The sequence below is a fragment of the Panthera leo genome, chromosome E1 (genome assembly GCF_018350215.1).
Source record: "Panthera leo isolate Ple1 chromosome E1, P.leo_Ple1_pat1.1, whole genome shotgun sequence".
NCBI lineage: Eukaryota > Metazoa > Chordata > Mammalia > Carnivora > Felidae > Panthera > Panthera leo.
This window is the reverse complement of record NC_056692.1, coordinates 31,833,857-31,978,035: the sequence shown is the minus strand read 5'-3', so window position 1 is coordinate 31,978,035 and position 144,179 is coordinate 31,833,857.

Below are 144,179 nucleotides of genomic sequence, written 5' to 3'. Positions count from 1 at the left end.
ATGTTTCCTAAAATAAGTGACAATTTAATCAATCAAGGTGCATTAACTGGGGCATGAACTATCATAGGAAGTAAATTACTTCAAAGAATCCCTAAGTCTCATTAGCTATGGTAGGCTCTGAGTTCCCAACTTGTCTGAAATAGACACACCTCTTTAAGACTTAGGTAAGTCCTTGTCCATCAACTGATGAATGGATAAAGAAACTGTGGTTTATATACACAATGGAATACTACGTGGCAATGAGAAAAAATGAAATATGGCCTTTTGTAGCAACGTGGATGGAACTGGAGAGTGTGATGCTAAGTGAAATAAGCCATACAGAGAAAGACAGATACCATATGGTTTCACTCTTATGTGGATCCTGAGAAACATAACAGAAACCCATGGGGGAGGGGAAGGAAAAAAAAAAAAAAAAAGAGGTTAGAGTGGGAGAGAGCCAAAGCATAAGAGACTGTTAAAAACTGAGAACAAACTGAGGGTTGATGGGGGGTGGGAGGGAGGGCAGGGTGGGAGGGAGGGCAGGGTGGGTGATGGGTATTGAGGAGGGCACCTTTTGGGATGAGCACTGGGTGTTGTATGGAAACCAATTTGACAGTAAATTTCATATATTAAAAAATAAAAAAAAACAATAAAAAAAAAAAAAAGAAAAAAAAAAAATAAGATGCCTAGAGAAGAGAGCAGTAGATTAGAGACCCAAGAATAATGATTAATTTTTAAACTGTTTCTTCAGTCCCTCTGAAATCAGTAATTTTCAAAGTTTGGCTTTTGGACCAACAGTATCAACATTACCTGGAAATTTGTTAAAAATGCAAATTCTTAAGCACATCCCAGACTTACCAATAGTATGAAAAACAGGGGTTTAACAGGCCCTTCAGGTGCTTCTAATTCAAGGTAAAGATTGAGAAACATTGTTTTAGAGGAAATTACATGCCTTTTTAAAGAAATGTTACTCTAATAAATTACTTGTATATCTCAAAAAAAAAAAAAAAAAAAAAAAAAAAGACTTAGGTAAGTCTTAAGTAATCAAAAAGTTCATGCTTTTTCTTAAACTCATCAGAGAATGAGGTAGTAAGGCAATGAACTGCACAAAAATAGAAAAGATGGGCCCCCGAAGGAAAGGTGACCCATAAGTGCTGGCATAATTGAGTGGGGTGCAGAAACAGTGGCAGGAAAGGTTTAGTAAGGGTGATTGGCACATTTATTGGAATCTGAGAGTTGCCAGTAAGGGAGGGAGATACTCCTATGGATGGAAAACACAGAAGTCTACACACGCTTGCAGGTTTTTCTCCGTGAACACAACTTGCTAAAATGATTAGACAAGTCCCAAGAAAGTCTTTCTAATGTTGCATACCTTGGGGAGAAGAACAACAACCATTGCAGAAAGCCACAAAATTCTTCTACTAAGACCCTTCTCTAAATATCCTATGAAACAGAGCCTTAACTTGTGAAAGGAGAGGAAAGGCAACAAACACGGTCATAAATTAGAGCATTGGTGAAGATCTATTGCAGCCTGAAGAAGGGAACAGGGAAAAAGTTTCCTCTACCCTGAAGAGGGGCAGGGATATGTACTGGTGTCAGAGATATCACAGGAGAGGGGCAGGAGTACTAGAGAGACCACATCCCTGAAATTTGGGATATAATAATTGTCTGTAGCTTAATCAGATGCAGGAAGAACATCTCCCACTCTCAACCGCAAGACTAACAAGCATTGAATAACAAGTTCACTGCAAAAGACATGCCTTCTCTGAAGCATAGTTCAAAGAGGAGGCCTAAATCTGAAGATGGAGCAGCCATTGAGAAAAATCCCTTTGGCAAATCAGCTCCCACTCTAAACACAAAGTATCCTGAAAGGATTTTGATGTCTGTAGTAAACTGAAAGTAACCATAGAAACCACGGACATCAAAGTCAACCCAACTCCTGAGGATTAGCTCAAATCCCATACTCACAGAAAGCATCAGGAAAGGTATGTCTATTTCCAGGTATAAACAGATTTACCTTGGTCTCTACTGTCCTATGAAAAAGGCAAGAAAAAACATAAAACCAAGAAACAAAGAAATTATTAAAATCATATCTACATATGACATATTGCAACTACCAATTTAAAATTATTATGATTAAAATATTGAACGTTCTAATAAGAAAGCTGGGAAGCTAGATGAAGTGGCAATTCCAGCAGAGAAACTGAAGCAAAAATATAAAAAATAAAATAAAATAAAAGCACCAGGAATGCCCAGCTGGCTCAACTGGTGGAGCACGAGACTCTTGATCTCAGAGTCATGGGTTCAAGCTCCACGTAGGGTGTAGAGTTTACTGAATAACAGTATAGAAAACTTTTGACAGGCTTATCAGTAGTAGACTTAATACAGCCAAGGAAAGTATTAGGGAACTTGAAGACAGGTAAAGAGAAAATATCCAAACTTAAATACAAAGAGAAAAAAAGGAGTAGAGGAAGAGAAAACAAGTACAAAGCATCCAAGAGTGTGGGACAATATTAAGTTCTCTCCCATACACATAATTGCAATCCCTGAAGAAGAGACAGGAGAAGACAGAATAAATGTGAAGATGTGATAGTTTGTTTTCCAAAAATTAATGACAGAAACCAAATCCAAGATGCTCAGAAAACACCAAGAGGGAAAATTATCATTGAATTCACTCCAAAAGAAAAGCCAACATATATGAATGTGTCATTATATTCATATTGCTCAAACAGAAGACAACTCTTTAAGGAAATCAGATTTTTAAAAATTTTTTTTTAACGTCTATTTATTTTTGAGACAGAGAGAGACAGAGCATGAACGGGGAAGGGGCAGAGAGAGAGGGAGACACAGAATCGGAAGCAGGCTCTAGGCTCTGAGCCATCAGCCCAGAGCCCGACGCGGGGCTCGAACTCACGGACTGCGAGATCGTGACCTGAGCTGAAGTCGGAGGCTTAACTGACCGAGCCACCCAGGCGCCCCAAGGAAATCAGATTAAAAAAAGACATTTGCAGATGAATAGATAAGAATTATAGAAGACTTCTCTTCAGAAACCATGCAAACTAAAAGATGAAGCGGTGACACATTTAACATGTCAAAAGACAAATCTCTCAGCCCATAACTCAATATCCAGTGGAATATCTTTTTTTTTTAATGAAGAGGAAATAAAGTCTTTCTCAGACAAACAAATAATGAGGAAATTCATTGCCAATTCCCTTACTCTCCAAAAATATTAAAGATGGTTCTTTAAGCAGAAAGAATATGAGACGAGACAGAAATTTGTATTTATATAAAGTAATGAAGAACACTCAAAAATGTATGTCATTGCCTTCCAAAACTTGACCAATAAAAATCAATTCTATCTCTCAACAAACCCACTGTTTTCCAGATCCTGGACCCAGATCTCAGGTATTCTGTACTGTCTTTTTCATTTCTACCATATTCATTTCATTCTTTCATAGACATTACACCTCTCCTCTGGAAACATCCTCTCCTGGTGATCTCTTTCAAAGACACTTTTAGGACTCTGGCAAAATGGCTCTTTTTCTAATTATATAGGAATAATAAAGTTAGCTTTGCTTGATCAAGTTTTATGATGGTCTTCTTGTTTGAACGTCAAAATAAATAAGCAAAACCTTAAAATTTTTAGCATAAAACACAGGAGAATGTGTTTATGATCTTAGATAAGGCAGGGTTTCCTAATGAAAAGGTGTACTGATTCAACCAAATTGGCAAATGATTTCACCATCCCTAGTGAAATGAAAGATGTGCATACCAGTAAACCTAAGAATCCCACTCTGTTACATTATATGAATTAATTCACACATAAGGAAGCATATACAATCATGTCCATCACTACACCACTTATAATGGTGAAAATGTGGGAGAAATGTAACAGAACCTCAGTTGAGAAAGCTTAAATTGCTCTATGATGACACAATAGAATTCTGTCAAGCAGAAATATTAATAATGCAGATCTAGTATTTTTTGACCTAGTATTTTTTTAATATAATTTATTGTCAAATTGGCTTCCATACAATACCCAGTGGTCATCCCAACAAGTGCCCTCCTCAAAGTGGGTACGGCAGATCTAATATTAACAATATTAAAAATACTTTATACTTGAAAGGTTATATATATGCAGGGTAATATACATGACAGGCTCCCCTTACCCACAGGGGATAGGTTCTAGGTCCCTCAGGGGATACCTGAAACTGCAGATAGTATTGAAGCTTATATATACCAGGTTTTTTTCTATACATGCATAGCTATTGTAAAGTTTAATTTACAAACTAGATGTAGTCTGAGATTAACAATAACTAATAATAAGATGGAATAATTATAACACTATACTGTAATAAGAGTTATGGGAATGTGGTCTCTCAAAGTATCTAATTATACTGTATTCATCCTTCTGATGATGATGATGATGTGAAATGACAAAATGCCTACATGATATGATGATGTAAAGTGAATGATGTAGGCATCGTGATGAAGTGTTAACCCAGGTACTGTATACATATGAAACCATTACATAGTAAGTTGAATTATATAAAGTTGCTCTTTTCATGGCATCAGTTTCATGGCATTCAACCTAATCTATTTTTTCTCTAATTTTTTAAAATTTTATTTATTTTGAGAGAGATAGAGACAGTGTGAGTAGGGGAGGGGCAGAGAGAGGGAGAGAGAGAATCCTAAGCAGGCTCCACACAGCCAACACAGAGTCTGATGCAGGGCTTGAACTCATGAAACCTCGAGATTGTGACCTGAACCGAAACCAAGAGTCAGACACTTAACCAAATGAGCCACCCGGCCACCCCCATACTAATCTAAATTTAAAACACATTTAAAAGATAGTATATATTGTCTGTGGATATTGTTATTGGTAAATAGCTGATAACTTACTAGCTAACTAAATTCCTTGACCTTATAGTATTTGTCAAGCATGATTATAAGAATTTTACATGTATTAATTAACTTAGTTAATCTTCACAATCACCCAATGAGATAGATACATTATTATACTTATTTTTATAGAGGAGGGCACTCAGGCCAGGGAAATTGTGTAACTATTTAATGAAAAGAAATAAAAAAGCATGTCTGAAAGGAAGTACACCTATCTTATGGTAGAGTTTACTCATAGAGAAGAAGGTGGGTGAGAACAAATATTGTGGGGAGGGTGGAGAGGGATTTACGTATCTTTACAAGTCAACAAACAAATAAAAAACAAAGAGGATGAGAGATCTAAAGTCCGTATGGAAAAATGTTATGATCTCCTTTATTTCTTGACAGTTCATAATTGTCTATTATTTTGTTTTTTATATTTAATGTTTGGAATCTTTTTTTCTCTCTCTCTCTCTCTTTTTTTACATTTCAGAAGAAAGACAACCAAACTCTTTGTGAATTGCTCCCCCATAATTCCTAGCTTCTCCTCTAGCAGATATTCGTCTTCAAGTGATCTTCAAAGTCCTCCAGAACAGCCCTTGATAATAACAGGTGACACTCACTTGCCAGAAAAGCATCTGTAAGAAGTACAAAGAAAAGAGATTTGGGGCACGTGAGTGGCTCAGTTGGTTAAGCATCTAACTTGGGCCGAGGTCATGATCTCATGGTTCCTTGGTTGGAGCCACACGTCAGGCTCTGTGCTGACACCTCAGAGCCTGGAGCCTGTTTCAGATTCTGTCTGTCTGTCTGTCTCTCCCTCTCTGCCCTTCCCCCGCTTGCATTGTTTCTCTGTCTCAAAAATAAACATTAAAAAAATTTTTTTAAAGAAAAGAGATTTAAAAAAATGAAAAGAAATTTCCTTCCCCACAATATACATTCCATCTCTGCAAATACTTGGGGATTGCTCAGTAAATAGTGTAGAATTCCAAAAATCATAGACTCGTTTAGGTTCCTGCACATGAAAGAAAACTGCTCTTTGAAATTCCTCAGCTGAGAAGCAGTAGAAGTGGAAAACTCAGGTGAGTAAACTAACCACAGTAATCAATTCACAAAACTCTAACAGTGAAAATGTCGTAGCACAGGAACATCTCCAAGTTAGGGTAAGATCACAGTCAGTGCCTCTCTTAATTAATACATTTTTTTTAATTGAATTTGACATATAACATTGTGTATTTAGGGTGTAAAATCATGACCTAAGCTAAAACCAAGAGTCAGATGCTCAACCAACTGAGCCACAAAGGCACCCTGTGGACAAAGGTATTTTTTAGCCATTGTAATTGTGTTTGGAATTGTAACTGTGTGAAGACAGGAGTGAAAGGCTGGGGTCCCTTGGAGGTACAGTGTCTCTTAGGGTATTTTCCCTTCCGTGAGGCTGGAACAGGATGTCTTCTGGGCAGAGCAATTCTTCCTGGGAGGCATCCCAACACAGCTGATAAAGTAAATTAGAGCCTCAGGCTGCTTCTCTGAGTTGGAAAGGTCTAGGGAGAATGGATTCAATCACTGAAAAGTGGTTTGCTCTTGTTTTTCACTTGTATCTTCACATGACCTTCTTGCTCTGTCTTCCTCCCTCTTTTTTTTTTTTTTTTTAACGTTTATTTATTTTTGAGACAGAGAGAGACAGAGCATGAACGGGGGAGGGTCAGAGAGAGAGGGAGACACAGAATCTGAAGCAGGCTCCTAGCTGTCAGCACAGAGCCCGACGCGGGGCTCGAACTCACGGACCGCGAGATCATGACCCGAGTCGGCCGCTTAACCAACTGAGCCACCCAGGTGCCCCTGTCTTCCTCCCTCTTAGCGGTTGCCTTTTCCTCAGTATTAGAGGTGCAACTACTGAGTGCTTTAACATTATCACCTGATTCTTCTTGAGGGAACAATTTAAGAGACGGTTACCTGGGACTAGAACCCATCTGTGTTTGTGGATTAAGACAAATTTGGTGTAAGCAGCACTGCACTTTCAGGAGTGAAACAAATCTTGAATATCAAACTCTGAATTTGATTCTTAATTAATACCCATGATGATTTTAGATATGTTTCATACAAAACAATGACTCTGAGGGAAAGAATCCACATCTAAAAGATCTTTCAGCCTGAATCTGAAAGATTCTGTAATTTCTTTCCTTTCCTTCCTGTTATTTAGCAAAACAGATGTTTGGGGTCTTTAATCAGTTTAGGAATTTTTGTATTATATAGCCTGGTTTTCCCAAAATTTTAACTACCATTCATGGTAAGAAACATATTTTATATAATATTTGTACACACATATGTGTGTGTATATATATGTGTGTGTGTGCTTCTTTATGAAACAAAACTTCAGGGACGCCTGGGTGGCTCAGTTGGTTAAGCATCTGACTTAGGCTCAGGTCGTGATCTCGTGGTCTGTGAGTTCAAGCCCCACGTCGGGCTCTGTGCTGACAGCTCAGAACCTGGAGCCTGCTTCGGATTCTGTCTCCCTCTCTCTCTCCCCCTCCCCCACATGCACACGCGCGCTCTCTCTCTCTCTCTTAAAAATAAATAAACATTAAAAAAGTTTCATGAAGCAATACTTACCTTTCTATGTGTACTGCACTCATATTTCCACTCTGTATTTTTTCCAATTAAAAAATGCTGGTGCTACATCACTAATCTCATGACCTAACACCAGGTTACAGACAATTTTGCAAAGCACTCGTTAGCCCACATAGATATAAATTTATCTTATTAAAGCAAAGTATATATGTAATACTATGTATATAACACATCTATAACACATACAGTATATATGTACTATGTATATATAGCCTATATGTATAATATATGGTATCTTACACAATTTATATACAGTATTATATACTATACATAGTATTATTCAATTACCTCACTCTCATTTCTAAAATTTTAACCATAGTAGTGAGATAATGTATATTAGACTTAGATGGCCATTCAAAACATTATTTTTGCTGGTTTAGATCTAAATCAGAACTCTATGCAAACAATGAAATGATTTGATAAGATTGGATGAGCTCACAGGGAGATGCAAATATGGTACAGCTTACTCCAAAATTGATAAGCATCTAAGTATATTCAGCCATCTCTATATAAGATATCCTTTCAATTCTTAGTGATAAACTGGTAAAAACCTTTAGTCAAGTGTGATTACAAAATAGTCTTTCTACATTGAAGATTCTCAATAAACGCTAGTTCCTATTTAATCTTCATTGTGTATTGGTCATTTTGAGTCCCAGCTTTACAAACACCTGGAGAAGACGCCATCAGCTCAAGTCGAGGCACTGAGATTTTTGTTTCCATGGGATAATTAATTCTGTTTACGCCTAACAATAATGGGGGATTTTGCTAAATTCTTCAATTAACTTGAGGTTTCATGATACTTATAATAAACTCACAATAAGCTACAGACAGTTGTCTTATTTTTGCCTTCTTTATATTTCTTTACATTCTTCCCACTATGGTTGCAGCTAAAGCAGAAAGGGACTAGTGTTGGCTTACAGTTTCACCTATTGTTGGAAAATACTGGAGCCATCAATGACAAATGTGCAGCAAAAAGTGAAAGGAGTTTTCCTGCTTGCGAAGAGCCATATTAGAAAGTCCACCTAGTCATGACAGAATCTATGCATCATATCTTATTTGTACACTAAATAACTTTTTGCTTAAATGTAATAAAATGGCTTTCTCTAAAACTTAGTGTTGTAATTATCACTTCTGTTTAGGGCACATCCACAAAGAAGATTAAAGTCACATATTTTGAAGATAAGGCAACAGGTCAAATCCTAAACCCAGAACCTATTCCCTAGCAGCCTATAGGAGTTGAGAGAGAATGCCCCAGTTTTTGTGTAGACCTCTTTATGGGCCATTAGAAGAGTATTTGAATGACATTAGAAGAATTGCACTTTACAGAGATTACTCTCATTGCAGCCATCATACCCAAGGTCCAAAACAAGAGGAGAAACAATCTCTATCACTTTTTAGTTCCATAGTTAATAACTTCTAAAGCACAGGAAATGAAGGACAGCGGGGTGCCATGCAGAGCAATGTAGGAATACACAAAGAAGGACCAAGTCTTCAGATGTAAACAGAGCTGGTTAAGGAGCACTTGGTTTTATTGAGAACCAGCCACTTGGTCCCTGATTGAGTTTTCCGCAGTTAAAGGCTGAAGATTAGAGGAGATAGGTGCCAATTCTCCAGAACTCACCCAGAGAAGAGTGAGCCACGTTCTTCACTTTATTCTGCTTTTTCTAATAGCTCTCCACAAAAACACGAATATAAAGTATCATGGGCATAAATATTTAAATGACACAGAATAACTGTGTGGAGGAATTAGAACAACAATTACCCAGGTATAACTAGACTCCATACTCCATACATCAGAACTGTAATAAGCTACGCATACATTTGAATCAGAACTGTTTCAAGGTTTCATACCAGCTTCTCTCTGCTATAATTGAACATTGTTTTTAAATATCTGATTTATTAAAAGATACTGTGGGTTCTGCATTTACATTTACCTGCAAATATCTAGATGAATGAACTGACCTGGAGTGTTTTTGAATGGAATGTTTTCAAAGGTGAACGAAAACCCAGTTAAATCTGGTAGATTCATTCAGCCGGGGTGCCAAGAGTGGAAGCACGTACAACAGAATCACACACACATCAACTACACCTCACTTTGTGCAGTGCCTTACAGAGAAGGATATCATACCCTGGGAAACCACTGGGATGCCCTCCCAAGTGAAGTTATTGACAAGAAATCCACCAACCTTCTTACATTTTTTTTAATGTTTATTTTTATCTTTGAGAGAAAGAGAGAGTACAAGCAGGGTCGGGCAGAGAGAGAGAGAAGGAGACACAGAATCCAAAGCACAGAGCTGTCAGCACAGACCCCGATGCGGGGCCCAAACTCACTAAATGTAAGATCATGACCTGAGCCGAAGTCAGACACTCAACTGACTGAGCCACCCAAGCGCCCCAGAAATCAACCAACCTTCTAAGGCAACCCTAATGTGCTCCTTCCTACCATTCCCCCAGCAAATTTTTTCAATAGGCAAGTTTTTGTATACTGACAAGATGAGCTAATATTGTCTTCCTTTTTAACAGTAAAACCAAACCAAAAAAAAAAAAAAAAAAAAAATCCTCACTTGGAAATCACAGGCTTTCTTTTCTTACCAGAAATAGTTTCTGCTTATGCCTTCATTCAACACACATTCATTTTGCTTCACTCAGGTAATTTAATAACAAGCATTTGTTGTTCATCCTCCTGCATGTCACCCGTATGCTAGCCCCTGAGAGTATAGACAAGAGAGGCACAATCCCAACTTTCATTGCTCATATTTGACAGAATGAGCAGAATAGTAATGTGCTAGAGTATCACTACTTCTGTGTGATACTGGCATAAGGGTTTGAGTAGAACCCAGAGAGCTAGAAGCCTGATGACTGATTGTCATATCACCCAGATGAAATTGCTCAAGATGTGGATTGAACTGTGACATCAGATGACCTACTTTGCAGTCTACTCAAGCCGACTCTGCTTAAAGCCTAAGAGAACAGCTGAATCTGGCTCAGAAATTTCATGTTGGATTCCAAAAGGGCTTAGTAGCTCCATGCAGCTATGGCTAGATTTTCATTTAAAGGTTTAGACCATCTGTCCACTTATTTCTCAATGAGCTGCTCACTTCATGGAAACAACTTTTATTTTTTTAATGAGTACTCTACATGTTAAATGACACAGTTATCACATCAAGTAGATAAGAAACTTCAGAAATGTACAAAAAAGAAGCTTATGATTTAATAACAACACCATCGAAATGTCCTGATTAACTTAAGTGTAGTTTTCTTGTAGGGATAATAAAAAATTATATATCTACATTATATATTATATATATTATTATATAATTTCTTTTTAATAAGCAGTGTAGGGTGCCTGGGTGGCTCAGTCAGTTAAGTATCTGACTCTTGATTTCAGCTCAGATCATGATCTCACGGTAGTAGGATTGAGCCCCCATTAGGGATCTGTCCTGGGTATAGAGTCTGCTTAAGATTCTCTCTCTCTTCTTCTGCCCCTCCCCTGCTCTTGCTCTCTCCGGCATATGCTCTCTCCTTCTCTCAAATAAGTAAGTAAATAGATGAATGAATCAATAAATATACAAATAAATAAATAAAAATTAAAAATAAAATAAGCAGTGTAAAATCCTCTTACAGATTGAAATGAAGGGGCTGAGGTGGAGGTCAAGTATAATGCATCTGAGTTGCAGGCAGATATGTTTGGAGTAGTGGCCATTGATGAGTGACTGACAAGCAGAGAAGAAGAGATAAATATGTATGCAAAGGATTTCAATTATTCATGTTTCTTAGGAGGCAGCCTGGGTTTAACCTAATGGCATCTCATTTCCTGTCTGTTTCACTTGCAAGTGGTCTAGCAGGCCTAGAGAAGAGAGTCTTTTCCCAAGAAAATTCCTTTGCGGCAGAGTACCGAGAAAGGACAGCTTCACGCTTCACAACGGTTCCTGTGAGGGAAGGGAAGGCTGGAAAATCCATGTTGCTTTGAATAAAGAATATTCAACTGCATTTAAATCACTTATCTAAATTTATTATGATAAAATCATGAATTATGTTCACTCTACATTTGCAATTAGATGGCACAACAGATGGTGAAGATTTACGGAAACATTAACATTCTGGATAAGACAAGTTTAATAAATTTGTCGATGGAAGTCTCTGGGGCGATGGAGAAATGTTTACATGCCAAATAAGATGGCATATAGGTTTACAAGAAGGCACAGACCCAGGGAGGGGGATTTTTGCGTTTCCGCTACCAAATTCTGCATCCTGGATTTGCAAAGGTTTTTATTGTCGTGAGAACTCTAGATAGTTTCAGAATTTGTTTCACTGGAGCCCACACAGTATGCTGAGAGTAGAGCTGCCAGAAAAGATGTCTGTGAGCAAAAACTGGGAAACATCTGTCTTAGAATAGTCCCTAAACTCAGGAGCATCAGGGCATCTGAGGTTTTGCTTCTCTTTGAAACACAAATCATGGAAACATATTCAAATCAGAGCCATCCCCAGTCAGCACTCACAGCTTTTTCAGGCCACACAAGCTGTACACTTTAACAAGTCATTTGTTCACTCACTCATTCAAACAAACAAGCAAAACATTTATTCACTGTTCCCTATTTCAATAGCACAATAGTAAATTTTATGTACTTGATGTAGGGAAAAAAGTCCACTCCCTAAGCATTGTATTTACATGGTAAGAATCCAGAATCCCCCTTAGAATGGATTTAGCTTCATTAGTAAAAATTCTCTCTTGAGTCACTTTTGATTGATTTTTTTTTTCTCATTGGCAGTGAAAAGCACAGCCATCAGATCATTATAAATATATTTTTCACATAGTCACTAACATTTAATTAAACCAAACCAATAAACAAAACCAACACAATTTTAAGGAAAAAATGTTCAGTGAGCCTTCCTTATAAAGAGTGTTCTTAGTGTTGTACATCAAGTCCTAAAAATTTTATAAAACCATATATCAAACCAGGGCTACATGATGTCTTTTAAAGGAAATTCAGGGATGTGGGTCAAAATTCTAGCCTGAGCTTCAAATTTAAATGGTTGGGAAATGCTCAGAGTCACTCAGCTAGCAAAGGGTGGGGATTCGATTACAAAACTGGCTGTCGGACTGAAAAATTTCTCTCTAAACGTCTCTGTTGTACTTTGCTAGCAATCCTGCTTTATTTCCTTATGGGTGGGTAGCACCTCATACTGAGTTATTTCGCTTTAATAATGGCACCAATGAAGCTATAGCTCCTGTTAAGTTGCTAGAATATGTTCTGATCCCCCCCCCCACTTTTGAATATTAATATCCTATTTGTCTTAACCCCAGCACTCTGGCTGAGGCAAAAATCTGAAACTGTATTTTCCCCAGCACTGATCTGACCACAGACTGGAACTAGCACTTTGGTCCCTGGTGTTCTCACTAATAGATTTTCCATCTGTTACTCCGTCATTTTATCGGTGTATGACTATATTACTTTATGTAGCAGTGGACCCAGTCAATGAAGACAGGGTCTCCAGCCACACTCTGGCAGGGACATTTAGTTAGAAACCTGCCCCTTTCGATATCTGATATCTTCTATGTTTACTTCAGCAATAAACTAAAAATGATAAGGTACCTAATGTTAAGATGTAGACAGCAACTTTCAAGCAATTGGTTGCTTTTTTAGCATGGCAAATATCCCAAATATTTTGCCACAATACTCTTATTTGAGTTTTATAAACAAGAGCACAGTGCGAACACAGAAGACAAAATGGACTGGAAGATCCATCTTGATAAGTAAACCAAAGGTATAAGAGAAAAAAGTAAAAATGTGTATAGTAAAAATCCATTAAATCCCAAACTGGTGATATTTTCAGAAAAAAAAAAAAAGTTTTACCAGAAGTTAGGTAAGGTGCAGATCTACATTGAGAAAACAGGATGAGAAAAACTAGCCAATCCTGTTGAATGTGGTCCTAGTAATAAGTTAACACTTAATTCACATCTGCTTTTAAAAGACAAAAATATATGTATTTGTATATGCCATAGCTAAATATAAAGCACACTTACAATTAAATAATACATAGAGGAAGAAATACATACTTTGACTAGGTAAAAGTTTGTTCTGAATAGCAAAATATCCAAAAACCTCAGAAATGAAAAATAACTTATTATCATTAAAGCAAATGAAACAAACAAACAAAATAAAAACAAAACAAAACAAAACAAAACTCAAGAAAGGCACCAGGAAGAATCTATTATATACACACTTGCTTTTAATTGTCTTTAAGGGACAGAAAATCTCCAAGCTACTTAAACTATTAGAGAACATTTAAAAATAAAAATTTTTCAAATTCACTTTACTGAGATCCTATAGCCTGATATTAAATTACAGGGCAATACAAAATAAAGAAAATTATGAAACCATCTATTTTACAAATATAGATGCAAAACGTTTGCATCCAGATCTCAAAACATCAAAGCCCAGCAAAACAGACTCAGAACTTAAACAAGCATGAGGCAGTGGGACTAATTCCAAGAATGTAGGGGTAATGTAAAATCTGAAAACAGCACATTGCATCAATAGGCTGATGGTAAAAAGTCACCATCTTGCAAAGGCTGTAAGAATATTAGGTAAAATGAATGTAACTATTTTACTTGACTGCCTCACAGAAGAGACCCTTTTAAACAGATGGCCTTGTATCTACTACAGGAACTACCACGGAACTGGGGTTTTGAGTTGCCAGGAGATTCTGATCATGGGGAGGGGTTCCCGGGAAGTGAAGGTAGAGATCAGAACACTGAATTGAAGATGGAATTCAATCCCAACCAAACACTTCGACATTAGAAAGAGACTGGAAGAAGAATACCAACCTGTTATTATTGTCTTTCAGTGGTAGACGCACCCAGCCAGTTTATATTTTCTACCTTTTATAAATGCCAAAATTACCAAAATGAGTATATATTACATTTATAATGGAAAAATTGTTTACAGAACTGTGATTGATTGTTTTGGTGGGGGAGAAGGCTGTTCTCAACCTATAGAATAGCTCATGTAATGTGGTTCTGTTTCCATCTATTTTCAATGTCTCAAATGATAGAACTCTCGTTTTATCTGCAAGAATTTCTAGGTATTTTTTAAACATCATAATATCTAGAAACGATTCTTATTCTTCACCCTACATTTTTCTTTTATTAATGTCTTCCCCTGACCTTTGAAAGGTCATTTCGAAAAGCTCAAAGAAGTCAACCTCTTTATACATGGCAAAGGTTTGTGTTTCTTAAATAACTTTAATCTTAATACTTTTTGCTGTTTTTTAAAGGCTCTCCCCTTCCTATCAGTTGATTTGCCCTTCTTTTTCCCTCATGCTGTCTACAAAAATCCTACTTTAATTATACCACTGCTGAAACTTCAAAAGAAAGACTCTGCCCAATGGATTTATTCTTTTGTGGGTTAATTTTACCTATTAAAAGAAGTTTTCTTTACTTACCAGGTAAAGAAACCCAGATAGAGTTGAGTTTTATTGAACTACAGCCAGGTTTCAGTTCAGGTTTTTGAAAACCAGATTTGGTATGATGGACTTCAGTCACTATATTTTTTTCAAATAACAATGCACACATGCCATCATTCTCCCAACTTTTATTCTTTTATTGAAGGTATTTCTAAGAAAGGGGATATGGTCCCTCTTCCCATGCAATATACAATACTGCTCTAAAATCCCTTAAATTAAACTGAATGAAAGATAGTAACTTAAATAAAAATCAGCCTGGACACAGAATTAAATTAATCATGCACCTATAGTCAAAGTTCAGACAATAAAAAAAAATACAATCTTAAAAGACTCCATCTTATTAAGGACAAGAAGAAATCTGAGCTCTAGACCACAGAATAATATCATAGCATTTCTGCTATAATTTTTTTTTACTTAATTTGCTAACCACCCTGCTAGCATTCATTGGCTTCCCACTGCACCTTAAATAAAACCCAAACTCCAAATCCAAACAAGAGGCATGATGGGTTTCAAGCTTACCTTTGTAACTTCATCTCCTGACACATCCTACCGCCACCATTTTGGCTGCTTTCTAGCTCCCGAAGTACACAAGTCAATCCCTCCTCAAGGCCTTTGAGTTTGCAGTTCCTATATCCAGAATGTGTTTGTCCCCGCTTCATTAGCCGCCTCCTCCTCTTTCAAGGATGAAAGCGCTCCACTTCAATGGATTGTCCTTTCATTACTTACTTTTCAATCTCTGTACCCACTTTGTTTCTATCTAAGCATCCAACACAATTTGCAATTACATATGTATTTATTAGGCTTCTTAATGTTTGTCTCCCTCTCTAGATGCTAAGGACCAGACCACTAAGCATCTAGCAGAAAGTTAGCATATAGTTTATGGGCAATAAACATTCAGTAAGTGGATAACCAAATATACATACAGACAGACATACAGACATACAAACTGTATCAAAGAGAGGACACTGTAAAAGCTCTTCTGTAATAACCCATGGCTTAAATCTTACAGCAAATATTTTTAACCTATCTTCCTGCTGAGTGTAGATGCAAAGTTCAAAGCAATATATAATGATTAATAGAAACAAAAAGGTTCATAGAGTCACAGAATATTAAGATCAAAAGATATTTGAAATGTCTTGCTTTAATTGTCTACTCTTTTCTGGAGTTTAGTAGGAGGGAGATCTATTCAGAATACAAGAACAGGGAACCTCTAAGCAGCAGTCCTAAAAAGTAAAATGAGAGGAGAAAGACTAGAAGTTGTCTCCCAGAAGCTGTCAAAAGCTAAAGGTGAGGTTAGAAGGAAGGAAGGAAGGAACGAACGAACGAACGAATGAAGGAACGAACGAACGAACGAATGAAGGAAGGAAGATAGAGGAAGGAAGGAAGGAGGAGGGAGGGAGAGAGAAAGGAAGAAAGAGAAGAGAGCTGGGAATTTAAAAGTGAGTCCTAAAATTCTCTGTTTGATCTAGCCCTGCCTACCTCTCTACCCACAATCCACTGTTCTTCCATTCACTCTGAATGCCATCTACATTGACATTTTCAAATAAATATTTTTAAAATAATTAAGTGAATTACATTTTATTAAAATATAAATATAAAATATAAATAAGTGTTTTTTAAATAAATAATAAATACAATTTTAAATAAAATTCTCCATTATTTTAGGGGGAAAACTCTTTGTTTCTCAAGAAGTTTGATCACATAGTTTTCTCTCCCTGGAATGATTTTCCTTTTAGTCAGGTGACTCTCATGCCCTATAAACCTCACCTTAAAATACTACCTCCTTGGGCCATCCGGGTGGCTCAGTCCATTAAGCGTCTGACTTTTCATTCGGCTCAGTTCATGATCTCTTGGTTGTGAGAGGTCAGGAGATTGAGCCCTGTGTCAAGCTCTATGCTGGACATGAAGCCTGCATTAGATTCTCTCTCTCCCTCTCCTTCTGCTCCTGCCTTGCTCTCTCGCACTCTCTCAAAAATAAACATTAAATTTGTTCTATTGTTGTGGCACTCCTAATTTTCTCAGATAAAAGCTATGTTACTTTTTGCTTGTGTGGTATCTCTGTGTCTACCCCCTTACTTGACTTATTTGTAAGACGTATATTTTCATCTCCTTTCTTCACCACATGCATTAGTTTTATTGGGCTGCCTTAACAAAGTAGCACAGGTTGGGTGGCTATAAGAGTGGAATGTTATGTCTGCACAATCATGAGAAGCTATAAGTCTCAGGTCAAAGTGTCCACAAGACTGGATTCTTCTAAGGCCTTTCCACTTGGCTGGCAGGTGACCACCTTCCTTCTCATGTCTTCACTGGTTTTATCCCTGTGCCCCTTTGTGTCCCAAACATTTTTTTAAGTAAGAATATTGGGGTGCCTGGGTGGCTCAGTCAGTTAAGCGTCCGACTTTGGCTCAGGTCATGATCTCATGGTTCGTGAGTTCGAGTCCCACATCAAGCTCTGTGCTGACAGCTCAGAGCCTGGAGCCTGCTTCAGATTCTGTGTCTCCCTCTCTCTCTGCCCCTTCCCTGCTCACACTCTGTCTCTCTATATCTCAAAAATAAATAAACATTCCAAAAAACATTTAAAATAAGAATATTAATTATATTGGAATAGGGCCCACCCCAAAGATTTCATTTTAACTGAGTTACACCTTTGAAGACCCTATCTCCAAAATACAGTCACATAGTTATATTCTGAGGTCCTGGGGGTTAGGACTCTTTGTGGAGGGGAGGGATGCAATTCAGCCCATAACACCACTGTATTCCCAGCACCTTTCTCAGACTTGGTACACAATAGATGCCTTTGCAAAGCAAAACAAACAAACAAAAAACAAACAAACAAAAAAAGATGTTTGCAAAAGAAATGAATAATTTAGTGCAATATTTCTTTGTTCAGTTAAAAGGAACAAGAAATAAATCACGTTTTCCCATTTTTTATGAAATCCTCTAAAACACCTTTTCAAAACTGTACTTCTAGTAAAAATATAGTGATCTTGGCTTTTAAATATTAAACAGCCAAGTTTTCTCTGAAAGATTCAGGTAGGATTCTTTTAAATGAACACCTCAAGAAAAGATAATCCAATAAACTGTTCAGCCTAAGGAGCAAAAGAGATAAATCTTGAGGCTAAAACCTATGCACGATTTCAAAGACTGCAATGTTTTTAAACACAGTGTTTAGCCTTAGTTGTATCAGACACGTGAAGAGTTTGTAAATTGCATCTTTCCTATAAATTAAGTCATTGCTCTTAAATTTGTGAAGTAGCTGCATTTGGAGTTGGATCTTGTTAGGTCAATAATCAGATAATACCTTTTAGCTTTCTCTGTGTTTTAGAATAATTATGGGAATAACCATAAATATTAATTCCTATTCAATATGTATGTACTTTGGAATCCTGAGGTGTGAATAGCAATATCTTATTACGCGAACCAGAGTATTCATTAAGTGCTTTGGATAATCTTTAGAGAGTACATTAAAATTCAAGTGTTACAATGCATATGGGTAGTCTGCAAAACTCAAAGAAAGATTTCAGAAGTAACCACTGAATATATTACTGGAGTAAAAACTTATTAATCAAAATATCAACATGAAAGAAAAGGTCAAGTGGTTACATGAAGCCAAGTTTTTTGAATATAAACCCAAAAGAAGGATACTATAATACAAGAATGATATTGCAGCCTTCCAACAATACATTATTTGTATCAATGCAGTTCACCCAGAAATGCTTTGATGTTGCTATTTTCCTTTGCATTGTTATTTTGTTCTGTTTGATTTTGTTTTGTTTTTATACTGGTAGAATGTTTGCATACAGAAAAGAAACATTTTAGAAATACTCCTATGCACTGTGATGGTTTTAAAGTTTTTAATCATATTTTTTAAGTGTCACATACAATTTACTTTTTCTTTTGATTTACATTTCTATGAATTTAACACATGTATAGATACTTGTAACTATGCCTGTAATAGGACAGAAAACAGTTCCATTACCACAAAAAACTTTGGTGTTATCTCTTTATAGTTACATCCTGCCCTTAAACCCAACCCCCAGAACACAGTGATGTTCTCCCTGACTATAGTCTTGTCTATTTGAGAATGTCTTATAAATGCAAGTACATCTTGTTTAGCCTTTTGAGACTAGCTTCTTTCATTCAGCAGAATACCTTTAAGAGTCATCCAACCTGTTGTATGTATTAATAATTCATGCCTTGTTATTGCCGAATAGTGTTCCATTTTATGGAATCATCACAATATATTGACTCATTCACCCACTGAAGGACATCAGGTTGTTTCTAGTGCTGGCAATATAAATACAGCTGTGATAGACAATAAAATGCAGTCTTTGTGTGAATGTAAATGTTCGTTTCTTTAAGATAAATGCCTAGGAGTAGGATTGCTGGGTCAAATGCTAAGTGTATGTTTAAATTTATAAGAATCTGTCTAATTATTTTCCAGAGTGGCTGTGAAATGTTCCATTCTTACTACAATATCTGAGAGATCTGGTTGTTTTACATCTTGCTAGAATTTATGGGTTTTTTTTGTTGTCATTGTCTTTAAGTTTAGCCATTATAATAGGAAATACAATGGTTTCTCATCTTGGTAGGGTTTTTATTGTTTTTGTTTTTGTTATTGTTTTAGGATTTTATTTTTAAGTAAGCTCTACATCCCACATGGGACTCAAACTCATGAACCCAAGATGAAGCGTCGCAGCCTGCTCCACTGACGAGCCAGCCAGGCACCCCTTTTCCTGGTTTTAATTTGTATTTTCCTGAACGTGAACAATGCTGAACATCCTTTCATGTGTTTATTTGCTATTCTTATATTCTCTAAAGTGTTTGCTCAAATCCTTTGCCTAGTTTTCCATTTAGTTGGTTATTTTCTTATTGATGAGATTTATTTTTCTTCATATGTTTCATCCAAGTCTTTAGGTGGATATGTGATTTGCAAATATTTTCTCTGATTGGGTAGCTTGTCTTTTCATTCTTTAAAAGTGTTTTTTTGCAAAAAAAATGATTTTAATGAAATCCAATTTAGTATTTTTTAATGGATTATAATTTTAGTTATCTAAGAATCTTTGCCTCAGCCTAGGTCACAAAGATTTTTCTACTAAGCTTTCTCCTAGGAGTTATGTATTTTTATGTGTTATATTTATAATCCATTTCAAGGTAATTTTTGTATAGGTGTGAGGTTTATTTTGTATAGTTTGTGGTTTATTCTTTTGTATGATCTGTCGTTCCAACACTATTTGTTAAAAAGTCTAACCTCCCTTCATAATTTGTTTTATGTAACTTTGTCAAAAATCAATTGTCCATATTTGTTTAGATCTATTTCTGGACCATCTATTCTCTTCCATTAATCTATGTCTCCACACCTTTGGCAACAAAACACTGTTTTGATTATCTCAGCCCTTTATAATAAGTCTTAGAACTGGTAGTCTGATTCCTCCACTTTATTCTTCCCTTTCTAAATTATTATAACTTTTGCCTACCTTTATAAATTGTACAATCACCTAGTAAACACAAAATTGTCTCCTGGGATTTTTATTAGTATTGTGTTATATTTATGGATCAATTTGAAAAGAATTGACATGTTTACTATATTGACTATTCAAATCTATGAACATCATATGTGTTTCTATGTAGGTCTTTTCTAATGTCTTTCATCAGAATTTTTAAGTTTTTAGCATACAAATTCTGTATTTGTTTGTGAGATTTCATTTGGGGAGGGTATTGTATTTGGTTTCAACATTTGTTTTAAATTTAGGTTTCTTCTTTTTAAAAATAAATTTAGGTTTCTAACTATACATTTCTCGTATATAGAAATACAATTGACTTTTGTGTGTTGACTTTGCATCATGTGAACTTGCGAAACTAGTTCTAGGAGATTTTTTAAAATGAGATTTTCTACAGACATAATCATGTTCACTGTAAGTATAAATAGTTCTATTTCTTCCTTTCTAGTCTGTTGACTTTGTATCGTGTGAACTTGCGAAACTGGTTCTAGGGGGTTTTTTAAAATGGGATTTTCTACAGACATAATCATGTTCACTGTAAGTATAAATAAATAGTTCTATTTCTTCCTTTCTAATTTGTATGGTTTTTAACTTTTCTTTGCCTCAGTGCAGTGGCTAAGACCACCAGTATTGTGCCGAAGAGGAGTGATAAATGCAAACATCCTTGCCTTCTTTTCAACCTTAAAGGGAAAACATTCGGATACTTTTGATAAGCCTACCACTTTTGATGTGCAGGCTGTGTAAGAGAAACCAGTAAACTACTGACTCTTTTTTCACAAGTAAGATGTCTTTGACTCCATCAACTAGGGCTGTTGTAGTTGATATAATTTCTATCCCTTGCAGATAATACTCTGAGACCCAACCCTTCCACTTCTGGGGAAGGAGAGAAGAGAATCCCCTCAAGTAACCAAAAACTCAGAACTGGCTGTTGATGCTATACACCACATCTACCTCAATGGCAAGCATGTCCACATTCAAAGGAGCCTTTGAACCCAGGGTCAGTATTTGTTTCAACCTGTGATTTGGATTCATACTCTCTTTTTAAATGAAGCTAAAATGAACAGTTTGCTTGCTTCTCAAATGACCTGCATTAAATACTACTTAATTGTTTTAGACCACCCAAAGCTCTAGAGATAATGCAAATGATAATATGATGTCTAAGCAAGCCACGCAAAATAATTCTTCAGCAAATATCAACAGACATGCATAGAACCCATGAGGTACGTGTTTATACATGCATGCTACATTACATATTTATATTCATGTGAAATGCATGGTGTGCATATATGTAAAACATGTACAAATTACTCTTAAAACCTAGAAACAATTAATAGTAGTTAACATTAATAGGTCTCTCAGTTATGGGGTGCCTGGGTGGCTCAGTCGGTTAAGCATCTGACTTTGGTTCAGGTCATGATCTCATGGTCCATGAGTTCAAGCCCAGCGTCGGGCTCTGTGCTGACAGCTCTGAGCCTGGAGCCTGCTTTGGATTCAGTGTCACCCTCTCCTCTGCCCCTCCCCTACTCATGCTCTGTCTCTGTCTCTGTCTCTCTCTCTCTCTCTCTCAAAAATAAACATTAAAAAAAATTTTTTAAATAGGTCTCTCAGAGCTCAAGAATAAAAAGGACCTTTTGAATGAACAATTAAAGAATATAATAATACTGACTTTCCACCCACATCCCAGGATTGTGGTAAAGACTTAGTAGATAATAGGTATAAAGGATTTTTAAATCCTTAGAGAAAGTTTTGTGTAAATAATTTTTTGAATTTGCATACCCTATATGTATGCTAATAACAAAGTTTCTTTGGAGATGATTTCTTGCCTGGGGCACTATACATTAAAGGTGATATCAAGTTATGTTTATCTCGTGAGAAAATAAAGCAACACTGGTTTATCAAGAAGAATAACATGAAAGCTCAAAAATAAAGTCACCAAAAAAATGATGCATTATTTCAATAATATTTTACATTCTTATTGCACATTTCATCATAAAGATCAATAAAATGTTCCAACTAATAATAAATGCAGGAATTATTCAACCTCCTGTCTTCACAAACTGTCTCAGGAATGGAAGACAGTATTTACACCCACCCATCTACACAGTTCAATGATTTAGAATAGAAAGTAAAAATCTCAAAAATTATAGACAGAATTATGTCTGTCAGAGCTTGAGTCAGGGGGAGACTGACCCAAGAAAGTAACCAAAATCCACACACTAGGTTTTTGTATTGTGAAATATACATCTTGCTTTTAATAAACAACAATAAAATCTACAACCATCGCTAATTGTTGTTTTCTTAAATTTTTCAAATAGGGATCTTATAGAAAATGTCTCGAAATTATTGACAAAGAGGTAAAAGGGAGAGAATTGAGCTATTTTCTATAGTTAGTCTAAGCTTTTTATTTTTTTGGAAGTAGGGGAGTAATGAGATTTTCCCGTGAGATCTTCTGGCCCATGGAGAAAGTAAGTCTTACATAGTCTATCTGGTGCAAAGCTTTCCATCATCAGTGAAAAAGCAACCTCCTTTAGGCGTGTTGTTGCTAGGTTACTATTAAATAGAATTACTGTACTGTAATATATTCATAAAGAGTCAGGAGATAAGTAAGAAAATAATTATAATAACTTTGTCATGTTTATGCAACTTGATGCATTCATATATCCAGAGGCATTATTCTAGGGGGAGAAAAGAAAAATAGATTTTCCAGTTTGAATATTCTTAGTGATTCATTGAATGTGTCTCAGATAACCCAAACACCTTGAAAGCATTTCAATTAAAGAGGATACTTAAGCCACAAGTCTAGGTTCCTAGATTTCTCTTAATCAATACTGCAGCTGATTGGTACAAATGCTGACATTTGACAGAGGAAAATTATAAATGTTATATTTGAGGGAACCTGGAGTTATATATATTCTAGCTTACAACCATTGGAAAGAAGCACAAGGTATCACAGTTTAAGGATTCTGTGGTTTAATATTCAACCATCAAATAATGTTTCTTTTATAAATGGCTCAGTGTAGTTAATACTACTTTTATTGGCTCTTGTGCTAGAAACCAATGATCGTTTATATATTATGATCACTGGACAAAGTTTTACACACGAGACACTGAAGCCAGAAACTTGTAGATGGGGCTTGGCATCAGTAAGTTTTAAAAGCTCCATTGGCCATTGCTGAGCACCAGAACAAAGATCCCCAGGTCTGTAGACCATCAAATAGTGCATTCCTCTTTCAGAAGGTTTTAAAATGAAAGGGCAGAAGAGCACAGACCTTTAGAATTGTGCATTGGCTGTGTCAATATTAGGTGAATACCAGAATCACAATATATAATTTACACTCAAGAGGAAAAATTTTAACAATCTATTTTCTGCAGCAGGCCTCTCCAATCTTTCTCATTCACACTCCAGAAATTATATTGCTTTAGAGAAAATAAAGGGATAGAATGAGCAACTAACTCCATCTGTAAATTTTTAAAAATAAACCTACAACCAAAAATTGCACCTCTAAAGTGTGAGTTTGGGATTTGGACATTTTTGCAAGTGAAGGGTAAAAAATAAAACCTGCCAGGAAATGGAAAATAGATTTTTTTTTCTACTTACCACTCTATGAAAGTGACTATAACATGTGCAAAATCACCACTGACATTCAGTCAATCCCTGAAATATAGGTTTGAGTAGGGTAGAGGATTGAATATGAACTGAACTATGTGAAGCATACATGACCAAAAAAAGTAATAATAATCCAAAAGGATATGGAGTGCACCAATTTTTTTTTAATTCTCTTTTCCTATACTGATGGTTCAGAGTGCAGGGACAAATGTTTTTAAAATTTTTTCTCCACCTTACAAAAAAGGTTCTATTTCTTGTCTCATCTTAGACACACAGCTAACTAGCAAAAGTTATTGATACCCTTCATTTTAGGCAAGTTCAGAAGAGTGGAGATACTGTAGAATTCTCAACCTTTGAAAGGGAAATACTTTTGAACTTCTACTCTGGCCATCCTTCAGTTCTTAGCTCTGAGCAGAAACCCAGCAAGCCAAGCTTTTCCTCTATTTCTTAAATGGGAAACACCAGTCTGTTGCCTCCCCTGCCTTTACCCTCCACTGTCAGCCTCAGGCAAACCAGCTGCCTGCCTCTGAAGGAGGGCACAAAGGACTTGGGGCCCCTCAGGGTGGCCTCTGATTCTTCCAACCCTCAGGCAAAGGCTTCAAAGTCTATAACTGAGCTCCAGTCTTGCCACCTTGTTCTTGCATGCTTTTTTGAGTGTTTCCCAAACTCTGAAATGGAATTTTAGCATAAATCAATGAGTAAGAAGTTTGTGAAAACTGAGCATTCTCAATTGACAACTGTTCCCAACAGGGAGTCATCTTTATTTCAGTTTTGTCATCAGCATTGAATTTCCATAGGTGTGTAAATGAATAGAAAAATCTGGAAGGATAATGTACCTCAGTGATAACAGTGGTTATCTCTAGGAAAGGGAGGGGGGAAGAAGAGGGGTGAGGGTGATGGGCAAAGTAACTTTCACTTATTCTCTGATAATTTGTGTAATTAATTGTTTTAAATGTGTAATAATTCAATTGTATATCAATTAGTAATATTAATTTACTGTATACTTAACATTCAATAGAATAAAAAGTTCTATGGAATATGATATAAAATAAAGTCTCTGATGCTAGAGACCTTACCATTGCAAAGGAGATCCCCTCTTTTTGAGAACAGGAATATACCCAAGTTTATATGACTGATTCCAGTCAAGGATACATTTATTTTGTTGCCTATATACCCAAACGACTAGATAGTGAATTATAGATTTTATAATTTTGTTCATCAACTGAGGGAAGAAGGAGGGAGGGAGGAAGTATAAGAATATGGCTTTTCATTTCTATGCCTAAGGTGGATATCACTGAGATTGCACATATTTTCACAATCCTTGTCAAAATCTCAAAACAGTGTTCCAGAAGCCACTGTTAATCTATAAGCAATGGCCCATATGACCCTATGAAGTCTTCTAAGGCAGCGAGTTGTTCTTAATGAAGCAGACACTAGACTTCCGCCCTGAACTTCTTATCATGAGGATGCATCTGAATAGCTCAGGGAGATTTCCCACATACATATACCCAAGTTTCAGCACTGGAAAGTTTTATTTTTGAAAAATGTTCATGTATTTATTTTGAGAGAGAGAGACGGAAAGAGAGAGCATGCACACACACGAGTGCACATGAATAGGGGAAGGGCAGAAAGAGAATCTTAAGCAGGTTCTGGGCTGTCAGCACACAGCCTGGCTTGGGTGGGGGCTGGGGGGAGGTGGCAATCTCATGAAAGGTGAGATCATGACCTGAGCCAAAACCAAGAGTGAGACACTTAACCGATTGAGCCACCTAGGCGCCCCAGGAAAGTTTGATTTTTTGTAAATATGATTGGATCCTAACATGTACATACTGCAAACAGAATCTCTGGATGATTCTGATGAATTGGTTAGCAATTACAGTGTCATATAATTGACATTACACATTTATAAATATCGATGGTAATGTACGTCTATTACATGTAACTTTGGATGACTTCAGTTGTAGTTCTGATCCTAGAACTTAATAGCCTCATGACCCTGGGTGGTTATATAGTTACCCAAAGGTTTAGGTGTTTCACTGACAAAACCTGATTACAAATACATTGTTGCTATTTCTCATAGTCATTTCGACTCCAAAGGACTCCTGGCTTAGCCGTGTACTATCTGTGGGACAGTGAATGAATCACCTCACCTCTGGGTCCTCAGTATCTTTACTGGTTCCATGGTTCTCAATCTCTGTTCTGAAACAGAGCGTTGGAGGACCAAGTTGGCTCAGAGGATACGGTGAAGAGTGCAGGCAACGAGGTCTCTATCCCTCTTTCCCTGCTTCAACCACAGCATCTTATGTCTATTAGATTTCTGTGTGAGATTCTTTCACAGCCAAATATATTTTAAAGCACTGAACCAGATGAACTTTGAGGTCACAACTAGCTCAAAAGTCTTTAAATCTAATCATAGAATTGCTGGGCTCAAATTAGATAATAGTTGTTAGTGTGGTGTTTTATAAAATGCAAAGCCATCAAGCTGAGTGGCCTTGGAAGTCTTATAGCATGGGCTTAAATTTTCTCAGCTTGCAAAGTGGACTAATCTCCTTTTTTTTCTTCTTCTTTTATTGTCAGTCCTGGCTTGATTTCTCTTGCCCTTGCACCTTTATACTGCCCATAAAAGAAGCCAGTTTCCTGAACCTACCCTTTCACCAGACTCTTTGATCCCAATCAAATGCTGGCCTCAGCCAATTTCAGCAGAGGTAAGAGCATATATTCATAGAAACCCTGCTACCTCCCCTTTTCCAACTGGCAAGGCTTAGAAAATAACCACACTCCTGTGCTAGGAAGGAATATGGATGTTCAGGCAAGATTTCTGGGTCCCCATATTAACCATCCTAACCTCTGCACAACAATGAATTCGTGGCAGTCGGCCCTTCCTTGAACACTACAATTGAGTGAGCAGTTCTGTCTTAGCAATGGGCTGTCTTCAGGGTCCTGCTCAACTCACCCCTTTCATTACTCCCATTCACATACCCATAATGCCTTACCCCAAATGTTCTCAATATGAAAATGTCCAATTTTGAATCTAGTCATTCTGTACTGATGATGGTGAAGAAATCATTCCACAAGTACAAGTGAGGAAAGACTTGTGAAGTCTCAGTCCCATGACTATTTAATTTATAATTGAGGGAACAGCACCAACTCTAAAGCAGGTAAAACTACAGTCATTGTGTTATTGCTAAAGCATGATGTATGAAGTCTATGCAGAATGACTGGAAAGTAAGTTGAAGAATGAGTATGTCTTAGAAGGAGTTTATGCTAATGTTAAGGCATTTTGGACTTTATTTTGCAAGTCATGAGAGAACCCCTGAGGCACCTGATCGCTGAGAAGCCATCTACCCCTACCAATTCTTATTTTTACATAGATGTCTTGAAATGGTTTGTTTGGGCAAACCACTGCTTCTAATTTGCTATTTACATTTGCACATCAAGAGATTTTTTTTTTCTTATGGAAAAGTACATGTAAATGATATGAGACCAGGGATATAAATGCAACCACTCTGAAAACATTCTGCAAACACTGCCTTGGAGTATTTTAAAGCATATACGTTTACACTGAAATCCAGATTCCTAAACGTTAACCTCTTCCGGAGTGTTTGAAACGATTTCATCACTGGCAAACACACAGCTCATTTACTGAGGCTTACATTTTACTGACACTGGCTTAACAAGGCACGAGAGGCTTTAGTTTACATTTCTCCCTAAAATGCTGTGAGAATTATGCAGATCTGTTCCTGATGCTGCCATTGCTCTACCTAATTATTTTTTGCATATTCATTTGAGTGCTTTGATTCGTTTTCTTCAACATATTCTCTGACTTCAAAGTGTTTTTAGGTCCCCTCAGACGTTTGTGATATTTCTCTCCCACTGGGTTCTAAAATGTGGCAACTGGCCACTTTTTGGGAGGTTGTTTAGGAGTTTTAAATTTTTTCTTTTAATTTTAATTCCAGTGTAAATACAGTGCCATATTTGTTTCCGGTGTACAATATAGTGACTCAACAATACATCACCCAGTGTTCGTCACTACGAGGATGCTCCTTCATCTGGTCTGGGAGTTTGGATCCTCCACATGGACAGGTTGAATGGGTGGCATCCTCAGTCCTCTCAAGCGTACTATTAAGAAAAGGGTGATGAAAAGCTAGCCTACTTCTTCCTCCTCCAGCCCATTTTCCTCTCCTTATTTATCCCTGCCAGTCCCTTTCTCCATATACTTTTGAATAGTGAAAAGAATGATTCAGATTTTCCTCCATTTCTACACACATGCCAGTATCTGTTCCCATTCCCACTGAAGACTGTCTCCTCAGAGAAGGAAGATATTTTAGCTGATCTCCAACAGTGAAAGACTGGAAACACAGAAACCCATCTCTCTTCTAGATAAAGTCTTCCAAACAAGATCTGAATAGTAATCTCATCATCATCGTCGGCACCATCATCATAACAAAAGCAACAACAACAGCTACCAGAGATTGAGCAGGCAATGCTAAGACTTGCACGCGACTTACATAAACGATCTCATTTAATTTTTGCAGCAATCTTATGAAGCTGTCATTCATGTTATCTCTAATTTGCAGAGGAGAAAACTGTATTTATTCAGAGTTAACATATTTTCCCCCAACAGACCGCTAGTAAGTGGAAGAATTGGTATTCATCCCCAATCTCTCTGACTTTTAAACCCGGCCTGTGAACCCCACTCTATCATGGGGATTGCTCTGCAATCCATATCTTCAGACATTCATCAGCTCTCCAGGTGGTAATAATGGATAGCCTGGCACTGGTAGACCCCTCTGTTAGAAACTGTACAAGATACAAACAGGAGTCAAACCTGCATTCTGCTCTCAGGAATCATACATGTTTTGATACAAGTAAGTACAGTACAAGACAGAAGAAGAAAACACTGTAACAGCATAATGTAGAATATGTGTTGCCAAAGTTCTAAGGAAGAGGAGGTGGCCTAGCTGGATGATCGCAAGGGCTTTTAGATGTGCGGCCTCATTAATCTTCAGAAAACTGCAAACTGAAACTACAATTAAATAGTAGTCCTCACACGCTGGAGGTTAGCATCCATGTTAAAATGGATGCCAAAATGTTAATGTCTATATCTACTAAGTGCCGAAGGAGATGTAGAGCAAAAAGAGTTTTCTAGAATCAATTTTTCATAATCTGGGAAAGTTTAAGTCATGCATACCCTAGGTGCAACAATACCTCTTCTAGGCTACCCTTGAGAAGTACTCTTGCAAAACTGTACCAGTAGAGACATACAAGTATGTTCATAGAAGCACTGTTTGTAATAAAACAAAAAGGTGGACAACCTAAATGTCCATCAATAGTAGACCTGATAAATAGAAAAATTTAAAAAATGTGATGTATCCATGACATAGGATACTATATAGTAATTAAAATGGATGCACTATAACTATAGGCTTTAACATCAATGTACCTCACAAACAATATTCAAAACTAAAGAAGCAGACCACAAAATAACACATACAGAATGATTCCAGCTATATACAATTTTAAAGGAGGCAAATTAAGCTATTTTTTAAGGAGGCACACATACATAGTAAAACTATAAATAAGAGCAGGAGAATGTTTCTTGAGAAGAAATCAGGCCATTGATGGTCTCTATTCCACGGCAGCATAATGTGCACACAGAGTTTACATGTAATGAATAGTATCTTAAGATAAGTGGTAGATACTGGGATGGGTTCCAGTTCGCCTTCACAATTTACAGTGACCTTTTAAATTGTCTACATGTTACAAATAATGCTCTATATGTAAGGGATTTTCAAACACACACAATTTTCAAGATAGGTCTAAGAGAGACTGTGATGGAAATGTTATTTATGTAAGCATGAGAAAACAAGGCTTTGGAATTACAGAGACGGGTAGGAAAGGTGTCATACACAAAGGTACTGCACAACCTGCTGCTACTTATTTAGGGTGTGGTCATTATACAATAAAGATGAATAATACAATCATTGTGTAAATGAAGTCCCTAAATAATTAATATGTGTGCGGTTGGGGGCTCAGTGGAGAGGAAGCACATGCATGAACATGAACTGTTGTGAAGAATAATGCCTGGAGATAATCGTGGGTAAGCTGAAACAAAAGACTAAAACCAACAAAATCAGATGCTTTGGTAAAAATATCAGTCTGTTGTAGGAGTATCTAAAAATAGGGGCGCCTGGGTGGCTCAGTCGGTTGGGCGTCCAACCTTGGCTCAGGTCATGATCTCATGGTTTGTGGGTTTGAGCCCCACGTCAGGCTCTGTGCTAACAGCTTGGAGCCTGGAGCCTGCTTGGGACTCTGTGTCTCCCTCTCTCTTTGCCCCTCCCCCACTCACACTGTCTGTCTCCCAAAAAATAAACATTAAAAAAATTTTTTTAAATGTACCTGCAACAAGTAACACCCATGTAAGAGAAACAGCAGCGGAATATGGGATGGACACGAGCCCATTTGAAGACCACAAGACTCAAAATGTATTGATGGTCTAAAAACATGTGATGTCAATATTTATTACATAAAAGCAAAGGTGATTAGGTAGCATCATGAGACCAAAGTAGGTAAGTATTATGACACAGAGAGCGCAGGCCTTCCTTGAGAAAAAATCACAATACAGCCAACAGAAGAAAACACAGAGTGCTCAGACCTTTAACATTTAGACATAGAAATGGTGGGAAATGTATATTGCTCTGGCGGGAAGTGAAATTCTAACATTCCCATGGCCGCAAAAGACTCAGGGCCAGAAGCAATCCAGAGCTCACAAGTCTTAAATGCTTTCAAAACTCAGAGAAAAGGCAGTGGTAGGAAATGTAATTAAGTGAAGAGAGTCCACATCACATGCAGGCACTCAGAATCAAATCTGGAAAATGAGTAATGTGGCTATGCCTCCTGAATTCCAGCCTTCAGGCCACCAGACTGGGACTCCTGATGGTTGGTTGCCTTGGACGAGGCACTTCCTGCAGTCATACAACCAAGAAATGGCACAACACTGTATGTATGTTAGTCTCCATCCTCATCATTCAGCAATCTTTCCATTATTGTAGCACATTACTCTTCTCTCAGTATGATGTTGTCAATGGAGGGTGGTAGGGGGTTGGAGCATATAGAGTGACTTCTATTGTCTGTCGCTGAGTTTGGTAGAATTTACACTTTCCAATTTAAAAGTAATATCAATTCATTTCAACAGCACACAAACCTAAATTAACATACAGGTGTGGATTTTTAAATCTCATGAAATAAATGAGGTCATTGTATTCAGCACATCCTTGACATTTTAATGAAGCATATTAACAAAAATTATGCTCCAAAGTCATTACACTGAGCTATTATTCTCTGTTACACTAGGTCATCACTGAATCCGAAGGAAAAACACCTAATAAAATTATGTTATGGTAATATTATCAATAATGACATAATTACAGTGACATTAATGACAATATGAGGGACTTCATTCTAAAATATCACTACATGGTTGAACAAGTTGAGTGTAAATAAAAAGCCATCATTTGTAGCTCATGAGCAATTCTCTGCTTAATTTTTCATGCTGTAATTTGCAGTAAAAATGACAATATGGAGACCCATACTTTACTTGTCAAGTAAAGCTGCAGTTTCCTTATTATCTGTCACTGAAACTATCCATTCCAGACTATTTGAATTTCCCATTCTCCCAACATTTTGATAATACAGTGAAAATATTAAAGTATTCTACACTTGGACATACTTTAAATAAACTAACATTGCCTTTCAATATTTCCATCCCCAACTATTCTATCATCATCATCATCATCATCATTTTTATTGTTAAATAGATCCCCCGAAGGTGGCAGATGTAGTGACTCCAAAATTGAAGAGAGTCTAAAGTGTGAAGCACCTGACCTTCTACTTCTCAATCAAACAAGTCAAATGACTAGTTTCATTTCTAAGGATATTCTCCACTCAAATCTAAGGTAGAAGAAGCATTCTTTGCTTCCCCACTTACCAGCTGAAGGGTTTTTGAAGTGGCACTTAAATTCTCTGAAGCTTACTCGAACGATCTGTAACATGGGAAGTTCTGAAAGGGAAAAGAATAGCAGTGTGAAAACCAAAAGAAAATACCTGGGGAAGATTGGCTGGCCACATGGACAAACAAGTTCATCTTTTCCAAGGACATGTACTTAGTTGACCAGCCTTAGGCTCGGTATTACCAAAGTCCTGGACTTGATCAAGCGTGATGACTTACATGGGCAAAACTTGCAAAACCTGGAACATTAAACACAGTTCATGACACTTTTATATTGTGGAGGGGAAATAGTTCCCTAAGTACAATATAACTTCCAGAGAGTCTCCATCAACAGCATGAATAGCACTATTCATGATATTTAAATGTAGCCACACTATACGGTGAGCAAAACTTGCCAAAAAATGGATTTGCTCATCTTATTGATGCCAAGTAGCATCCAGAAGCCAGTAGGGCATTATGCTCTCTAATATATATGTTCCATCAGAAATTCATCTCTCATTTGATGAACATCTTCTGGCTACACAAAGACTGAGCCGAAGCTTTGTAATGACTACTTTTCTATACTTAGTCAATCTCAGCTCTTAGAGTGCGCTTACTAGTATTCCTAGTAAATAGAAAAAAAGATACAGTCTCCTTTTTAAAAAATATTTATTATTTATTTTTGAAAGAGAGAGACAGATTGCGAGCAGGGGAGGGGCAGAGAGAGAGGGAGACACAGAATCCGAAGCAGCTCCAGGCTCTGAGCTGTGAGCACAGAGTCCAATGCGAGACTCGAACTTAAGAACCGCGAGATCATGACTTGAGCTGAAGTTGGAAGCTTAACTGACTGAGCCACCCAGGCACCCCAATACTATCTTCTTTTTAATATATGAACAATTTGAAAAATATAAAAAATTAGAGAGAATAGTAATAACAAACTCTGATGTACCTATCACCCAGCATTAACAATAAACAACATAGAGATGATCTTTGTTTCTCTATAACTCCCTCCATCCTGCTATCTCTTTTAATATCCGCAACAAACCCATGTATTAGAGTCCATCATTATCTCACTCTTACAAAGCAACTGATGTGTCCAAATATTAAGTAGTATGGCAGCAGTCACATCTAGTGAGTGCCAGACCCAGAGAACAAAGACAGTGCTGCCTGTTTCAGTCTTCTCTCTGGTCTGCTTTTGTGTGCTCCATGAAAGTTAGTGACTGAGTCTGAAGCCATATAAATTGCTATATCAACCACGGCACTGGCATAAAATAGACGGCACACTTAAATTGGGCAATTTGAAAAAAGGTTAATAAAATGACTCTTTACAAAAAATTAATGAAGTTCCATGAGTTAGTAAAATCAGGAGGAAGTGTCACTAACCCTAAGCCCAACAAGCAAAGACAATGAGCAGTTATAGGAACCCAGATTCAGAGATGGCTGGGTGTACAGAATTGCCTGATAGGAGCCCCCTCGTTTAAGGGACATAGCTAATGTGAATGAGTCCACAGAGAGTAGCTGGGGCTATCTTACACTCTATTCCTTTATTTCCTTATTCTCAACTCATCAAATCTAATCAAATGCCAGAAGTCAGGGTTGCCCATTGATATAGTTCACAGAAGTCAGCCTCTCAAAGCTCAGAGCAGGGTAGAAATATTGGATTTGGAGGGGGAAAAGATGATATTCAGTACAACTGTCTATCTATAAGCGGGAAGATGTGGTGTATTATTTTGTCATAATGACTCTATTCTTATCAGAAATTTGGGGGCCTTGGTGAAGAATAAAAAATGATACTTATCTTTTATTAGAAAAGCCTGCATTACTAATTGCATTGGTAATGCAGATATAAAGTTTTCAAGAATTTCTAATAACTGTTATATCAAAATCTGAGTCAGTTTAAGAATATATTTGCACACAATACTTAAAGCAGCATGTAAGTACCTACAGAGTATATCCTGAAACAACTTTAAAAACATGAAGATGTTTAAAGCTTATTTATTTATTTTGAGGGAGAGAGAGGGAAAGAGTGCAAGCAGGGAGGGGGAGAGACAGAGAGAGAGAGAGAGAGAGAGAGAGAGAGAGAGAGAGAGAGAATGAATCCCAAGCAGGTTCCATGCTGTCAGTGCAGAGCCCAACGCAGGGCTCAATCTCATGAACCGTGAGATCATGACCTGAGCTGAAGTCAAGAGTCAGACACTTAACTGAGCCAGCCAGGCATCCCCAAAACCTGAAGGTGTTTAAATCCACCCAGGCCACACATAATCAGTCAGAATCACCAGAGAGAAGGCCTGGCATTATGCAGGTATTAAAGCCTCAGAGGTGATTATGAAGCATAACTAGGGTGAATAAGCCCTGTTTCGTCTTGAACATGAATACATGATGAATGTAAAAGTTTGAAAGTGGAATGAGGAAAGAGGAAATCCAAGATGACTTTCCTGGAATGTAATCTCAGTGAAGGTGGAGGTCTGTGTCTCTTTTGTTCACCAATGTATTTTGAATGCTTAGAACAGTGCCTGCCGTAGTATAGCATGTATTCAATAATAATTCATTGAGCAAATTAATTCCAAAATGAGATAATGCACACAAAGAATTTAGCACAGTGACAAAATTATAACATGATAACAATTAATCTTTTATTCTTCTAATTGATTGATTACACATCTATCTTTATTAGCAAATTATCCAGGCTCTCCCTTTTGTACTTCTCAGTCTAGTGATATATCCACACACCAGGCAGGCAGAAAGAAATAAAGAATCATATAAACTGGCATTAATTCTTACAGTGGTACTGTTACTTGGGAAGACAGCCCTTCATAGACAATAGAATGTATACTTTTTGTCCATTGCTGGGTAATGTGCTTGCTGGTCCAAATTTGTGCACTATACATAAAGATTTATCTATTTCCTATATTGCACATCCTTATGCTTATCCAAGCCTTAAATATACCAGCATGGCCAGGTAATAAGCAACATTAATTCTTCTCTTTTAAGAGAGTCCTTCTTTCCTCACGAAAGTCTGGGGCCCTGCGTGGCGTCTAAGGCACAAGTTCTGATGATTCTTCCCCATCTTCCTGCCACGTGCCTAGTTAGTTGTTAACAAAGGTTAATTTGGATCCTTCCTTCTTCTCTCTTCTCCCCACCTACAGACAGCTTTCTTTTTATATTTTGCAGAGGCAGAAATGATTTGGAATCTCCACTGTTGGCCATTACCTAACAATTTGAGCCTCTGCCACATACTGGAAAATATTATTTATTGAATGCGGATGGCACAACGGACATTAGATAGTTTAAGTCAGTGTTTGTGTTCTGTCCATCATTATTTTGATAGTTTTCAACTTGTGCTCAGTGTCCAAAAGATTCCCTGACCATGTATCACACAATTCTATTCATAAAAGATGTCCAGAAGAAGCAAATCTATAGAGACAGAGTGTAAATGAGTGGCTCCCAGGTAAAATGGGAACACTGGGGAGTTGGGGATGGCCAAGAGTTGTGGGGTTTCTTTTTGGGATGATGAAAACGTTCCAATATCAATCAGCTGCACATTTGTGAATGTACTAAAAGCAAGTGAATTTAAATTGGCTAACTGTACAGTGTGTGAATTATATCTCAACAATGGTGTTTGAAAACAAACAAACAAACAAACAAACAAGGATTTTCTGGTAAGTGAGCTTGGGAGCATTCATTACTAAAATACATTGGCGTAATAAAAATTCTGATCAGTCCTAAAGTGAAATATAAACAATTAAAACATAGTGACACTTATTTATATATAGACAGACTTATGTGTTTGTTTAGCCTTATTGTATCCACTGAAATCCTTAACAGTTTCCCCTGCTGTTTTCCTAAACACCCGTTTGGGAACTACACATTTTTTATAAGAGTTCATTTAATCTTTACAGGAGTTATTCATTAAAAAAAAAGCTATTCCTATTTTTGGCAGATGAAATAACTGAAAATCAGAAGAGTTAATAAATCTGTCCAAATATCACAAACAACAACAAACAAAAATTGGGTGTGAACCCAAGTCCTCACACATATCTGTGATTGAATGCTCTTCAAACACTAAAAATATGACGCAATTCTATATTACTGATGTGGAGAGAGAGAGAGAGAAAGAGAGAGAGAGAGAGAGCTACAATAAATCTGGGAGAAAACCAGGCAATAATATTTGCTTAAGTAGCATACATTTGTAAAATATATATTTATATCTACATATGTAAATGTCTCTGTGTGTATTTGTGTGTGTCTATGTGTAAGAATATACACTAAAAAGGCAGTAGTGTTACAGACTGGAAAAATGTATTTTTAATTTATAAGTATATTCTTTTTCAGCAAAACACATGCATTAGTTCTAAACAAAAAATGTGGATAAACATCCTCTCCTCCTGCTTCCTACCCCTTTTCTCTATTTCCTATAAGGACAAAAAGCATCTTGAAAAGGTTTTATGAGCTAGAGATACAGCTTAGAAATCCCAGATGGTTTTTGTTTTTAATTTTGGGGTGTGTGTGTGTGTGTGTGTGTTTAGGAATATGGGAATTTTTGAATTTCCAACCTGATTTTGATGTTTGTTGTTTTTAATCTTAAAATTCTGCTTCTAGCTCTGTAGATACAATGAAATCTAGAATAGTTACTTTCTTTTTACAGTTGATAAGTTGCTGCAATATAAAAAGCACACAGAAAATTAGAGCCAGAAAGGCCAGGAGAGATAAATGAGTCAAGCCCCTTCATTGTGGAGATGAGGAAAATAAAAGCACAGAGAGGTTAAGTAATTTGTCCAAGCTCACGCAGTTCGTTGGGGAGAGTAAAGGCTAGCCTTTACCTCTCTCAATTCCCTTTCCAGTCCATTTTCTGCTAACTGACATCATGTCTCCAAGAAAGTTTGATTTGCTGCATAGTCATGTACTAATTAAAAACATCCACATTTCCTCTTTGCTTGGGCAAAACCTGTCAGATGGTACCCAGCAGGTATCTCAAGACCAAAGCTTTCAGAGCTGTAAGAATGAATGCTTTTAGTAGTCCCTCTATCCCAATAAGCAACAGAACAAATATTTTCAATATTGGCTCTGTGGCAGAACATACCATGCTAATGTGGTGTCACGTTGTGCCTGCCAAGGAGAGAGTTCTGCGTCCCCTTTCCAATTCTGGCCACTGGTTGATATGCTTTGGAGCTTGGTTGCATAAAACTCCCTGCAAGTGGTTGCCCCATGAGATTTTCCTCCATGGAATTCCATGGCTGCTTTTGCCCTTCATCAGAAAATACTAGGAGGTCAGGAAAGCAGAAGAGGATAATACCTGGGGGCCCAGCGATTTTACTTTTCATATTCTATCGGTCAAGATTCAATTAAAGAAGCAGAACTACTGGAGTAGATGGGTAGACTGATAGATAAGAGTTTTGTTGTTATTGCTGATTTTTTTTTAGCAACCTCATATCTTAGAACTCATCTGACTTTCATAACTAAGCCTCAGTGTTCTTGATGTTATTACGAACTGACAGGATGCTTATAATTAAATCATATTGTTCTCTTGCTGGACATAAACAGTCTACAGAACATCTACCTCAAACAAGGACATTGTGCAACACAAAATACCAAACATCTGCTTCTCACTAAATGAATGAGTACTACTTTACTAGGAAAAGCTTCATCCCTGCTTTCATATTCCCTCCCTATGGATAAGATATAAAATATCCAGTTATAGAATTGTCTCTGCTTTCCAGTAATACCCAATTTGGAGCAAACCTTTGCTTTCTTATACCCTCTCCAAAATTACTCAACCAAAGTCCAAATTCTTTAATAGCTCTTTCTAATACTCTCTAACTGAAATACTCCACTTTTCTCCATGGTGTATATTCTAGTTCACTATAATGAATAAAAGTAAAGCTTCTTCTACTTCAGGTGTACCTATGGTCTTTTCCTGAAGAGCATGGACTATATATAACCGCATTTATTTATGTGCGTGTATGTGTGTGTATATACATTTATGGAGTTATGACTATATGTACTTCATTTATTTATATGTGTATACTTTATACACACACACACACACACACACACACACACACATATATATATGGAGTTATTTCATATAGAGATTTGACCTTGTACAATTGTGAAAGCTGGTTTAGCAGTCTCTGTAATGCTGTTATCTGCCCATCTGATGTTGGATCTTGAAATGCACAGGGCAGGCGGTTGGGAAAGAAAGATGAATATAAAGTGAAGGAGAGCTGATATAAAGTGAGAACAAGCTGGATCATTGGAGACAGCACTATAAACTCATGTTTAGCTTAATATAGATACAGATGGCTACATATAGAAATATTTATAGATATGTCTATATACACTGGTTAGTATGCACACAAATATCTTCTGGCCCAATCAGCTGCAAGGGCCAAAAACAAAAACACCCCAGTAGCAATGAGGACATCTAGTGTCCAGATCTTGATTTCTAATATCATTCTCTGATAAAAGGATCCAGAACTCTTGAAGAAATGGCTGCTTCTAGGAATGGAGCAGAAACTATACAATGTGAGCCTGAAGCATCTTATAGTGCCAGAAAGCAGAAAAGTGCTAAAAACAATTCCTATGATGGGGATATATCAGAGAGATACAGGAACCAAGTGGAGGAGCTCCTGATAGCCAACATAGGAACAATCTGAGCAAGAAAATAAACTGGTATTGGATTATAACTCAAACAAGAAAATAAATATTTATGAGTTCATATTGATGCCAATATATGATTGAACAAAAATAAAAAATAAATGGGGAGAATAGATAAATCTCTCATGCAGAAGAATTCCAATGATAAATATAGATAGATATTTTCTTTTATTTTTATTTTTTTTATTTTTTTCAACGTTTTTAATTTATTTTTGGGACAGAGAGAGACAGAGCATGAACGGGGGAAGGGGCAGAGAGAGAGGGAGACACAGAATCGGAAACAGGCTCCAAGGTTCCGAGCCATCAGCCCAGAGCCTGACGTGGGGCTCGAACTCACAGACCGCAAGACCTTGACCTGGCTGAAGTCGGACGCTTAACCGACTGCGCCACCCAGGCGCCCCACGGATAGATACTTTCTTAAAGAAGTTAAGCATAACTACCAGTTCCTAAGCGTTAGCTGAGCATAGTGGCTTTCTTCCAAAAAAATACAGTATAGAAGGGAAAAGAAAAAAAGAACAACTTTACAATGAAGAGACCTGACAAATACTACCCCAAGCCAGGTAATCAAAGCTCATACCAACAGTGATGTCATATTGATAGTATGCACCCTTGAAATTAGGTGATGAGAATGCTACTTTATCTCTGTTCTTCCCCAAACCTCATTATGCCAGTATAATTATTAGAAGAAAAAAAAAAAAAAGAATCAGAAAATACCAATAGAAGGACATTCTATCAAATACCTGACCAGTAACCCTCAAAATTGTCAAAGTTATCAAAAAGAAGAAAATTCTGAGGAACTGTTATAATCAAGAGGAGTCTAAAGAGTTATTACTTAGTATTCTGGATAAGATCATGAAACAAAAAGAGAACATGAAGGGGGGGAAGTGAAGAAATCCACATAAAGTAAGGATTTTACTTAATAATATGTATCAGGGTGCCTGGGTGGCTCAGTCGGTTAAGTGGCCAACTTCAGCTCAGGTCATGACATCATGGTTTGTGGGTTTGAGCCCCGCATCGGGCTCTGTGCTGACAGCTCAGAGCCTGGAGCCTGTTTCAGATTCTTGTCTCCCTCTCTCTCTGCCCCTCCCCTGCTCACACTCTGTCTCTGTCTCTCAAAAATGAATAAACATTAAAAATATATATATATATAATGTATCAATATTGGTTTATTTATTTTATTATTATTTTTTAGAGAGAGAGAGAGAGACAGAGAGAACCAGCCAGGTAATCAAAGCTTCCTCATAAGTGAGGAAGAGGGGCAGAGGGAGAGAGAGAGAATCTTAGGCAGACTTCACGCTCAGTGTGGAGCCCAATGTGGGGCTCCATCCCACAACCCTGGGATCATGACCTGAGCCAAAATCAAGAGTCAGACACTCAACTGACTGAGTCACCCAGTTGCCCCAACATTGGTTTATTTATCATGATAAACATACAATATTAAAGTAAGAAGTTAATAACAGGGAAAATTGGGTGTGGGGTACATAGAAACCTGATTTTCTTCACAATAATTTTGAAAATCTAAAACTTTTAAAATGTAAACTTTATTTAAAAAAAAGAAAAAGAACCAGTTGGAATCCACTAATGTTAACTATAGCCTGTGAAGAGAAACTAAGATCTGAGTCAGTTCTTGTTGCCTTTGACCTTGACAGCATGGGTGTCCTGCAGAAGCTGGGACTCTTCACCAGGGAGAACTGAAGGAGTACCCTGAAGAAGGGAGCAAGCCCTTCTCCTGCTCCACTTGTACTCTCCAAATCTCACACAAGAATCTCACTTGCCTTCAGTTCACCCTAAACAAAAGCAGAGAAGGAAGAGAATTCTGGAAAACATGGTTTAGCATAGCCAGATTGACATAGCACAAAGTCACCGTACACATGCACACAGACATCCTATCGTTTGTTCAATGGGGCAGAGGTATCACATTACAAACTAAATATAACCCCCAGAAAGGCAGAGCAGACTTAAATACACATTACTTATGATAAATGTTCATCATTTCCTTGGAACAGATTTTGATAGGAAGAGGGCAGCCAGAGACAATGTGAATTTCAAAGTCCCTGAGAGAGAACAGGAGGGAAGCAGAAAACAGAACCAGGAAGTGGACAAGGGAAAAGACAGGTTCCAGTCTGAATCCAGGGCCCAGCACCAATCCAAAAACAAGGACAATTCTCCCATGTATCAAACTTCATTTTAACCTAATAAATACTGATGTTCATATTGGTTAGGGCCTTCATTCAAGTATGAACATCACGTTTTAATAGTTAAAATAAAATCAATGGTAGCTTGGTTATTTTCCAAAAGCAATTCATGATTAGGAACTCATCTATTTAATTGAATCAAAATGAGCGTGAAACTTTGATTTTACTTCCTGACGCAAAATTATGACAACTGGCCTATAGTCGTTTCTTTGTCGGTAAGGCTACAAGAGTTTATTGATCCCAGGTTGTCTGAGACTGGTCTCTCAGCTAGACTGTACAATTTTTGAGATGAGAAATCACCCATCCCTTGTTTTAATCTCCTATCTTCAGCAACTTGTAGAGTATCCAACACATAGCTGGGTCATCACTGAATGAATGATTGAATAGTGTGGGTGAATTTACAAATAAAAAAATTAAGATTATAGGAGTAGCACTGTTTCATAGAAAGATCATGGCTTCAGAGGCAGACAACTCTACCAATTGGGGCCTCAGAGAAGATATTTAAGATCTAAAGTGAAAATTCATATCTTCTATATGTTGATTACTCACAGATTTATAATTTTAGCCCAAATAATTTTTCTGAACTACCATTCTGCATGTCCACCTGCCTGCTTGACATCTCCATTTGGACATCTAGTAGACTGGGAAGACTCAATATGTCTAAAATTAAGCTCTTGATGAGTTCCACACTCCCCGCCTCCCCCGGCAATTTGAAAAAGCCTTTTATGGGCTGTTTCTCATTCATTAATGCCAACTCCATGCTAATTGCTTATGCCAAATATTTGTCACCTTTAATTCCTCATTTTCTTTCAAACTGTAAAACTGGCTCATCAGCAAATTTTGTCATCTCTACTTTCAGAATATTTATAATTTGACCACTATCCTTACGGCCGCCACTCTAAGCCACTGTCATCTGTGACCATGATTATTGCAATAGGGAATTATTGACCTCCCTGCCTCTGTCATTGCTGTCCTTGAAGATTGTTCTCAAAACAGTAGCAGAGTTTACCTCCTTAAAATATATAAGTGATAGCTGTGCGTCTACTCAGAGTAAAAGCCCCAAACCCAATGTTTTTACTATGAGCTCCAAAACTCTATAAAATCTGCCTTCCTCTACCCCTTTCTCTTTATGCCTCTATCTTCTACTAGTTTGTCCCTCATTCACTCACTCCAGCCACACTGTTCTCTTAGGGATGATAACAATATCTAACCTAGGTTTTATCAAAGGTATTAAATGAGATAATGCACATAGAGTTTAGCCCAGAGCCACATCTGGGAAGCATCTAATGGACCCGTATAGCAATTGCTAAAACTGTTGTGATCATTATTACCATTATTATGCTTCCCAAAGAAGCAACATTCCAAGACAGTATATTCATCTTGATCATTAACCATATGATTCAAAATCACTTTCAACTCCTTCTCAAAGTCAAGTTTATCCTTCAGGTTTAAAAATTTTGCCATGAATTCATTCCTTCAAAAATTTGCTTCAGACTCTGGAGGGACTTCCAAAACACAATTTCGAAATTATCCTGTTTCAGAAACAACACTTGCTAAACACTCTGGTTGAGAAAACATTCAGTTGATCACATAAGTTTTCTTATTTTTTTTTTAGTATCAACTTTATTACTTTACTCATGTTTTATAGAACAGAAAGCATCATATATTTTCATTCATCTCTGGATAATACCATGAATAGCTAGCAATAAGTAAGACTTAAATTTAGGTAATGCTTTTTTCGTTCTGCTAAGTTTTTCAGAGATGGGAAAAGTAGATGTGTTTGTTGCAATCATCGTTTTTGCTGTTTGTTTGCTTTGAAACTTCCCTTTGTGTCCAGGCTTCAGAACTTGCAAAGAAATGTGACACCAGTTTGTCCTCCTGCACAATGGTAAGCTTGGGAAATGAAATCTTCTTATACTTTTACCATTGACTTATTCAAAATCAGGACAAGAATTATGTCTCTACACCTTATAGTAGTATTCTAAACTTTTTGAGAGATGTTGGGAAATTTCAGTTAATATGATTTAAAGAGAGCTCCTTCCATTTTTGGTCCATCACGGATGGATCACCAACATGTGTCTCACCCAGTAGCAGTCCTTTGGGTAGGGTATTCCCTTTCTTGGCCTGGTGACTTCCTGAGCAGACCAGTGTTCCTTTACATGGAAGTATACAAACTGCTCAGGTTATTTTCAAGACCCTCCCAAAGAACCAGAGACCTTGAATTATAAGGGATTTTGCCTACAACCTCTCCCTTTCTCTCATATTCCTTCATCAAGCTTCCCTTGTTTAGAACCTCAAATCAAAAACAGACATGAGTATTCCTGCATGCTTCCTCAGTGCACAGTCTGAGTGCTGATACAGTTTATGTTTATGGCCCATCTCTCCTCATAGAAGTTTCACAAGCTCAGGAATTTGTTTTTTGGGGTTTGTTTTTTATATTTTTCCATGATCTAGCCATCATTTTTAGAACAGTGACTACAGGCTGAATGAATGAATCTTTCCCCCCATATAGCATGTAGGATCCATGTAATTTTATTAGCTATCATTTTGTTAAGCCCAATCATGAGAGAAATCTAAGAAATGCTCTTCGTTTGCAGGTTTTGAAAAAGCCTTCTAAAAGTCGTATGTGTGGGTACTGTATGGAACAAAATGTCAGGCTCACAAGAAAAGAAATTTAAAAAAAATACAAAGGACAATGATTACCACAGGGCTTACACAAAATATCTTATAGTTACAACAGTCTATTTTAAACTAATAATTTAGCTTCATTTGCACACAAAAAAATCTATGCCTTCACCTTTCCCCCAACACTGTTATTGATGTCACAATTACATCTAATTATTTTGTGCATCCATTAACGTAATTATAGTTATTTGTAATACCTTTGTTTTTTAACATTTATACTAGAATTAAAAGTTATTTACCCACAGCCATTACAGTAATACAGTATTCTACATTTGTCTATGTATTTATCTTTACCAATGAGCTTTATACTTTTGTATGCTACCATAGGATGAGATCAGAGATCCAGGCCACTGAAGATCCACCACCACAACCAGGCATTGTGAACAAAAATGGCACTCCCATCTCTTTCTCATGATGGGAGACAGAAAAGTACCCCGAATGGCACATGATAAGGAAGGGAATAAAAATTTCTGGACATGAGCAGGAAGAAATGAGGTGTCAGCACATTGAAGAATCTGTACACGCACTGATGAAAAAATCACAAATAGGTAACAACCTTCTCTCTACCCACAATTCTAAATCTTCATCAATTAATCACCGGATATCACATGGATCGATGAACTTAGTAGTATATTTTTTCCCACATTTATTCATTTTTGAGAGAGACAGAGACAGAGACAGAGCACAAGAGGGGTAGGGGCAGAGAGAGAGGGAGACACAGAATCCAAAGTAGGCTCCAGGCTCTGAGCTGTCAGCACAGAGCCCGATGAGGGGCTCAAACCCACAAACCATGAGATCATTACCTGAGATGAAGTCAGATGCTTAATCGATTGAGCCACCCAGGTGCCCCTACATTTTTTAATAAAAGTATTTATATAGACAAGGAGCCACCAAAAATATTTTTCCAATGTCTGCACATGCTAAGCTCATCTTTGCTTATATTAGTCACAAACTATAACCCCAGTGCACAAATAATCATGTCTCCTGCTATACCAAACATATTTTATGATGCAGTGTTTTCACAGTGCTTTTTCTAATCGCTTCATAATAGTACAGGAAGTGGATGTACCACGATTTGTGTAACAATCCCCACAATATTCAACACTTTATTTGGTAGCAAACTCATTTGTTTGACCTTTTCGTTTTCCCTTCATTAATTTGGTTTTGCTTGAAAGATATTTTTTCCTCCGTTTGACTTTTGATTTTTTTTTCTACTTCTGTTTTATTTTCTTTTGTAGTTTTTGTTCTTCCATTAATGACTTTGTTGACTTATCATTATTAATTATTATATTGTTTTAGTCTTTGGCTTTACTCTATATACTTAAGCTTCTCTTCATGTCATATATTGACAGCCTGATCCTGCTCTGGCATCCAGCAGAAAACTAATCCTTCTCTCCTATTAAATGTCCATTTGTCTTTATTTTTTCTTTGCTTTAATAACAATTTACACTATTTTTACCTCTGCAAGACTTTGAGCTTTTGAGAGATTGATTTTTATTATTACCATAGCACAATCTATATTTTATTCTACTGGTGAAATTGTAATTTCTTGCCCTCAACTCACTAACATCCAAGAAAGCCCTTCTAAGCTTTGACTACACAAAATTCTTATTCATTTTTAAAACTCATGCTCATATATCACTTCTTCTATGAGGCCTTCCCTGCTCTTACTCTCAGGCAAAATTATTTTCTCAATAGCCTGATGCCCATGGTTTATGGAGATCTTTTCCATTATGTGTCTTTGTCTCCCTCTCTAGACTGAGCTTCTGAGGTATACAGGAGGCTGATCTCATGCTTTGGTTGTACCCTTAACAGCACAACTAACAGTACTCCACAGCTAGTCAGCAAATGCCTCCCTTGGTAGCTGTTCCTCAGAGAAAGAAAAAAAAATTGAATCTACTTTCCATCCTGGTTGCATTATTTTTCATTTACTATTTTCATTTTAATTATAAAATATTTTAATCACCCACAGAAGTACAGAAAACAAATGCAATCATTCATGCATCTACCTCTGAGATTAAAGAGATTTTAATAGTTTGTACTATTTGCTTTTCACATTTCCCTACTTTAAAATAAATGAGAGGGTTCCGGAAGATGGCGGCGTAGGAGGACGCGGGGCTCACAGCGCGTCCTGCCGATCACTTAGATTCCACCTACACCTGCCTAAAGAACCCAGAAAACCGCCAGAGGATTAGCAGAAGGGAGTCTCCGGAGTCAAGCGCAGACTAGAGGCCCACGGAAGAGGGTAGGAAGGGCGGCGAGGCGGTGCGCGCTCCACGGACTGGCGGGAGGGAGCCGGGGCGGAGGGGCGGCTCTCCGGCCAAGCAGAGCCCCCGAGTCTGGCTGGCAAAAGCGGAGGGGCCGGACGGACTGTGTTCCGACAGCAAGCGCGACTTAGCGTCTGGGAGGTCATAAGTTAACAGCTCTGCTCGGAAAGCGGGAAGGCTGGAGGACAAAGGGAGGGAGAGCTGCTGAGCCCCCGGACGGCAGAGCTCAGCTTGGCGAGGAACAAAGGCGTCAGCGCCATCTCCCCCGCCCATCCCCCAGCCAAAATCCCAAAGGGAACCAGTTCCTATCAGGGAACTTGCTCGCTCCGCGCAAACACCCAACTCTGTGCTTCTGCGGAGCCAAACCTCCGGCAGCGGATCTGACTCCCTCCCGCTGCCACAGGGCTCCTCCTGAAGTGGATCACCTAAGGAGAAGCGAGCTAAGCCTGCCCCTCCAGCCCCCGTGCACCTTGCCCACCCACCCCAGCTAATACGCCAGATCCCCAGCAACACAAGCCTGGCAGTGTGCAAGTAGCCCAGACGGGCCACGCCACCCCACAGTGAATCCCGCCCCTAGGAGAGGGGAAGAGAAGGCACACACCAGTCTGACTGTGGCCCCAGCAGTGGGCTGGGGGCAGACATCGGGTCGGACTGCAGCCCCGCCCACTAACTCCAGTTATACACCACAGCACAGGGGAAGTGCACTGCAGGTCCTCACCACGCAAGGGACTCTCCAAAATGACCAAACTGAAGAATTCCCCTCAGAAGAATCTCCAGGAAATAACAACAGCTAATGAACTGATCAAAAAGGATTTAAATAATATAACAGAAAGTGAATTTAGAATAATAGTCATAAAATTAATCGCTGGGCTTGAAAACAGTATACAGGACAGCAGAGAATCTCTTGCCACAAAGATCGAGGGACTAAGGAACAGTCACGAGGAGCTGAAAAACGCTTTAAACGAATTGCAAAACAAAATGGAATCCACGATGGCTCGGCTTGAAGAGGCAGAGGAGAGAATAAGTGAACTAGACGATAAAGTTATGGAGAAAGAGGAAACTGAAAGAAAGAGAGATAAAAAAATCCAGGAGTATGAGGGGAAAATTAGAGAACTAAGTGATACACTAAAAAAAAATAATATACGCATAATTGGTATCCCAGAGGAGGAAGAGAGAGGGAAAGGTGCTGAAGGGGTACTTGAACAAATTATAGCTGAGAACTTCCCTGAACTGGGGAAGGAAAAAGGCATTGAAATCCAAGAGGCACAGAGAACTCCCTTCAGACGTAACTTGAATCGATCTTCTGCACGACATATCATAGTGAAACTGGCAAAATACAAGGATAAAGAGAAAATTCTGAAAGCAGCAAGGGATAAACGTGCCCTCACATATAAAGGGAGACCTATAAGACTCGTGACTGATCTCTCCTTTGAAACTTGGCAGGCCAGAAAGGCTTGGCACGATATCTACAGTGTGCTAAACAGAAAAAATATGCAGCCAAGAATCCTTTATCCAGCAAGTCTGTCATTTAGAATAGAAGGAGAGATAAAGGTCTTCCCAAACAAACAAAAACTGAAGGAATTTGTCACCACGAAACCAGCCCTACAAGAGATCCTAAGGGGGATCCTGTGAGACAAAGTACCAGAGACATCACTACAAGCATAAAACATACAGACATCACAATGACTCTAAACCCATATCTTTCTATAATAACACTGAATGTAAATGGATTAAATGCGCCAACTAAAAGACATAGGGTATCAGAATGGATAAAAAAACAAGACCCATCTATTTGCTGTCTACAAGAGACTCATTTTAGATCTGAGGACACCTTTAGATTGAGAGTGAGGGGATGGAGAACTATTTATCATGCTCCTGGAAGCCAAAAGAAAGCTGGAGTAGCCATACTTATATCAGACAAACTAGACTTTAAATTAAAGGCTGTAACAAGAGATGAAGAAGGGCATTATATAATAATCACAGGGTCTATCCACCAGGAAGAGCTAACTATTATAAATGTCTATGCGCCAAATACCCGAGCCCCCAGATATATAAAACAATTACTCATAAACATAAGCAACCTTATTGATAAGAATGTGGTCATTGCAGGGGACTTTAACACTCCACTTACAGAAATGGATAGATCATCTAGACACACAGTCAATAAAGAAACAAGGGCCCTGAATGATACATTGGATCAGATGGACTTGACAGATATATTTAGAACTCTGCATCCCAAAGCAACAGAATATACTTTCTTCTCGAGTGCACATGGAACATTCTCCAAGATAGATCATATACTGGGTCACAAAACAGCCCTTCATAAGTTTACAAGAATTGAAATTATACCATGCATACTTTCAGACCACAATGCTATGAAGCTTGAAATCAACCACAGGAAAAAGTCTGGAAAACCTCCAAAAGCATGGAGGTTAAAGAACACCCTACTAACGAATGAGTGGGTCAACCAGGCAATTAGAGAAGAAATTAAAATATACATGGAAACAAACGAAAATGAAAATACAACAATCCAAATGCTTTGGGATGCAGCGAAGGCAGTCCTGAGAGGAAAATACATTGCAATCCAGGCCTATCTCAAGAAACAAGAAAAATCCCAAATACAAAATCTAACAGCACACCTAAAGGAAATAGAAGCAGACCAGCAAAGGCAGCCTAAACCCAGCAGAAGAAGAGAAATAATAAAGATCAGAGCAGAAATAAACAATATAGAATCTAAAAAAACTGCAGAGCAGATCAACGAAACCAAGAGTTGGTTTTTTGAAAAAATAAACAAAATTGACAAACCTCTAGCCAGGCTTCTCAAAAAGAAAAGGGAGATGACCCAAATAGATAAAATCATGAATGAAAATGGAATGATTACAACCAATCCCTCAGAGATACAAACAATTATCAGGGAATACTATGAAAAATTATATGCCAGCAAATTGGACAACCTGGAAGAAATGGACAAATTTCTAAACACCCACACTCTTCCAAAACTCAATCAGGAGGAAATAGAAAGCTTGAACAGACCCATAACCAGCGAAGAAATTGAATCGGTTATCAAAAATCTCCCAACAAATAAGAGTCCAGGACCAGATGGCTTCCCAGGGGAGTTCTACCAGACATTTAAAGCAGAGATAATACCTATCCTTCTCAAGCTATTCCAAGAAATAGAAAGGGAAGGAAAACTTCCAGACTCATTCTATGAAGCCAGTATTACTTTGATTCCTAAACCAGACAGAGACCCAGTAAAAAAAAAGAACTACAGGCCAATATCCCTGATGAATATGGATGCAAAAATTCTTAATAAGATACTAGCAAATCGAATTCAACAGCATATAAAAAGAATTATTCACCATGATCAAGTGGGATTCATTCCTGGGATGCAGGGCTGGTTCAACATTCGCAAATCGATCAACGTGATACATCACATTAACAAAAAAAAAGAGAAGAACCATATGATCCTGTCAATCGATGCAGAAAAGGCCTTTGACAAAATCCAGCACCCTTTCTTAATAAAAACCCTTGAGAAAGTCGGGATAGAAGGAACATACTTAAAGATCATAAGGCCATTTATGAAAAGCCCACAGCTAACATCATCCTCAACGGGGAAAAACTGAGAGCTTTTTCCCTGAGATCAGGAACACGACAGGGATGCCCACTGTCACCGCTGTTGTTTAATATAGTGCTGGAAGTTCTAGCATCAGCAATCAGACAACAAAAGGAAATCAAAGGCATCAAAATTGGCAAAGATGAAGTCAAGCTTTCGCTTTTTGCAGATGACATGATATTATACATGGAAAATCCGATAGACTCCACCAGAAGTCTGCTAGAACTGATACATGAATTCAGCAAAGTTGCAGGATACAAAATCAATGTGCAGAAATCAGTTGCATTCTTATACACTAACAATGAAGCAACAGAAAGACAAATGAAGAAACTGATCCCATTCACAATTGCACCAAGAAGCATAAAATACCTAGGAATAAATCTAACCAAAGATGTAAAAGATCTGTATGCTGAAAACTATAGAAAGCTTATGCAGGTAATTGAAGAAGATATAAAGAAATGGAAAGACATTCCCTGCTCATGGATTGGAAGAATAAATATTGCCAAAATGTCAATACTACCCAAAGCTATCTACACATTCAATGCAATCCCAATCAAAATTGCACCAGCATTCTTCTCGAAACTAGAACAAGCAATCCTAAAATTCATATGGAACCACAAAAGGCCCCGAATAGCCAAAGTAATTTTGAAGAAGAAGACCAAAGCAGGAGGCATCACAATCCCAGACTTTAGCCTCTACTACAAAGCTGTCATCATCAAGACAGCATGGTATTGGCATAAAAACAGACACATAGACCAATGGAATAGAATAGAAACCCCAGAACTAGACCCACAAACGTATGGCCAACTCATCTTTGACAAAGCAGGAAAGAACATCCAATGGAAAAAAGACAGTCTCTTTAACAAATGGTGCTGGGAGAACTGGACAGCAACATGCAGAAGGTTGAAACTAGACCACTTTCTCACACCATTCACAAAAATAAACTCAAAATGGATAAAGGACCTGAATGTGAGACAGGAAACCATCAAAACCTTAGAGGAGAAAGCAGGAAAAGACCTCTCTGACCTCAGCCGTAGCAATCTCTTACTCGGCACATCCCCAAAGGCAAGGGAATTAAAAGCAAAAGTGAATTACTGGGACCTTATGAAGATAAAAAGCTTCTGCACAGCAAAGGAAACAACCAACAAAACTAAAAGGCAACCAACGGAATGGGAAAAGATATTTGCAAATGACACATCGGACAAAGGGCTAGTATCCAAAATCTATAAAGAGCTCATCAAACTCCACACCCGAAAAACAAATAACCCAGTGAAGAAATGGGCAGAAAACATGAATAGACACTTCTCTAAAGAAGACATCCGGATGGCCAACAGGCACATGAAAAGATGTTCAACGTCGCTCCTTATCAGGGAAATACAAATCAAAACCACACTCAGATACCACCTCATGCCAGTCAGAGTGGCCAAAATGAACAAATCAGGAGACTATAGATGCTGGAGAGGATGTGGAGAAACAGGAACCCTCTTGCACTGTTGGTGGGAATGCAAATTGGTGCAGCCGCTCTGGAAAGCAGTGTGGAGGTTCCTCAGAAAATTAAAAATAGACCTACCCTATGACCCAGCAATAGCACTGCTAGGAATTTATCCAAGGGATACAGGAGTACTGATGCATAGGGGCACCTGTACCCCAATGTTTATAGCGGCACTCTCAACAATAGCCAAATTATGGAAAGAGCCCAAATGTCCATCAACTGATGAATGGATAAAGAAATTGTGGTTTATATACACAATGGAATACTACGTGGCAATGAGAAAAAATGAAATATGGCCTTTTGTAGCAACATGGATGGAACTGGAGAGTGTGATGCTAAGTGAAATAAGCCATACAGAGAAAGACAGATACCATATGGTTTCACTCTTATGTGGATCCTGAGAAACATAACAGAAACCCATGGGGGAGGGGAAGGAAAAAAAAAAAAAAAAAGAGGTTAGAGTGGGAGAGAGCCAAAGCATAAGAGACTGTTAAAAACTGAGAACAAATTGAGGGTTGATGGGGGGTGGGAGGGAGGGCAGGGTGGGTGATGGGTATTGAGGAGGGCACCTTTTGGGATGAGCACTGGGTGTTGTATGGAAACCAATTTGACAGTAAATTGCATATATTAAAAAATTAAAAAAATAAATAAATAAATGAAACGTTATAAAAACAACTAAAACTCATTCTCCCTCACTCCTCTGTTCCCCTCCCCCTCCCTTTCCAAGGCTAAGGAACGCCCTGAAATTGGCGTGTTATTACTCCTACGCATGCTTTTTGACATTTAAAGTATATATAGAAATCTGTAAAGTGTATATACTGCTATGTTGTGTGTTTTTTAAAAAGTCTCGTAAGTTATTGAGTAGGAAAAAAAGGTGATAATTTGTACCCCCATCTACCATTTTTAGACCTGGATTTTATGGACAAGAAAGAAAGAAAAAGAATGAAAGAAAGGTCTTATGTGTAACATCTGAGCTTCTGACTTTATAAATAATTGTTCACTTATTTCACATTAGGGTTCTCCAGAAAAACAGAGCCAATAGAATGTGTGTGTATCTATATCTGTATCTAATCTATATCTATATCTATATCTATCTATCTATCTATCTATCTATCTATATCTATCTATCTATATATAGAGAGAGACATATCTATACTGAAAGAAAGAGAGATAGGGATCCTGGGTGGCTCAGCTTGTTAAACGTCCAGTTCGTGAGTTCGAGCTCCATGTCGGGTTCTATGCTGACAGCTTGGAGCCTGGAGTCTGTTTCGGATTCTGTGTCTCCCCCTCTCTCTGTCCCTCCCCTGCACACATGTTCTCTCTCCCTCTCTCTCTCTCTCAAAAATAAACATTAAAACAATTTTAAGAGAGAGAGAGAGAGAGAGGCTTATGATAAGGAATTGGATCATGTGAATGTGGAGGCTAGTGAATCCAAAATCTACAAGGTGGGCCAGCGTGCGGAAGACACAGGAGAGCTGATGTTCCAGTTTATAGCTAAAGCTAAAGAATATCTGCTGTAAAACAAGGAAGAGTCCATGTTACAGGTGAAATGTGAAGAGAATTCTCTCTTCCTTAGGGGAGGCCTATCTTTTATGTTTTTGTGGTCCTTCTACTGATTGGATGAGGCCCAACCACATTCTGTAGGGTATGTGCTTTACACAATACCCACCAATTTATTTATTTACTTATTTATTTATCTATTTATTTATTTAAATTTTATTTATTTATTTTGAGAGAGAGCATGAAGGGGGAAGGGACAAAGAGAGAGAGGGAGTGAGAGAATCCCAAGCAGGTGCTACACTGTCACCGCAGAACCTAATGCAGGGCTTGATCCCATGAACTGGGAGATTATGACCTGAGTTGAAACTGAGTCAGACACTGAACCAACTGAGGCAGCCGGGCATCCCAATGTACACCGATTTAAATGTTAATCTCATCTAAAATATCCTCAATAATATTTGACCAATATCTGGGCACCCATGGTCCAGCCAAGTTGACATGTATATTGAGCATTATACATCTCTGGATCTGTTTTCCTAGTTTCATGTAAAAGTCTTTGAACAATACCCTTCCTGTGCTCAGGAGACAGGTGTCATGTCTGAAACATATTTCTTTCAACATTTCTTTTGGAAGGCAGTCATAGCCTCATATCTAATCATTACCCTAACCTTAACCATAGTCATGATGCCTCCAACCCCTTCAGTCTCCTATCTTTCCATGCATAGTATGTGCTAAGAACAAATCCATACTGATACACCTTTCTTCATTTAATAGGAAGGGCTAAAACCCAATCCTTTTATATGAAATAATTACCCTTCCTCAAATTGGTCTTTGTTTCTTATGTGAATGTTCCTCCTGGTTCTTTTCTCTCAGTGCCCCTTAGGCTAAAGCCCTACCCTTCTACAGCCTTGTAATCTATGCCATTCATCCCTAATTGAAGTTATGCTTAACCCAGTTTGTAAGATTTTAATTAATCCTTCAAGCTTTCCTTCAAGCAAACCTTCCTACTTGAAGTTTTACTTCAGTTGCATTTGTAAGATTTTAATTAGTTCTCCAAGGCTGCTTCTTTTGAACTTTCTTTCTGGCTTTACCACTTCTGCTGCCATTTTTCTCAGATTCTAAGATGCCCACTGTTGTAAGATGCACTGTTGGTTAATAACAGCTTTCCTTTTTCATGTGGGGGAATTAAAAGGATTGAATCAAGTATATATTTTCTTTTACAAAATAAACTAACTGCCAAAAGAATGAATGTATCCAAATAATTAAATGGCACTTTCTTTTTCAATGTCATGATCAAAATTTAAATAAAAATCATCTCCTTAGCCAAGGTCCAAATAGACTTTGCATTCTCATCTGGCCCCTAGCAGTTGGGCAGAGCATCATTGTAACAAGCTGCCATTCATAACCTGTGCTGACGTCAATTCCAAAACTTCACCTTCTGGTCTTCCCTAGTATTCTGTCTGTGTGTCTGCTTTTAGTATGCATGCGATATAACCTAAATAATCTTGGGGACTTTTCTTATGTTCTGGAATTGTTTTATCATAAAAATTAAGAGCTCCTTGCAGATTTGATGGGAATGCAAAAATAAAACTGTGTGTGGGTGAAATCTAGAAGTATAAATTTTCAATTTTGTCTCCTGATTACAGATCTAATCAAATGCCTCAAAAAATTTTGTGCAATTGTGGTTTCCTTAAATTGACCATTTAACGTAGGTGCCTAGATTAAATTTATAAGTGTAAACTGATGTATTATCTTACAGTTTCATTGCCAGACAAGCATTTCATTACTCAAGTTTATTTTCATTTTCTCACCTACAATATTATGTTTTTTCCCTTTATCAAACTCTTCCTTCTATTCCCTTTCATGTTCTCTCCTTACCTTATTTCATTGAATACATATCTTAATTATTTTTATTTTTGTTTGTTTGCTAATATGGTAGGAAGAGTTGGCAATCATTTTCACACACACACACACACACACACACACACACACACACACACACATATTTCATCCATCAGGATAGGACTGCTGAATCCATGACAGTTTCATGAAAATAACAAGAACAGATATTAAAAAACTAAGGAGGTGCTTTATTATTACAACTGACACCAACTTGAACAGACAAGAAATCAAAGACACCACCATAATAAGGTCCTGCTGCATCTTAAGATCTGAGTAAGTTTTACATAATAAACAAAACATTATTCCCTCAGTATGAGTATAGAATGTATGTTACCTAAAAAGCTATCTTGGACATTAACTGGAGCCAATTCCCATCTCCATCCCCTTCCAGAACAGATTTAGTTGGGAGTGGCAAGCATCACTGCTCACCCCACAAAAGCTGGAGTACTACAAGACCTCACTGTGTGGATAAGGAAGAGGGCATAGCAAACACAGTCACTGCATCTTAAAGGAGTGAGGTTATCCCACTGGAGAAACATGTAATTTGGTAGTGAAATCAGTCAGACAGAGGAAGACAAAACTGCATGTGGAATCACTTACATGTGGAATCTAGAAAAATAAAACAAACAAACAAAAAACTGACCTCATATAAACAGGAAGTAGAATGGTGGTTGCCAGGGCCTGGGATGTAGAGGAGATGGGAGATGTTGGTCAAAGAGCATAAATTTCAGTTACAAGATAAATAAGGTCTGAGAATTCAATGTATAGCATGGTTGCTATAGTTAATAATACTGTATCGTATACTTGAAAATTGCTATGAAAGTAGATCCTAAAAATTCTCAGCACACACACACACAGAGTCATTATGTATGGTGATGGATCTATTAACCTTATTGTGGTAATAATTTCACTATATATATTTCAAAACATCATGTTGTACACCATAAACTTATATAATGTTTTATGTCATTATATCTCAATAAAGCTATCCAAAAAAAGACAAGGTAAAAAAGAATAAATGTAAACAAAAGAGTGCCTTAGGTTTCACCTTTAGGGGCTGGGTTAGGAGTGGAGTTTACTGATAAAATACCCACCCCAGCCTCTAAGTGCTTCTCTACTGAGGTTCAAGGAAAATAGCTCTAGCTTTCTTTTCTTTCATACTTAAATAATACCTCCAAAAACTAATGTGTGTATTAGTTTGGGCTCCTTGGAGCTTAATAAAAAATTCTTAAAGACAAAGAAATTAAATCTGAGTCTTGAAAAACCAGTAAGTTTTATCAATGTGGATGAGGAAGAAAAAAAAATCTAGGAAGAGGAAAAGGTAGGAACAAAGATGCTATCACTCACTCTGAATTTAAATCCAACTGAGTGAAAGGCTTGGAGATAGACAGTTGGAGATTAAAAAAAAAAAAAAACCAGCTTTATTCCTGATAAAGACTATACTGGGTGAAGTGATGTAGATGTGTGGCCATGAAACATTTTCTGATGCTTTCATAAGGTAGACAACTTCTGACGTGGCTCCCAGAGATGCAGTATGCATCTGGTACACTCCTGATATTCATGCCTCTGTGTACACTCCTGATATTTATGCCTCTGTGTAATCCCCTCCCCTGGAGCGTGGACTGACCTACCGACTTGCCTTTAATAAATAGAATGCAAGTATAGGACGTCACTTCTGAGACTGGGTTATAAAGAAAGACTTGCATCTTGTTTTTATTCTTTCTTTCTCTTCCTGGCTCTTCTCAGCTTGCTTGTTCTGATTAAACAAACTGCCTTGTTGAGAGCTGTCCTATGGAGAGGTCCACATAGAAAGGCACACAAATAAACCGAGAGTGGTTTCTAGCTAACAACTAACAATGAGTAATCTAGGAAGTGAATCCTTTCCCAGTCAGCCTGAGGTGATTGTAGCTCTGGCCAATACCTTAATTTTAACCCATGAGAGACTATGAAGTGGAGGATAAGCCAAACCCCAATTGCTGACCCATGAAATTGTTAGATAATAAATGTTAGTCACCAAAGATTTGAGGTAATTGGTTAGGCAGGAATAGGTAACTAATAAACTTCCAGAGAGCACGGTGTCACCTGAAAAATAAAGTGCTTGCATGAGCACTTTCCCTATTACCAAGGAAAGACTAAGCCTGTAGGAAGACAAAAAACAGAACGTATTAAGCTATACATCCCTGCCTGTATCTTTCAAATTCACCAATTAGACAAATATTTCCTCTTCCACTAAGGAACATTATTCAAGAAGCAGAGTTGTCCAGACACAACCCTATGCTACTTAAACGACAAACTAGCTAGAATCTGAGAACTCCCCCTTTCTTCTAGCTAAAGAAGAAACTTCAAGTTTAAATTCCCTTGGGACTGCGACCATTTTTTTTTTCATGGTCTGTGGGGTTGTATCATCCCACAGACCTCAAGTTTCAGGTGCAGAGTAGTTGGCTTTTCCAGAAAAATATTATAAATAGCAAGCTCTACAAATCCAGACTGTGCAGCGCCAAGTAACCTGTGTTTTTCCATGGACAAGGCAATTTTCTCGTGCTTATAGTATAAAAAGTGGCACTCATGGGTAGTCGGAATGGGTAGGGGGAGTCCCTCTACTGGAGCAGATCTCATTCTGGGTTTAGCAGATACCTAGCTGGCATGCCTCTCCTTGGGATAATGGAGAGACAGAGAACTACATGCATCTCCATCTTGTTATCTCTGGCTTATGGGATGTCCTGTTCCCCAATAATCTACCCATAATTCATGCTGTGCTAAATTATGGACTCCATTCCAACCACTTGCATGATACCCCCTCACCCTCGGCAAGACAGAGAGGAGTGAGTGAGAGACAGAAGATATGTCAGGAGTGCTTCTTCCACTTTTCCCTCCATTAGAGTGGAAGTGTGAGGAGAGGGAGTTAAGTATCCCCTGACCATGGTCTACACACACGCATTTGCACATGCACATATATAGATACAAACACATATCAATGAAAGATAAATACAAAGACATAGAACAGGTTTGGGAAATCCAAGTATATCTGTATGACAAGATAAAAGTTAAGTTCAAGGACATGTTAAGTGGACTCTGGTGGAGTGCCAGAATGTCACATCAACAGGGCCACCCTGTTATAAAACTCCATGTCGCCCAAGCCAGGAGGGGTGGTGATCTTTGGAGTTGCACTATGCAGAAGCCTTAGCAGAGCTCTTTAATGACACCAGCCACTCATATCTCCATCTCTCCCTTGACCTTTCTGATTTTAGGGATGACAGTTACATAGGCACAAGCAAAAAAAAAAAAAAAAATCTAAATGAGTCCAAGACCTTCCACCAAGGCACTGAATTGCTTTTTACCTTCCTGTTGTATTTGTGGGGCTGCTCAAAATAAGTAGCAGGATGATTCATCGTAGCCTCTGGAAGTTGTCTGACAGTACTCTATTCCGGTGTCTGACTGAAGCTACTTATATCTTGTGTCACTTGGTGCAGTGACTCAGTTCCAAGCAAAGATTAATGCAGTTAGAGCATTTTGCAGAAATAGTAAATCACCCTTGCAACTGATTGCTCCTCTAGAGCTGCCTAGCCGGTGAGTTATTCATGTAGCTCTCCAGCATTGCTTTCATAAACAGATATTGTTTCATTGGTTGCTAATCATTTCTGTTGAAGTTAAAGTAGGCTCAAGGCCAGGAGGACAATGAGCTTTTATTCAAAGAAGCAAAAAGTTTGCAAGATATGCCAAAGGTCAAGCAACTCCTTGCCCCACTCTCCTTATGGTGACGGACACTGAGTATATGTTTAAGAAGACTTTGCGTTCAAAACCATCATAATGCAAGTCTCATCTCTGCAGTCCTCTCTGGCAATCAATCCATTAAATTATTTATTTTTTCAAAAGTTTCTTTTACCTTATTGATTGTGTTTAACACTGATATTTTCCTATGTCAAAATAAATGATGGTCACACAAGTAAATACCATCAGAAAATTTACCAGGAAGACTAATCTCCCCTTGATTCTTTTATTACCTATTCCCAGAAGACAATATTTTTTTAGAAAAAAAAATTCATTTTTAATTTATAATGTCACAATCAATGCTTTGTTGTATGCTTCTGAATCATTCAAAGTCTTTCAGGGCTGTGATGGTACATACACCAAAAGCCCTGTAAGCACAGGTGTCTTAGAAAATTGTGTGGCACATGAGAGAGACTCAAAAGGTCTCTTGAACAGTGGACTTCAATAGTCTAGAAGGGACTACATGTCTTCCTTGAGCTTCCTTGATGCTTATTTAGATATGTGAAGCTTTACCCAATGGTAATATAAAGAAGTCATTTCAATTTGAAGCCCTCATTGCTCTCACTCCTGGACCAAGTCTATTTTGAATTCAACCTTCTTTATTAGATTCAGTGCTCTCAAGAAAATTTATATTTCAAGTGCTCAACCAATCTCTGAAATAAAGTTGAGGGAAATCATCCTTGGAAATATCAACCTTAAAATTGACTGCGCATTGGAACACCCTTTCCTGCTTGGTTTTACACAGTCAAGATGCTAATGCGTCATACCTAGTCAAATGAAAAGTCTTTAGCACCCCCTTCCTTCATTTAATGTCTAAAGAGGCTTGGTAGCTAATTGTCTAATTTAAAAATGGCATCACTAGACAAATGAGGAAAAAGAGCTGCCTCTGGTAAATCACTGGCAAGAGACTACAGAGAAATATTTAGCTCCGTCTATTGACTATTGACCTCATGTCTTTTCTCTTAGAATCACTGCAGTCATGTTCATCAACTGTTATAGGCTAAATCCATGATCGCTAAGTTTGCTTCCATGGCTGACATTCAATTTTCTCCCAAGAGGATGTCATTTTCTTCTCTTTTCCATAGTAGCAGAGATGGAATTGTGTGTCCCATTCATCTTCCATATCAAGTGGGGGCTTGAGAAATGGTGGACAAGGCTGAAGCACAACACATCATGGGTCTGGCAGGCTTAAGGGAGTACATCTCTTCTTCTTTGTTAGCAAGGGTCAGGTTAGGGCCAAGTAGCATTAAAATTGTCAAAGTTCAACTGGTGAAACACAAATTCGCTTGCCAGGGCAAAGGACCTGGGCAGACTGTAGAAGCCAATGTATGGGATCCAGGTATTAGGAAAGCTTAGGTGCAGAGGGGACAAAGAGAGCAAATGGAAAGACGTCTAAAGTAATTCCAGAAGTATGCCAGATATTTCCAAGGGTTTATTTGTAGTAACCCATTTGCTACGGATTTAATGTATACTCCCTCCCCTCAAAATTCCGATTTTGAAACCCTAATTCTCAGTATGATATATTTTGTAAATGGATGTTTAGGAGGTACTTAGATCATGAAGGTGAAACTCTGATGAAGAGATATACAGAGCTTGCTTTCACTTTCTGTCCTGCACCACGTGAAGATACAAGGAGAAAATGGCTGGCTGTAAACCAGAATGCAGGTCCTCACCAGACCCTGGACCTGCTGGTACCAGCACCTTGATCTTAGACTTCACAGCCTCTGGTACTGTGAGAAATAAATGATTGTTGCTTAAGCCACCCACTTGATTGTAATTTGTTATAGCATCCCAAACTAAGATACGATTGGATTGCATTGCTTTATTGGTCTCACTTAAAGGATGTGATAAGTAAACATTTACCTTTAGGAAACAGAGAAATCAGTCTATGTTGTCCTATATTTTTAAATTTTTTTTAAAAGTTTACTTATTTATTTTGAGAGAGACAGAGGCAGCATGAGTGGTGGAGGGGCAGGGAGAGAGGAAGAGAGAGAGAATCCCAAGCAGGCTCTGCACTGCCAGCATAGAGCCTGATGCAGGGCTCGAACCTACAAAGCTGTGAGATCATGACCTGAGCCAAAACCAAGGGTTGGACACTTAACTGACTGAGCCACTTAGGCATCCCAGTCCTGTAAAATATTTTAATCATTTGTATATAGCTAAGCTCCCTGATTTACCATGGTGCAACTTACAATTTTGCAACTTTATAGTGTTGCAAACGTGGTATGCATTCCGCAGAAAATGTACTTCAAAATTTTAATTCTGATCTTTTCCACGGCTAGCTATATGCAATACATTATTCTCTAATGATGCTGAGCAGTGGCAGTAAGCCACATCTCCCAGTTAGCCATGGGAACACCTGGGACAGACAACTGATCCACTTACAACCATTCTGTACCCACGCAGCCATTCTGTTTTTCATTTTTAGTACAGTATTCAATTAGTTACATGAGATATTCAACACTTTAGTATAAAATAGCTTTTGTGTTAGATGCTCTTGCCCAACTGTCAGCTACATAAGTGTTCTGAGCATGTTTAAGGTAGGCTACTGAGCTATGATTGATGTTCAGTAGGTTACATGTATTCAATGCATTTTCAGGTTGCAAGATTTTCAATTTATGATGGGTTTGTCAGGAGGTAACCCCATCACACATTGAGGAAGACCTGTTCTAGCTAATAGGGTCCAAGGAAGACCTGTATCTAGCTAATAGGGTCAGAGGAAAGTAGTCTTTAATATCCCTTTAGCCTTTTTTTTTTAACTTGGCACAGTAAGGATGAAGCAGAATTTCCTTTGAAACTTGCTAAGACAGAATGATTTTTTAAGTGACATCTCTACTTTTGTACCAAGACAGAGCCACTGCTCCAATGTTACCCCTAACAACCACCAAGAAGCTGATACACTTACTGCATAAAGTCTAAATAACCTGACAATCCACAGCAGCACTATCCAATAGAACGTCTTGCAATGTAAGAAATATTCTATATGTGCACTCTCCAATATATGGCTATTAAGCACTTGAAATATGGCTGGAGCAGCTGAGGAAATGAGTTTTAAATTGTATTTAATTTCAGTTAATTTAAATTTAAATATCCACTTGTGTTGGACATATTGGACTGTGACATTGCTATAGATTCAGCATCATCTGCCTTACTTCTTTTCAGAGACTTTGGAATTATTCTAGGCAAAGTATATGTCTCAGGCCAGTTCTTCACCACTGTGTGAACTTATGAACCCAATAAGTATATCATATCATATGGATTTATTTCACTTTTGACTCTCATTGGAAAACCATCTACCTTACACACACACACATGCACACACCCTTCCATATTGCTTCCCAACATATTTATATAAAAACACACAGTCTTGGGGTGCCTAGCTGGCTCAGTTGTTATAACATACGGCTCTTGATCATGGGGTTGTGAGTTCGAGCCCCATGTTGGGTGTAGAGACTGTGTAAACAAATAAACTGTAAAAACAAACAAAAAAACCACACAGTCTTCATGTTTGACATTGAAAAATATCCATAAACTTCAAAAGATATCTACGAAGCTAGGGCTTTCACTTCTGTTTATTTTGACCAAAGCTATTACAGTCACGACCAACTTTTATTCAGTAACCTTATCTTTTAAAATAGCTATAAATACTAGCAAATCATATGGGAAATTGAGTTTGTGTGGAAAGCTACAGGAGAAAAAAAAAGAAACGAGTCTTTGGAAAAACTGTATATTCTGGTTTATTGTGGATGTGGCTGTGGAGAGACATCACGGCTAAGGAAATCAGTACACTCCTAAGAATCATAAAAACCTGCATTCCAGTTCCAGTTTTACCACCTGCTAGCTGTGTCATGCCACTGGCCAAGTTAACAACCCTCTCTGAGTCTGAGACTCCTTATCTGTAAAAGAATATCTTCATTCTTAACTCTTAAAGTCATTGTGAAGACGAAATAAGATAATATATGCAAATAGCTTACTACACGCTAGACTTTAAATATGTTAATCCCTTGCATTTCTACTTTTTTAAGCAAATATTTTGAAATATCTGAAAATTAATCAAAGCTATGTATGTTCAAGAAATATTCAATCAATCAGACATTTCTGTGAAATAAGAATTCAGTGTGATTTTGTAAGTAGGCTCTATAAAGCCAGAGTATCTCTGGGCCCCAGGCAGATGGTCATATTCGGGGAGGCGGGGAGAGGAAGAAAAGAAAAATCTTCTTTTTCAGAAAATCCTCTTTGGTTGGCTCCTTCATTACGATTCGGCAAAATGCCACTTACAACAGATGGATATGAATACAGGCAACCAAAGAGGCTGTGCTTGTACCCCAAGTCTTGGCATATGGCACCAAATTCTCTCATCAGGCTGTCAAAACAGCTGCTGTGCACTTTCCCCACCTGCAGTTGCGAGGCTCTGCCAAGGGTGTCCAAGCGTAGAGAAGAACCTGCCGTCAGGTGATTCTCCTGGGTTAGAAACCATACCTTTTGCACTTAGAGCACTAGGAGCCCCTTTCAAACTCCTTTAGAACTTTCTTTCGACTCCCTGGGAGTGAAGGAGATATTTAATCATTCAAGTACAACATGTATCCTTTCATTACCATTGAAAACACAACTAAGTCTTGGTAGAAAAAAGTAGACAGAGAGGTACTCAAATCTCAAGTCGACTATTTACTTGCAGTTCAATAAATTTATCAAACATCTTTGATCCTGAGTTGCCTCCTCTCTGAGTGGAAATAAACAATACTTGGAAGGAGTGTAGTGATGATCAGAAATAATAATGCAAAGAGGAGTTACGGTGGTCTTGGGCATACAGTAGTGATAGCCTACATATACTGACTGCTTGTTATATATGAGATATATTCCAAATGTTCTACAAGTGTCGGCCATTTAACCCTCACATCCACCTCACAAACAAATATACTTTGTGAAATAGGTGAGGAAACTGAGGCAGCATGAGTTTCAATAATTTGCCCAAGATCATGAAGCTAGACAGGTTTGGAGCGGGGATTAAAACTCAGGCAGTCTGGCTCCAGAGGCTGCACACTGAACCATGATCGTAGGTGTTAAGGGAATGGTTACTATTTTTATGGGGGAAAAAAAGACTTAACAGGAAATTGAGTATGTTAATGACCCCTCTATTGGTGAAAAGCAAATGACAGCTATAGAATCTGTGAATGATTTCTAACCGGCACTTTTTGCTTAGGTAGGAAAATTTGCTAAGGGAAGGATAATTCAAAGTCACTCCTTTTTATGGGAACCCAGAAATAGTGCTACAAAAGTCAAAATCATTACAGGCATATTACAAAGAAGCAGTGATAATTTAAGCAATTGGGAAATCCTGAAAGAATTGTTTTTATATTTTAATTGCTGGCAGAATAAATTTAGTTAATGGGTTTTATATTCTTAAATTTACATTTGATATTAATCCTAGTCTATATTTATATGTGATTCTACATACAGCACATTAAATAGCCTGACCTGATAAAATTGATTTTATTAAATCTGGCAAAAATTAACCACTTGTTGAAACCAGATTGGTCTCAAGTGTATAGTTGAAACTTTTTTTTAATCAGGTAGATTTCATTTTTTCCCCCCTCCTATCAAGGTCTATAGACCTAAGGAAAGGAATATCAATTGAGGGCTACAACAATGTTAAAAAGCAGATTCATTTAGACTGGTTTTTAAGCTTACAGAAATAAAAAGTCCTTACTGTGCTTACTTTGAACACTCAGAACATGCAACACAGTCTTTTATACTATAAAGTAGCAAGTCCTAAAATATATACCTTTTGCTCAATATAAAGCCTGTCATGAGAAAGAGTGTTAAGAAACTGGACACAGATTGAGATGGAAGCACATATAATTAGGCAAATGCACCTTAACAGATAAAGAAAAAAGATGGACAAGAAACAGAAGGAAGAGATACATCTCAGCTTCCCTAAATTTTGTTCTCTGTTCTCTCAGTTCAGCTCTGCCAGGGCTCTCCTTCCCTACACTACTGTCCAGAAAGTACATCCAGGCAGAAATCTAGGGGAATAATAGGGTCAGCCATATATGACTGACTGCCTTCTTGGTCTCAGGGCTGTCTTACCACTTGCTGAATAGCTACGTAGAGGCGCATCATATACTTTTCACAGTTTTCTAGCTATTTCTGTCGTGAGGCATGGGAAGTTAAATAACGGCTCCCCAGAGATGTCTCGGCCCTAATCCCTGGAAACTTTGAATATGTTATCTTACATGGCAAAAGGGAATTTGCAGATGTGGATAAATTAAAGATCTTGAGATAAGGAGATTATCCTGGAATACCTGGTGGGCTCAATGTGATCTCTTTAGGAGAGAGAAAAAAGAAGGTCAGAGTCAGAAAGACAGAGAGGCTGGAGAGCCTGGATGGTTCAGCTGGTTAAGCGTCCGACTTTGGCTCAGATCATGATCTCATGGTCTGTGAGTTCGAGCCCCATGTCGGGCTCTGTGCTGATAGCTCAGGGCCTGGAGCCTGCTTCAGGTTCTGTGTCTCCCTCTCTCTCTGCCCCTCCCCCACTCACGCTCTGTCTCTCAAAAAATGAATAAACATTAAAAAATTAAAAAAAAAGACAGAGAGGTGACAACAGAAGAAGTGGCTGGGATGACACACAACCATGAGCCAAGGAATGTGGGCTGGCACTCGAAGTTGAAAAAAGCCAAGGGAATAGATTATCCTCCAGAAGAAATGCAGACTTGCTGACCCACTTTGAGATCTGTGAAATGTAGAATAATAAATGTGTGATATTTTAATGTACTAACTGTGGTGATTTGTTTTACAGAAGGAATAGAAAACTAGTAGTACAGGAGAGGTAGTCTTGTAACAATCTCTATCTCTCAGGATGTAGAAATTTATGCCTACACATTTAAGTGTTCTTCCCACCACCTCCAAATCTTGAGAACCTAGTATGGATAAATAACTGTAATAGTATCTCAAATAGGAAGAAGGGGTCTGAGCTATTGGTATTTGACCAGGAAAAAAAGAGAGAAAGAAAGAAAAGAAAGAAAGAAAGAAAGAAAGAAAGAAAGAAGAAAGAAAGAAAAAAAGAAAGAAAGGACAAGAACTAAATGAAATGAAACTTACTTCATTTGTTCAACAAATAGCCTCATTGAAGATTCTACCCAGAATGTAGAAAACTGAAAAGTTGTTCCCTCTCAACAAATTAAAAAGCCAAGATAATCTATAAAATAATAATGCTTCTTGAATCTATGCAAGAGTTAAGTTTGCAGGACAAATACCTTGGCTGTAGTTTAAGGAAAGAAAAGCACTTCCAAAGAGAGGAGGTCAAAAGCACTGGCTTACCTGTAGAAGAACATAGGAGGAAGATGATGCTGGCATACAATTGACAAGAACAATTCAGCTAAAATTATTAAAGAATTCCTATAAAGGCCGAGTATAGGCTAGCACAGAAGTATAGAGCCTGGGAGATTCAGATATAAGGGGAGTCCTCACCTACCAGCATATTCTTCTCTACGGACTTTCATGGTGTGTTCATGAGAAAGATCAGGGACAGGGCAGAAAACCAGAGAAATAACTTTCTATGGTTCAATGGCTTAAGTGTGGAAGATGTGAGAGACCAACACTGCAGAAAAGCCATGTAAATCCCACATGAACTTTTCTCCCCTTAGGACAAACAGTTTCAAAACCTTGAGCGGATGAGGGAAAGATAACAAACTCTGCCATTCCCAAGGCACACACCCATTGCAACTATGGAAAAGTAAAGAAAAGAGAGAAAGAGAGAGGGGAGAGGAGAGGGAGAAACAAAGATAGGAGGAAATCACCTTTCCTTTTCCCTCTTAGGAAAGACCAGTTAATCATCCTGGGCACAGACCATTAAGAATCTTTTTACCTCCATCCACATCATTGCAAATGGCAAGATTTCATTCTTTTATATGGCTGAGTAATATTCCATGGAGTGAGAGTATTATGCTAAATGAAATAAGTCAGAGAAAGACAAATACTAAATGATTTCATTCATATATGGAATTTAAGAAACAAAACAAATGAGCAAAAGGAAAAGAGAGAGAGAGAAAGAGAGAAGGAAGCAAACCAAGAAACAGACTCTTAACTATAGAGAACAAACTGATGGTTACCAGAGAGGGGGGATGAGGGGTTGGGTGAAATAGGTGATGGGGATTAAAGAGGGCACTTTTTGTAATGAGTACCCGGTGTTGAATCACTATATTGTACACCTGACACTAACATTACACTGTACATTAACTGACTGGGATTTAAATAAAAACTTAAGAATAAGGAGTCTCTTACCAGTAGGGGAAAGAAAAGGATCACTGAGAAACAGGGACATAGGGGCTAAGGTAAATCTTGGCCCGCACAAGTATAACACACCTCCACCACTGCCGTCCAGTACAGTTGTGTTACAGTTAACAAGTAGCTAGTTACCAAGTAGCTGGTAACAGAACTGTAATGTTATAGGGTGGAAGAAAGTGGAGAGAGATATTCTCAGAGGCAGGGGCATAGAGGAAGCCTGAAAGCTGAGGATGCAGCAAAAACGTGGAGAAAAATCTTCTGACCAACCATTCCACACTGGAAGCACAGGGGGAGGATAGAGGAATTTGAAATGGTATGCTGGGGTTAATCAATAGCAACAATAAAACCCAAACCTAGCTCAGCTCCTGGCTACACTGACTTAGTCCCCCACAACCCTCCAAAAACAGCCCTGCGAAATGTAGCCAGTAAAAGAAAGACACCTGATACAAGGGAACAAAAATCACATTTGCAGAAAACAGAGAAAATTAATGAAATCAAAACTATTCCTTTCTAAAAAACAAAGTGTTTGTTTTTTTTTTTTTTTAGAGTGAGACAGAGAGTGCAAGCAGGGGAGAGGGGCAGAGGGAGGGTGAGAGAGAATCTCAAGCAGGCTCCGCGCTCAGTGAGGAGCCTGAGGTAGGGCTAGATCCCATGACCCTGGGATCATGACCTGAGCCAAAAGCAAGAGTAGGATGCTCAACTGACAGAGCCACCCAGGTGCCCCAAAAGCTATTCCTTTTTTTATCAATAAAATTTTAAAATAACTTGAAAACAAAACACCTTCCAATCAGTCTGATTAAGAAACAAAAAAGCAGACAAATATTATCATCATTACATAAGAGCACCATTATAGATACTACAGAGATTACAAGAAAAGTAAGGGAATGTTATAAACATCTTCATGTCAGAAAGTCCAACAATATAGATAAAATGGGCAAATTTGTTGAGAGATACAAATTGCCAAGTTTCACTCAAAAAGAAATGAATAATTTAGATAACCTAAGCCTATAAAACTTCTCGATGAAAATCTTTGTGACCTTGGGTTAGATTTCTTACATATGAAGCCAAAAGCATAATTTGCAAAACAAACAAATTAGCAGTTGAACTTCAACAAAACTAAAATGGTCTGCTCTTCAAAAGACATTATTAAGAGGATGAAAAGACAAGTCACAGAATGAGAAGAAAATATTTTCAAGTCACATATCTGATACCATTCCATTTATATAACATTTTGAAAAAGGCAGAATCAGAGCAACAGAGAAGAGATTACTTATTGCCAGAAGCTTGAAGTGAAGAAAGGATTTGACCTCTTCTTTAGGTTTATTGTGGGGTGTTTGTTACACAATTCTATGCATTTACCAAACTCACAGGAGGGTACACCAAAGAAGGTGAATTTTACTGTTAATATAAATTATACCTCGATAAAACCAAGTAAAAACAAAAAGAATTCTCATTTGTGCTGCAGAGATATACAAAGCAGAACAAGGTTCCTGTTATTTTAGGGTGCAAATAGTGCTGGGGAAGGCAGACAACAGGAAAATGCATAAATCCATAACATGTCATTTGACTGACTGATACACCTCCATTTGGCTGAGTTTATACTCAGTTTATACTAATGAGTGTGATAAGAAAGAAACAGGGCAGGCTAAAACAGTATGCTTCTCAAATTCGTTCATGTAATGACAAATAATAACACTTAGTATCTAAACAGTACATTGAATTAAATGTTTCTAGGGTTGTTCCTAGTCAGAAGGAATTCATGGCAGCTTGGAGGCAGGAAGATAAAGTCTCCCCAGGCATTGTCTGCCCGTCCCATGAGGTAAGGGGATCAATATTTGGCAACTGTGACAATTCATGGCACCCAGACTGGAAAATCCTAAGAAAAGGGCAAAAATTGGAAGCTGGCTTCTATTTTAGATAGGTGCCCCGGTGAAACGTCTGGAAACATAACATTTGAATAAAGACCTAAATGAAATAAGCAAGTCTTAAAAAAAAATCTGGGGGATGATTGTCCCATAGAAAGAAAGAACAATTAAAAAAGAACCCGTTCCCAAGAAAATAACTTTGGCAAGTCAGAGAAAGAGTAAGAACTCTGGAGCTGGGGAGGCATGAACAATGGGAATTTTGACAGAAGTTAGAAGGTGAGGTCAGAGAGGTGGTCAGGAGCCAGATCACTGAGATCTCAGACATGACAGTAAGATATCTGGAGTTTATTTATGTATAATATTAAACCATTAGAGTGTTTTGAGCAATGGAGTAATATGATCTTATTTATAGTTTTAAAAGATCAATATGACTTTGGGGTCAAAACTGTTTGGGGTCAGAGGTACAAGCAAAGAGATGGTTAGGTGTCTAGAATATTAGCCAGGTGAAAGATGCAAAAAGTTAATTCATGTCTTAGCTGGGAAATGGGTAACAACTGGTCAGATTAGGGAAAGGATCTAAAAATGTCCTGATGAATTAGATGTGAGCATGAGAGGAGAAATGGCATTAAATGCTTCCTAGATTTTTGGTTTGAACAACTGAGTAAATGGTGATACTATTTAGTGAAATGGGGAAGATTAGGGAAAAGCATGTTGGGACATTTGTATATGTTAATTTGATGTGCCTATTGGATATTCATGTGGTGATGTGAAATAGACAGCTGGAAACGGAAAATATATATTTGGAAGTCATCAGTATGTAGATATGTGTTTGCTCATGTATTTAAACCATAGGAATAAATGAGATCATCCATGTAAGGAAATATAAAGGAAAGTCAGAGAGAGCAAGAGATACTTAAAATGAGTAGAAAGTGAGATAAGGGAAAACACCAGATAAACTTGGTGTCCTAGGAGTCAAATGAACAGAAATGTTTCCAAAAAGATGAAGTGACCAACGACATAAACTGTCTCTTCTTCATTTTCACAACATCAAGTCCTGGCTAATGTAAAAAACAGCTACCTGCAAAATGATGCACTGCAAGTAAGACATCCATCCTGAGGAATCTATGATATGCAATAGTAAAGTCAAGATTAAGACTATTACTCATTTCAAAGACTCAGATATTGGGTGTATTACATCTGAAGCTTTAGAGGATTCGGTAGAAGAGTGTCAGATATTGGAATCTGTTGGCCCCTGTTTTGCATCCTTCAGTATGGGGAAGACAAGTTAGCACTACTGAATGCAGGCAGAGAAGAGCAGGAGAACCATTCTGCTCACTTTTCAGACTGTAGTCTGCCAGTGATCCCAGACTAACAAACGCCAGAGAATCATGCGCCTATTAAGTTGCATGAGTCATATTCTCTTCTATCCTAAATAAATTTGGTGCTCAGAAATCCAGATACCAAGAGAGTCAGAGGAATTGGCAAAATGGATCTCAGCAGACGTCCAGCAAGCATCTGCTGCCAGGCAGAGGTAATAACGCCTCCCTGCAAACTGCACTGATAGAATTGGCCACAGCCTAGGGGCAGACAGCAGATTAGTTCTGTGTCAGTATCCCAAACAAGGCAGAAGCAGAGGCTGAGGCAAAGGGAAAAGCTCATAAGCCAAGTCCGTAAGGGTATATAGGTAAGTTCCCAGAGCCTGTTACTGTTTCGAAGAGTGAATGAAATCAATCAAGAGAGTCGGGATAAAAGGTATGGTTAAGCAACATTTTGTAATGTGTCATCTGCCAACTGAACCTCACACAATGAAAGCGTCTCACATTTAAGTTGGGTTTGAGAGGTTTAGACTGCCAGGAAACCTCAAATATGCCCAAAAAAATGCATAAAATTGATATCCACCAGCCCAAGGCAATCCCCAGACTTTTCTATGCTCATCAAAGTAACTGGGCTGATGAATCCATAAAGCATGCTCTGGAGCTGTTCTGTAATATGGCAGCTACTAACCACTGTAGCTATTACATTTAAATTTATTAACATGTAAAATATTAAAGACTTTTTTTCTCAGTCACACTAGTCTCATTTCAAGTGTACATGTGGTGAGTGGCTAACTGTCTGGTTAGTTCCAAAGAACATTCTAACATTCCTATCTGTTGGACAGTACAGCCATAGGAAATAAATTACCAAATATACTGATGCGTGAAGACAGTGGGAGACAGCACACAAAGTTCCCAGCCCAGGAGGCAGGATCTGGAATAGCCATATTGACTCACCAAACAATGCACTGCAGAGACAGGAAAGGTTGCCAGCCGCGTGCCATAATCTTGGACCTTCTAGCTCCAACACTTAACAACACTATCCCAAAGCAGTGGAATATCATACATGTTCTGGAGGGGTGACTGTTACAAGTTATTTTCCCTTTCCCTCTTTTTATAATTAGGAGATCATTTCTTTTTTTTTTTTTTAATGTTCTTCACTATTAAATTATTTGGGAGGTAATGCAAAGTCAGAAACAAAGGATAACAATGTATAATTCTAATATAGGAAAAGAACAAAGAACTGACAACAAGAATTTAATCTACCACAGAGAATGTAGGAAGACAAAAGGAGCAAGGAGTCTTACTGAGCCTTATTACATCACCAAAACAAGGAAAAAAGGGAATTCTACACCCTTCATTAATTGCAGGGCTACCACCAGAGTTTTCTGATAAGTAGACCACAGTGAGTCAGCACTTATGAATGGGTCCAGCCATCAGAGGAAGCAAATTCAAATAGAACCAATACCTAGAAAGACACGTCTCATGGAGAAAACAGTAACTAGAAACAACACACACACACACACACACACACACATACACACACACACACGAAAAGAAAGTAAACAAAACAAAACAAAAAGAATAGAAAATACAAGATCATTTATAGAGATTCAGAGCACGAAGTAAATTTCTGGAAACATATAGTTATATACTTATAATTTAAAATACAATTGATGAGGGGCGCCTGGGTAGTTCAGTCAATTGAGCATCCGACTCTGGATTTTGGCTCAGGTCATGATCCCAGGGTTGTGGGATTGAGGCTTGTGTCAGGTTCCACACAGGGCATGGAGTCTGCTTAATATTCTCTCTCTCAGTCTCTGCCCCTCTCCCCTGCTTATGCTCTCTCTGTAAACACACACACATAAAATAAAATTAAATTAAAATAAAATAAAATAAAATAAATGATAAAACGAGAGAATATTCACTATTAAAACGTGAGTTAGGGGGCGCCTGGATGGTTCAGCCTGTTAGGCGTCCCGCTTTGGCTCAGGTCATGATCTCACAGTTTGTAAGTTCGAGCCCTGCATCAGGCTCTGTGCTGACAGCTCGGAGCCTAGAGCCTGCTTCGGATTCTGTGTCTCCTTTTCTCTCTGCTCCTCCCCCACTTGCACTCTGCTCTCTCTGTCTCTCAAAAATGAATAAATGCTAAAAAAATTTAAAATAAAAAAAAATGAGTTAGTGGCCTAGAAGGGAAAGTAGAAGAAATATCTCAAAGAAGAGAGCATAAGTTAAAAAATAATGGAAATAATACAGAAAAAGAATCAGATATTTGGCTGCATTTGAAGAAAGCCTCATTGACCAAAAACAAAATAAAACAAACAAAAATATTACAGAAGAAGAAAAAGGAATAGACGGACAAAAGAATATTATCAAACATATACAGGAAGGAAATTTCTCCAAGTTGAAGAAGGACATGAATCTACAGCTTTAAAGGATATACCAAATTCCAAGAAGTTTTGATGAAAGGATGAAACCTATCTATACACATATTTTGGTAAAAGTCCTGAATTCCAAGAACAATAATAATAAAACTAAGGGTTTTCAGAAGAAAAGTACAAAATAGTTACAAAGAAAAAATAAGTAGTTCTAGTATCATAATTTTGCAAATAAAAATGTGTAAAAAGGTATTTTTTTAACTTTTTAAGTTTATTTATTTATTTTGAGAGAAAGAGCAAGCAGGGAAGGGACAGAGAAAGGGAGAGAGAGAGAATCCCAAGCAGACTGTGTGCTATCAGTGTGAAGCCCAATGTGGGGATCGAAATCATGAACCGTGAGATCATTACCTGAGCCAAAACCAAGAGTCCAACGTTTAACCAACTGAGCCACCCAGGTGCCCCTAAAAAGATGTTTTTTTTTTTAAAAAAGAAAATCCTACTCAGTAATTATTTTGGTCTATGGAGGTCAACTTTCTGTGCACCTTTTACATCTAAGATTTTTTTTTCTGTTCCTCTTGAGATCTAGTTTGGTTGGGTATAATATAGTTGGCTATAATAGGGTATAATATGTAACTTTAGTTATATTATAACTAATATAATTCTAGGTCCAATTATTTTTCTTACAACTTTAAAGGTTTTATCTCCAATGTTTTCTAGTTTATATTTTACTTAAAATGCGACATAAAGAGTGATGTCACCAAGACAGTGAAGGAGATCCCAGCCACCATTCCCCCACAAAGAACAATTTGCTCTCCACAAACAAAAATAGCTCTGGGAGAGCACAGGAGTCCACTTAAGAAACTTCAGCTTTTTAAGAGCAAAACACTTATAAATAACTGCACAAAAATGGGTAGGAAGAACAGCTCCTTTTGCCTGCATCATCCCATCCCCCAGGCAGGTGTGCTTAGTGCCAAGACAGAAATTACCCTCATTGGGAAAAGGAGAATGGAGTGAGTGACCAGCTTCTTCAGCTTTCTGGGGCACTGCACAGAGGATCTGTCTCACTTTTATGTGACCTGGAGACCAGCTGCAATGTCTGGAGACTGACAGAGACAAGGAAGAAAGGGAGAGACCACCAGTATCAGCGATGTAGTGGAACGACCATGGTTCCCAGGAGCTTGCTCTGCAGAGGACGCCAGCAGCCTTTGCCACTCAGGGTTCCAACAGCCCTTGTGGATGCTGTGGACTCCCACAATTCACATCACTGAGGACCTTGTAGAATGCAGTGGACTGCTCTTCAGGGAACCCCAGGAGCTTTTGCCATTGAGGAAACCAATGGTCAGCAAAGCTACTGCAGACTTCCTGCAGATTTCACCACTGAGAACACCGTAAGGTTTTTTTTTTTTTTTTGCATTCACAGATTCCAGCTGCCTAAATGAATACCCCTTTACCCCCCACACAAACACTGCCTCCAAGAGCTACTCTAGCCAGTGCTGCCATGGACACCCTGGGCCCTGGGATTCATGTCAGCAGCCATCCCCTGACTACACAAGTACTTGATGTTACTCCAGGCCTCTATGGCCAACCCCACTGCCATGCATGCACCTGAAGCTAGCCCCTGCAACCACATGAGTGCACACCAATAGCCCAGTCCCCCATAGCTGCTCAAGTACCCAGGGCCAGCCTCACTTCCTGCCATTGGCCTTCTTAACTGCCAGGTGTGCCTGTAGCTATTTTTTGCAGCAGTACACTTGTATGCCACCAGGCCCAGCTCCTGTCACCAAACCTCCACTGCCATGCACACATTTGTGTCTAGTTCCACAGCCATGTGAGTTTATGCTGATAGCCAATGTGCTCATAGCTGCTCTTATACCAGGACCTGGTCCCAAGCACTGTCACAGGACTATACCACCATACATGCCTGCAGCTAGCTCCTGCCATCTCACAAGTGCACACCAATAGCCTGGGGCTCCCCAGCTTCTCATGTGCCCGCATGTGGCCCTGACACCCACCACTGGCCCTGGTACTCCGCACTGTGCAAGTGCATGCAGCCAGCCCATGCCACCATATGGGTACCTGTAGCCAGAACCCATAGTTAAGTGTATACACACCACCAGCTCCAGCTACCAGTGTCACCTGCCCCATTCCCTTGCCACTGGAACTGGAGGTGACATTCCAGTGGGCCTCGAATAACCCTTGCAGCCACCATGGACCGGCTGCAACTCTCACTACTAAAAATCACATAGTTATCAATATCATGGACCCTAGTTACCTAAGCCAACAAGATACTATGTCCCCTCAAACCCAAAGCCAACATTTACCCCACACATGGCACCCCACACCACTAGACCTGAGGCAACACCAGACTCCAGTGTTCCCCTTCCCACAGGTTAAGGTCTTTTCTTACCAAAGCCAATCCATAAAATCTCAAATAGGTGACTGTTTCATCAAATGTGCAGGCAATTACACAAAGGTATAGGGATAATGAAGAATCAAGGAAAGATGACAACACCAAAGGAACATAACAAACTTCCAGTAACTAACCCAAGCAAATGGAGATCCATGAATTGCCTCACAAAGATTCAAAACAATTGATCAAAAATAGCTCAGGGAGAGGCTTTCATTCAAAATAGGAGAGATAAAAAGTTTCCCAGACAAACAAAAACTAAAGGAGTTCATGACCATTAAACCAGCCCTGCAAGAAATTTTAAGGGGGAATCTCTGAGGGGAGAAAAGATGAAACAAAACAAAAAAGATGAAAAGCAACAGACTAGAAAGAACCAGAGAACACCACCAGAAACTCCAACTCTACAGGCAACATAATGGCAATAAATTCATATCTTTCAGTAATCACGCTAAATGTCAATGGACTAAATGCTCCAATCAAAAGACAGAGCGTAAGAGAATGGATAAGACAACAAGATCCTTCTATGTGCTGTTTACAAGAAACCCATTTTAGACCTAAAGATACCTTCAGTTTGAAAGTAAGGGGATAGAGAACCATCTACCATGCTAATGGTCACCAAAAGAAAGCCGAGTAGCCATACTTATATCAGACAATCTAGATTTTAAAATAAAGACTGTAATGAGATGAAGAGAGCATTATATCATAATTAAGGGGTCTATCCACCAAGAAGATCTAACAATTGTAAACATTTATGCTCCAAACATGAGAGTACCCAAATATATAAATCAATTAATCACAAACATACAGAAATTCATTGATAATAATACCATAATTATAGGGGACTTCAACACCCCACTTACAGGAATGGAAATATCATCTAAATAGAAAATCAACAAGGAAAAAATGGCTTTGAATGACACACTGGACCAGATGGACTTAACAGATATATTCAGAACATTTCATCCTAAAGCAGCAGAATACACATTCTTTTTGAGTGCACATGGAACATTCTCCAGAATAGATCACATACTGGGACACAAATCAGCCCTCAACAAGTACAAAAAGATTGAGATCATACCGTGCATATTTTCAGACCACAATGCTATGAAACTCGAAATCAACCACAAGAAAAAATTTGGAAAGACCACAAATAGTTGGAGACTTAAGAACATCCTACTAAAGAATGAATGGGCTAACCAAGAAGTTAAAGAGGAAACTAAAACGTACATGGAAGCCAAAGGAAGTGATAACACCACAGCCCAAAACCTCTGGGATTCAGCAAAGGCAGTCATAAGAGGGAAGTATATAGCAATCCAGGCCTTCCTAAAGAAGGAAAAAGGTCTCAGATGCACAACCTAACCTCACACCTTAAAAAGCTGGAAAAAGAACGGCAAATAAAACCCCAAACTAACAGAAGACAGGAAATAATAAAGATTAGAACAGAAATCAATGCTATAGAAACCAAACAAAACCAACGAACCAACCAACCAAACAAACAAACAAACAAACAAAACAGTAGAACAGAACAATGAAACGAGGAGCTGGTTCTTTGAAAGAATTAACAAAATTGATAAACCCCTAGCCAGTGTGATCAAAACAAACAGGAAAGGACCCAAATAAAATCAAAAATGAAAGAAGAGAGATCACAACCAACACTACAGAAATACAAACAATAATAAGAGAATATTATGAGCAATTATATCCCAATAAATTGGGCAATCTGGAAGAAATGGGCAAGTTCCTAGAAACATAGAAACTACCAACTGTAACAAGAAGAAAGAAAATTTGAACAGACCCATAACCAGTAAAGAAATCAAATTAGTAATCAAAAATCTCCCAAAAAACAAGAGTCCAGGGCCAAATGGCTTTCTAGGGGAAATCCTAGACTTCAAGATGTATTACAAAGCTGTGATCATCAAGACAGTAGGGTACTGGCACAACAGACACTCAGATCAATGGAACATAAAAGAGAACCCCAAAATGGACCCACAAATGTATGGCCTACTAATCTTTGACAAAGCAGGAAAGAATATCCAATGGAATAAAGACAGTCTCTTCAGCAAATGGTGTTGGGAAAACTGAACAGCAACATGCAGAAAATGAACCTGGACCACTTTCTTATACCATACACAAAAATAAACTCAAAATGGATGAAAGACCTAAATGTAAGATAGGAAGTCATCAAAATCATAGAGGAGAAAGTAGGCAAAAACCTCTTTGACCTTGGCTGCAGCAACTTCTTACTCAACACATCTTTGGAGGCAAGGGAAACAAAAACAAAAATGAACTACTGGGATCTCGTCAAAATAAAAAGCTTCTGCACAGTGAAGGAAACAATCAGCAAAACTAGGAGGCAACCAACAGAATGGGAGAAGATATTTGCAAATGACATATCAGATAAAGGGTTAGTATCCAAGATCTATAAAGAACTTATCAAACTCAATACCCCAAAAATAAATAATCCGGTGAAGAAATGGGAAAAATCCATAGACACTTCTTCAAAGAAGACATCCAGATGGCCAACCTACACAAGAAAAAATGCTCAACATCACACATCATCAGGGAAATACAAATCAAAACCACAATGAGATACCACCTCACACCAGTCAGAATGGCTAACATTAACGACTCAGGCAACAACAGATGTTGGCAAGGATACAGAGAAAGAGGATCTCTTTTGCATTGCTGGTAGGAATGCAAACTGGTGCAGCCACTCTGGAAAACAGTATGAAGATTCCTCAAAAAATTAAAAATAGAACTACCCTATGACCCAGCAATTGCACTGCTAAGTATTTGTCTAAGGGATACAGGTGTGCTGTTTTGAAGGGGCACATGCACACCAGTGTTTATAGCAAGTGCTATTGACAATAGCCAAAGCATGGAAAGATACCAAATGTCCATCAACTAATGAATAGATAAAGAAAATGTGGAGTATTACTCAGCTGTAAAAAGAATGAGAATTTGCCATTTGCAACTACGTGGATGGAACTAGAGGGTATTATGCTAAGTGAAATTAGTCAGGGAAAGACAAATACATGACTCACTCATATGATGAATTTAAGATACAAAATAGAGAAGCATAAGGGAAGGGAAGCAAAAATAATATAAAAACAAGGAGGGGGACAAAACATAAGAGACTCTTAAATACAGAGAACAAACTGAGGGTTCCTGGAGGGGTTGTGGGTGGGGGGATGGGCTAAATGGATAAGGAGCATTAAGGAAGACACTTGTTAGGATGAGCACTGGGTGTTATACATAGGGGATGAATCACTGAAATCTACTCCTAAAATCATTACTTCCCTATATGCTATATTGGAGGGGAGGTGGGTAGGGGGGGATGGGTTAAACAAGTGACGGGTATTAAGGAGGGTACTTGTGATCAGCACCAGATATGGTATGTAATTGATGAATCACTAAATTCTACACCTGAAACTAATATTGTACTGCATGTTAACTAGCTGAAATTTAAATAAAAATTGGGAAAAAATGTTGAGGGAAATAAGCAAAGAGATGACGATCATGAGGTAAGTTTTAGAAGAAATAAAATGGAGAAGCAACAAATACATAATTGGTGTATTTTATGAAAAAAGTAAAAACCACCATGAAACCAAATCAATATTTGAGGAAAAACATGTGACATGATTCGAGACTTAAAGCTTCATATTGATACTCACAATATGAGGCTAAATTAAATACAGACACCTCTACAGGATAAATTAATTTAACTGGAGTTATATGTCAGGCTTGAAAGCTTAAAGGAATTACCACAAAGTTCCTTTGATTCCGCATTATCGCTGAATCCCACTCAGTTTCTTCTCCAAGGTGAATTCCTAAAACAGGAAGAACTGAGGTTTCTCAATAATCACTGTGATGTGACAATGTGACATGCTACCTTGTTATTATAGAGGTCAAGAGAAGAGACACTTCATGCTACGCAAATTAGGCAAAAGTGATTTTTTTCTTAAAATATCTTGTTTTTCCTCTTTTGAATTATTCCACCCTCATGTGAAAGCAATTTTCTTACCAAATTTTGAACTCATTTATTTGTCTGCTTTTAATTTAGACATAAACCAAAGGCCATATGTTTTTATGGCTTTTCTGACACATTTATTGCTCACCACTAAAGAAAAAACATAGCTCCATGAATTTTATATTTCACACGAATGTACTGTTTAATTCAAACTATTGCTTTTAAATTTTTGAGCAATGTTATAAATAAAAAGTTTATAATAAGGGATGCTACACTGAAGATACAGTAATTTATTCAGGCTTTATTAAACAAAAATTGATTTATGCTAAGGCTCTGTGGTTTTGACAACTGTAGTTAGAAAGTGCACTGGAGTCATCCTTATCATTTAAGCCAATTTCCAGGAGGTTTTTTGTTTTTGTTTTTGTTTTTAATAGCTTTATCTATCTATCTATCTATCTATCTATCTGTCTGTCTATCTATCTATCTATCTATCTGTCTATTTGGAAAACCACAACACTCAATTCAATGCCTCATCCTATCAGAGAGGCATGCCCTGGTTAGGATACTAATGTGGATCAATGAAAGAAAAGTAAAAGATTGAAAGATTTTAATTGATCACATCAAGGTCCAAGTATCTTTGCTATAAAGTCAATTGAAGCTGAACTAGAAATTCAATATTATGTTTCACTTAAAAGTTGACTGAATTAAAGTGATGAGGAGCTTAATGAGTTACTAAGTGAAAATGTCAACAAATCAGTTATGGCAAATTTAACTTTGGTAAAGCCAAAGAGACAAAGCTACGAGACAAAGGTAATAATTCTGAGTCAAGAAGTGTTGCTTCAAAAGCACTGTCATAGTGACAATCAGATCGTGTATATCCGCAGTGTGACTTTTTAGCAACTGTCCTTCATCTTATCTCCCTAACTCCAGTCTCCCTCCCCTTATCTTCTAAATTCTGTGATTAGTAGTGAACATAAGGGAATATGTGGTGAGCTAATGCTTATTGTTGTTGAATTTTTAAGAAATATTTGGCAAACTTTGATGGCTTCCTACAGCAGAGAGGTTGTCTTTCCTTAATAAAAGGTCAAATGCTTTAGAGTTTACTTTTCTCTTTCTTACATATACTAGAAATTAAGTCCCAGATTGACTACCTTCCGTACCTAGACGAGTAATTGAAAACTTCAAACTTGGATGTTTTGGCCAGGTTTCTCTCATGGTTTGTAACATGGATGCTGACGTGTCCAAGAACAACCAGTGTTGTCACGACAGAATAACAAAACTATTCTTCCTTCTTAAGAGTTAACAAAATATAACAAGATCTGTACATCCTAAAGAAAATTCACTTTATTTTATTATTTGTTGTAAAGTTGTTTTATTTTATTTATTTTGAGAGAGACAGAGATAGCATGAGTGTGGGAGGGGCAGAGAGAGGGAGACAGACAGAATCCCAGGCAGGCTCTACATTGTCAGCACACAGCCTGATGCAGGGCTTGAACTCACAAATCATGAGATCATGACATGAGCCAAAACCAAGAGTTGGATGCTTAATTGACTGAGCCACCCTGCCCCCTAAAATCACTTTAAAGGAAGAAAAAATGAAAAATCTCTGGCTCAAAGCTTATTTGTTTGGAATTTATACTGCCTTGATTTCCAAGTTTGTATTTTGAGAATTGAAATAAAATCATTCCATGGTGTTCTAAACGAAATAAGAAACTTGTAACTGCACATCATTATTGAACTAATTTATTACGATTTAATTAAGAGAGTTACGGTTTGATGCCGCATTTGTCCCACAGTTTCTGCTTTGAGCAAGGAAAAAGTGGGTTACACCGTTTCAATTCTCATCCAAACACTAGACCAGTTGCTTATTTATCCATACAGAACTTGACTGTGCTCTGAGGACAGAATCAGAATGTGTTTGCACTACATTGCAAAATGATACTTACAATTTGAGATTCGAGGCCATTCAGATATTTCAAAGAAATCCAACCTTACATGGAGAACTGAAACCGTGTACGTGATATCTGAAGACCGTTTAGTATTTTATTTGATGTAAAATAAATGGAAATGTTAAAATTAATAAAAACAAAAATTTTGGCTGGTCCCAGTCTCTTGATGTCCTAAAACTTTAGACACACTTGTCTCAAATGGAAAAAAAAAAAAAAATATATATATATATATACATATATACACACACACACACACACACACATATGTGTGTGTGTGTGTGTGTGTGTGTGTGTGTGTGTGTAGTTGCAAATCTTAGCCTACGTCTGAGATAGCTCTAATTTTAGCAAGATCTGGTACAATCATGTGTATGTGGACATTATCCAGAGAAATTATACTTCATAGTCTAAACCTGTATACCTTCTCTAGGTCAGCAATTTCACAAATGCCCTTAATGTAAGAGAGGACTATTACAATGAAGATGGACTCATCCATAATTCACCTAACATACAGAATGTACTGAGTTCCATATGGTGGTGACAATGGAGAAACAGAAGTACTTGTAGTCTAAATAAGACACAGAAAGAGACATTTGAGTAATAGATTCAAGTATAAAACTCTATTATATTCAGCTTAACGTTAAGATCAATAGTTATTTGGATTACTAGTCTAGGGACACATATACTCAGTCTCCAATTAATTCTAAGTGTACAAAAATGTTTATTATAATACCTTAAATACCTAAGCATGTCAGCCTATAGCACACTTCAGCCTTTTATGGCCTGGAATCTTAGGCATCCTCTTTTATCACCAAGAGAAACATGACTGAGGCAATAGTCTGGTCATACATATGTAGTTCACTCACTACACAGTGAGGCAATTAGTAGGCCAGCAGCAGTCCTGCTGACTGAGAAGACCAGCATCTCAAGCATATGAATATTTTGTACTAAGGAAGGAATTTTTTAAATTATCATATTAATTTATTTCATATATTCTCCCCAGATTTGTCCAATCTAAGTTACCAATGGTCATTCTCAATGGTGCAATGGTGGTAAACATTTCTGCATTAAATAGGAAAGAATGGATAATCTAGGCATATTTACATTTATCTACAGAATTTTAAAATCTTTAGAATTATAGATATAGCAATTCAATCTTATTTTTATTGATTCATAGTTGAATTAACTTGGAAATTTTGGATTAAAAGAAGTTCTATATAACATGGACTGACAACATTCTAGAAAATAGAAATGTAATACCTTTGGGAGCAAGGTGACTATAAATCATTCATAAAATTGAAAATTCTTAATTTAATATTCTTTAAAATTCTAAACAAAACATTAGTATTTTACACCCTGTAAAGTATGAAATTCTCTGCTTATTCTCAAGGTCACCTTATGTTAGAAACACAAATAATGTAGATGGGTTAGCCTAGCATTTCTCAAAGTATGTTCTATGTCCCTTGCAGTACTCTGAAAAAATATCCAGTGGCTAATGTTTGAGAAACTTCACATAATATACTTCTCTGTGTTGCAGGTTTATATAATAGGAGACATATCGAAAGAAAGGCAAATTTTGTAATGAGGAAATCTATGAAATACAGCATGATTATTTAAAAGACCATGGGCTCTGGAACTAAATTGAATGGTTTGGAAAGCTAGCAGTGCTTCTTAGTTTTGTGAACTTGAGAATGTTACTTATCTCTCTGTGTCAGTTTTCTAAAATAAAGATTATAATAACGCCAACTTCAAACAATATTCTTGTGAGAATTTAAATTAGTTAATATATAGGGGTGCCTGGGTGGCTCATTTGGTTAAGCATCCAACTCTTTGTTTCGGCTCAGGTCATGATCTCATGGTTCATGGGTTCAAGGCCCACATCAGGCTCTGTGCTGACGGCATGGAGCCTGCTTGGGATTCTGTCTCCCTCTCTCTCTGCCCCTCTGCTGCTCGCTCTCTGTCTCTCTCTCAAAAATAAATAAATGAACATTAAAAAGTTTAAATTAGTTTATATATATATGTGTATATATATATATGTATACATATATATATATGTATACATATATATATATATATATATATATATATATAAACACATGTCTGGCACATCATAAATATTGCAGAACATTTTAGTTTGTATTTTTCCAATTTAACTGGCCACCTGTATGTATGTGTATGTGTGTGTGTCTGCACCTCTTTCTTTTTTTTTTTTTTTGCACATTTTAATAGCCCAAAGAATATGGCCTTGTCCAAGATCAAAAATTTTAAAGAAAGAAGAACAACACTCACAGAAGCCCAGTCTCATTTATCGGGATTCATTGGGAGTATTTGACAGGTGGTATGAGAACTTGGGTTTCCCTCATCCCTGTCCAGCTTTGAAGCATGGTGGCTTTCCACTTTTCAGCTAAGTGTCTTCTAGACTAAAGCAGCTTTCTGGTTATATGTTTTCCCATTCCCTATAGACAGCTGGTTGGTCTTTAACGAGTTCATTTTCCTTCAAATGTCAAAATTCCATTATTTTTGAGATTTAGGGCAATATCATGAAGTTTCAGAAAGCGTTCAAAATCCTCCCCAAAGTTGTCTTGATAAATTCACCATATTGTTTAGTAATGGGGAAAAAAAGTTGTATGTATAAACTTTGTAAAAAAAAAAAATCTAATCTTTAAATTACAAATGCTTTTGGAGGGAAAAGAAATCCAAGTTTTCTCCGTGAATAACAAAGATATAGAAGGATCATTGAAGTAATGGCTTTCTTTTTTTAATTTGTATTTTTCTTTCTTTCTTTCTTTCTTTCTTTTTTTTTTTTTTTTTTTGATGTTTCCTCAAAGTCTCACTGCTTTCTTTTCTTTTTGATATTGTAACTGCTTCTAGTGTACCTGAGAATCAGGCTTCAAATAAAGCTGCAGCTTTGAATGGAAACAAAGGAAGTTGTTGCCCTGGCAACGGGAACCACATAAAGTCCCCACACATCACTTCCATCTTGTGCAATTCCCTACTAATTCCTAGGTTTGCACCTAGATAGCATGGACAATGGAGCTCTGCCCTTGGACTCTTTCAGTAAGAGAATTCATTGAAATTCTCATTAAAAGTAAGCGGTTTCACGTGGGAACATAGTGGCATACCTCAGATGTCTGTTATAAATATGAAAAATGTAGATTTGTACAAATGAATCACATTTGGCCATATGGCCAATTCTAGGTAAACATCTGTTCCTTGTTTTTTGTTTTTTTTTTTTTGTTTTTTTGTTTTTTTTTTTTGAATGCAAACCCTGTTTGGGGAACCTCACACTTTAGGCTGTAAGGAATGAAATTTGTGAAACTGGAAATCCCACCATATGTCTTCCACTTCTAAGCATCCCTTTTTGACTTTAGCTCTTAAACTTGCTCACTTAGGGCATGTGATGAAAAAAAAATCATCTTCGGAAGGAAAATGAAAGAATTAATACAAATTCTCATTCCTTCTATGATATAGGAACTTGCATTATCACTTAAATTTGAAGAAGTGGAAATTCTGAAATTCAGCCAAGCCCCTCACTCCACAATCAATTGTATGCCATTGACTAGAGTCAATTCATTCACTGATTCATTCATTCTTGAAAGAAAAATGAAGTGGGCACGCCTCTTATGTTCGCTGCATTAGAGGTTTAAAACAATGCAGTATAGGGCCACTGCCCTTGGGAAGCTTAAAGTCCAAGTGGGAGATGAGGTAAGCTGTAAACATGAAGAACATTAAATATTTCAGGACCTTACAGGTAGCCATCCATGAATGGTTTGAGTTTCATTGACACAACTCTAGAGAATCATCCTTTCTTTAGCCCACTGCATCAATATCACCCTTTCACTTCAGCCTCTCAAGCAATGTTCTAATCAATTCCTTCTTCTCTCATCTTCTTTTTCCCTCACCTGCAGACCCTTCCCCTTATTTTCATAAATTAGCATAGGATTGTGTTCCTGCTGCGTACTAGATACGCTAGGTTCTGGGGACAAAAAAAAGGGGTGGGTGGGATTTATAATCCACTAGGCAAAGCAGACATTAAAATGTCAATCATCACAAATAGTTATATTATTACACAAATAGTTTACCCATTACCATGCAGAGCAGCCACACTGAATTACTGGCATTTATAAAATGAGTCATTCTTCTTTCTATGCGCTTTGGAAACCTTTATCCCTTGAGTATCTGGAATGCTCAATCCCACTTGTCCAACTGGGAGTCTCTTATTCTTTCTTTATTTTCATAACAGACTGTAACTACCATCCCCAGCCTCTAAAATATCTCCTTAATTTCCAAGTCAAACATTGGAACTCCTTTTCCTACATACTTATGTTTACCAAACATATTCCTAAACGATAGCTTTTTTCGTGGAGTATTAAAATTCCTTACAATTTTAGCACACTTTTAAATTGTGAGTTCTCTAAATACAATTAATATAATTTTCATCCTTCAGTAGACACTTGATAAATACCAATGGCTTAATGAATGAGTGAAGGAAAAGTATGGTCAAAATTCAATATATGAGAATGGAAGCTTGAACTCCAGAGAATAAAGACCTGCTCTATATAACAAAGTTGTTAATGCATGCTGGTGGTTGCATCATAACATTATTTTGAGTGTTTTAGCCAAAGAGCATGCAAATGGATATAAATAAAATCCCCATTCCAACTCCTGTTCCCTTCCTAATCTACTTAAGATCCCATTGCTATACATTAGGCTTGGCCTGTGGGTCAGTGAGGAAACAAATTTTTTATTCTTCCAAGGAAATCAAGGAGTCTTTTTCTTCAAATTAAAGCTGTGTTATGAAACTATTTGTTAGCATGAATTGAATTCAAAGGTAAAATAAATTTATTAATGGTTGATTTTCACATAGCCCAGTTAATACTGCCACTTTAATCTAGTTTTAATGGAAATTATAAGATTTGCTACACTGCAGCCCATGGATTCTGATAAGAGAGGGGGGAAAAAAACTCACTATGAATTGTATCAGCCTCTTGCAGTTAAGAATATGAGAGATGGTGATAGGACAGAGATGAACAGAAACAGAGGAAATATGAGTCAGAGTAGAAGCTGAATGTGCAGAACGTGCAGACTTTAGCAATGGCACTCAAACATATTTAGCCTTTGCCATGGAATCACTAATAAAAACTGACCTCCAAAGTCTAAACGTCCTCTACTCCTCCACACCTGTCCAAACCCTTGAGACATGTTAAAACAGCCTCCCACATTTCTCCTATAATTAGGGAATCCGATCTGACCTTTCCTTTCTCTTTGGTAGCTTTCCCCTCCGTTAATGTTCAGTCAGCCTTTATTTAGTGGTGTATTAGTTCCCTAGGGCTGCTGTAACAAGTTACAAACTGGGTGGGTTAAAACAACAGAAATGTATTCTCTCAGTTCTGGGGGTCGAAAGCCCAGAATCAAAGTATTGGCAAGGGCCATGCTCACTCCCATGCTTCTAGAGAAAATGTGTTCATTGCCTCTTCTCAGTTCTGGTGGTTCCAGGTGTGTCTTTGTTTATGGCCACATCCATTCAATCTCTGCCTCTGTGGTCACATTGCCTCCTCCTCTTTATCAACACTGCCTCTGCCTCTTTCTTAGGAAGATACATGTGGTTGCATTGAGGGTCCATCTAGATAATCCAGGATAATCTTCTCAAAACCCTCAACTTAATAGCATCTTTTGCCATATAAGGTAATATTCACTCTTTTGCCATATAAGGTAATGTTTACAGGTTCTGGGGATTAGGACATGAATACATCTTTTTTGGGGAGCCACCATCCAACCCCTTACACTTGGACAGGTTGCTAGGGTGAAAGAATCTGCGTAGGTGACAGTCGCTTCCATCAGAGCACATAGGAAGCATATACACTTTGGGTCACCATGTGGGCTCACCCCACACACTGAAAAGAAGTTTATGGTTTATGGGCCACAATACTAGACATCAGCCATAATAGCTCTCTTTTCTCACTGGTCCCTTGGAAGCTTGAATGGACACTGAATGTTGTATCAGGTGAGAAATTAAAACTGACTCAAACAATCTTTGGTGTTGAGTGTCCCTTCCTTGCTTCGACACCCCCCCAAAACCACTGCTATCTGTATACTTGCTGGGTGTTGTGTATCTGTCTCACCACTTATAGCTTCTTCAGGGTAGGAAATCACATCTTCTTCATATTTATTTAACTAACACCTCACCTAGCACCTAGTCCGTTGGCTGATTTTTAGTAAGTGTGTGTTGAACTAAACTGAACTAAATCCTAGTTAGCAAGACATCTAGACTTTTGAGAAAAGTGTGGCCATTGTGAGAAGAACATTAGAGAACCCTTTGTCCTTTTTTCTCCACAATATGAAAGTATCTTTTTTCTCTTCCTACGATATACATGGCATTAGAGATAGTCTTATCTTTGGGGGTTGTTCTGTTGATTGTTTTTCCTTATTTCTGGTTGAGACAGTGATCACCAATCATTCTTCAATCACGTGTGATGTTGTGTGTCTCTTTCTTATCAAACACGATCACAAAAATTGCCAAGGAATCTGTTGATTTTGTGATTTTAAATATCCTGGGCAATTTTCCTTACATCACTTGGAAGAGTTTCCCTCTTGAATGCTTGTATTGTGAAGTGAAGCAAAGAACAAACTAGAGAAATGGACAGTCCTGCTACCCTTGTGACCAGCCACATGGCAAATGCCTACGGTTCCTTCAAAAGAGAGCAAGGTTTGGGCAGAGGAAAGGACACCAACTTCCAAAGCAGGGAAAGAAATGTCAAGGCCATTTAAATAGTATACCGTTTCCCTATATAAAGAATAACATACTTTTATCGAAGTGGTTTATCCCTTTATATATGTATATATGCTTATACTGCTAATTATTTTAGTGTGCTATTAGGCTCAGCCATATAATTGGATATATTTAATTCAAAGGGAACTAAACAAACAAAACAGCAGGAATTGGAAGTTATTCTTGCTAAAATCAGAATTTAGAGCCCCTGGGTACCTTGAAAATATATAATTAGCATTCAGAATAATTTCACAATTTTTTTGATTTGTGTTTTGTAAAACATGAAGCACTGTATTTAGATTTGGGCTTCAAAATAAAAAAGTACACGGACATGCATGTATTCATTTATTCAATATAACATTAGGAAATTGCTGTGTAATCATGAGTGCTGCCTTAGAATGACCCTGCCCCCAACAGAAATGCTGTCAATAGATAAGACTGATGGAAAGCCTGAAGCCCCTTGGCTATCCAACATCTCATTTTATTGCTACACAAAAGTGCAGTCATTTGATCACATTGGGAGTCTGGAAAAATTCTATTAGGTAATGACATCCATTTTCATGAAGCTTCCCTCATCAATCTCCTTGATTCAATTCTGTATCACGTGGCATTGAGGGACCCTCTCTCATGCTTTTCTTACCTACCTGGTAAGACAAGGCTTAAGTGGAATAGTGGGTTTGGAGAGGAGAAAGGAAAAAAAGATAAAAAAGGTACAGGCAAGAATTTGGAAGCTAAAAGAGAACAGACGGGAATCCAAAGCTGAATTCACGTGACAACAGTAGAACTAGGGATTTGCCCAGGAAGGAAAAAAAAAACCAGTAAGTGCTTGTTTCAAAGAAGACAAAGATGGTATAATTGAAACATGCAGACAAGTTCTGGTTTAAAACCAGCTGACAAGACACTGATGGGGTAACTTGAACTAGGAGGCAATCCATGAATCCAGTGGGCAGCCTGAGCAAAACAAATACTGACAGAAACGTGTTTACTTGGGAAACTTCCTTGGAGCGCATGTGTATTGCTGTCCATGACCCCCAAATCACAAACTAGCTGTCACCAGTTCCCAGAAATTCATAACGTGTACTATATTCCATTAACAGCAGGATGAGACTCAAAGTCTCCCTGCGTATTTCTAAAACTTCTGCTTCATTCACCACTTCCTCTGCCCCAATACCAGAAATTTCACCATTGCAAATCCCCTGTTACCAAACACAAATGATTCTTTTAATCTTCCTCTAACAGGGGAGCTAGTCTAATTTAACTGTTTCTTCTCTGAGACTGACCTTTCACTGTCTCCACACCAACAAAAGGCTTTTTGGCTTTGCTCTTCAAATAAATCACCCTGAAAGGAATTGATAAGGAAACGTTATTATGATTTATTAAGGGGTACTCTTTTCACTCCTCGGCTAGGGTAATTTTCAATGATGCTTTTATTATGCTGACCTTTGCTAAAGAAATTGTCAGCAATTTAGCTAAATATTTTAATAGTGGTGAGTATAGAATACAATATTTCTTCTGGAAAACTGCTGCTTTTGGAGACCTGAGGCTATTTCAAATACCTCTGACTATCTCAAATGTGCAAGGCCCAAGGAAGCGGTTTGAAATTACAGTCAAGTTCGACAGAGTATTCAGTTCCCTTTCATTTAAAAACAGGATTCTAGCAGATCCATAAATGATTTTCAATGACACCAGAGTGAAATTTGCATATGATCAACCCAGTAAATCCTAATACTTGATGACATTTTCACTAAGTATTTGACAGTTTGCCCTCTAGTTAATAGTTGGACATTGGCAACATGAAATGCACTTTGTTAAAAAAAAAAAAATACTGTAAAAGCCAAGGCAATGACAGATTGTGAAACATTTTAAGGTATTGAGAAAAGCAAGAAAAAGAGTGTTTTATCTCAAAAAAAAAAAAAAAGAAAAAAGTTGCCCCGGGAATAGATTAACCACACAACAAGTTGGAATTGGCTCTAAGTTCTACCCAGTTTTGAACCAGTTTTGTAGAAACTTTAAATGCTCAAGTCTCCTCTCCTCTACCTTTTTTAAAATCTGATTTTGATGAGAACGGATGATGGATCTTAAGAGGAAATATATTGCTTTTTCATATTGTACTTGGACCAATGAATCTGAAAACTCCTGGATATCTGTGAAATAGTTGGGTTGACCTTGCAGGTAGATTAAAAAATATCCATCAGCAGACAAATATGCTTCCATAATATTACCAGTTTCAAAACCAAATTGAGGATGATACAGGGAATATTATTAGCTAAGAAATACTGGAAGTCATTACTGAAGCTTGGGTTCAACCTTTTCTCTTTCCATCATCATCACACATGTGAACATTTTCTTATTGCCATTTTGTGAACCATTCTCCTGATTCACCAGACTTGCCCTGTTTCTTCCCTCTGTTTCCCCTTGAAAAAAAAAGCTACATATTTTTGCATGAACACTAAGATTCTTAAATGCCAATAAACACAATTTGGGTCATTGTAATATAAACTACCACAGCAACTGCAGTTCAGTACATCAAATAGCCCTATTTGCCTTGATGCATGATCTTGAGCTAATGGGTAGCATGGTCATAGGCAACTCTTCTTGGTCATAACACATTACTTACTTCATTTCCTGCTAGAATGGGATGATTTAATTTGAAAAAAAAAATGGTTCTATAGCAGACATTTTAACAACTTCTCTTTTAAGGTTCAGTAGCAATTAAAAGCAAATGAAAATAAAACACTTGTTTACAAAATGCAAATAAGCTCTAAGTCTCCAATACTGTGTAACAGTTAATGCAGGATGAATTTTACCTTCTCAGAGTAAACTTTTTGCATTTCCAGTTCTCTAACCTGTTAGTTAATATAGCTCTCCTGGTCCTGAGAACTCACAGGAGGAATTTTGGTCACAGAAAATCTCAAAAATTTTGCACATACATAAAACATAATTCTCCCAGTAGCATAAACAGTCCTCTATAGAGAGAGGGAGAGAGACACATACACACTTGGGTTGTGTTCAACATTTGACAGATTTCGTCACTTTGCTAAGCAATATCAAATGGCACTTCCAGCTAAGTTTTCACCAATATAAACTCCTGGTTGCAGTGGACTTATTCAGAATATTTTGAAGATGAATTTTCATACTGTCTTACAACATGTAAAATACTTTCTTCTCCCACCCCCCAAAAAGATACCATAGGACATTCACTTTTGTAAAACTCCTTATCTATTTTCTATATGTTTGTTTTTGTGTTCTGGTTTTGGTATTAACAAGAAAGGATGGGCGTCTGAATAACGAAATCTGTATGATTATCTTAGATAAAAGGGTAGCAAAAGAAATAAGTCTGGCAAGATTACTATTGCCACTATACACACTTTCTTGAAATATAGCAATCTTTTTACAACCTGAGTTTCCATCAGTCTTTTCCGGTTATCTTTATTGAATAGAGCATGGTATTAATGAATTCAGGTTACCAGTTGTGTTTGACATGTGACAATTTTTTTCACTTTACTTCACAGGGTCAAACTGCACTTCTAGCTTTAGCAGTCACAGATACACAACCCTGGCTACTGAAAAGTTTGGATGCAACAGCAAGAATTCATTAATATGTATGTCTGGGGCTAAAAAAACCAACAGAAAAATCTCTCAAAAAGCATATATAAAAAATATGTATTATATTATATGTTAGCATTTTATATTCATTTCAAATTACAAATTCCTTAAAATAATACAAGAACATAAAAATTAGGATTTAGTCTTTACTTCCTAAACCAAATGTATAATGGTCATGTCATAAAAATGAAAAAGAAAAAGGGTAAATGGCCTGGTGACGTAACAGAAGCAGCAGATCGAAGATGTACAGAGGGCTGGTTATCTGGATCCAGTCACTAGGCTTTGCATTAAACACAGAATACAGACACCCCCACCTCCCCGGTATCCCAATCCATCCCCTTTCTCCTCATCTCAATACCGAGCTGCTTTTTGTTATTTACAGTCCACTCTGCACGGGACTTGCCACTCAAAGAAGAGCACCCTGTACCGGCAGTTTTCTAACGTGGCTTAACATCTGCATCACTTCATTAAAACACAATTTGCCGGGCCTCTCTCGGGAATCTGGATCAAGAATTTGCATTTCTAGCAGTTTCCAGGGATGCCAACCCTGTTGCTCCAGAGCCCACACTCTGAGCCCCTGCCCTCTACTTGGCTTGACTATTTGAAGTTTGGGAAGGCAGCCCTGATTTCAAATATTTCTCTCCAAATCACCCTTCGAGATGAGCGGTTCTTACCAGGTTGCATAGTGTTAGTGTGATGTAGGGGACTTATAAAATAAGGATAGAACACAAGACATAAAAATTTCAACAAAGCTCCTTTCCTTCTCATTCCTCCTGTCTTCGAAAATTGAATGAGTGGGGCGCCTGGGGGGCTCAGTCGGTTAAGGCAGGCTCAGGTCATGACCTCACGGTTCGTGGGTTCGAGCCCCGCGTGGGGCTCTGTGCTGACAGTTGAGAGCCTGGAGCCTGGCTCGGATTCTGTGTCCCTCTCTCTCTTTGCTCCTCCCCAGCTCGCACTGTCTCTGTCTCTCTCTCTCTCTCTCTCTCTCAAAAATGAATAAACATTAAAAAAATTCAAAATAAATAAACAAATAAATAAAATTGAATGAGTGAGTGATTTTCCCCTCAGTGCAGCTAATCTCATCTGGCTGATTAAGGAAATGTGATCTAAATGAGATAATTCACACTACCATGTAAATGGCTGACTTGGAGTTGTTTTAAGTCAATTAAACATACTCCAAAGCAGCTCCTTAAATTAAATTAATGTGTCCTTCAATCATAAGTATTTCAGTCAAGTAGATTATTAGGAGTGGGAGGCCTTCCTGGGATCCAAATGATCTCTTTAAACATCTTAAGTTTGTCTGGAGAAGCAGTTTTGGCGGGGGGGGGGGGGGGGGGGGGCAAGGGCTTCCCTTTACTTACTCTTGCTATAGGTAACTCAATAAGAACCAATTTTCAGCAGTGCCTCTAGTGGCAATAGGAACTATTGAATTACGCTTTACTCCTTCAGCTCATCTATGGGGATGTGGGTGAAGGTGATACCTATTCCAATATATCTTTGGGCCTTTTTTCTCCCTCAAGGAACATGAACTAGTTCTGCTTCATAAGTGAACGAAGAGCTGCTCTATGCCCCAACAGAAGAAAGGCAGCTGAAGATTTAAGAGAGTAAAAGTGTACATGTAAAAACTGCAGTAAAATGAGTAGTGTATAGACAAATAAAAATAAATGATTGACGGGTGGATAGACAGTGGATAGGCAAACAGACAAGAAGTTTCTTCTCTGTCTGTATGCGGGTGATTAGTTTTAAGAAATAAAAATTAAAGAGAAAACATTGAGAGAATTTCTTGCTAAGAAAAAAAAAGGCATGGAACTTGAAATCTTGCCCCAAAAAGGAACACAAAAATAATTGGGTGCTCTTTACAAACTTTTCCAGAAACTGGCTAACACAGGTATATATGCTTCATGTTTTTTACATAAAATGTAAAGTGCATATTAAATTGAAATCCTCTTTGCTCACTTTTCTAGACCCTTCTTTCTCTAGAGGAAACTATCATAAAATTACTGTGTACCTTGTTTATATTTTTATTACACTTATATGAATACATGGAAAAATGTAATATTATTTTGTTAATGCTTTGTACATTAAAAAATATTTTTCTCCATACTTTTTCAGTACTGGTCTCTCCCATGAATACACACATACAAATTCCATAGAAAATAATAGTAAATCTTCTCCAACTTCCCCTTCTTTGACTTTTCTTTTTTCATTTTTTTTTAAAAATTGAAGCTAATTAACATAGAATGTTATATTAGTTTCAGGTGTATAGCATATTGATTGAACAATTCTATACATTATACAATGCTCACCATGATAAGTTGAGTCACAATCTGTCACAATACAATGTATTACAATATTATTGGCTATAGTCCCAATCTATACTTTTCCTCTCTGTGACTTATTTTACAACTTTGTCCCCAAAGTCACTCTCACATACGTATTTGTCTGATAGAATGACCTACTTTATGGGTCTCCAATTTTCATAGATTATGAAAACTTAGGTACAAGATAACATTCCTGGTCCTCATTTTGTATTTATTATACTTTTCTATTACAAGGTATATCTGAAGGGAAAAGCTGGGGGACATTAGGGCAAGCAGACTACACTTGTGTCTTCTTTGCCTTTTTGTATATTTGGGTAGTGCTAAACATATTAGCAGATAATTTTCTGTAGAAAGCTTTCTGTAAGTTAACAAGAATAAAAGGTTATAAATTCCCCCCCTCCTTTGGGCACCAAACTGTTGAGTATATTCACGATGCACCTACAATGAAACTAGGTCGGTTACCTAAGGAAATGATTATGAAAAACTGTTCCTCATTTACATGCGTGACTTATTCTAAGCCCTACACAATTATTCTTGAATTGGAATGTAAAATTAGAGGGACACTGAATTTGATCTAAAGATCATGGAAACAAGTTGCTTGGTCTAATGATTTTTACTTCGCTGTAGCAGAGTTTTATTTTAGGAAACCAAAATATGGATTTGTCATTTCAAAAGGTTATGTCACAAAAAATTGCAGTATTTTCCTCCTAAATTTGCTAAAATCAAGTAGTTTCCCTTTTTGCAGAACACATGGCGAGGGGAATATATAGTATATTTTTAGATGGGAATAAAATTTAAACAATTGAAACTAAAATTTTTCCTCACGTATTTAAATTCACAAGGAGCTATACATGACAGTGTAAATACTATCCCTGTCCACTTGGAGTTGGTATTTTGGGAATGATAAGTCATTATGCCCAGTTAAGAACTTTATTCATGTGGAAAGAAATTGGGAGTGGAAGATCAAGAGGTAATATCTGTTTTGAAGTTTCTCACTGATCATCTCTATGATAATAAAAATGTAATTATTATTTTAGTAGCTTTTAAAAAAAGCTAAAGGAAAGAGCAAAAGATGAATAGGTAGAGCACAGAGAATTTTCAGGGCAGTAAACATACTCTGGATGATACTATAATAATGGATACTTGTTATTTCAGTTGGTTTGTCCAGATCCATAGAATGTACAACACCAAGAGGGAACCCTTACGTAAACTATGGACTTTGAATGAGTTGACGTGCTAATGCAGGTTCATCAGTTATAATAAATGCACCACTTTGGTGAGTGATGCTGATCATGGGGGAGTCTATGCATATGCTGGGGCAGAGGGCACACGGGGAATCTCTGTACCTTCTCCTCACTTTTGCTGTGAATCTAAACTGCTCTTAAAAAATAGTCTTACGCAAACACACACACACACACACACACACACACACACACACACACATTACATGCCAAAATTGGCACTTTTACAAAGACTACTTAGAGAAAAGTGTCGGGACCAAATGAAAAATGGAGAATTGATTTCTTGGTTTGGATTAAGAAGATGGGGCTTAAGAATTTTAAGTCTGCAATAACATGCACAGGAACACAAAGAGCATTGGTGTATATTCTTCTAGTGCCATGTAATTCAGGTGACCTGGAGAGTTTCACAATCTCATTTACCACAGAGATGACTCAAATTTAAATTTTACATACATAGACCCATCACAATTACATTCTTGAGAGTTCTTATATGTGGGGAATATTTGTGAAACAGTCAAATGGCTGAACAGTTCTTTAAAAAAATTCTTCCCTGAAAATATATTAGTAGGACAAAGTTCACATTTGCCTCGTTTTACTTTATTAACAAAGATCAAACTGTAGATGGGATTTAATTCATCTGACAACATCTACCTGTTCCCTCTAGCCTCTTAATGTAGACTATAAGTTCAAAAATACCAAGACATTCTTAATATAAAAACAAAGGAGAAATTAAGAGTTTCTTAACCAGAGGGGGCTGGGTGGCTCAGTAGGTTGGGCATCCGACTCCTGGTTTTGGCTCAGGTCATGACCTCAGGTTCATGGGTTTGAGCCCCGCGTCAGGCTCTGAGCGGATGATGTGGAGCCTGCTTGGGATTCTCTCTCTCCCTCTCTCTCTGCACCTCCCCCAGTCAGTCTGTCTGTCTGTCTGTCTGTCTCTCTCTCTCTCAAAAATAAATAAATAAACAAACGTAAAGAGTGTCTTGACTAAATTTACTAATGTCTTTAAAAGTTTTCATACTCATTAAATGAGACTTAGAATTTTAACATTAGTATATATCAACATTCTATGAAGTTTTTCCTCTGGATTAAAGAAAGCAAAAAATTCTTTAATATTCTACTTATTGAACAATGAAATTTAATTCCCAGCCAATGGATCTTGGGTGGCTTTTAAAACGTATTTGGCTAATGAAATGTGATAGAAAGGATGGCCCAGGATTGCTGAGCTTTAGTGACAAGAAGCCTTGTAGCTTGGGGCTCTTGGAACACTTTCTTTTATCGTCTTCAGCTACCATGTAATAATTATAATTCCTCTGAGGCTTCCATGCTAGAGGGGCCATGTAGAGAGAGGAGAGAGACAGATGCCAGCCAATCCCCAGTTGTATCTCCAGACATTCTAGAACAGAGACAAGTCTCCCTCACTGTTTGCTACCTGTCTATAATTCCTGACCCACAAAACTGTGAGAAATAATAATAAAATTATGTTGTTGTAAGCTTTTAAAAAAATGGAAGCTCAGATTGGTTTTGGTTGTTAATTTCCCCAATGTCACACAAATAATAAAGTGAATAACCAGCACTGGTGTGTAGCCCTATTTTCCATATCTCATGCCCAGTTTTTCTAGTATCCTACCATTCTTCATACCCAGACCCAACACTTATATAATACACTTTATTTGCTTATGGATTTTTGATTCTCATTCTTGTAACAAACATTTACTGAACACCCACCATTGCTCCTTAGACTTGATAAGCATCAGTCTTTTGAGCTCTCGTGAGAAATGCAATGATCTGGATCCTAGTAGAGTTAAAAGCACCAGTCAGGAGACTGGACACTGTTGATAATCTTCCCTATGCCCCAACTACTCTCCAATTATACTGTGGAAAGAAACTCTCAATAATGAGCCTTTAAAAATACTAAGGAGGCAATGTAATATATAAGAAATTGTAAATCTGACTGAGATGAATGGAGGTAAAACTCATCAATGCATGTAAAAAGGAGGGGAAGGGCATGATTTGATATATTGTTTAATATAGTAATAATGTACTTGCACAGAATTTTACAACTTATAGATTCATCAAAACTATAGGTAGCACTTTGATCTGTTAACGTTTAGAAAACAAAACTAGTAGTAATGGAAAAAGAATAACTGAGGTGATTTTTCAATTATTTTAGGAAGGTGGTTCTATCAAGTTCTTTTTGCTTCTCAATATAAATTCATTAAGGAAAGTTGTTGAGCTGATCTTTCCAAATACCAAACAAATCATAATGTATTCTTAGTTAATTAGCTTATGTTTTCTTTATTCCCAGTTTGATGTCACATATCAAAGCAAGATAATATATGGGAAGGACCTAACATCTCCATAAATCATCACACTGGTACTGTTCTGGGCATTTGAACCCCTGTCATTACTGTCATTAACAGAAATGCAATATATATGAACACTCTCTGACATATTACTGATAATGTGATGAGTCAGTATTTAGCCATGCAGTATTTAAACGGTTGAGGGAAGGGACGCCTGGGTGGCTCAGTCGGTTGAGCGTCGGACCCTGGATTTCGGCTCAGGTCATGATCTCATGGTTCGTGAGATCGAGCCTCATGTCAGGCTCTGCACTCTGAGTGCAGGGCCTGCTTGAGACTGTCTCTCCTTCTCTCTCTGCTCCTCCCCTGATTTCTCTCTTTCTCTCTCTCTCAAAATAAATAAATAAACATGAAAAAATAAATTAAAAGAACAAATGATTGAGGGAAGACAAAGTATGCTGATCCTTCTGTGTAAAATGAATATACTGTTCTTCTTAATCAAAAAAGTCACAATTTGAACAAGAGGAAAAGGAAGTATAAGGACACAATGTAAGCATCCATTTGGGCTTCCCTCCTCATGAAGATTATACTCATACATAAATTATAAAGAATGTGCACAATGTCTCTACAGTCTGTGAACGATTCACCTCCCTGCTGAGAAGTAACCTGAGAGAAGAAAATGTAATTTTCCTACTTCAGCTGTTGGAGGATTTTTCTATTTACAACAATGGTCCTGAGAAGGCCCGAGGACAAAGGCAACTCCAAACATGATGGAGAAAAAAGAAGGAAAGACAGTGATAACATCATTCGGCTTCTGAACTAAACAACTTTGGAAACACCTTCCCGCGGACTTCACTTCTTGATATGGGAGACAGTATGTCCATCATCATTGAAGTCATTTTTAGTCAGTTTTTTTCTGGAACTTGTAGTGAAAAACATCACTGTGGATACAGTATATTTTAGAAAAAAATATTAAAGATGTCTCTACTTAAAACCTGAGTTTGTATAAACTGAGATCTGCACCTGCTACACTTAATGTATTCTGTCTAGTTCAGATATCTAGATGGGGATATTGCTAAAAGCTATTATGGCCTGTCTTCTTCAAAAGTGTACAATACAAAATTGCCTGCACAATTACCTCTTAATGCTCAAAAACAGCTTTTCTCTCTGTTTTCCTCTCACCTCTGCCTCCAGTTCCTGCAACAACAGAGGAGGAAAGGGGTGTGTTTTAGGCTGAGGGCTATCTCAAAATATCTTCCAAATGAGCGAGTAGAGGAAGGAGAGAGAGACAGAGACAGAGAGGGAAGGAGGAAAGGAAGCAGGAGTTACCTAATGTTCACATCACGTGTCTGCTGTTAAATATTCTACCAGGACTTTAACAACTGGGTTGTTCCATTTTAAGCATTCCATTGTTTAATGATAAAAGGAGGCAGAAGAGATGGCCCTGCATTTTAGAAACTTGCAAACATTCCTCTTCAATTGGGCAACTAATGATTTGTTCTTTACAGCCTATACAATAAATGTGTGTAAAGTAATTGGGCCATCTATCAGCCTGAACTAAGTGAAGGTATACATTTTTTTAATCTAAGCTTACGGATGAAGGAAGAATGCTAATTAAAGTTGGTTATTTATGGGAAAACATTTTGAAAGATACAAATAGCAAATCAATTGAATTAATACCTTGTATTTCTTTCTTTGATATTTAGCACAGAAACTTCAATAAGTAAAATTAGCTTCATTATTTTGTCTCCTGCTGAAGTGGACAAAGTCACCTGGTAATAATAAGTACGTATGTGAATATAATTTGTAAATTTCAGTTATTAATTATTCTTTAAAACAGAGTATAAATTCATCTGAGTGTGTAAGAAATAAAGGGAGAGAAATAAGATTGTGACCAAAAGTTCTTGTTACAGGAAGATATGTTGACTTTTTATGATAATCAATAGAATACTAATAGCAAAATAAAAATTCACAAATTTTTATGTCTGATTTTAACTCTGGAATTACTCTCTCAGATTATGTCTCTTGTGGTTAGAAAGAGTAATATCAATCTCTTTGACGTCAGGAAACAGATAATATGTAACAGAATCCCTCACATCACCTACCCCATATCTTGTAGTGTAAGGTAAAATGGAAGTACAGTCTTTATGAGTTATTGGACCTAGAATTATGTAACTATTTAGGAGTTTACTTAGCTCTATAACAATCCAGATTATTAATTACTCAGCAGGAATCCTGAGATGAGGCTACAGAAAAAGAAGTATCCATTAAATTGCAAGTTCCACTCTTAGGCATAATTCAGACCACGTACACATGATTTGTAACTTTTTAGAATCCCTCCAATAATCCTTTGTTTAAAATATCTAGATCAAAAAGGTGCCTGGGTGGCTCAGTGAGGTAAGCATCTGACTCTTGATTTTGGCTGAGGTCCTGATCTCATAGGTCATGAGTTCAAGCCCCATGTTGGACTCTGTGCTGACAGTGCAGAGGCTGCTTGAGATTCTCTCTCTCTGACCCTACCCTACTTGCGTGTGCTCTCTCTCAAAGTAAATAACCTTAAAAAAAGTTTTTAATAAAAAAATATATATAAATATCTGCATAATAAACAATAGTTTATGTGGTTTCCATTGTCCAGAATCCTCTTTCAAGTCTCAGATTACATGGCATTTATGTAAGAAATCTCTGCTCTCTCAAACTAGGTGGGATTCTCTTATTAAATACTACCGATACCATATACTTACTTTGAATGAAAATCCCAATTGCACTTGGGTACTGATTCATGTGATTTGTTTTCTTCAGTGTATTACAAGCATTCTGAGAGCTCAGACCACAGCTTTCTTGTTATGGTTCTATTCCCAATGCCAAGTGTAGTGCTGTACATTTGGTAAGAACTCAATATTTGTTGAATAAATGAATACAGAAGAATAAGAAATAAGCTTTCATAAGGCAGTGAGGAGCTAATTTTTGTGAATTATCCCATATTTTATGATAATGCCATGAAAAATACTCAAAACGTAACAACTGAATCATCAAAATCAAACACGTATATTCTCATTTTTATAAAAATATATATAAACATAAAGGATATACTACTTGAAGATGTTATCTCTGTATTGTAGGATTATAATTTTCTGCTTTTCACCTTGAAATTGCTTATACACTTTTCCTATGTTAAATTTAATCTTTGTATTCATCAGATAATATGTATATAACACTTTTAAAACTTGATAGCATTCACAACTCTTACGGAGAAAAAACAGCAGTCCAAAGATTACACTTACAGTTTATTTTATGTGTCTATTTACCTACATATTTCTAAAGAGCATACTAATACTGCTAATTCATTATTTTTAGTTTCAGAAAGTTACTGAATTACTCCCATGTGTGGAAACAATATAAATCCTTTTTTCAGAAACAAACATATAAAATCTGAAATGTGACCCTCTTTTTAAGAAGCAAATCAGCTTTAGTGCCAAGCTTTAAATGTCCCATTTGGTATTGATAAGAAAAATGAATTTATGACCTATGAACTAACAGCCACCGACTGAAAGTATTAGAAATTGGTATGAATAAATTTAACTTATTACATAAGTTACACTCATTTCATAAGTTAAATTTTACTCTTCTCATTTCCACAGAATAAGAGGTATGGTTATATTAGTTGTGTATGATATTAGTTATATATGATATATGTATTACATTAGTTATATATGATATGTTAGATATATGATTTTTACATATATATAAAGAGAGAGGCCAAGATGGAGACACAGAAAGAGACAGAGAGACAGAGAGACAGAAACAGAGACAGATTAAGGACTGTTATCAAATTGTTTTAAAAACCTGTCATTACCCTTCTGAAATCCAAATATCTAAGTTTATATGGAGGCCAAAGTTATGGAAAAATGTTTTAGAAAATTGAGCAAAGTTAAAAAAGTATGACTAGGGTAGGAGAGAACAATAATTCACAAATTGCATTTACAGTTAATCAGCTATAAAGAAAATAAACATAAAATGAAATCACTGTTTTTATTTCTCCTTTCCCATATTATTTTTTCCATATTCCCTACAAAAATATCAGTATTGGGTTTTAACTACATTACCCTCTTTTTTTATTACTTTACTTTGTATCTATCACTAATTCTTTCCCCAAACACTTCAAATAGAACTTTAAAATATCTCTAAACATAATCAGATATATCAGGTAATTTATAAAATACACTTTTCCCTGGGAAAACTCTCCTGGCTCTCCACATAATATGGTTCTAATTTGATCTGGTTTCTCTCTGAGGCTACTATATAGCTGTAATCCTGGATATTATTTTTACAATCATTGTAGAATAGTCCACTTTTTTGGTTCCCTGGTTTCTGGAGCCTATGTGTCTTCTCAGTTAATTCATTCCCTCATTTTAGTAGAGGAAATCCTCCAAAACCTTTCTGATAAAGAATACATCAGAGGCACTTTTATTTACGATCTGGCTGTCTATATCTTCATTTCTTTCATCACACTTAGCTACTAATTTGCTTATAGAAGCACAGGTTGGATATTATCATCCATCACATTTTTAAAATATATTTTTTAATGTTTATTTATTTTTTAAGGAGAGAGAGCACAAGCAGGCGAAGCACAGAGAGAGAGGGAGACACAGAATCTGAGGCAGGATCCAGGCTCTTGAGTGTCAGCATAGAGCCTGAAGCGGGGCTCGAACCCACAAACTGTGTGAGATCATGACCTGAGCCGAACTCAGACGCTTAAATGACTGAGACACCCAGGCGCCCCTCATCTGTCATATTCTTAAATACAGTGATCTGTTCTAGTTTCCTATGTGTAGTTGAGAAACCTGATATCTATCTGTTTTTGAGATCCTTTACATATGCTTTGTTCTTTCTGTGGTGGCGGTGGTTGGGTTCTCTCCAGAAGCTTTTAGCAAATTCTCTTCATTCCTGGAATTTTGTATTTACTATCATGTACATTTACGTGGCCCAGTTTTCATTGAATGTGCTAAGCATGTAGCAGAAAATGTCAATCTGGGAGTGGCTGGCTTTTAGGACAAGAAAATCTTCCTGAATTACATTGTGGATATAGTTCTTCTTCATCTTCTCATCTTTCTGGAATTTTCATTTGTTGGATATTGGACTCCTGTGTTGAGCCTCTAATTATTTTTCTTATTTTCTTTTTACTTTCAGTGATGCCTTTTCAACTTTATCTTAAATATTTCTACTATTACATTCTTTTACTTGGGAGATATATCTCCCAAGTATCTCCCAAGTAAAATATATATATTTATATATGAACTTTTTCTTGTTTTCTAATATCTAACTTGAAAGGACATGTTATCCTTTTCAAGGCTATAGTTTTTTTTCTTTTTTTTTCTCCATAGCCTTATTTTTTTAACTTAGGTCTGCTTCATACATTGGTTCTTTTTTTTCCCCCTCTGATTCTACTTTTTGTTTGGTTGTATATTCATTTTCTTTGCTCTTTTTCTTGTACGAATCTTTATTTAAATGGCTGATGATCATTGTCTCCTCATCACCAACAATGAGGCTTAGAAGTAAAGCCCTTAAAAGCTGCTGTGGGGTTCTGCAAGTTTTGGAATGAACTTGATGAACTGGAAGACTGCACCGAAGGGTGAGTGAGTGCTGAACCCATATTTTCAGTATCTCTGGGTATTTTCTCTTAGGCTGGCTTGTTTTCCCCAAATAATCCTCCAACTTCTGTCTGAGGCCAGGTAGTGGTGGAAGGCATTACCATGGCTAGCAACATTTTGGTGACTGGCAAGATAAAGGGAACTGAGCATGTCACTGTTCATTATTTAGTTTCCATTATTTGCTTGTTTCTGATCCTGTTTTGCTGCATTTGTTGCTCATCTTTGCCTGGTATTCTCAGAGTCTCTATGGTTATCTACAGAACAGTCATCTATTCTTCCATCAAGATAAGGGACATGAAGTTGCCTGGCCTGAGTAGGAAAAGATTTGAGCAGCCAATTGTTCTGTATGAGAACCTGCATCTATTTTTTTTATTTTTGGCCCATACATCACCCCTGACGTCAGCACTGCATGGTATTTCTAATTTTTCAGCCTTTTCATTCTTCTGTACTATTAATCTCCTTATAGCTTTACAGCTTTAGATGAGCCACAGATAATTGGTTCACAAACCTTCCTGCTTTTTTTTCAACTGCTTTCCATTGTACCAAATGTTGTAGACGTCCCTCATATACTGAATACTTTTTTTTGTCTGCTTATACATTTTTGCCTTATTAGGGGCTTCATAAGGGAACAGAGAAAAGAAAAATATCTATGTTTTATCTATCGTATATATCTAGAACCCATACCTTCTCTGTCTTCTCTATATTTTTATCACTATAGGCTAAATCAATAGTTCTTAAGAAAGGATTATCATCAAAATCACTTGGGACATTTTTCATACCCTGTAAGATCTGGACACTATAGTTTTATATAAATCAGTTATTTGTATGCATATGCCTAGTAAAACACTACTAGTTTTGGTTATCTGTTAGCTGGCTCAGGTCATTAATAAAATTACTAGGGATTTGTAAGTGGACTTATATTTTAATACGTATCTCCACCTGTACCGTCTGATATTCCCAGTACCTGTTTTGCTTACCTATCTAAGTGCTATTATCCTTCATCCCTTCTTTCTCCATAATAGAACCACAATTTATTTCAATATGATCAAGGAAGGTGGACCCTTCACAGTATCTGCAAGTCAATGATGATGACTAAACTAAGTCAACATGGCCCTTCCCTTCTCCAGTGAATGTGTTGTCCATGCTCCATGGAGGGCAAAGATCTCAGATATTTCTATAGAATGAGCATGTTTTCCTTCCCGGTAAATAATTGGATTTAAGATGACATAACTATTGGGGTGCCTGGGTGGCTCTGTGGGTGAAGCGTCTGACTTTGGCTCAGGTCATGATCTTGTGGTTTGTGAGTTGAGCCCTGTGTCAGGCTCTGTGCTAACAGCTTGGAGCCTGTAGCCTGCATCAGATTCTGTGTCTCCCCCTCTTTCTGCCCCTCCCCTGCTCGTGCTCTGTCTCTCTATGTCTCTCAATCATAAACATTAAAAAAAATTTTTTTAAGATGACATGACTATTCTTGCCTTTGGCTCTTGTCATATAGAACCAACAATGATTGATGCCGTGACTACCACCTTGAGATCACAAAAGGAAAATCAAGGCACTTGCACAGTTTGACCAGTAGCCTCCACACCATTATACTAAAAATATTCATAAGCCATGGAGCCATCTACTGCCAGATTGATTGTTATGTACTATAGTAAATCTCCATAGTTTTAAAGCCAAAGTCAGTTGGGTATTCTATTATTAGAAGCTCCAAATTCCCTACTGATATTCTGAACATGCTCATTAATACTTCCAATGCTTAAAATACAATACCAATCTAAAATAGATTCCTTCCAGTCATCTCAATTTAAATCTGGTCCTATTCAACTTGATTTAAATATCCTGGATTGCAACTAAAAGGCATAACTGTTTCCCTGATGTTTTTTTAACTGTGGTTACTTAATAATTCTTAATAAAAATTGCAATACTAGACTAATTTAATGTCAAGGTGATGGGAGAAGAAATGAGGTAGTTTTAGGAAAAGTTTATTTTCTCTGAGAACAAACTGAGGGTTGATGGGGGGTGGGAGGGAGAGGAGGGTGGGTGATGGGTACTGAGGAGGGCACCTTTTGAGATGAGCACTGGGTGTTGTATGGAAACCAATTTGACAATAAACTTCATATATTGAAAAAAAATTTTTGTTTTCTGAACTAATAAAAGATACCTCTACTACTGCCATTTTTAATGCTGGAATATCAAACTCCCTTGCCTTAGCTGACACCTGACTACCATTAAAATACCAAATGCCTCCCCCTGCCCCTCCCTGCTTAGCATTCTCTCTCTCAAAATAAATAAATAAACATAAAAAAAATAAAAAAATAAAATGCCAGATGTCAGTTGTTGTGTGGTGGGTTTTGTTGTAGTTTTACTCAGTTAACTGTTTTTATCTCATTACACTTCCTATCACACCCAAAACCAGAGAGGGTTCTGTGGCTATGAAGAGGCATTGAGCTGTCCAGCTGACTGTATGAAATGCTGAGTGTCATGGATGGGCAACAGGAAAAAAATGGAAAAAGTGGACCAAGGTACCGCTCCCTGAGCCAGCCACACAGCACAAATGTATAAAGAAGTACAGTGTAACATTCAGTGTAACATGTGGAAAATCAGGCTTTTTAATGAGACCAAATCTTATTACTCCATGTATTCTTTCATCAATAGCATATGGCTTTGAACATTCTGTAGGGCAAATGTGTTTGTTGTGGTGGCTCAAAAGCCTGAGTTTTTATGTGACTTGGGCTGTCACTAATGATCATATCACTACATTAACCTATGCCCAATAGAACACTCAATAGGGATGTGATGTTTTAATTTCAGCTCTGTCTGGGTTTTGCTTTCTAGAATGATCGAAACACAAGTAGTCTAATATATATTACCTTCTCATTGGAAACTATTTTCATGAAGAACTAAGATTCCCAAAATCAGTGGAAAGGTATACCTATAAATTATACAAATAGCTAAAACATTCACTTTTCATTAAAAAAAATCCACTCAGCAATATAACTTAACAAGCCTTATTTATACTTATAGAAAGACTACCCAGAGTCTGATAAGGGGGTGGGATTATCCCTTTCCCTTGGTGAACCAATAATCTGAGAGGAAAGGTGTAGTTCCTACCTCTGTAGAACCCTCAGTCTGCCAGTGATGATAGCGTGTGCGTGTGTGTGCACGCACACACACACACACCAAGAACACAGGTTTATGGAATAAATTAAATTTGCACTAAAGGAAATCTTTAAGGGTGTAGCTCAAAGTCAGCTATATCCTTGATCTCTTCTTTTCGTACATTCATCCCTCCCTGACTCATTTGCTCACCTGATCACTAAGGAAACATGAATGGTTCAGTTACTGAGTGCCAGACAATATTCTTAGTAGAGACAGAGCCACGTATAAGACCTTCCCAGCCCCACACCATGAGAGCTGACAGCCCTACAGCATGACAGGCCTAAGACAACTATTTGCAGATGTGGCATTTTGAAAGGAAACAAGAGCATGCCACAGTGCAAGGCTGGGGAGGCTTCCTGGAGGAAGTGAATCAAGCAGGACCTAAAAAGAAAAGGAAGAGTCTCCTAGAGTACTTATTTATGCTGGTGATTTTTATAAACTGCACTATTATTTGGCATCATTGAACATGAATACCCTTACCCTTAGCGTAGGACATAGAGTTCATGACCAAGATGGACTTACTGTGGCCTTCAGCCTGATTAAATTTTAGACAGGTTTCTTCTTGATCATGGGCCCTTTTTCTTAAAGCATTTTCACCCCTTTGAAATGTAGATCTTCTCCAAGTCCCTTGCCAGTTTTACAACCCAGCAAATGTCTTTCTGAAGGACCTGCAAGTCAATCCCTTTAAAATGTAATCATCAAGAAAGACAGTGCCCTATTTCCCAGTCTCTGTGGGAGGGTAGGTACCTAACTTCAATAAGTATCAATTAGCAAACCCAGATGGCTTAATTATATAGACCACCCTGCCGCCTAATTCCCTCTAATCGTCTTCCACCTGCTTATCCCAGCGCTTAAAAACTCTCCCGCCTTTTATCGTAGCCAAGATGAGTGTAATCTCTTTCCCCTATTCTAATAGTCTTGAATAAAGTCTTCCTTGTCTATTTATTCCAACCAGGGTATTTTTTCCTTGACATTAGCAAGCAGGGGTTGCAAAGAGAACACCACCAGGAAAACTTAAATATTTCTGATCCTCAGTTTGTTCCACTGTAAAAGGAACATTAAAAAATTCCTAGCTTCTTATGTCATCAGAAGCATTAAATGAGATCATGTGGTAAAAGCGTCTTGCCAACTATTGTATGCTTTGCGCATGGGAATGTTACTCTTCCCTCAGCGGCTAAAATAGAACCGAGAGGCAGTGGGGCATAATGGTTGAGCATACGGGCTCTGGAATCAGAGTGAACCTTAGTAAGCTTCATAACCTCTCTTTGCCTCAGTCCTTCTCACTGTAAAATGAGGATAATAGAACTTCCTAGTGTTGGGTAAAATTAAAGGAATTAATTGAGTGCCTAGAATAGTCTCTGACAGTTAATTAGCATGGGTGAAAAGATAGCTATCATGATTAGTATATGTACTAAATGTTCACAGATGTAATTAGGTCTCCCCTCTACTTAACAGCCTCAAGTGGCTTCTCAGTGTCCTTGGTATAAAATCCAAAACTTTAATGTAAGTGATTCTCCCTGTTATGCTATGATCTAGTTCAAATTATGTTTTTTTGTTTGTTTTTTACAATTTCATTGAGGAACAACTAATCTGTAATAAACTGCACATGTTTAAAGTGTATGATTTGATGATTTTGAAATATTTACACGTTTATGAAACCACCAAATGATATTCTTTTATGTAATTTGTCATTAATAGAGCAGGATTCCTTGGAGCTAAGGTTACACTTTGACCTCACTCTAGATTTCTCTCCTTCTTGTTTTCACTCCTTACCCCAATCCAGAAATGTCACCACAGTCCTTCTGGCTTCTCCTTCATCAGCTGTCATGTTACCTCTTCAGAGAAGCCCTGATGCAACATAGTCACACAGCTTCCTGAAATGTTTCACTTATGCAACTTCTCAGAGTAATAAACTCATGTAATTAATATTACATGACTATCTCATTCTCTGGTCTGGAAGCTACCTGCTAAATATTGTATTCTCAGAGCCAACCATGTAATCCTTTGGCACCTAATTGGAAATACAGTTTTCTCAAGTCTAATAATGTGCCTATTAACTTTTTGCATGATATTTTGGCCATGCAAATATTTTTAATTTTCATAAAGTTAAATATACCAGCCTTACTTTGGAGGTGCATTGGTCTCTACTGGCCAGGCCCTTCCCATTGTCCTATTTGGCACCACATTCCAGGCTCCAGCCTGGTGTATTGGCCTGGGGGGAAAAAAATCCCTGCCCAGCTTTCCCTACTGTGGTGGCCAACTGTCCCAGTTTTTCTGAGACTTTGCAGTTTCCTGGGACATTGGACTTTCAGTGTTAAAGCCAGGATAGTCTTAGGCAAACCAGTACTGCTCCCCACCCAGACTCTCTCAGAGGCAGGGACTCCCCTCACAGCCAGAGGCCTGCTGCTGCCAGTAGCCTTGTTTCTAGGAGAGGGATATTGGTTGGAGATGGGAACAGAGAGAACCCAAGATACATTCAGATCAGGCCACTATCTTCCCAAAAGTAATAGATGCATATACCACTTAGCCCAATGCACAGCATATACTCAGAAAGTATCTGCTGAATGACTAGATGAAATCCATTTTTTATGCAGAATAAGCCTCACCCACAAGACTTCGGTAGCTCTTTGGAAAGTTACCATGCATTTCAGCACTGGCACCACCCACAGCATGTGGGACTCACAGAATGCTGGAAGATGAATATTATTTTCACTTCTAGAAACAATAGTTTTAGGATGAGATTTAATTAACAGTAAATGATCTATGAAACACATTTTTGGAAATTACATATAGAAAGCATTCTCCTGGGGCACCTGAGTGGCTCAGTCAATTAAGCATCCCAACTCTTGATTTCAGCTCAGGTCATGGTCTCACAGCTCCTGAGGTCGAGCCCTACATCAGGCTCTGCACTGACAGCCTGGGTCTTGCTTGGGATTCTCTCTCTTCCTCTCTCTCTCTGTCCCTCCCCCCTCTCAAAATAAATAAATAAACATTAAAAAAAGAAGAAAGCATTCTCCCTTTGAACAACAATTCCCTACTCCCCACCACCCTCCTTTCTCCTTCCCTGTCAACCATCACTCACAGGAATATTTCTAGGAGTTTGACTATTTTATATACCTCATTTGTCCTTCTGTGACTGGCTTATTTCACTTAACATAATGTCCCCAAGTCCATCTATATTGTTCAAGGGGCATAAAGTTACAATTACCCAAGATGAATAAGTTCTAGACATCTGCTATACAATACAGTGACTATCGTTAAACAATATTATATACTTAAAAACATACTAAGAGGGTAGATCTTATGTTAACTACTCTTACCACACATACACAAAAAGACAAGGGGACACGAGAAATATTTTGGAGGTGATGAATATGGATATGTTTACTATCTTGATTATGGTGATATCACCAATATATGCATATGTCCAAGCTCATCATATGGTATACATTAAATATGTGCAATTTAAAAAATATGAAATACACCTACATAAAGCTGAAAAAAAGAAAAGAAACTTTCTCTCCAACCCCAAATTTCAATATCTGTTTTCTACTTTGTTCCTATACAGAGAAATTTTAATATCTGGACCCAAATGTCACCTCCTCAGTGAACAAGCCCTTCCATCATGAGACACCCTTTATTCATCTGCCTTATTGTCTTAGGGCTCATGTTCTCAATTCTTTGGCTTTTTCCAAGCTCAGGGTGTGCTGTACTCATGTATTCCCAGATACATACTTTGGTCTCCAACCTATACTGTATTCTGAATTGTTTCTTTCCTTTCTCAATTACTCCAAATTCAGAGTTAATATTTAGTCGGTATACCCATATGGATGCACCAGTGGTTGATAACTACCATCTGTTTTTATTAATCTTCTGCTGAACTGTTAAATATTTCCAACAACAATACTGCCATAGTGGCTGATATTCCACAATCTCTCTGCATCCTCCCCCTACCATCACATTATAAAATTCAAATCCATCTGGGATAGGTAAATCACTGATACAGTGTTGATGAAGATACAAACAAGCTATTAAACATTGTTCTTTTTGACCAGATACAATAACAAGTTATTAGGATGGGAATAGGCTGAAGAAAAATAATTAGAAGGGAAAGAAAGGTCAGAAAACCAATTATTATCGTTGTATTTCTCATGTCTTGTGATGTCTGACAAATCATAAGCACTCAAATACTTGAATGAATACATGAACAAGTGAATGCATTAATAAATAAATGAGACTTGCTCAAAATAACCCTTCCTTCCTTCAAATTTGTGTCTAGAGATATCCCAAGAATAATATCTAATTGTTCCATTGCTTCAGAGAATGCCTCTTTTTAGAAACATTTTTGGTAATTCATACATTCACTAGGTTCACCTCGACTTTGATATTTAACTACTATTTTTTAAATTTCCTCCTACCTCATATCTTGTGAGAAATTTCCAATAAAGCTTCTATTTACCTGATCATCTCTCATGCTGACTTACTCTTCAGGTAGCTTTTGACCTCATCATTTCATTTCCTTCTTCTTTCCCTTCCTTTTCCTCTCTGAACAATTAAGTCTTAAAGCCATTAGGTAAGAGCAAATGTGAAGGGGAAATGGAGCCACAGTAGCTCTGAGTAGGGGGCCAGAGCTCTAGTGTGGTGGAGAGGGTGTCCGCATGGGGGCTGGAAGTGGGGATTGATTATACACTGGTACAGTGAAAAAATAAGTAAATAAATTAAGAGTAATGAGAGTCAACTTGATCACCGTTGAAGAAAATTACAAATACGGAAAGGGGAAAAATTAGAATGCACCACTAAAAAGGTGGTGTTGGATTTAAACTGGAAATATCAGTGTGAATCCATATGTGTGGAGAGGGAGAGAGACTGATGGGTGGATAGGTGTGTGAATGTGTATGTATATACACAGACACCCTGGATGTGTACACTGATAGGGCCTGGGCATAGTGATGTCCCAATATCAATAAGCACTTCCAGCACTAGATATAGTTTTCTAAATGTCATGATCTACTTAAAAGGAACAAGGGGTCCTTCCAGAAGTGGCAGGTTCCAGGGCTGGGACAAAACATAAAATGATCCTGAAATATCTTATTGTACCAGAAAATACAGTTCTTAAAAATTGTTGCAGACATGCCTAAAGACACAGGAACCAGAAAAAGGGGCTCCAAACAGACAAAACTAAGGAATTTTGAAATCCATTGAGGAAATAGGAATCCATGACTCCATATAAACATTTAAAAATATGTTAATGTATTAAAGTTTTGGTGAGAAACAGGATGTTTACATAGTCTCAATGTGTCTCCCACAAAATACTTACTAACTTCAAAGGAAAAATGAGAAGTTTTGTAGTAGTTTAGACTGGCAGACTTAAATTTAGACTAATAATCATAGTTAATATGACCAAACACAGGGCACAATTAAATTGTGTGACATGTGACAGGATCAAAAACAACAACAACAACAACAACAACAACAACTCGTTACTTTACTGACGTCCCTGCCAAAGATGTATAATCTAATATAACCGTGAAGCAACATCAAACCAACCAAATGAAGTGACATTCTACACAAAGCCTCTACACTCCAAAAATTGATAGAAGGAAAGTGATAAAGTCAAGGTAAGACTGAGAAGCTGTCCAGTTTGAAGAAAACTGAAGGAACATAGCAACTAAATGCAAACTGTGATGAACTGGATCTTTGTGCTATAAAGGACATTGTTAAATTGGCAAAGATTGAATGAGGCCTAAGGATTATTTAGTGACAGTGTATCAGTGTCTACCTCCTGATTTTGTTTGTCCTGGGGTGATGTGGGAGAATGCCCTTGATTATACGACATATGCACTAAAACCTGCAGAGCGATGAAGTAACATAGCAATGTATGCTCAAACTGTTCCCCAAAATAAAGTCTTCCTGAATTGTATTTACAGCATTTCTGAAAGTTTAAGATTTTTTTCAAATGTAAGAAAACAATTTTTAAAAAGATGCATTTGGAGATGCTCCTTCTTCCTGTCTCTCCCAAGGTGACAGCTGGTTTCCAGACCATCTTCCTTTATCCCTCCTCACCCCCACTCCCAATGAAGATGCTCATGTGCCATTTAGGCATAGACAACTTTTACATAAAATTTGAAATAAACAGCACCAGAGTGGACAAGGGATGATTCCACGGCAGCACAGTCTAAGAGATAACTAAATGCTGGGTCATATAACATTCAGTTCTTGGAAAAAAATTCCTCAGCCAAGTATCATTTGTAGATTTTTCTTCTAAATTCTGCTGGCCTCCAATGAACCCCCTGTGCCACCATCAGCTTCTCCTTCTACCACATTTTTCTCTGTCTGCTCTCACCCTTCCAATGAGTGTATGTATTTATGAAAATCTCCATACCAATATGCCAAACGCCAAACCCATTATGGCTACCCCAGGGTGCTCCATCAGTTTAACCATATAGCCCCACTAACATGTATACCTAACTAGTACTATTCCACAAAAGAATTCTGTGGTCAGCTCCCCAAACAAGAGCAACTTCCGCCAGCTCCCCATTTTATATCCACTGTAAAAATGTGATAACACAGTGAGAACTTGGGAAAATGTTTAATTAATGTTAAAAGTAGATCTTAAAAGTTCTCATCACAACAAAAACAAATTGTAACTATGTGTGGTGATGGATTTTAACTAGACTTATTGTGGTGATCATTTTGCAATATATACAAAATATTGAATCATTACATTTTGTACCTGAAATGTTATATATCAATTATATCTCAATCAAAATTCATACATTAGTGAGTTAAAACACTAAAATTTTAGTATTTACCAGTGTGACTTCTAGAAATATTTTAAGTTCAAATGCACAGAGTTGGATGGAATAGATGCGCTTTCTTTTTTCCAGTTTTATTGCGATATGATTGACACTTAGCATTGTAGAAGTTTAAGGTGTACAATGTGATGATTTGATACATGTATACGTTGCAAAATGCTTACTACCCATCAGGTTAGTTAACACAGCCTTTACCTCACATAATTATCATTTTGTTGTTGTTGTCATAATGAGAAAATTAAAGTTATATTCTCACAGCAACTGTGAAGTATACAATACAGCATCATTAAGTATAGCCACCACATTGTGCAGCAGACTCCCAGAACTTCTTCAGGAATAAGATGTTCTTTTGTCTGAAAAAGTGATGGAAGACTCAGCTATCTGAACCAATCCATCTCTCCAGTGGGTTGTGATTTTGCTCATTAATTGAGAGGGCAAGGTGAGATAATTAAAAATAGTCAATCAGATTTTTCTAAGATTTGCCCATCGATCATTTTGTATGTGAATTAATTCATCTCTGGGTTTGCTAGTTGCTTAACTTTGACCCTTTCAATTAATGAAATGTAAACATGTGTGCCATCTAATTAATGAAGCCATTTCTCTTGTGAATACAGATATTTCTCCAAATCTTAGATCAATGTGTTTGTAGGCAGGCATTCAGATATTTAAAGTTTTAGACAGTAATTTTGATTCCTAGTGTTAGTACATGAAGTATTTTAGACAATGTGAATTTGGCATTAAATCTGTTAGAATAATAGTTGCCTAGCTTTCATTTAAATTAATTCATAAGAATTTTATCAGTATATTCTGAGTACCGTGGCAGCATTGAGACATAACATCTTTTATATCCAATTTGGAATAATTATGGACTGAAATATTTAATGCAGTTCTGATTTTGTCAATGATGTATCACCAGAGTCTTTTAAAAGTTGCAATAAGGCATGTAGAAAGCAAAAAGGCTATAAGTGCCTTGACTTACAATGATAATGACTACAACACTTTTGCCAAAGTAGCTGTAAATCAAATGTACAATAGCTATTAAAAAATAATAATAATAAAGCATTTGGAAGGGATCTTATACTGTCGCTTTCTTATAGAAGCTGTACATACAAATGAGAAGGAGTCATCCTTGTTGTCTTCAGGGAATGGTTTGTCCCTGAATGGAAAAGATGATGATGTAGGATTGTTTCTGGAAAAATGCTGAAGTTCAGCTTCATCTGGTAGGAGCCAAAGCAGGGCAGTTACATCTGGGACACAGTTAAAATTAGTTCAAAATAATAAGAAAAATGCAATCACAGAGAACAAATGACATTCCAGGCTGCAGGGCTGAGGAATGTATTTTCCAATTCTGTGTCTATTATCTTTGACTAAAAACTTGTATTTAACTTTAAAAAATGTGGGAACATAATATGCAAGCCCTTCTTCAGCAACAGGTTGGGGTGTAGAGTGGGGAGATGTAAGGTGTAGCAGCCACTCCAATGGTTTCAGGCCTTTGTTACTAGTTTTAACGTGCATTTTCTTCATGTTCTTCAAGAAGAAACATAGTTCTAAGTCTATTTACTAACTTTTCCTTAGGGAGGATACATAATTGAGAACCAAAAATGAATTCATCACAGAAAAAGTCAAAGTACTATAAATTAGATTTCAAAAAATTTCATCAGATAGACTTCTTTTTGGTATTATGTTGCTCTCAAGTGGAATGAGATGTTTCCTTATTTGTGCTGAAAAGATGTTAACTATAATTGACAAGAAATTAAGCTCTACATGTTGTGCCATTCACACAATGTTTTGAAAATAATAAGACCTGTTTGTTTATAGAACAAAGACATAAATTCAGGAAATACTTAAGTAAAAATGCTAATATTCATTTTAATGCTAAATAGCATAGTACAAGTATATTCAATTTCTATCCATGAGGTCACTGGAAACAATTAGTACCCTGATGGATCAAACCTGAGGGAGAGTTACCAGAGAAAGCCTGGGGTAGCTTCATCAGAATAGAACACTGGATTCATCTCAGTTGAGAACTCAAGATCATAGCTGGAAAGACAAAGGCAGGTGTCCCCTAGATTATTACACAGCAGGATGCAGATCCTACTTGATGTTCCTGGGGAAGTCATCTACATAGATAGAGTTCAGCCTAATTTTAAGATATCTTCAGAAACCGTGAATGTCTTTCACTATCTTCTTAGATCACGGTCATTATTTAGTCATTTCATCCAACAGACATTTATTGAATACCTGCTCTATACCAGGCATTGTGAAAAATACTGGTATACAAAAGGAATCAAGTTATAAATAAATAATATCTGCCCCTCAGAGTTTATAGTTTAGTTGGGGGACACCAACAAAAGGAAAGAACACAGAATGATATGTACAGTAAGAGTACAGTAGAAGATTGACACTTTACCTGGTCTTAGCAATGGAGGGGGTCTGGTCAATAATCCTGTTGACAGTTCTTCCAATTACACACTTGGCCAGTAGCTAGGTAAAGTTTAACACGTTTACCATTTCTGATTATTTGTGTGTCTGTTAGTTTTTGTTATGTAACATACCACTTCAAGATTTAGGAACTTGAAACAACAACCATCTATTTGCTCACAAGTCTGTGGGTCAACCAGGTGGTTCTTCTAGTTTAGAGCGGCCTGACTCGACTCTGCTTGTCTGGGGCTAGACATTCTAGCGTGGACTTATTCCCATGCCTAGATCTTCAGATAGGTTTCTGGAGTATCTATAATTACTAGTCTCTCATCTTCTAATAGGCTTCTTCATATGATGACCTAAGAATTCCCAAAGGTGATGGAGGGCAAGACCAAATTATCAAAAACTAGTTAAGCCTCTGCTTACATTAAATTTGCTAATGTCCCATGTGCCAAAGCAAGACACAGAGCCAAGTCCAGATTCAAAGGTAGAAACAGACTCCTTCAGTTGACGAGTAGAGCTACAAAATAGTCTCTATTACACTTAGTTTAAAAGGGGGATAACTTTGTTGTCAGGACACTGATTTCTTGATAAAAATTTTCAACTCTACATTTTGGATAAAGTTTAAGAACATTGACTTAAAATGTTCTTCTCCAGAAAGTCCCACTTGACCTCCTTGTCTACCATCCCCTAGTAAAAAAACTTCAGGCTGAGTTATGTAAACTATCCTTTAAATGCTCTCTACAAATGAGATTTGCTCATCGCTCAAGGCTTAACATAACTGTACCTTAGTTAATTTTTATATTGTGGTTAACAATGTTATATTAGTTTCAGGTGTGCAACATAGTGATTCCATGAGTCTATATGCTATGCTATGCTCACCACAAGTGTATCTACCATCATAAAATGTACTTTATGTTCAGGTGTTTCTTATTTCTCTGAATAACTTTTTGAGAGCAAGAGAGAGATAAACCAAGAAACAGACTCTTGACTATAGAGAACAAATTGATGGTTTCCAGAGCAGCAATGGGTGGGGAGATGGGTGAAATAGTGATGGGGATTAAAGAGGATACTTGTGATGAGCACCAGGTGATGTATGGAATTGCTGAATCACTATATTGTACACCTAAAACTGACACAATGTATGTTAACTAACTGGAATTTAAAAAAAAAGGGAATAGTTTTTTGGCTCCAGTCCAAATTGTTTGCATCCAAATTGTTTTCAAGGGAGTTGTCTACTATTGATTTTGCTAAACTCAGACAGTACCAATTCACTGTAGTATATATTGTTGCTGTTAATCTTAAACTCACTAGGATTTGATTTAGCTGTTTCTTAAATGCTTACCTTTTCTCACTAGCTAGAAAGGAAACCCCTTGAGGAACAGAGTTATTTCTTTCATGCTTTATCTTCAGTATGTTGTCCTTATATCTGTAAAGTCATGTCAGATTAAAGTATTCATCCATAAAAAATGTATAGGATTTTCATGATTTTATTTGTAAAACTATGCAAAAGGAGATACTCATGAGCTTTTTGTTTATCTCAAAATAATTGACCACATCCTTTAATATTTTGGTTTTTAATTAAGGAGCCCAAGATAATCAGGATAATAGATTAGGTGGCTTAAAAGCCTAAAGAATGAACACTGGTACAACATGGGAATTGGCCAAATGTTGGCAGATAAGGAATCAGATAAGCAATCAGTAACCACTGAGACACTTTCAATAAACATTTTTAGTGAATGTGCCATTTTTTCTCTTGCAAAAATCTTCACCTTGCTCATTTATGGTATTTGCTGAGAATCTAGGACAGAGCAGATGCTATATATTCACAAAAATAAATGCAGTGTTGGAAGCAAAACAAGAGGTCAAGCACTAACCCTCTGCGAAGAAGTATAACCACCCCCCCCCACCATGTGGATATCAATTGTTCTAATTTTTAGTGAATACTGGCATAAAAATATTAATAAAATACCAGAAAGCTTGATAGGGAAAAATTAGTCAATTATCTCCATGCTTTATATATAAAATACCAAGCATATTGGTGTTTGGAAATATTTGAATCCTTGTAAACTGGCTTGGCTTATATCAGCACAGTAGGCATTGAATAGATATAGACTTTATATCTACTTTCCCTTACTTTGATAACGATATCTCCTTTCTTTTTGAGTAACAAATCCTTAACTGGAAAGCAGGTGATGTACATGCCTAATCTAGGTTTTTCCATATAAACAGCTATGTGACTATTCTAATCTAATCTATAAATTGGAGACATTAATGCCCATTCCTGCTAGTTTATAGAGAAATGAGGATGAAATTAAATAATAGACATGAAAGCATTTTATACAGTAAGGGGAAATTGCACTCTTAATAGTATCGCAGCAGAATCTCTGAGTGCTTCCCCCTGCCCGGCCCCCATTGAAATTTTTCATTCATCTCCGATGCTGGAATCTTCCAATGACTGGCTATGTAGCCTTTGGCAAGTCATTCACCTCTCCAGGTCATATTTTTTTCATCATGTAAATAAGGAAGCTTTTCTAGATGATATTCAGGGCCTTTCTATGCTTTACATTTCTGTGATAAGAAAATATACATCTTTAAAAATTTATTACAGCATGTAGTTTTAAAAAAATAGGAAATAATGTGAACTTCCTTTCCTCTAAATTATGGTCATTTGCAAGATTAGATTAAAAGATTAGATTTATAGATTAATTATATCAATGACTTTCTCTTCAATTAATGATATCAAATGATTAGGTTAGGTATTATGTTAAAATCAAGCTCCTTATAGTGGCCTACAAGGCCCTTTATTATCTACCTCCTAATGACATCTAAATGTTTTTTTAAATGGTCCCCAATTATTTCATACTTCTCTCATTGGGAGGCAGCATCTATATGCCCTCCCCTTGATCCTGGAATGACTTCTTCAACCAACAGAATACTAAAGAGATGGTACACAATCTCAAGGGCAGGATCATCAAAAGCCATACCATTTATGCTTAGATCTTTTGAAATGCTTACTCTCCAGATATTCCCTTTTGGGACCCTCCTTAGAAATAAGCCTCCATGTTGTGGAAAGTCCAGCCACATGGAGAAGACGCATGAATATGCTTTAGTCAACAGTTCCAATTGGGTCCAAGTCTTCCCAGTCCAGGAACCAAGCAAGCATAAAGCATAAAGTCTCCAGATGATTCTAAGATGAGGCCTCAGGCATAGTGGAGCAGAAATAAGCCATCATTGCTATCTCCTGGACAAAACCTTGACCCACCAAACCTGTAAGCATAACAAAATACTTGTTTTACACTACTTGCTTGGGGGTGCTTTGTTGTGTAGACATAGATATAGATTAGCCAATCTCTCTGACTCCTCATTTGTTATGCTCTGAATACCTTGGCTTCCTATGGTCCCTTGACTATAAAAGGATTTTCCTGTCTGATGGCCTTTGTAATTGCTGTGTCCTCTGCTCCCACCCTTTCTACCTCCACCTATGTGTAGTACCTACTTATTATCTTTAGTATTTCAGCTAATGGATCCTCCTAAGAAAGGTTTTTCCTAACCACCTTGTCCAAAGTAACCTCTTCACATACCATCACCAGTGCTTTTCATGGTCTAAAATTACCTCATAGATCTGTCTGCATATTCATTATTTATCTTCCTCCTATAATATTCACCATATGAGCAGGATCATATTGGCATCCTGTTCACAGTTATATACATAGCACCTAAAAAATTCTTAGTGGATAATGAGAGGATAATGACTGCAGTACACTGAGTCACTTGCTTGTATCTCTCCCTCACTGGGTGATGAAGGCACATGGTATGTTTTATGGTAGTCCATTAGGTTGGAAAGTTAATGATGAGGTTCTGGAAGAGGTACTGGATCTATCAAAAGACCAGGCATTGAGTTGCATTGGTACCTACTAGCTTATTACACGAGTTCTTGTATATCAACCAATGCATCAGTGCTAATTTTCTATTTGAAACTTTATGGTATTCTTCTCTGTGTCATAGTTGCTACAAATATTAAATAGAGTTTAAAGATTTTTGTAAGCTGTAAAGTGCTATTGTGAGATATTTTGATGGATTTCCAACTACAAAAACTTAAAGATAATAACAGCATAAACCATTCCCAAAAAAGGGGGAAAAACTAGATAAGTTATAATCATAAACTTTCTATAGCTAAAGCAGAACCCAGGGGTCATTTCATCCAACCCTTTAATTTTATAGATGAGGAAACTGTGATCATAATGGGTTAAATGGGCTGCCTAAAGTCACACAGCAATGATACAGTTGAACCTGAAGCAGAATTCAACCTGGCTGACGGGTTCCAGTTAAGGAAGAAGATTTGTTATCTTGTAATGGGATAAATCTTAAAAATCATTAAAGCATTAAAAAATTTTAAATCTCCCCAGTCTCTTTACAACTTCAAAAGCAAATTTACTTCCGAGAGAAGATTCAATCCCAAGGAGAAATTCAATTTCATGTTTTTATTAACCTGACCATGGACATGCTTGAACTTCTTTTAGAGTCATTCCTGATAAAATAGATAGATTACTATGATTGGAAAGTTGCCATTTATGAGTAACATATTGTAAATAAATACTTACTTATTTACAAAAATATACATATAATAAACTTATCTATTATGAACCGAGGATCATAGAAGAGGCCAGATCTTGAAATTAAACAGCCCCTATCATCACCTGAATCTACTTCTACTTGTCTGGCTTTACTCTTTTAAATTAAAACTTTGATCCATATTGCAAAATACATATCCCTTTGGGAGCAAAGCACTCTCAAATACAGAGGGTCATCTTTCTACAGATAGAAAGATGGGGGCAAAAAGCAGACAGAGACAATGAAGTCTTGAAGAATTACTTTGTTAACATAGAGAAAAACAAAGAAACAAACAAACAAACAACTGCTTCTTAAACCTGACTGTGGTCACTTCTGTCTGCTAGGAAAATAACATAAATTTTCTATTGGGTCTATAACACAATGTTCAGGGAATTGATGATTTATGGTGATTTAAGTTTCACTAATGATTTGGGAGATTGAGAACGGTTGCAGGAAGAGGAAGAGATGAGTACAAAGGGAGAGAGAAACCCCACAATGTATAGGAGGCCATGTCACTTTACCATTAGAGTGGACCCGGGGTGAGGTTAATTCCGAGACAGAAAACAGAAGATCCATGAGGAGAGACTTAAGGGAGAACTGGAATTTAGCAGAACCAACTCAGAAAAATCAGAATGTAAGTTGTGGAGATGAGAAGTCTTCCATTTGTCCCTGGAGTTATAAGAAGCAATGCTGAGGAGCGCCTGGGTGGCTCAGTTGGTTAAGCATCCAACTCTTGATTTTGGCTCAGGTCATGGTCTCTCAGTTGGTAGTAAGATCGAGCCCCGTGTCAGGTGTGCTGGGTGTGGAGACTGCTTGGGATTCTCTCTATTCCTCTCCATCTGCCCTTCCCTCACTCTCTCTCTTTTCTCAAAAGAAAAAAAAAGTGGCAGTAATGCTGAGGTTCTACCACAGGTAATATTGAGGTTCAAACCATTTCTATTTAAATCTTAAAGATAAGGTAACTCTAGTGTTGGAAGTTAGCAAGCCTGTTGGCCCTCAGTCGTACCTGCTTGATGCCTTATTTCATAGGCAAAGTTCAAGTGCTTACTTTACTATTCAACAATAAGAGACACAGTTAAGAACATGAACAGGTATTCATTTCTCTGAACTCTACCAAGTGTGCATGACTCAAATCCGTTTCTTTCAACCTCAAAAGGTAAGTTACTAGGAATGTAGCCTGATTGAGTAAGAAAACAACTAGATAAGAGGCTGTAAGGCTCAGGTGAATTTCCACCTCTTCATTAACCAGCTTTGTGACTTGGACAGGTCACACAGCTTCTCTAGCACTCCCTGTTCTCATCTTTAAATGGAGGATATGGGACCAAATCCATGGTTTTCAAACTTTTTTAAAGTGGCATGCACTGTACTGTGTGCTTAATTAATGTTATATTTTATGGAAATAGTAAGCAAGCAAAATTTAGATTAAGATATGGCTTTTTTGTTTTGTTATGAAAACAAAAAAATGGTGGTAGTTAATATTTGATGTGGAAGGAAATAAATTAAAGTGTAAAATTCTGACAGTTTAAAGAAAAGTGAGAAAATAATCCCAAGTTTTCAATGTATAAAATCTATTTTTTATTACTTGTTTATTTAAAAATATGTAGTGTGGAAGGACAAGCACCAGCTTCTGGGGCTCCTAAAAATGGGGCATTGGGGCCACTGGCTCAAAAATAATGCAGTCAGGCTTAACCTTGTCATACCAATTTATTTCCTGTCTCTTCCTATTTTTCATTTCATACCTCATCTTCAATCTTTAGTACTAATTTAAAAGCCACATAACGTTATTCTGCATTTATCCATCATTAATAAAGGCAATTTAAATTAATCTTTCTTCTTGATTTGGGGGGCACTGGTGAGCACTGTAATGGGTTGCATATGTGGTACGACGTGGTTCTCGAAAGGGTTGAGCAGGGTCATGACTCACCAAGAGATAATCCTTAACCTCCACTGAAATGTAATTAAATCTAAAGCAAAATTGTGTGAAGCCTTTTTGAACATAAGAAACCTTTTCATTCACTAAACCCATTTTTAATTTTTTACATTCATAATTTCATCCCAGCTCAGAAATCTATTGTATCCATTTTCCATAGGTATGGAATAGAAGTATGTTGTACTTGGCATCCCCAAACCCATATTCTAATTCTGAATGTACAATGTACTAACATGTAGCCTTGGACGCATTACCCAAGGCTTCCTAAAATCTCAGTTTTCTGCCTTGTAAAACTTGTACTGTGTTTCCTATACAATAAGACAGCTGTGTGGATCAAAGAGATAGTTTATTTGACAAGTACTCATCAGACTTCTGCATGAGCTAAGCATGCTTGGGCATCAGCAAACATAGCAGGACTACCCAGATGTGATCACCCCCCTTATAGGGCTCACATTCTAGTGGCAAGACATAATATGTCCAGTGAAGATAAGTCCTACAAAGGAAATATAACAGATTAAGGGGCACAGAGAGTAATGGAAGTATGGGAGGTGGTTCATCAAGGGTGGCTGGAAAGAGCCTCTGCAATAAGGGGATATCTGAACAGCAAGGTCTATTTTTGTTACAAATAACAGAAACCTGAATAAAACTAGTTCAATCCCCATTGTCACCTTCAATACATATATTGACTAACCCCTGAAAAGTCAACTCAGAACCATTATGCTCAACAGTTCAAATCATGCCATCAAATTTTCCCACATTCTCCTCACTGCTGGATTTTACTTTCTTTCTCTTTGTCCTCACTCTCAGGTAAGTTTTCTTATATTTCAAATCCTGGAAAATATGTTGTCTAGACTTTTAAGGCTCACATGTCCTTAGAACTTATGAACTCAGGAGTAGCCTCCTCCCCCCCCCTTTTTTTTTCTCCAGTAGTTCCAGGCAAAGTCTCAAGGAAGTTTTTGCCTGGCCTGAATCATCTGTCCCTTCCTGAATTAATCACCATGGCCACTAAAAATACTAATGGTGATCTGTAATTAAGATATTTACTTCTAAAGGCAATTTTAAGAGATGTGGGGTTTTTTTTCAATATTTATTTCTTCTTGTTCTCTTTTGTTCATGTTGGTTCTACTCTTTGTTGTGGGGTGTTTTTTTTTTTTTTTTTCTAAATTATATGGTGATCCTGAACTTCTCTGATCCTATTTATAAATGAAGTACCATGTTGATTATTATAGGTCTGTGTTGTCTTGGTAGTTGTGAAGCTGGTTTCTGCAATAGGCCTCCTTAAATAGGAGTGCTAACTGTAACGTCTAAGTGACCCAGATATTCAGGCAAGCAGCTCTTCTTTTAACCTGCATTGGTGGAGAGTACATAGGCAACATCAGGTTTGCCTTTATTGTCAATTTAGGGACAATCTGTTCTGGGGGTAAAATGCTTTCATGTATTTAACCTTCCACCAGAGGTAGCTTTGCCTTTTGTGGAATTCTGGCATATATTTTGGTATTTGCTTTGTTTTGTTTTTGTTTAGTCTTTAAACTCCATGCCATGCATCCCTCCCAGAGGAGGGAGGGAGTGTTTACTTAGGAAACTCTCATTGCCTTAGTCCAGAGGCACACTCTATATTCTGTGTGATTAGAGAGGGGTAGGGGCATGGTTCACTGGCTGTTCAGCAGGTGATCCTTGAACTATGAAAAATCAAGTGTCTGGACTCCTTCTCACATGCTTCATATGTGTTGCTAACAGCTTTAGGCAGAAGAAAGTGAATGGGAGAGAGAAGCAGATAATCTTGTTTTTAAAGCTGGGCATTCTCTGTGTACAGTTGTCCATGATGAGGGTTCTGTCAATGCTCAGGAGCTAATTCTTAACTATTCTGGCCACTGCCTGGGCTGCATTTCTCCAGATTGTATGCTCCCTGGATGCCTGAAAAAACTCATCATTGGAGACCTTGATATCTATTCCAAAGTATAAGATGTGCAGGAGTTGGGGCAAGAAGGAACCAAGTATTGTGACTGGTTTGCCTACTCTGTCTTGGACAGCACCAGGCTCATTACCTAAGACCTGGTAGAATCAAGTGATGCAGCTCTTGGAAATCCCTCTGGCCTACAGGGGCATCTCCTGAGAACATACTCTTTTTCCTAACTATTCTCCATTCTACCTCAATTCTTCCAAGTCTCCCTTTCTTTTTGCTTTCTAATATTTTTTTTTCTTTTCTAGTCTTCCTCTAATCTCTTTGATTCTTGAAAACTCCAAGGCCCAAACAGTCCCTTGAATATCATGAATCCCATTGATGTGTACCCTCACCTAGTTCTGCTGTTCCAGATAGAGGAGGACATTAGTTATAATGGAGCATAGTGAATGCTCTTCCTTGCAGTCTCGTCCCCAAGTGCCTACCCACTTACACAGGTATATCTCTCCCCACCCCACTGTCCCCACACAAGCACACACATGCAGGTGTGCAGGGAGGAATGAGCTCATTCCTTAAGGACCATGGAACAGAACTTTCATACAACTCTGTGACCAGTTTCTCTGAGAGTTTCTAAAATCAAGCGTCTTGCCAAAAAGATAAATTTCCTTCAGAAAATTCACATCTAGTATACAACAAAAATTTCTAATCCTCTATTTAAAGCCACTCTGATCCTTCTTCTGTACTAATCTCATTGGCCTTCTCATGATAAGAGAGAATTCTTCTCCTCCCAGTACTCCCTTGCTTTACAAAGCATCTTCCATTACCTGTTAATGAATGCTGCTTTACTAAAATTACTTCTAATTACAAAGCTCCCCACCACAGTACGAGAGATGCCCTCTTTCAATGTGTTAATTTCTCCAAGATTCTTCTGGGAAGAATCGTTCTCTCCTTCTCCCAAAGTATTTTTCCATTTGATAAATATTTACTGTTTATTCACTAAGAACCAACACTGTGCTAAGTGCAGGAGAGACTGAGAACGACATAAAGTCCTTGTTCCTGGGAGATTAAATTATAGTAGGGAAGATGGATGAGAAACAAGTAAACAAAATTGTAACCGATTTTAATTATGTGAGCAATTAGAGATAGTGGTAAAGCTCTCAAGAGGACATACGGAGATAGGGTTGTCAGATGAGATAACTTCTGGGTTAAGATCTGAAAAACAAAATGGAATCAAGAACATGAATAGCTGAGCAGAGGGCCTTTCCAGATCGAGGGAACAGCAGATGCAAAGTACCTACAAAGTCACACACACACACACACCACACACACACACACACACACACACACACACACACACGGCATATTCTTGAAAGTGATATGAGGCTTACGAAATAAAAGTGTAAGGAAAAAGAGGAAAGACGGCATTAGATAAAATGAGAAAATTCTGCAGAGGTCAAATAGATTAGGGCATGGTAATGATTACCTGATTTCATTCTATGTGCAAAAGGAATCTATCAACGGATTTTTAAGGAGAGAGGGGGTAGGTTACAACCTGAATTATGTTTTAAAAACATATCTCTGGCTGTTTTATGGAGATTGGATTTTAGGGGAATAAGAATAAAGCAGGGAGATCAGGTAGGATGTTTTTCCATTAGCTTATTCAAGCAATAAAAGTCAGAAAGAGTGGCATCACAGAGGGCAAGAAATAGAGTGAGTTTAGACATAGATACTCTAAAGTAGAACAAACAGGGCTTCCTGGAAGATTAAATGTGAGTGACAAGGAAAGGAAAAATCAAGCATAGCTGAACTATAACCTTCTCCTCCATCTTTATTATTACTGTTTTTAAAGAAGTTTAACCTCTCTGTGCCTTTGTTTAGATGGAAAAACTTTCAGTCGAAGGACAAATTTACCTACCTCATAAAGTTGTTATTGATTTAATCTTAGTTAATATGTAACAGTACTTGGCATATAGTGTGTACTTTATAAGTGTTGACTCCTCTCATTGTTAAAATACATCATTATTATAATCAGATCAAAGTGCTCTCTATTTTCCAGTTACCTTTCAATTTTTCCCTGTCCTTCCCTTCCCTGTGTTTTAACGCTGTTACAAAATTATTCTTTCCCACATCTTTTTTTTTTCTTTTTTTTGACATTTCAATTTTGACATTTTTATTCCTACAGAGAATAGGAAGATAGATTAAACTTGCCTGCTCAGGACACTAACTTGAATTGGAAGGTATTTGTAATTGTTATATTACTGAATGACATATACTACTCCTGACTCCCAATATGAAGGAAGTAATGAAACATTCTGACTCAAGGAGCCACAACTCCCAGTAATTATATGGATTTTTGAAAAAGAAAAGCACTTCTCACTTGAATGTGGGCTAATCTAGCAGAACTAGGTTCCTGTTGGATATGGTGCTGAAGACAATAACTTTACCTAATATATTCAGAAAGGTCTGAGATGTAGACCAAGTTTTAAAACAAATGGGCAACACAACTAAGATACAGGTGTCAGAAAGGTTTGATTTGAGAGGTGAACCAAGGAGTTGTAACAAATACTGATAAAAATCAGAGAATACTACAAAAGTTTCAGGACCAGGAAGATCATCCAGCATCATGTAGGGGGCAGTGGTCACCAGACGCTTTTGAGTCTTGATTTTAATGCCACAGTGTATAGGTGAGTCAGCCTTTCTTAAAATACCTACTATGTGTTACATTTCAGCATGCTACACATCCCAATTATCCTTCATCACTGCTTAACATGGTAGCTCATCTGGTATTTTATTTTCATCTAATACCTCCATATTCTATTATTATGACCTTCTCTTTCCCAGACCCAATCTCCTACTACCCTGCTTCGTATTAATACATCTAATGATATCTGAACAGTTATACTATCAAAAATGTCATAATAAAACTAATCTATTCCCAGAATTAATATTCTGGGCTCATTCACACTGCCTTTTCTGAAACTTTGTTCTCCACAAAGTTTGTCACTTATACTGAAATTATCTCAAGCCTTTTCAAGTTCTACATATGGTCTGCTCTTACTGAATATTCCATAAACACTGGAACTCCACAGGCATTAGCTATTACATACTGTAAAGGTCAAACAAGTTCAGTTGGTTGAAAATACTCAAATATTCCAGATCCCTATTGATTCTGTCTGTTTTGCCTTTCATTTGGAGAAGTGTTAGCCCTTCTAATTATATATTTATTTCTCCCTTTAATCCTGTCAGTTTTTACTTCATATATATTTATGCTCTGTTATTAAGTACATACACATTCAGGATTATTTTGTCTTGCTGGTGAACTGACTGTTTTAGCATCATGAAGTGCTTATGTTTACTTCTGGAAATATTTCTTGTTTAAAGTCTACTTTCTCTGATATTAATAGAGACAATCTAGTTTTTTATGATTGGTGTTTTCATGATAATGTTTTCCTACTATTTTAACCTATCTGATGCTATCCATAATGACTGTCTTTTGTAAACAGCATATAGTTAGTTAGGTCTTGCTTTGTTATTTAGGCTGATAATTTCTGCCTTTTAATAAGAGTGTTTTATCCATTTACATTTAATGTAGTGTTGTGGTTGACTATAAGACTACTGTCTTAATAATTGTTTTCTGGTTTTGGTTTTGTTTTATTTTTTCATTTATTTTGAATGTTTATTCATTTTTGAGAGAGAGAGAGAGAAAGTGTGCGAGCAGGGGGGTAGGAGCAGAGAGAGAGGGAGAATCTGAAGTAGGCTCCAGACTCTCAGCTGTCAGCACAGAGCCCCACATGGGTATCAAACCCACAAACCAAAAGATCATGACCTGAGCCTAAGTTGGATGCTTAACGGACTGAGCCACCAGTGTGCCCCAATTGTTTTCTGTTTTGACTACCTGTTCTTTGTTGAATTTTTCCTCCTTTCCTGCTTTCTTTTTGATGAAGTGTGTTTTTGTTTAATATTCCATTTTATATCCCCAATGGACTTTTTTGCTAGTGTTTGCTGTGGAGATGACAATATGTTACTTCAAATGATCACTGTCTACTACAAGTTAATTTTATACTACTATACACATAATTCTGAATATTACGACAGTATAATTCAATATCCCTACATTATCTTTTATGCTATTTTTAAAATACATCTACTTTTTACATGTGTTTTAAACCCAACAATACAGTATCATTTTCACTTAATATAATTATCCCTTTAATAAATTTAGAAGCAAAAAATATATATGTCTTTTATATCCAAACACATGTTCACCAGTTATGGCTCTCTTCATTCCCTTGTGTAAATCATTTTTCTCCAATCTCAAGGACATTTCTTGTATTACAGATAAGCTAGTGATAAATTCTCATAGCTTCTGGGTGGCTTGGTCGGTTAAGCATCTGACTCTTGATTTCCACTCAGGTCATGATTTCACAGTTCAGTTCGTGGGATCCAGCTCCATGTAGGGCTCTGCACTGCTAGCATGGAGGCTGCATGGGATTTTCTCTCTCTCTCTCTCTCTCTCTCTCTGTCTCTCTCTCTGTCCCCTCCTTCTCTCCTGTGTACATGCTCACACGCATGTGTGTTCTCTCTCTCTCTCTCAAAATAGATAAACTTTAACTTTGAGAGGTTTTTTAAATTATTTTCAACATTAAAAAAAATCCACTGACTTAAAGCTTGCATTCTGATGAGAAACCAGTAGCCATTCTTGTCAGTTCCCTAATAGTATAATAATGTGCTTCTTTTCTTCCATTGCTTCCAAATTTCTCATTTTATCGTTAGATTTCAGCAAAAGAACTAGGATTATACCTAAGAATGGTTTTCTTTGTACTTATCTTACTTGATATTGTTGGGCTTCTTGGTTTTGTGAGCTGACATTTTTTATAACATTTGGACATTTTTCTGCCATTAATTATTCAAATATTTTCTGTTCCAGTCTCTTTCTCCCTTTCTTCTGTAACTTCAACTATACATATAACACTTGATATTGCCCACAGATCACTGAGCATCATTCAACCTTTTCCCTTTCTATGCTACAGTTAGGATAGTCTTCAAGTTCAAGTTCCTCAAGTTTAATAATTAGGTCTTATTACATCTCCCATCTATAGGTAAGCCTATCCAGTAAACTTGTTTCAGATTTTACTTTTATTTTTTCAGGTCAGGAATTTCCATTTCTCTACTGATATTCCCTATTTAGTTAGCTCCTTATTGTGTTTATATTTTCCTATAAAATTCTTAATATATTTATAATAATCATTCTAAAGTCTTTCTCATAATTTGAAGTTCTCTGTCATCTTGTCTGTTTCTGTAGACTTTTTTTTATCCTGGTTTTAAGTCATATTTCCCTGCTTCTTCACAAATCTAGTAATATTTGATCACATGATACACACTCTATAAGCCACATTGTAGAGAATATGATTTTGATGCCTTCCTTTAAAGACTTAAATTTTGATTTGTTAGGAAATTAACTGATTAGTACACCAGCTTCATTTTTTGAGCCTTTTCAGTTTTGTTAGTTAGAATTCCAATGTCTTTCTTGAAATCTTAGTTACCCTCACAGCTCCCCATGATTTATTATCTGCAAAATCTATAGTCAGAGAATCATCCTGAGAATGAACTGGTTAATATTTCCTAGAAACATCCAGATAATTCCTCTACAGAATTAAAAAAAATTTAATGTTTATTTCTTTTTGAGAGAGAGGGAGAGAGAGGGAGAGAGAGAGAGAGAGAGAGAGAGAGCAGGGGAGGGGCAGAGAGAGAGGGAGACACAGAATCCAAAGCAGGCTCCAGGGTCTGAGCTGTCAGCACAGAGCCCTACACAGGGCTCAAACCCACTAATGGTGAGATCATGACCTGAGCCAAAGTCAGACAACCAACTGAGCCACCCAGGTGTCCCATCCTCTACAGATATCTGACTCCCCTTCGTGTGCAGCTTCCTACTTTCTGGTAGCCTGCTCAAAGGCTAGATATCTAGTCTTCTCAGTAATTCCAAATTCTGATCTCTGTCTTCTCAGCTTAGCAAGATGCTCTACTCAAGATAGGCTCCATACCTATGCACTGTGGTCTAAAGTTACCTTCAGGCAAAAAAATCAACACAATTATAGGACTCACTTCCTGTGCTTTCCTTATCTCTGGAACCATAGCCCTATGCTGCTTCGTGTCCAATGTCTGAAACTGGTTGTTTCATACATGTTACTTAGATTTTTGTTGTTATGGTAGAAGAACTAATCTGGAACCAGACACTTAGTCACAGCTGGAGTCATAGCTGGAAGCCCTTCTCTTTTGTATCACCCTCCTCATCTCAGGACCTCTATAAAGTATAAAATACTCTGTTCCTTTTATGTTCAATCCATCTTGTTATATGTAATCACCTCCTTATCACAGTCAATAAACAAATTTCTGGTCTTTGACTCTCACTGATTGAAAAGTTTCATTTATAGAATCCTTTACCCTTTGTGTTACTGATATCCTAAGAAACTTCAATGTCTACCTAGCAACATGAAAACATCCTGACCCTCAGTTCTTTGTTTTTCTTTAATAGTTTTCTATTCTTCTTCAGGTGTGTGACCCACGTTTATAGCTACTCTCTGCATTTTGTCATCACTTGAAATATATTCTACCTCTTAAATAATAAATTCAGAAATTTGGGTATTCAAACACAGCCTACTATTCTTTTACTAAGCTAATCCCAGATCTTTAGTCATTTGACTTCCTTAGAACCTCTCGTGTGTGTATGTATATATACATATCCACTTTCTCCCTACCACCTCCTTCTGACTGAACTTCTTTGCTGTTCAGGGATTCCATTTTATGTTATTTTTTTTCAATATATGAAATTTATTTTTATTTTTTTTTATTTTTTAATATATGAAATTTACTGTCAAATTGGTTTCCATACAACACCCAGTGCTCATCCCAAAAGGTGCCCTCCTCAATACCCATCACCCACCCTCCCCTCCCTCCCACCCCCCATCAACCCTCAGTTTGTTCTCAGTTTTTAACACTCTCTTATGCTTTGGCTCTCTCCCACTCTAACCTCTTTTTTTTTCCTTCCCCTCCCCCATGGGTTTCTGTTAAGTTTCTCAGGATCCACATAAGAGTGAAAACATATGGTATCTGTCTTTCTCTGTATGGCCTATTTCACTTAGCATCACACTCTCCAGTTCCATCCACGTTGCTACAAAGGGCCATATTTCATTCTTTTCTCATTGCCATGTAGTACTCCATTGTGTATATAAACCACAATTTCTTTATCCATTCATCAGTTGATGGACATTTAGGCTCTTTCCACAATCTGGCTATTGTTGAGAGTGCTGCTATAAACATTGGGGTACAAGTGCCCCTATGCATCAGTACTCCTGTATCCCTTGGGTAAATTCCTAGCAGTGCTATTGCTGGGTCATAGGGTAGGTCTATTTTTAATTTTCTGAGGAACCTCCACACTGTTTTCCAGAGTGGCTGCACCAATTTGCATTCCCACCAACAGTGCAAGAGGGTTCCCGTTTCTCCACATCCTCTCCAGCATCTATAGTCTCCTGATTTGTTCATTTTGGCCACTCTGACTGGCGTGAGGTGATATCTGAGTGTGGTTTTGATTTGTATTTCCCTGATAAGGAGCGACGTTGAGCATCTTTTCATGTGCCTGTTGGCCATCCGGATGTCTTCTTTAGAGAAGTGTCTATTCATGTTTTCTGCCCATTTCTTCACTGGGTTATTTGTTTTTCGGGTGTGGAATTTGGTGAGCTCTTTATAGATTTTGGATACTAGCCCTTTGTCCGATATGTCTGTTTCCTTTGCTGTGCAGAAGCTTTTTATCTTCATAAGGTCCCAGTAATTAATTTTTGCTTTTAATTCCCTTGCCTTTGGGGATGTGTCGAGTAAGAAATTGCTACGGCTGAGGTCAGAGAGGTCTTTTCCTGCTTTCTCCTCTAGGGTTTTGATGGTTTCCTGTCTCACATTCAGGCAGGATTCCATTTTAACAACGTTCTTTTTTTTTAAGTTTATTTATTCATTTTTGAGAGAGAGAGGTAGAGAGAGCACACACAAGCAGGGGAGGTGCTGAGAGAAAGGAAGAGAGAGAGAATCCCAAGCAGGCTCCTCACTGTCAGCACAGAGCCCAATGTGGGGATCTCGTGAACTGTGAGATCATGACCTGAGCCAAAATCAAGAGTTGGACACTTAACCAGCTGACTCACTCAAGTGCTCCCATTTTAACAACATTCTTGCCAATACCCTCAGCAACTTCATTTATTTGACATGTTGAACCTTATCCTACCCACCGACATCCCTCTTACTACTCAGCAATCTGGCAACTATGTCAAATGTTCAGTAATTGCTATTGCTAATACATCTGCTCAATCCAACAGGTATTTATCTGTCTTTACCTTACGTGACCTTAGGCAGTATCTGACATTGCTAATCATTTCTTACTTCCTATAGAATTCTATTTTTTTATTATTATTATTTCTATAAAGTCACATTCTCTGGGTTTCCTTCTGCCCTTTGTGTATTCTTTCTTATTATACTATATTACATGTTTCTCCCCCCATTTTAAGTGTTTTTAAAAATCTTAAATGCCAATTTAAGTTTCCCTAGAATTCTCCTCTACGTCTTCTTATCCCTATGTGTTCTTCCTGATCTCATTACCCCTGTGCCTCCAATACACTTGCTGATATTTATCAACCTCTGTTTTTAGTTGAAACCTGTCTCCTGAGCACCATATTGATTCAGCTACTAAAATATCCACAGGAATTTTAGATCCAACACATACAAAAATTAACTCATCTACTCCTGCTTTCCTAAGCTGGCCATCTTATATTCCTTAGCTCAACATAGCACAGCCAATGGGCTCTTGCAGTGAAGAACGCCAGGGAGAACCATTCATTTTGCAGTAATCAAGAGAGGATAATTTACATAAAATAGAACTTAAAAGGTGCCCCCCTGGATTTATATAATATGGTCATCTATCTAACTATCTGAGTCAAAATTCCATTTATTCCTGACTCTTCTCTCCATCACATTCTGTCTTTACTGTCAACTCCAGTCCTATATCTCTCTCAACTCCATCCTCCTCTCAATTTGCAGTGCAACTCTCCCAGTCCACACACCATAATGTTCCTAATTCTTCTACTATGAAGCCCACCTTCTTTACACTATATCTGAAATCTTCATGTGATATCCCCACTTACCACTCAGGCTTCAACTCTAGCCACTTTTTCTTAGTACTCTACAATCTAGTCATACTGAAAGTTTCTTACTTGTGCTGCACTTCCTCTTTCCTCTACATTTCTAGTCATGCTTTTCCCTCTCCTTGGAATAATCTATTTATTCTCTTTAAGAGGAAGGCTTAGCTTAGTCCTCCTTAAGATCTTAGACAAAGATTTGTGTCAAAGCAGTTTATTTAGGAGCTGATCTCAGAAGAAATGGTAGGAAAATGGGTAAGACAGGGTACATTATGATTATGTTACCATACGGGCAGTGAGAAATCAATTCTACTGGGAATCTTTGGGACATGATGTAGAATAAAATCAGAATAGTCCCGCATAAGAAGCAAGGTATCTGAGCTACCCATCCACCATCTCTTGTCCCTCCTTGGCTGAATATTTCCTGAGCATCAGTTCTCCAACCTACCCAAAGACAGATGGAGCAGGCCTGAGAAATCACGATGGTTGAGTATCAGGAGCTAGAAGTAGAAGGTCATCAGCATGCACTAGGAACATATATGGAAAGCCAAATCTTACCACCGATACACCTTTAATATCCCTTTCCCCAACTCCTTTTGAAGTCCTTATTTATCTCATTTGTAACATTTTAGTGGGAGAAATTAAAATTAAATGATAAATTACAATAAACCATATCTATTTCAATGTGATTTTCCTAAAACTTAATCCATAGTAGGTACTTCCTGTAACTGACTAACCTCTCTTTTATTGAACAGGGTATTTCACATTTGGTAGCAATAATTACATCTTTTTAAACATTTTACCAGGTGTCACAGAATTTTATTTGCTACTTTATGCCTCATTCAGGTAGAAATATTGGTATTTGGAAATCAATTTGCAGTAAGGTTCAAGTCACTGTTTAAGACATAAAAAGTTAATTGTTAAAACATGGTTTTCTTACATCAAGTAACCTGTGTCTAGGTTGCTCTTTATCATTAACCTTCCATCCTGAAATGCTGTTTCAAAGACTTCCTTTGAATGCTCACATTTGAGAAATGCCAGAAGACAAACATTTATGCTATAAAATAAGTGGAAATGTCATTTTTAATATGTTCCGAGTGCTTGGCACCTATACTGATTAGGTTTAATCATATTGTCTGGCGAGATTTCCTCTCCAGAGATAACTAATTGGAATGACACAGTTGTAACAGTGAATTCTGGGTGAAATAATCAGACATTTTCAATCTGAATGGAAGGCTTTTGTATCAAATGTTGCAGAGCTGAAACATTATGTGTTGTTTCCAGATTTATGTATCCCAAAAGGAGTTTAGTTCTCTCTCTCTCTTTTTTTTCACAGCTTCCATTTTTTTTGGCAGGAAAAATCATCACTTTCCCCTGCTCCAAACATTTCATGGTCCCCAATTCCCAAAAGAAGTCCCGAGTCTCTATCCTAAAGAGCACTAATGCCATCTTTCTTTTTCTCGTTTCCTATACTTTGCTGGGTAACATTTAGATAATATTTTTGAGGCTCCAATTGATTTTGCATGCCCATCACTGCACTTGGTATTTCACACATACTATCATATTTAACTCTTAGAGCAAATGAGATAATTATGTATGTGGTAACACATTTAGATTGAATAATGTGTGGAAAGCCTATAGAGATACAACGAGGATGTGATTCCACACCTAACTCAAAACCAGGACCTTTATCCTTTACATCCTAATGACTTCTCCAAAATTCCTCTGAGGGCCAACATTGCTCCAGACGTTAACAAATAGCATCTCAATATAGTATTGCAAAGTCCCTCCTAGAATCAGTTTATAGATGAAAAAACTGAGATACCACAAGATGAAAAAATGTGCCTGAATTATGTAGCCACTAAGGGGTTGAGTCCTGATTCAAGCCATTTATATCTGTATACAAAATCCCTTCTTTTCCCACGCTACCATCTATTCTTTTTATCTGAGAAGTTATCCCCTATGTCCTTCCCCAGGCAAAACTCTACTTAGTCTCCAAGTCCCAGCCTAAATACTACTCCCTGAGTTCCTACCTCTGAATGCTAATAGAACTTACCAAATGTATGCTCATGATCATTGCCTTGTACCATGATGATATGTTAAAAAATACAAATAGGCTGTCTGTAATATATAGAATATTCACACATACACTACCTCATTTGGTCCTCAAATCTGTCTTTGTTATCCCAATTTTTGCAGAATAGATTGAAGTGACTTGCTCAGAAATTGTATGTTTGCTTTGTTGTCAAGTTTTGATTTGAACCACCTAAAAGCATATACTGATGCCCCTTGAACAACATGGGTTTGAACTGTGTTGTTCTACCTACACATGGATTTTTTAAAATATAAATACAGTACAGTACTGTAAATGTATTTTCTCGTCCTTATGATTTTCTCAATAACATTTTCTTTTCTCTAACTTACTTTATTATAAGAATACGGTATACAATACATACGACACACAGCATATATGTCAGCTGACTGTTTATGTTATTAGTAAAGCTTCCAGTCAACAGTTGCTATTAATAGTTAAGTCTGGGAAGAGTCAAACGTTAATATACAGATTATCAACTCGGTGTGTGTCAGTGCTCCTAACTCCCAAGTTTTTCAAGGATCAACTGTATATTTTTGCCTTGGCAAAAATTAGGAATTAGATAATAAATTCCTAAGCCAATGGTGATTCTTACCTCAAGAGTTTAGGAAATGAAGAGGAAGTGGGGACAGTGAATAGAAAAGGTAAAAAGAAAACTAGGAAAACATGATGACCTGGAAACCAAAGGAAGGAACTGTATCAGGAAGGATGTGGTGAACACTTGGCTCAAATGTCAGGTAGAATGAGGATGGATAATTGATCACTGGATTTGGCAATATGGAAGTCACTGGTGATCATCATCAGATTGCTTTTGGTGGAGGGCAATAAATACCTGTTTGAAGTGGATTCAGGGGAGAAGGGGAAAGAGTAATTAAAGAAAAGGACTATAGTTAACAGCTGTCCAGAGAAGCAAAGAATTGGAATGATAGGTGTCATTGGAAAAGACATCATGGGAAGTTTATTTGTTGGTTTTAAGATGGTATAAAAATGGCATGTGTGTATTTTTGGGGAATGATCCAGTAGGGAGTGATAACTTGAGAAAACAGAAAAGAAGGGAACACTGCTGATACAATGTTCTGGATGATGCAAAGTGAAATGACATCAAGAATAAAAGTGGGAGGATTAGCTTTAAATAGGAGCATAGTTAATTCATTTATGTTCACAGTCAAGAAGAGAGTATGTGGAAACAGATGGTGGAAGGAGGGTAGATGTGCTGATGGGAGTCTATAAAAGTTCTCTTCAGGCGGTTTCAGTGTTCTGTGTGAAGTAGAGTATGTGTAGGTTGGAGAAGAAAGAGAGAAGTATGAAAGTTTTGCCTAAAAGATGAGAGGTTGAAGAGATTACCACCCTCACAACCAACACTTAGTAAAATGTTACTGTGCTAAGCATTTTACTGTCATATTTCAGTTAATCTTCACATCCATGGTGTGAGTTTATTACCAGTAGTATTCCCATTTCACAGGTGAGAAAACTGAGTCTCAGAGAAAATACATAACTTACCCTAAGTTACGTAGCTAGAAAATGAGGACTTCAATATTTAAGGCTATCCTTTATGACTTGAAACATGACACGTTTTATTATTACCCCTCCATATTCCTTTGGTTATGCAAAAATCTTAGAAGAATTTAAAAATAAAAATTGACTGTCTTCTTGTGTGTGACAGTATATATTTGCATAACATCTGGTCACATAAAATTCCAAAAAATAAGCAAAAGAAGGAAATATTCTAAGTTCAAGCACAAGTCCCTGAGTTCCTACTATTACCTCGTTTAATATGGACACTGATATTCCTTTGTTTCAATGTTGCAGATGGTAATAAGTTGTGATTATTATGGTATTAATTTCAAAGAACTGTACATCCTACTTCCAGCTGTACAACTTAACGTTGTGTTTGATGTTTAGTCGCTGACAACTGTTTGTTTTGAGTTTAATAGTTATGTTGATTAAGTATGTTTTCAGTGGTAAGTAACTAAAGAATCCAAATAAATGTGGCTTTGAAAAGATATATTTTCCCCTCTTATATAACAAAAGCAGTCTAAAGATAGGCATCTTCTAGCATTGATTCAGCATCTCCAAAATATCAGCCCCACATCTCTGATTCCTTTGGCGTTTTTCCCCCTCATGCTTACAAGTTTAGTGCCACAATTCCAGGAATCAAAACCATTGAGGCATAAATAAAAAATAAACATATGCCACCATCAACAGCTGTTCTGTTAGTAAAGAAAACAAAGGTTTGCTGAGGAACACCCCTGCGTAACAGTCATCTACTCACATTTCATGAGCCAGAAATCCATCACATATCTGCCCATAGCAGGAAAGAAGGCTGACAAAACACAACCAAAGAGAAAGTATTGAGAATGTGTGTTGGGATTGTCAAAGAAAAATGCCTACCTCAACAGTCATTTTAATTTTCTAAATATATCATTTTATGTAAACTTCTTTTGAGACAAGTCCTCCCCCATCCTAGGTACATACAACTTGATTATGAAATAAAAGCTGCAAGGCTTTGAATTCTTTTATTAAAACCATCATATTGAATTCTGACCAATATTGTTACTTAACAAGTTTGAACCTTGATTAATTTTTCTATCATAGTGGTGACCCTTCCTACCTTTAGTGTCACACACAAGAATAATAGGTGTTTTTGAATCTCTATCAAAATTATAAAACTGAGAGAATCATAGTCATGTGACACTAAAAAGGGAACTGTCCAGAAAGGTAGAGAAGATTGAGTAGAGAATATTGGAATATAATAGTAGCACAGCTGTAGAGAAATAGATTTTTTAAGTGATCTAATTATGCAATTTTATCTCTTTTTTAAAATTTATACTTTTGCTACTTGCATGATTACCCCCCAAATTAGACTGAAATAGATTCTCAAAATCTATTTGAATATGAATATGAACATATGAGTGTTCTGTGTGCTGGGAAGGGGTGTAATGCAAAAACTAAGAAGGTAATAACTATAATCATAAGCTAACATTGCTGACTTTGAGACAGATGGATAGTTCTAAGGGCTTTATAAATATTAATTCACTTGATCTTTACAACAGTCCATAAAATAGGTGCTAGTAAACCACCCCATTTTACAGACAAGGCACAGAAATATTGATTAATTTGCCAAAGGTCACACAATCAGTAAGAGCAAAGTCAGGATTAAAACTCAGGAAGTGTGGCTCCAGACTCCAAGTACTAAGCTTTAGATGACATTCCAACAAGGAGATGGTGGTTTAAAACAAGGGACCAGATAACTTAAATACAAGTCTCAATAAGTTTTGGCAAAACAATATAATATGAAAGATCAAAGTAAGAAGCAATAACAACAGCTCCATGAAGATCACAACTAATAAAATGGGCCTTAAGGATGGATTTAATTGGTCAGCAGAATGGTTTGAGGTTAAAGTAGTCTAGGAAGAATAGACATCATAAGCAACAGCAAACAAACTGAACCTTGAGGAAGCTTGGATAAAAACGAGGGCCCATCTTTGTCTGCAAAAGGAGTTGGAGGAGGAATAGGAGATCGAGCCACCACACTAACAGCAACACACTTGGGATAAACAAACCTCAGTCTCCATTCTGCTACTTATATACCAGATGACCTTGGTCAAGGTGCTTAATCTCTCCAGGCCTCAAATGGGCATCAAAAGGCCACTCAACACTGTTGCTGTTTTGTTTTGTTTTTTAAGTTTATTTATTTTGAGAGAGAGAGCCCGCTGAAGTGGAGGGGGAGCAAAGAGAATCCCAAGGAGGGTCTGTGCTGTCAACACGAAGCTCAATCCCACGAACCGTGAGACCATCACCTGAGCCGAAATCAAGAGTTGGACGTTTAACCAAATGAGCCACCCAGGCGCCCCAACACTGTTGTTTGAAAGGTTATATGAGAGTGGCATTTAATGTTCAAATTAACTGCAGCCAAGTTTGCATGGAAAGTAGGTTGTGACCATGTTGTGGAAAGATGTGGATATTATACTGAGGAGATGCCACTACAGATGTCCAAGAAGGAGAACGAGAAAGTGGCATGACCAGAACTGTCTAGGGCTCCATCTAAAGGCAGGTATAGGATAGACTCATGGGAAGGGCAGGGGTGAAGGATTGAGAAACCAGTTAAGAGTTTATTTATTAAAATAGGTTGAGCTATAATGAGGACCCACATTCTAGTTGGACTTGAAATAAAAAGACAGATTTCAGAAACACTATAGGAGTAGACAAAATTGGTTTCACACTTGATTTAGATGGAAAATAGAGAAAATAAACAAACAAATTCAACCATGATTCTGAAACCTTAAGCCTGAAGGAATAGGAGAACAACCATACCACCAACAATAAAAGAAAATCTTGATGAAGAAAAGTTTTTCTTGGGAAAGAACATGAATTCAGATTAAGGAATTGGTGAGATGTCCTGGTTAAGCAGGACAAGCAGTTGAATATGTATATCCGGAGCATAGGTAAGAGATGGAGCATACGATAGACTAATCCCCACAACCAGCGAATATGTTAGATTATATGGCAAAAGGGAATTAAATTTAGAGATGTAATTAATGTTGATAATTGGGTGGCTTTAAAATGGGAAGATTATCCTGGATTATCTGGGTGGGTCCAATGTAATCACAAAAGTCCTTAATGAAAAAGGAAGGCAGAGAGAATGTTGGAGTGATGTGATGTATAAAGGACTCAACCAGCTAAGGCAGGCTTTGAGGATGAGGAAGGCAAGGGTCACGTATGGCTTTCCAGAAGCTGGAAAGGGCAAAGAAAATGATGTATCTCCTCGAGGCTTCAGAAAGGAACACAGCTGCTAACAGCTTGATTTTAACCCAAGGAGACCTGGATCAGATATCTAACCGATATAACTATAGGATGATAAATCTGCTTCTCTAAATGACTAAATCTGTGGTTGTTTTTTATAATAACAATGCAGAACTGATAAAGAATGATTTTTGAAAACTCAGAATGGAAAAAAATGGCATGAAATGGTATGAGTTCTAACATTTCCTGAAAGTAGCCCATGATTACAGTTTATCAAGAAAGCATGGGCAGTGATTAGCCCTTCGAATAACTGCACAGATTTCTAGTTCTTGGAACATATTATTGGAACCTTAGGGACATACAAATTTCATTTGCTATATAGAATCACAGTATGGCAAAAAAGAAGTCATCGATGATTATCTTAATCCATCCCAGGATCCTACCTCTTCCCCACATAATCATGCACGGGCCTCAGCACTGGAAGATAAAGAACCATCTTGGGGAGGAGGAGACATTGATCAAACTCATGCATTTTAAATTAACCACTGAAAGAACAGAAATAGAAAATATAGAAAACTGCAAGTTCTTCCTTTCCAGCAACTGGCACTCTACTTTCTAGAAGTAAGTTTTTCTATAGAAGGGAAACAGATTTCTCTTTTTCATACCAACACAAATTAAATCCCTACTCTACTTGAGTCACTCCCCTACCTACCACATCTCCAACACCCATCCCCACCTCAGAGCATGGATGAGGCCCAGTGTAAAGCAAGTCTAAGTTATGTGGCCAATACTTATATCAGGAAGGTGGTAGGAGAAGGAAGGACCCAAGACCTTCAGTAGAACAGTTAAGGGCAGATGTCAACAAACCAAACTCTGCCACCTTTGAAGTGCAGACTGAGGATTCTTTCTGCTTATCCAATGGGTAAAAATTTAATTAACCATAAAATACATCAAAATAGCTCTTGTACACTATTAATTCTCAGTGACTGTGCAGTCCAAGTCCAGAAAAATAAAAAGTTTTATAAATGCCTTAGATACAGTCAGACCCCCATTCACAATAGGAATCATAATTTGTAGTACTATTGAGCAAATTCTCAGTGCCTTTTGGACACCAGCAAGCCCACATCTCCTTTTCTGGATCTCTTTATTAATCTTTGGAATTCAAGGCTGGGCTCTGGAACCTACTGGTGTCAGAATGTGTATCTGTTGATGTTTACATAAATATCGGGCAAAAATTTACAAATTAACATTTTTCTTTTCACAGGGCATATAAATGTCTAGTCAATAACCCTATACTCACTGGACTTTAGGAGAGGGTATATGTGAAAATAAAGTACACAGTCTCTCAAATTCTGTGAGTGAATATTCTTTCAGATGGAAGTAGAATGCTGACAAACTTTCCTGATGGGAAGTTTACTTATTTTTCTGAAATCATGACAATATCTGACCAGGAAGGAGGGTGCAGTGTGCAGGAAACACATCAATGTATTGAAATGCTGCTTCCCACTGCTTTTCCATCCTTCCTGGAAAAACCTCATGAGCCTCAGTGAATGGTGGATCCATTTAAGACAGCCCATTTTTCCTATTTTCTGGGTTATGTGAGCTATGACTGCAATTCGGTTGGATATCAACACTGTAGGTATGCGAAAGTCAATGGTTCCCTGGCATAAACACTCACAAGATAGGCTAACACTGGCAGTTCTGATGTAATCTACTCCATGCGGCAGCCACCTTGTAGAGCTGTAGTTCTGAGTATGGAACATCTGGAGCCACACTTTAATTGGTGGTTGTCATAGCTGCACAGCTGTTTGGAACATTTCTGGCTACGTTAATCATGGCTGCAATGATGCTCATCTGGAAGCGGCACTAGAGAGGCCAATACATGAATATCACAGTGTTGACTTAGAAAGTCACATTGTATATTTCCTTACTGAGCATCATTAAAAAAAAAATCAAAAGTGCGCATGCGCGCGCGCGCACACACACACACACACACACACACACACACACACACACACACCAATCTCTAAGCATGTCTGAGCCCAGAAACATTAACAGATCATTTCCTGAAATGTACAACCAAGACACTCAAAATGAGGGTCTATCACTATTGGAGTTTCAGGAAACTCTCTCACTGTAGAAATACAAGGCAAAGGGCTATTTACCTTCTTCAACAAATGATATCTATTAAAGGATCCCTAAAAAACTGAATGGGACATAGGATACAGGAAAAAAAAAAAAAAGGTAATACGTTCCACAGAAAAGACTAAAACCTCCACACTCTGGATTCAACACAGACTATCTGTTTCTTTCCCTCCATGGGTAATTAATGATCTGGATTCTACAAGTGTTGAGAAAGCTCTGGGCCTAGAAACAGTTACAGTTCCTACTCTGCCACTACCCATTCAGAGATCTTGGGTAAGTCACTTCACTTCTAAGATGAAAGAATTGGACTAGATTATTTCTGGAGTCTTTTGCATCTCTCATTTCTTCCATACAGACATGACTTTTTAAAAGTTACTTTTCTGTAATCCCTAGCTAACAAAACAGAGACAATTCAAGAACCAGGGGAACCATAAAAGAAAGTTCTAGAATAATGACTACAGAGCAGGGCCCAGAGAACACTGAATGCAGTTTGGGATAGGCTACAAGAGGTTTCTAAGGAATATCCAGGCAAATTATCAATTAATGTTTTGAGTGAAGGAGTAAAAATACCCATAGTGCATAAAGCTGTTGTAACCTGAGGACACAAAACAGCAACCAATACCTCAAATGAAAGCAAATGGAAAAAAATACTATAAAAATTTTTAACCAACAAATGTTGATAGCATACATTGTGTCTGAACAAAAAAATAACAGTTACAATAATACAGACACTGCTTTTTGACACAACAAAGAAGCTAAAAGATAACTACTGGAAAAACAGAAAAGAGAAATTTAGGATTGCAGTAGGGAAAGGAGCTTAATGTTTACCCTTATTTCACAAATAGACTGTACATTCTGGAAAATATCAAACTGATAATATCTAAAACTGATACGAAGTTATAGGATTGGTACAGTATTTAGAATAAAATAAAGTTAATACAAGAATAAATAGAAAAATTAGGGGTGCCTGGGTGGCTCAGTCAGTTAGGCATCCGACATCAGCTCAGATCATGATCTCATGGCTTGTGGGTTCAAGCCCCACATTGAGATTTGTGCTGACAGCTCAGAGCCTGCAGCCTGCTTCGGATTCTCTCTCTGTCTGTCCCTCCCCCACTCATGCCTTGTCTCTCTCTCTTTCTCAAAAGTTAATAAACAACAAAATTAAAAAGACTGAAAATCGATTTTGGGGAGTAGGGCTGTGGGTTGGGACAAGGAAATGTTATGATTCAGGCTTTTAAAATGATTCGTCTTTTTACATATATCTTACATGATTTTTATATATGATTTGTCTCTTCATGTAGGATTTACCTGGAAAAAATATGATTTAATCTGGAAGTAAATAAAAACTTCTCTCTCAATATCAGCAATGAGTCCAAGTTAGAAATATTAACAGACTAATGATCAATTATGGAATTTGATGTTTCTGGGAACAAATGTTTAAAACACTAAGACCATCAGAGCTCTCTCATTATGCCATTCATGAACAAGTCACATGTTCTTACCATGCCCTTTCCTTGATTTTGTTCCCATGGTCAGTATTTGTCTTCTTTCCAGTCTTTTTTGTGCCTCTTCAATTCTTTCTACATTAAAAAAAATAGCTAATAAAAATCGCATTTATTATCTCATTTATAAAGCACTGGGTTTTATCCAACCACCTCATTTAGTACTTTTAGTAATGTTGATGTGGCATGATGAAATTTGCAAAGCTCTTTTCACATTACATTACTCCATTTATTCTTCATTTTGGCCATTTATTTGTTATTTTTGTTGTTGTTTTAAATTTTATTTCTTTATTTTTGAGAGAGACTGAAACAGCGTGAGTGGAGGAGGGCAGAGAGAGAGGGAGAGAGAAAATCCCAAACAGGCTCCGCACTGTCAGCACAGAGCCCGATGCAGGGCTGGAACCCATGAAACTATGAGACCATGACCTGAGCTGAAACCAACTTGAGCTTAACCTTGAGCTCAACAGACTGAGCCAGCCAGGTGGCCCCATTTATTTGTTAATACAATGCATTTTTATTGCGTTTCTACTCTAAGTCAGCTACTTTGACAAAAACTGTTAACATAACAACAAGACAGACAGGTGTACTGGCCTCATACAGCTTCACGTTTTCTGTGGGAGGCAAACATAGAACATATGTGTTAAAGATAGTTGCTCCGTTTGTGGTTATTCAACCTTGTGAATGAGATGAAAAAAATAAGCATAGTTTCAAGTTTAGACAGTGGAAGTTTTCTCTGAAAATCTCACTGTTTCTGTAATGAATGCTGCAACTTAAAATATGTAATGAATAAAAAATTCAGCCATAACACCATGATTTATTAATCTCGTTTCCTTATGTAAAATAATGTAGCTAGACTTAGTCTTCCTCTTCTGTTCTTTTCATCTTGGTACCAACTACAAACCACACAGTCAATCCACCAACAGCACTGAAGCTGCCTCATTACCTCTGCTCTGACCAACAGGTTGGGGATAGGAACCCTTGAACAAAGGTGATCCTTGAACAAAGAGGGGTGAAGGGCACCAAGCATTAAAAAATGTGCAGATAACTTTTGACTCCCTAAAAAGTGTAAACTAATAGTCTACTGTTGATCAGAGCCTTACCCATAGCATAGACAGTCAATTAACACATATGTTGTATGTATTATATACTTACTGTATTCTTACAATAAAGTTAGAGGAAAAAATGTTATTAAGAAAATCATAAGGAAAATACATTTACAATGCTGTAGTGTATTTATTTTTAAAAAATCATTTCAACACACATCCTTCTCAAAAGAAAGTTATGTTTCAATCCTTGAGCTGGGACTTAAACCCAGGTCTTCTTACTCCAAACCCTTGCCTGAATCCATTCTGCAGTGCAACCTCATTTTCTCACCCATTGAACCCCAAGACTGTCAGTCTTAAAGGGCAATGGAAAGAGTTTTTTACCTTCAAACAGCACAGCTTCCTGTGTATGTAGTTGCTCAATAAATGTCTGTTGAAAGGAAATATCTACTACAACTCCTTTATGAAAGCA